Source organism: Mustelus asterias, chromosome 22 (assembly GCF_964213995.1).
Source record: "Mustelus asterias chromosome 22, sMusAst1.hap1.1, whole genome shotgun sequence".
NCBI classification, from domain to species: Eukaryota; Metazoa; Chordata; class Chondrichthyes; order Carcharhiniformes; family Triakidae; genus Mustelus; species Mustelus asterias.
In genome coordinates, this window is record NC_135822.1 from 67,181,210 (window position 1) to 67,325,388 (window position 144,179).

The 144,179-nt window shown below is 48.7% G+C and overlaps 1 protein-coding gene across 1 annotated transcript; it reads right to left on the reverse strand.

Moving 5' to 3' along the window:
• Window positions 1–21,909: 21,909 nt before the first annotated feature.
• On the reverse strand, window positions 21,910–118,626 carry sema4c (sema domain, immunoglobulin domain (Ig), transmembrane domain (TM) and short cytoplasmic domain, (semaphorin) 4C). The gene is made up of 16 exons (XM_078239545.1): window positions 118,246–118,626; window positions 95,403–95,606; window positions 66,365–66,513; window positions 58,618–58,680; window positions 56,940–57,038; window positions 55,069–55,165; window positions 51,262–51,378; window positions 46,747–46,898; window positions 41,972–42,147; window positions 36,660–36,804; window positions 35,096–35,318; window positions 30,354–30,469; window positions 29,601–29,749; window positions 28,512–28,573; window positions 26,116–27,285; window positions 21,910–23,793 (listed from the first exon to the last, which is right to left on the reverse strand). Exons 2-15 carry the CDS (start codon window positions 95,515–95,517, stop codon window positions 26,444–26,446), a joined length of 2,505 nt encoding a protein of 834 aa, XP_078095671.1. The 5' UTR covers window positions 95,518–95,606; window positions 118,246–118,626; the 3' UTR covers window positions 21,910–23,793; window positions 26,116–26,443.
• Between the last annotated feature and the right edge of the window lie 25,553 nt (window positions 118,627–144,179).

Sequence of the window (144,179 nt, forward strand, 5' to 3'; positions counted from 1 at the left end):
TCTCCATACTCCGGCGCCTGCTCAGGTACACTGAGGTTAACTTAGCATGGCCAATCAACCTAACCCGCACATCTTTGGACTGTGGGAGGAAACCAGAGCACCCAGAAGAGACCCACGCCGACATGGGGAGAACGTGCAAACTCCGCACAGACAGTGACCCAAGCCGGGAATCGAACCTGGGTCCCTGGGCGCTGTGAGGCAGCAGTGCTAACCACTGTGCCACCCCCCAGGACAGAGACTGGGAATTCTGTGGAGAGCAGCTCACTTCCCGAAGCCTGCCCATCATCCACAATGCACAAATCAGGAGTGCAATAGGACATTATCCACTTGCCTGGGTAAGTGTGGTGCTCAGCACTCAGGCAGCTCAATATGGACTGCTCAGCCTGCAAGCGGCATCTTTCCGTCGCTCGTCATTTCAATTCATCAACTTGCTCTCACGCTACACATTCCTGTCCTCGGTCTGCGACAATGTTCTATTAAAACTCAACACACAGTGAGAAACTGCAATCCACCTTCCAATTCAGCAATTTACCATCTTCCGGACTCAACATCGAGTTCAACAACTTACGAACACTGTCCTTTTTTATTTTATTTCCTTCTCGAGTCTGTATCTTGCTCTCAGACAGTGCTGACCCTTTTCCCGCGATTAACACATTCTGCTACTTTGCTTTCACACAGTGCTGTCCTTTATTCTGCTATTAACACCCACTTTGAATCAAAGCTTCAGTCTTGAACACTCATCATTATCATTCCCGTTTGTCTCGTGTTCCACGTCACTTAATCTCCTCTGCCCTCCAACTTATCCCTGTCCTTCTCTTCTGCTGCACCTGCCTCTCCACTGCTTTATTCAACAGTATAACCCATCACATTGGCTCCACGCGTTAACTCCCCTTTTCTCTCCACAGGTGCTGCCAGGCCTGCTGAGTTTTTCCAGCATTTTCTATTTTTATTTCCAATCTTCAGCATCCAATTTTATATATATTCTAATTATCATTGTTTCACCTTTGTTTTCATCTGATCTTGTGTGTGTGAGAGCCAAGTGAGTGAGACATCAGGGACACGAACTTACCGGATTTCCAGGCCGGTCGATCAGCATGCTGGGAAGGTAGCAAGGGAGGCCAAAAATCCATCCTTCAGACCCCTCTTTACCGTTGAGAATGGCTTCCAGCTCTTCTATTAACATAAAAATGATGACATTTTTTAAAAAGCGTTTCCCTGGTTCAGCACGGCGGCTTCCACTCTTCCGGATGCTTCCGCATGATGTCAGGCCAGGGAGTATCACCAGGGGCTGCTCTGCAGTAGCAGAGACCAGATGCCATGGCCACACCAGGGAGGGGGGAAAGAAATCAGAGTCCATTGAAGCCTCCTGGGTGGAAGGGAGCATAGATGGGCAGTGATCGTCGGGCAGTGTCAGCCTGGCAATACCCACCTGGCACCCTGAGACTGCCCAACTTGCTCCCTGGTAGTGCCCGGTTGGGCACCATAAGCGACAAGGGGGCCTGAGTGGAAGTAGGGTCCTGATAGGGGACTTATGCAGGGGGGAGCTCTGCAAAGGGGATGGTTGTGGGGGGGGGGGGGAGAGCATGTCGGGGGTCCACCAGGGGACTCATTACGAGGGTCCTGATGCCTCCAATGCTGGCGACCCATGTCAGTGTGGGGGTGGGGGTTCAATGTCAGTGGAGCGGGTGGAGGGAGCGGGGGAAGGTGGGTGGTAGGAGGTTTCCCGGCTCAGTAGGAGATGGCACCCAAGCACTCTGAAGCTGTCTTCCCAGCATGCTTAGACTCCACTCCCCCATTCTCTCTCCCCGCTCCCCCCCACGTAAATCTCCCAGATGTCAGAGAAACTGATAAGAGTGCCGGAAGATTACAGTGCTGAACTCACCCAAAAAGACCAACATGGAACACTCTGATTTTCACACTGTTATGACACTTAGAATTTCTGGGGGAAATTGCGCTGCACATTTTAAACCTCAGGGGCATGTCTGTGATAGCGTAGAAACATAGGAGATAGGAGCAGAAGGAGGCCGTTCAGCCCTTCAAGCCTGCTCCACCATTCATCACGACCATGGCTGATTATCCAACTCAATAGCCTAATCTTGCTTTCCCCCCATAGCCTTTGCACCCATTCACCCCAAGTGTTATATCCAGCTGCCTCTTGAATACATTCAATGTTTTGGCATCAACTACTTCCTGTGGTAATGAATTCCACAGGCTCACCACTCTTTGGGTGAAGAAATGTCTCCTCATCTCCGTCCTAAATGGTCGACCCTGAATCCTCAGACTGTGACCCCTGGTTCTGGACTCCCCCACCATCGGGAATATCCTCCCTGCATCTACCCTGTCTGGTCCTGTTAGAATTTTATAAGTCTCTATGAGATCCCCCCTCATTCGTCTGAACTCCAGCGAAAACAATCCTAACCTCGTCAATCTCTCCTCAGACATCAGTCCTGCCATCTCCGGAATCAGCCTGGTAAACCTTCGCCGCACTCCCTCGAGAGCAAGAACATCCTTCCTCAGAAAAGGAGACCAAAACTGCACACAATACTCTAGGTGTGGCCTCACCAAGGCCCCGTATAGTTGCAACAACACATCCCTGCTCCTGGACTCGAAACCTCTCGCAATGAAGGCCAACATGCCATTTGCCTTCTTTACCGCCTGCTGCACCTGCAGGCTTACCTTCAGCGACTGGTGCACAAGGACACCCAGGTCCCTCTGCACACTCCCCTCTCCCAACTTACACCCATTCAGGTCGTAATCTGCTTCTTGTTTTTGCAGATAAATGTTAATTACAGATCACCGTTTTTTAAAAGACTCACAAAAAGCTTGCTGCTGGGATGATTTAAACAGGGACAAACCCTCGAGGGCAAGAAAACACACAGACGTCACATACAAAAACGCACTGATCACGGCGCAGTCAGAGAATTCAAGTTCTGTTTGCGATGGGACACATGGTCATTCGACATCACCTGGTCACGATCGCACCGCTGTTCCTGACACCTTTGTGCTCATTTCCTGCACGACAACATTCACCACCTTGACTGACTTATCAACAAACACAAACACTATGGATGAAGCTACCCTTCAAAAATTTACCACCCCTCTTACCTGCCGCCAAAATGGCTAAATTTTCTCAACACATTTTTTTTAGTGACTCGCATCTGCCTTGGGCTAAACCACATAGAAACCCTACAGTGCAGAAAGAGGCCATTCGGCCCATCGAGTCTGCACCGACCACAATCCCACCCAGGCCCTATCCCCCCTAATCTACCCGCTAATCCCTCTAACCTACGCATCTCAGGACACTAAGGGGCAATTTTAGCACAGCCAATGAACCTAACCTGCATATCTTTGGACTGTGGGAGGAAACCGGAGCACCCGGAGGAAACCCACGCAGACACGAGGAGAATGTGCAAACTCCACACAGACGGTGACCCGAGCCGGGAATCGAACCCGGGACCCTGGAGCTGTGAAGCAGCAGTGCTGACCCACTGTGCTACCGTGCCGCCCCCAACATGAAAGATACCAACTTGCTGAAATTTCTCATCTGTGCCTGACATTACACCCACCACAGAGTCTCATCACTTGATAACGACCTGGATGTCATGCGATCAGCCACTTGGATTCCAGGAGCATTCTTACAGACCGACCTTGGCGGGTTCGATTGCAACAAAATTGGAGACGTGACCTTTGCCGGTTTTTAATAATTCAACAACTATTTCAGTTCAGAAAAACCACGCATCACTTATCATCACCGGAGTCCCGCAGAACTGTTAGGATGTGCAGAAAAATGCTCCTGTTACATAATTCACTACACATCAAAAGCTCGCAGTCCATTCCAAAGACCACCACAGGAAGCCATCCAGCCTGACCTTCGCTCAAATCCAAGGGAGGCGACCTGACAGTGAAACTGTTCTTGCGAGTTGGAGATTTCTGAGATTGTTTCGTTCAATCCACAAGTAACCCCACAGCCTCACTCTCCCCCCAACAGGTCTATATCCAACCCTACTTCCAATAATTACCCACTTCCTCACAAATGGTCTCCACTCCGATCAACAAAATCCCTGTGGCTTAATAGTTTTGTGCTGACAGTCAGAATACAATAGACTACAGATTGAGACTGAAACACACACACACAACAGTGAAGGCCACTCAGCCCATCGAGTCTGCACCAACCACAATCCCACCCACGCCCTATTCCCCCTGACACTCGGATCAATTTAGCACGGCCAATCAACCTAACCCACACATCTTTGGACTGTGGGAGAAAACCGGAGCACCCGGGAGGAAACCCACGCAGACACGGTGAGAAGGTGCAGACGCCACACAGACAGTGACCCGAGACCGGAATTGAACCCGGGTCCCTGGCGCTGTGAGGCAGCAGTGCTAACCCACTGTGCCACCCCCTGGAAACTTGCAGCGAGATAGATGGTCGAACAACAAATGGAAAAATGAGCAAATATCCGACCAGAGAGAAAGGCCAGTTTCTCAGACTCCAGTGGTTTTTGGATGATGGTGTAATGGCAAACAGCTGCTTGCAGTTGCTCCAGGTTATGAGTGGCAGCTTGTGGCTCAGACAACAGCAGACGCGAGTCTGAGTACATGCAGCCAATTCCCACGTCTCATGGACACCTTTGTCCCTCGATCTTCACCATAGCTCTGCATTCTGCTGTCATTAATAGTCTCAGTTATTTTCCATTCCCCCTGAGCCCAGATCCATGGGCAATGTGTATGGGAGGACAAGAGAAAGGCACACGATGCCATCAGTCTCCAGACTACCTGTCCAGGAGCCAGCACTGCGCTTGCAACAGATTCCCTGGTGGAAAAGGCCAGAAGAAGATGATAACCATGTAGCCACCAGGTACAGAGCTGTCTAACAACACTGGTGGGTTCTTTATTCTTTAATTCATTCATGGGACAGAGGCATCGCTGGCTGGCCAGCATTTATTGCCCATCCCGAGTTGCCCTTGAGAAGGTGGTGAATTGAATGGCTTGCTGGGCCATTTCAGAGGGCAGTTGAGAGTCAACCACATTGCTGTGGCTCTGGAGTCACATGTCGGCCAGATCGTGTAAGGACGGCAGATTCCCTTCCCTAAAAGGGACATTAGTGAACCAGATGGGTTTTTCCAACAATCGACAATGGTTTCATGGTCATCAGTAGATTCTTAATTCCACATTTCTTTTTTATTGAATTCAAATTGCACCATCTGCTGTGGCGGGATTCGAACCCGGGTCCCCAGAACATTAGCTGAGTTTCTGAATTGATCGTCTGGCAATGATACCACTGGGCCATTGCCTACAGCCATATCTTCAGGGGGCATCTCCTCAGGAGATTGAGCACTCTGGTGTTGTCACCTTGGAGGAGGCAGCCATCAATTCCATCTCCCTCATCCATTCTTTCCCACCTCGACACTTCTTTCATTCAGGACTCTGAGGAGAAAAGCTCAGATTTTTTACTTTTTAATTAATGTTCAGGGTGTCCAGTCATGATGTTTTCCTCAACCCGGCCTCGGATGACTGTGCGGAGTCTGCATGTTCTCCCCGTGTCTGCGTGGGTTTCCTCCGGGTGCTCCAGTTTCCTCCCACGGACCAAAGATGTGCAGGTTAGGTGCACTGGCCATGATAAATTGCCCCTTAGTGTCAGGGGATTGGTAAGTAGTGGGGTTATGGGAATAGGAGCTGGGTGGGATTGTGGTCGGTGCAGACTCGATGGGCTGAATGGCCTCCTTCTGAAACTGGTCCTGACCGACACACCACTCAGACAATTAACATTTTCTTTACAACTTTGATCAACTATTCAATTGGCCGTGGGCACCTTTCCTCATACTGCACCCTCTCACACTCAGAATCCGTGCAGAAGGCGGCCACTTGGCCCATCGAGTCTGCACCGACCACAATCCCACCCAGACCCCATTCCCGTATCCCCACATATTCACCCTGCTAATCCCCTGACACTAGGGTCAATTTTAGCATGGCCAATCAACCTAACCCGCACATCTTTAGACTCCCTCCCCTCAACCTGAAATGACCAACCAACTTCGACTTGGGGTTCAATTAATTAAGTTCCGCACAGTCTTGTGAGCTCCACTCAGCGTGTAGGGACTAAGATGTAAAGTTGAAAGTTTATTTATCAGCGTCACAAGTAGGCTTACATTCACACTGCAATGAAGTTACTGTGAAAATCCCCTAGTCGCCACACTCCGGCGCCTGTTCGGGTACACTGAGGGAGAATTTAGCATGGCTAATGAACATAACCAGCACACTTTTTTTTTGGGGTGTGGGAGGAAATGGGTGAAAACCCATGCAGACACGGGGAGAATGTGCAGACTCAGCACAGACAGTGACCCAAGCCAGGAATCAAAGCCGGGTCCCTGGCGCTGTGGGGCAGCAGCGCTAAGCACTGTGCCACCCTGTTGCCCACCTATGAAGTTCCTCTCTCATCACCACCACTCCCCACACTTCATGGGGGGCAAGTCCCAATTGCCAGCTTTAAGCATTCCAAAGAGATGCACAGTAACATCATTGGCCCTTTGAGAACCATGATGTGGAATTGCCGGCGTTGGACTGGGGTGGGCACAGTAAGTAGTCTCACAACACCAGGTTAACGTCCAACAGGTTTATCAGGTAGCACGAGCTTTCGGAGCGCCGCTCCTTCATCGGGTGAGTGGGGGATTTGTTTCACAAACAGGGCATATATAGACACAAACTCCATTACAAGATAATGGTTGGAATGCGAGTCTTTACAGGTAATCCAGTCTTTACAGGCACAGACAGTGCAAGTGGAGAGAGGGTGAAGCACAGGTTCAAGAGGTTGTGTCTATATATGCCCTGTTTGTGAAACAAATCCTGCACTCAACTGATGAAGGAGCGGCGCCCCGAAAGCTCGTGCTACCAAATAAACCTGTTGGACTTTAACCTGGTGTTGTGAGACTACTTACTTTGAGAACCATTCGACCACTCAGATAAGAAGGAGCTCAGAGCTTAAATGGCCCCAAATTCTGCAAGCATTCAATAACATTAATCTTCCACATTTAATAACACTAAAAACATTCAAAACAGATTGAGATGCAATTGCAGTGAGTTAGGAGATTGAAAGATGTAGTTAGAAGCCAAAAAGCTTGCACTAATTGATGATAAGGACGGATACTTGTGGGATCTATTAGCCTGCTCCTAATGCTCCGATGAATCAACAACATTGTCGATATCTTGCATCAATAACTTTCTCATCTCAAGCAATTCTGCCCTCTGACTCACAGGATAATTGCTGGTCTCCAGGGACCATCTGCTTCATTTCCTGTGTGCAGTTCCCACAGAGTGGCGGGGGCAGTGTGCAAAAAAAACCCTACGTCATCTCAGCTCCCAATCTACCACGAGAATGCCTCATGCAGGCTTTGAGCCCAGTAAATCAGGACCACAGAAACACTCAAAGGCAGCCTGTTACTCAGCGTAACAGGAGCCCTCTCCGGCCGTCTCTGCAACATCCTCAACAAAAGATTTCTTGACAAAGGGTTCGGGGGTGGGGAGTGGGAGCAGGAGCAGGGGCAGGGCTCACGACGGCAGTTATCAAAGAATCAAGGAGGCATGAATTGTAGAATCATAGAATCATAGAACCCTACAGTGCAGAATTGCTTCTAACTTTACTTCCATTTGTGTTGGCATGATGTGAAGTTTAGTTGTACCTCAAACCATTCCGATGACAATCCACCTATCGTGGATTCTATCAGCCCATTTACTGGGAAAATCACTGCAGTCCCGATATCTGCCATTATTCAATGTTTTTATTAACACTTTCCTCATTCTCCCACTCAGATATCTGCATCCAACTCCTCAGAGTGGCAATGAATTATTAACCCCTTCCTCCGGGAGATTAGTTTGTTCTGAGACTCTTCAAAGTAGCATTGGGGGCGAAATATTCTTCAAACTCCTGCAGTTACGAACAGAAAAAGACCCATCCATACTCGCACTGCCCATGACCCGACTTCAGCTCAAACAAATGGAGTTCCTTCTGCCTGGCTTCCGACCAGCCATAATAAAAATATGGCCAGTTACCTGGAAGTTTTCCCCCTCAGTTTCTCCTTGGGACTAACCCGAACCAACCACATCCAGGAGACTTCATTTCACCCCAGAGCAAACACCCAAAATTCAGATCTAACCTGACCCAAACTCCCATCATATCAAGGGAGTAGAAGAGCATCTTTCAGAACCTCAGGACATCCCCAAATCAGATCAGTCAAAACCTCATAGAATGGCACAGCAGACTCGATGGGCTGAATGGCCTACTTCTGTCCCCACGACTTCCAGTCTTAAAAAGGTTTGTCCTTTAGGGAAGGAAATCTGCTGTCCTTACCTGGTCTGGCCTACATGTGACTCCAGACCCACAGCAATAGGTGGTCGACTCTCAAATGCCCTCTCAAATGGAGGCCAACTAGAAATGGGCAATAAATGCTGGCCCAGCCAATGACGCCCACAGCCCATAAAATGAATAAATGAAAAGTTCTCAGACAGCCAAGGCCCATTTGTAGTCCGGTCATGTTCTGATGTTGTGAAAAGCGTGACGGGCCAATTCTCACAAAGCAAGGCTCTACAACCTGCAGTGACACAACAGCAAGATCATCTGTTTCACTAATACTGGGTGATGGATAAATCACACTGGCTGAACTACCCTGTGTTTCACATGTGGGATCTTTACCACCACCTCAGGCCAGCACAAAACAACTTCAATTCAATGCCTCATCAGAAACGCTACGCCTCTCTGGCTGCCACATGCCCTCAGTACGACACTCCAGCTTGTCTGCCTCCAGTTCTTGTCCAAAACTCTGGAATTGAACTCAAGTCCACAACCTTCTGACTAAAGATGCGAGAGGATCGACCATCTGAGCCATGGATGCCAAATGTACTTGATCACCTTGACGACAGAGGACTAAACAGGACCAGAAATAGCCATTTGTCTCCCGCAGGCAATGGGAAGTCAGAGATTGCCTGTCCATATTACCTCGGAGGTAACATGGGCAAGAATACAAGAGCAGGGATGTACTGCTGAGGCTGTGTAAGGCTCTGGTTAGACCCCATTTGGAGTATTGTGAGCAGTTTTGGGCCCCGTATCTAAAGGAGGATGTGCTGGCCTTGGAGGGGGTCCAGAGGAGGTTCACAAGAATTCCTCTGACATCGTGGTCAATCACGGATAGTATCCTCCCTCACTGCTTCATAAAACTCACCAACAGGAATTGACATGTCGACACACAACTAGGCTACCCTGGATATTTATCCTTTCGTATTACAGGTGCCCCAGTCAACACTATGTTCACAGAGCTCAGTCCATTTGGCTCAATCCACATCAGAAGGCGAGGGGCAGGGGCAAAAAATAAAGTGGACAGGCTCCAGAGATCCACATGCTGGGGGCAGAGCTGCGACTGGTCCTGCACCAAGGCAAACAAAATGGTCGACGATCAACATTTGTGCTTAGATAAGACCGTAAGATACAGGAGCAGAATTAGGCCATTCGGCCCATCGAGTCTGCTCCGCCATTCAATCATAGCTGGTATGATTCTCATTCCCATTCTCCTGCCTTCTCCCCGTAACTCCTGATCCCCTTATTGATCAAGAACCTATCTATCGCTATCTTAAAGACACTCAATATCCTGGCCTCCACAGCCTTCTGCAGCAAAGAGTTCCACAGATTCACCGCTCTCTGGCTGAAGAAATTCCTCCTCATCTCTGTTTTAAAGGAGCATCCCTTCACTCTGAGGTTGTGCCCTCAAGTTCTAGTCTCTCCCACTAGTGGAAACATCCTCTCCATGTCCACTCTATCCAGGCCTTTCAGATTAGATCTCCCCCCACTCATCCTTCTGAACTCCATCGAGTACAGACCCAGACTCCTCAGCCATTCCTCATATGACAAACCCTTAATTACTGGGATCATTCTTGTGAACCTCCTCTGGACCCTTTCCAAGGCCAGCACATCCTTCCTTAGATATGGGGCCCAAAACTGCTCATGATATTCCAAATGGGGTCTGACCAGAGCCCTATACAGCCTCATCGGGACATCTCTGCTCTTGTATTCTAGCCCTCTCGGCATGAATGCTAACATTGCATTTGCCTTCCTAACTGCCGACTGAACCTGCACATTAACCTTGAGAGCCCTGAACCAGGACTCCCAAGTCCCTTTGTGCTTCAGATTTCCAAAGCCTTTCCCCATTTAGAAAATAGTCTACACCTCTATTCTTCCTACCAAAATGCATAGCCTCACACTTTCCCACATTGCATTCCATCTGCCACTTGTTTGCCCGAGACTGGCTACTGGAATGTGTAGGCATCTGTCTGATCAGAATCCCAACCACCTTGCAGGATCTACTCTCTCAGGAGACCACCAGAAACAACACACAGCACAAGCTTGTTTTTGAGGGGAGGCTGCAGTTTTCTTGAAGGGGTTAATCTGCAGGAGAACAGAATAGTTTATGGGAAGAAGCTATGTTTACGGGATGGAGTCTACAGCACCAACACAGGCAGGACGAAAGCAAACATGCCAGTTCCAGGATTTACACAGAATGAATGATGAAGGCAGAAGGTCAGGCTCTCAGACACGCACTGCCTTTTCATCCTGGCCAGAGCTCCAAGTGAAAGCTGAACTGCCTTTTGTACGCTTCTGGTTACATCTGTGTGCTGAATCAGCACGGCAAGTGGAATCATAGAATCCCTACAGTGCAGAAGGAGGCCATTCGGCCCATCGAGTCTGCACCGACCACAATCCCACCCAGACCCTATTCCCATAACCCCACATATTTACCCTGCTAACACATTCCCCCCCCACCCCATTAGGGGCAACTTAGCATGGCCAATCAACCTAACCCGCACATCTTTGGACTGAGGAAGCTTTCGTCTGTGCCTGACTTAAGGTGTAGCTGTCAAGGGAGTGCTTGATGGGGACAGCGCAGAAAGAGCTTTGCTTATCTAACCCACGTAATGTGGTGGCACGGTCGCACAGTGGTTAGCACTGCTGCCTCACAGCGCCAGGGACCCAGGCTCAATTCCCGGCTTGGGTCACTGTCTGTGCGGAGTTTGCACGTTCTCCCCGTGTCTGCGTGGGTTTCCTCCGGGTGCGCCGGTTTCCTCCCACATTCTGAAAGACGTGCTGGTTAGGTGCATTGACCCGAACAGGCGCTGGAGTGTGGCGACTGGGGGAATTTCACAGTAACTTCATTGCAGTGTTAATGTAAGCCTTACTTGTGACTAATAAATAAATGAACTTTAACTATAACCGAACACCCTGCAAAGCAGCACACTGACCGAGACCTCTTTCTCAGTGCTCGGCAGATCTCGGAAGCACTATCCCTCTTCGTGTTTGTACGGCCCTATCCACTCTTCACCCCCATGTTAAAATATGCAAACATCAAAATTAAACAGCTGCCCTGAGCCACAAAACCAAATCAATCATCGGCAGTAAAAAGATTCTGCGCAGTCGATTTACAAGAAAAAGGGGGCCTCAGTTAGCGTGACACAGCTCGGAGGAAGCTAGAGAGCAATAATAACATCCCAAACACGGGTGTAAATCTGAGCCGGCTCAGTCACAGGGCAGTAACTGCTTGGCTGAAGCTCAGGTTACGAGAGGGAGGTGGGTGGAGGGGGAAAAGGGAAGCTCTGTGCCAAGCAGGAAGACAGAAGAGGAGGCAGCTTCCTGCCTGGGGCCTGCCTCTCTCCAAATCTCGAGCTTCAGGAAGGAACATCAACCAAAATGGAGAGCTTTGCATCATAACTCAACTACCCTTTGTTTTTCCCAAACTCTCTACTGCTTAAAGATCAGGGGCAAACATCACAAACTACAAACCCAATCCAGCTGTTTCAGAAGAGATGGGTGACAAAGTCAGTGTGGGAGAGAACCCACCACTCTCGGTTTAGACCTGAAGTTTGTGCTGTGCTGTGATTCTCGCCTTCACATCACAGACCAAGGAGAAACACCCGCTTGCGGGGAACTAGCAACAACACAAGGTACGAGAGATGCGGCCATTGCACGCCATTACAGAACTGTTCCCCAGCAACAGCCAATCATCATCATAGGATCAAAGAATCCCTACAGTGCAGAAGGACGCCACTCGGCCCATCGAGTCTGCACCGACCACAATCCCACCCAGACCCTATTCCCGTAACCCCACATACTTACCCTGATAACCCCACTGACATTAGGGTCAATTTTAGCACGGCCAATCAACCTAACTCGCACATGTTTGGAGTGTGGGAGGAAACCGGAGCACCCGGAGGAAACCCACGCAGACACGGGGAGAAGGTACAGACTCCACACAGATAGTGACCCAAGCCGGGAATTGAACCCGGGTCCCTGGCGCTGTGAGGCAGCAGTGCGAACCCACTGTGCCGCCCCAAGGTGATGTGGAGGCAAGTTGAAAATCAGATGAATAAAACATAGAACACTGTTAACCTTGCAATGGGCAGACCCGGTATGATTTCAGAATTCTCTTCCGCCAATGGTAGATTAATTGCTCATTTTGAATCCAAGAAAGATGACCTAAACGTCTTCAGAGATCAAGAAAGGGGATGATATTAAGTCAGGCCACAGATGAGCTGTGATCCCCTTCAAAGGTGGAACAGGCAAGAGAGGTGACAAGGTAGTTCAAGACTGCTCTGATCAAGTGGAAAATCATTGAACAGAAGAATGCACTCTATCCTTAGATTAGCGATTCTGAGCATCACCACACTGCTTAGTGACTGGATGGTAGCTCAAACCCCAGCCTGCTTTAGGGTTGTTAACTGTGATCAAGTACATTCCTGGAGGTTTCATTGCATGACTTGCCCCCGATGCTCCAGCTATTAGTCAGCCAACACTTACATCCTTATGACGTACTGCCTCCCTACGGCAATTGGTAAGCAAAAAGACTCATTCCCAAATTCAATGCTCCTTGCCTACTGGCCAAACAACGCTCCCACCCCCCACCCCCTCCAGTTTTTCATAGAATGTCTACAGTGCAGGAGGCCATTTGGCCCATCGAATCTGTATTGACACACTGACAGAGCATCTTACCAAGGCCCAACCCCTATCCCTATGCATTTACCCCGCTAATTCCCCGAACCTACACAACTTGGGACACTAAGGGGCAATTTAGCATGGCCAATCCGCCTAACCTGTGCACAAAATCATCGAATTCCTACAGTGTAGGAGGCCATTTGGCGGATCGAGCCTACTCCAACAACAATCCCACCCAGGCCCTTTCCCCATTATCCCATGTATTTACCCTGCTAATTCCGCGACACTAAGGGGCAACTTATCATGACCAATCAACCGAACCTGCACATCATTGGACTGGAGGAGGAAACCGGAGCACCCGGTGGAAACCCATGCAGGCAACGAGCAAACTCCGCACAGACAGTGGCCCAAGGCCAAATTCAAACCCGGATCCCTGGCGCTGTGAGGCAGCAGTGGTGCTAACCACTATGCCACCCACAGGATTGTTAAAGAGAAACGTTCAAATGACAAAAACATGTTTGTTTGTTTTTTTAAATGCCGAGATTTTTTCTCCAAGGTTGCACACAGCCGTATCTTGGAGATTGAATCGCCAATTCCTGGAGGGTTGACAACCTTGGCCTGTTTGCCCATTGACGATGTCACGTTTCCCGTGATCAGAGCCTCCTTGGCTGGGCCTAAAAATGCACGCCCCTCCCTCAGTTGCAGCACTGAGGTAGGCCGCCCAGGTAGAGCTATGGCTTTGATCCTCGGCATGTTTTGATTATCCAGTTGTTCTTCGTTTCCTTGTTAGAGAAACATAAGAACATAAGAAATAGGAGCAGGAGTAGGCCATCTAGCCCCTCGAGCCTGCCCCGCCATTCAATAAGATCATGGCTGATCTGAAGTGAATCAGTTCCACTTACCTGCTGCTCCCTATAACCCCTAATTCCCCTACCGATCAGGAATCCATCTATCCGTGACTTAAACATATTCAACGAGGTAGTCTCCACCACTTCAGTGGGCAGAGAATTCCAGAGATTCAACACCCTCTTGGGTGGTGAATCTCTGGAAAGTTGGAGAGATGCTGTGAATGACTGCAGCAGATACAAAAACCATGGTCTTTCCCTTGGGAGGCGAGAGTGACCAGGCCTGTATTGGTACAGAGCAGATAGAAGCAACCGTCAAGAGCCTATTAAACCCAACCCCAGTCTTATGCTTATCCAGCTTCACATCAGCGATAACTGGAGGCCAACACAGAGGTCTTAGCTACTTCTTCCCCATGCCTATTCCTAAAACCAATTGTAGTGTTCCAACAGTTCAGTCAATCCAAAATCTGTTCTGTAATCTCCCCTCTCATTCCCAGAGATTGTCTGCTCAAAAGGTCGGTGGTCCACTTGACCTCGTTTGTAAACCAGACCACATATTTACATACTGAATCACGCACTATGATCTCTTGTGCAATGGCGTCTTTACCAAATGTCATTCAACTGTGACCATGCATTGCACAAATACTCGTGATAGCTCAACAACAAGGTTTTCTGGCCCAGATACAGGGGAATCCCAGAGGAGACGTTTGAGATACAGCTTACCAACTGGATGACAGCGCTCCCAAACACTGTCTGAGCCATCTTGGATTTGGAAGGTTAACCATGCACACTGACTAGTGGTGCCCCAATTACCGAGGTGGGGAATTGGGGGAGGGGAGGCGGGGTAATAAATCAAGCCCGGGATGCTTCCTCTGCTCCCTTTCCACCACCATGTTAGCCGAGTGTGAGAGAGGATAGCATGAAGCTTCAGTCTGATGTCCCCAAATGTGAACACTCATCGCTTTGGTTCACCGGAATCAATGAGTCGCTTTGGTGAAATGCAAGATGGCGTTCCTAGCCACACTCAGCACCTTCAGGAAACATGTGACATTCTGCCGATTCTTCAGCTGTTTCCCCTGGCTCTGACATACAAACATACACAGGGCCCGTCCTGCCTCAACATAGCACAGCCAAGTGAATTACTAATTAAATCATCCCCGCCCTTCACCATGCAATCTCCTCGAGCCTATAAATAGAGAAACACCCTTAGGCTCATTTACGGAACATCTCTCTCCAATTCCTCTCTCAGCCAAAAGATGATCAAGCAAGTTCCAAGGGATCTCAATCATCCCACCCTCACCACCACTTGGGAATCCCAAAGTTCCTCAAATTCCAGCAGCTTATCCAGCACCATTCTGTGAGGCCGCATCATTATTCAGAACAGGTTGTAGAAGGAAATCTATTCTCATACCTAACCTAACCTCATTTGTCCCTGTTTCACTGATGGATTATCCCCCCCCCCCGCCATCAAGCTCCATTCTCATGGTGTTGCAACAACAAGAGATGTACAGGCCCACCACAGTTCACCAGCTATGAGACCCCCTTCAATACTCAAATAAGCTGCTTCGACAGCAGCTCTTCATAGGGATTCTATGATTCTTCCCAGAATTACCCCTCAATTTCCCCAAATTATTGTTTGGCTCACTTATCAGAATGTTTTCACACAAGACCTGCTTCTAAATGGCCACGAAGCAACTGGGTTATTTAAAACTGGTAACACTCTCTCCTTCCTCAATGATGGACATCATTTCAGTACTGACAGCAAACTAACAAGAACGTTGACTCCATTTGTTGGCATTTATGCTCCAGAAAAACTTTAAAGTTAAAGTTTATTAGTGTCACAAGTAAGGCTTACATTAACACTGCAATGAAGTTACTGTGAAATTCCCCTAGTCGCCACACTCCGGTGCCTGTTCGGGTCAATGCACCCTAACCAGAACGTCTTTCAGACTGTGGGAGGAAACCAGAGCACCCGGAGGAAACCCACGCAGACATGGGGAGAACATGCAGACTCCACACAGGCAGTGACCCAAGCCGGGAATCAAACCCGGGTCCCTGGCGCTGTGAGGCAGTAGTGCTAACCACTGTGCCTCCCCACCTGATTCATCTAAACTCTTGTCCCCTCTATTCCTTTCTCCCTCATGTTTTTATCTACTTTCCTCTTGAAGGTATCCATGCTATTTACCTCAATTACTCCCGGGGGGAATATGGATTTCCACAGACTCACCACCCTCTGAGCAAAGAGGTTTCTCCCTAATCCCCTCTTGGATTTATGACTGACTATTTCATACTTATGACCACTAACTTTGGGCCCCTGTCACTCTGCCCCTGTGGTCTGGCTGACCCATCCCAAGAATACAATTAACAGAGGAACATATGAGTTAGCAGCTGACTGCCACAACACAGCCCCAATGCCTTTCGGAGCTCTTTGCAACTCCCCTCAGGATTGACAGCCCAAGATGCCTCGCCAGCTCTAAACCCCAGCCAAGATGACCACTGTATGAACGGTTCAGGTTCTCCGAAGCAGCAACTCCACTAACTCAACATGACCAGCGAAGAAAGCCAATGCCAAGTCACTCATCCAACAGCTCAGTCAGAGATTGGACTTCTACCATTATCGGCCATGCAGCATCTCTCCAAGGCCGCACAGGTGTCAACTTGACATACCAAGACAATGGCCCTTCTCAGTGCCCAGAACCCTCCCCATGCACCTCAAAAGGCCAGTCTCACTGCTCGCAACTGCACCTTGCATCTTAAATCTCCGACTCCCCTGAGAGGCTTAACCATTGCCTTGGCCTTCAACACTGCCCTTGGCCTTCAATAATAACTGAGCCCATGCTCCCCAACCGAGATGTCTTTGGAGTTTACCCTTGATCAGTGGCTGCACTGCATTAGCCACATGAATGGTACAAGACTCCAGTAAAGACTGAACCTCCTGCAATAAAAGGGACCCACATGTTGATTCATCTTTGCAGCATCTATAAGCTGAGTGTGTGGGCAAATGCATGGCAGATGCAGCATAATGTGCATCAATGTGAGCTTATCCACTTTGGTAGCAAAAACAGGAAGACAGATTATTACCCGAATGGCTAGAAATGTAGAGGGGAGAATGTGCAATGAGACCTGGGTGTCTTCGTACACCAGTCGCTGAAGGTAAGCGCGCAGGTACAGCAGGCATTAAAAAAGGCAAATGTTATGTTGGCCTTCAGAGCGAGAGGAGTTGAGTATAGGGATAAAGATGTTTTACTGCACTCGAGTACAGGAGCATAGGTGTCTTGCTGCAATTGTACAGGGCCCTGGTGAGACCATACCTGGAATGTTGTGTGCACTTTTGTTCTCCTTATCCGAGGATGTTCCTGCTATGGAGAGAGAGTACACTGAAGGTTTACCAGGCTGATTCCTGGGATGGTGGGACTGACATATGAGGAGAGACTGGAGTTGGTCAGGAAGAATGAGGAGGAACCTCATTGAAACCTATAAAATTCCAACAAGACAAATGGGTAGATGCAAGAAGGATGTTCCTAATGGTGGGGGGAGTCCAGAACTAGGCGTCATAGTTTGAGGATAAGGGGTAAACCTTTTAGAACCAAGGAGAGGAGAAATTTCTTCACCCAGAGGGTGGTAAGCCTGTGGAATTCGGTGGCACAGAATGTAGTAGAGGCCAAAACATTTTATGTTTTCAAGAAGGAGTAAGATGCAGCTCTTGGGGACAAAGAGAATCATAGGATCCGGGCAGGGAGGAGTCGGGATCAGGCTATTAAGTTGGATGATCAGCCATGATCATGTGAATGATGGAGTAGGCTTGAAGGGCTGAATGGCCTCCCCCGCTCCTATTTTCTATGTTTCTAAGTTTGTAAGGAGTGTGATGGATTATTCTTGTCACTTACCCAAATGGCGATCGACACTCAAAGCTCAACACCAAGCAGAGTGGTTTGTCTGCTCACTGAGGAACAGCGCCCATCTCTCCTCGCAGCACTGTCATGGCAACACATCAAGTGGAAATCACCCACCATCCCAAATAGGACATAGTAATCCCTCCCCAAGCGAGCATCCTGGAACTCCCAAAATAACCCAGTGTGGGGACACCACCACCACCACCACAAACTGCCAAGCTCCAAAGCAGTCTCTAACTCCACCATCTTCTGAGGGTGTCCGGCTACTGGCAATGAAGGCAGTCTTGCCAGTGTCACCCCATGGACTCCAGCAAAAATACAAACACCCTTTTAAGAAGCAAATTGCTTCAAGAAGCAACCCATGAGGCACAGGCTGTGGTTTTTCAGTTCACAAACTGCCCTCCACTTCTGTCTCTCGGTGCTACGTTATTCTGGGGTACTGGAAACCCTCTGGTGCTTGGTCCACATACCCAAGCTGAGCTGTAACAGTGGTACGGTAGGTTTCAGCAAGGATAAAGGCCAAGGGACCTTTCCTTCCCATCTCAGGATAACAATGATACAGCACCATGCACTCAACAATCACCAGGATCCATCTAGTCCACATCACTCCAGCAGATTCAGCAAGCCACCAGAACAGCCTTGACTGCAGACGTGGTGTGTGTGTGTGTCTTTGCCTCGCATCCGATTAATGAACCTTTGACTCTAATCCCACAACTCAGCCTGCAATAATTATAGCAACTGGGCTAGGCTGCAGAAGCCTGAAATAAGCTGGGTACTCCAGATGGTGCCCACACAGTTGATATTGTGTGCCACATAATGTGAGGAAATGCAGATTACCAGCTGCTAATGTCTGACGTACAAAAGAACTGTCAACACGCACTAGAGTGCTCCTTCCAATAGCTTCCCTTTCCCACTCCTGCACGGAAGGTCACCTTTTCCCGGGATATGAGCTCTGGTAACCTGGCCAAAGTCCAGCAGGAGGCTCCCATTCAACTATGGCTCTCTGCATCTCAACTCCATTCACTCACCTTCAGCTCCATACCCTTAAATATCCAGACAAAACCCCCCAAAAAATGTAAGGCCTCAATCTTCAAAGCTCTGCACTCCATGATGGCCTAGTGGCATTATCACTAAACTATTAAACCAGAAACTCAGCTAACGTCCTGGGGACCCGGGTTCGAATCCCGCCACAGCAGATGGTGGGATTTGAATTCAACAAAAAGTATCTGGAATTAAGAATTTACTGATGGCCATGAAACCATTGTCGACTGTCGGAAAAACCCATCTGGTTCTCTAATGTCCTTCAGGGAAGGAAATCTGCCGTACTTACCCGGTCTGGCCTACATGTGACTCCAGAGCCATAGCAATGTGGTTGACGCTCAACTGCCCTCTGATCAAGGGCAACTAGGGATGGGCAATAAATGTTGGCCCAGCCAGCGACACCCATGTCCCACGAATTAATATAAAAAAAATTATACAGCACTCCCAAGAAGCGGTGCCAAAAACTAAACACGCTTACACCAGATATGGTCTAACCAAGGAGGTGTGCAACTGAAGATTCCCAAAATACAGAGTTGGCATCTCTGCCCTGGGAGTTGTGTTTTTTTCAAAGGTTCACTCTCTGTATGGAGCCTGTGCTGTACTTGCCCTGGGAGGGTTTGCTGGGGTGGTGCTGCCAGGAGAAGAGCGAGTTGCAAAGTGGAGTCACACTGATATACCTCAGCACCCAGACACTGCCACGGCAATGCAAGAGTCAAAAGCAGACTCAAGAGACAACCGCTTTCAGTAAAGGGAGCTCAGGACAGGGAGGGACTTGGTGAGAAGATGGGGAGGTGGAATGGAGTGGGGTGAGGTAGATGAGATGGGCTTGTCTCGTTAAGAATCCTTAATTCTTTCTCCTCAAGAAAGAACAGAGTGTTATTATTCCAAAGCATTTTCAACTTGTCAAAGTGATGGATGTTCTGACTCAATCTCTAAACAGAGCCTCTTCTGGCCCCAAACACAACTCCAACCATTTAAGGAAATGTTTGTGTTCTGGTTCTGTATCTCCTCCACACGAGCACCCCTCCTGACCTCTCCTGATATAAAGCAGCGAGAGACGCTGGATACCTTCCAGGCCTCGCATCTCTGCCAGGCAATTGCAGGCTCCTCTGCACGAGTGCGGTGCGCTGCACTGGAATGTTTCCGACTGGATCTTTGCACCATGTTATGGAAAGAAAAATAAATCAGGATTCAGGGGTTGAATAACCTTTCACTGGGACTCATCCAAGCAGCCAACGAATATCTTTCCTCTCCTATAGCTGGAGCACTTGGACCAAGCGCAAGGGAGAGAGCAATACTGCCCGAGGGGAGAGGGCGAAGGGGGGTGGGAGAGAGAGGGCGGGGGGGGGGGGGGGGGGGGGAGAAGAGGGCGAGGGGGGCGGGGGGGGAGAGGGAGAGAGAGGGAGAACGGGGGGGGGGGGGAGGAGGGAGGGAGAGAAAGAGGGAGAGCAAGGGGGGGGGAAAGAGAGAGAGGGAGAACGGGGGGGCGGGGAGAAGAGAGGGGGAGAGCAAGGGGGGGGGGGAAGAGAGAGAGGGAGAACGGGGGGGGGGCGGGGAGAAGAGAGAGGGAGAGCAAGGTGGGGGGGGAAGAGAGAGAGAGGGGGAGAACAGGGGGGGGGGGGGAAGGGAAGAGAGAGAGGGAGAACAGGGGGGTGAAGAGAGAGGGCGAGGGGGGGCGCGCCGGGGGGGCGGGGGCGAGAGGGCGCACGAGAGGTGAGCAGAAGGAGTACACAGGGTCGGAGGGAGGGAGATAGAGGTGGAAGAGGAGGAGGGAGAGAGAAAGAGGGCTACCTTTTGCTGACTGAACCACACAGGCCACCTGAAAGCAGCAGGAAACAAGAGAGAGAGACTGAAACCTTACCTTTTTCAACAGGAGCTTCTGCTCTCCAGTTTCATCTCCTCATGTTGCCTCACGTGTGTCCAATAGCTGACACGGTGACTTTACCACGTGTGGCAATCTGGGAACCTGCTGATAAAGGTACTGATGTACGATACCACAGTGAGACTCGATTGCAGTAACCCACCAAACTCTGATACTTCAGCCTTGAGCTCCACAGATATGGATTTGAAGATCTTATCAATATTAATTAATTAGTCACTTACCTCTTCATCCAGGGTCAGACTCATCAACATCATGTATCTGAGCCTATCTTAACAAGGCTGCAATACACACTGCAGCTCCTACATCTACAGGCGGCTCCTGAACTCAGTTGCCAAGAGCACAGCTAGCAGCTAAGGGGAATGATGCACTGTAAAGTCACACTGGGGTGATGAGGCATCTTTCCCCAATATGGGTGGCCCCGATAACTCCCAGTTCAGATGCAATCATGCCAAGACTAGAGCTCCCTCCACACTGCACTCTCAACAAGGACTCCCAGGTCAGGACAGTCAAGATCTGGCCACTGTGTCTCTGCTCCCTCGCTGACAGAGTGACAAAGCAGTGACATTTTACACTGCCCACATCCAGCAACCTCAGCTCCGCCTGGGTGGAACTCAAGCCTGGTGCTGAATTACTGTCCGTTTAGTCCTGTAGGCCCCGCTACCCACTAGGAAATCATGTACAACTGTTCTCAACTTGATGACCCTTACACACAGTGGTGAAACGTTTCACCCGAGTTGGAACCCAAATCCCAGAGATTGTCCAATGGCTTCAATATCTCAACTGCATCACGGTTAATCAAATACTTTTGAAAAAGTGACTGGTACATCATCCAAGATGAAGCTCCTGGTTTTACACTCAACTTTCCACCAACATCATCAATCAGCAAATAGTCAACCCTTTTGTTCCCTGGTTGAGCGTAAATATTGGTAAAGGGACCAACTCCCCTGCTCAGAGAGATACTGTGACGGGATCTTTTACAGGGGAGATTGTCCCCTCGGTTTTGACATGTCATCCAGAATGCCGCACCCCTGACAGTGCAGCACTCTTTCGATACTGCACTGCAGGCGGCGGGGGGTGGGGTGGCCTACGTTGTTGCGCCAGTGCCCTTGAAGTTGAACTTTCAAACTCTAGTTCAGAGTGCAACCAACAAGTCAAGGTAGAAGGGACGTCAACTTACAATCCAGTCAACTGAAGCACCGTCAAAACAAATGACCACATTCTGAAGTGGACCACATTGGAAGCCACTCAACCCTCTGAGACAAATAAAATCGGAGACTGTATGCATTTACTAAATTTTAATCCTTTTTAATTGATATAAAAATACTTTCATAAATATTCTTCGGCGAGACTGTACAATATTTAAATTACATGCTGAGTTCAATAAGTTACATTATAAAGTAAATACCACCTGCAAACTGATTCAAGTACATTAGACACAGCCACCTCCCGCACAGATCAACAGCAGATCATCTAACCCCTCTTCTTCTTACCCCTCCATTCTCTGCTGAAGGAGCAAGTGTGGGAGAGATGGAGAACACACACAGGAGTTGTTTCCCATCCTCTCCTCCATGCCACTGACTCCAGGACAGCTGAATCCAGTCAGCACCGTTGGCTATTTGCTTTCGCCCAACCCTCAGCTAAATGTATTCTGCCCACGATTCACTTGGGATTATGGATATTCCTGCCATGTAACAATACTGCTGCATGACGTCTTCTTCACGCACCCACCCGCCTACTCACTTCCCCGTGACGCACCTTCCGCCAATCCCTCCCTTTCCACATTCCCAATTCCGTCAGGTAGAATCGGCAATTCCTTCGGCCCTGACCCTTTCCCTGCTGGAGCTGCTCGTTCCAATGTGACGCCACGGGAGCTGGTCGCTGAGGGTGGCACGCCTAGTCTCGGCTCCTCACACCCACCACCTCTGCCAATCACACACATCCCGACAATACGTCATTGCCCCGAAATTTGAACTCTCTCAGGCTCTCTCTATATCTCCACGGATGCTGTCTGACCTCCAGTGTACTTGCAGGATTCTCTCTTCATACCACACAAGATTAACTCTTGGGTTTCTCTCACTCCTGTGTGGCCAGAGTGCCACACTTTGCCGAACATGCTCTCCATCTTTCCATTATGTACTCACACGTGTAGGATCTTCATCTGAAACTAAGGTCAATTCCAAAAATACAAGGAACGTGGTTGATTTGGGACCATGAGTGGTATCAACAGTGAAACAGTCTGACTTCACCATTGTCTGCCCCTCTGCCTATCTCAAGACATCCTAATCAGCTTTCCCCACACAATGTACAACAGCTCAACACATGATCCAATAAACAAAGCATCACTTTTATAACATTTGTCTTCCAATGTCTTCAGCTGGGTTCTCCACTAACAAACAGACTGCCCAGAAGACCAATAGATCAGGAGACAGAGAACCAAACTTCCTTCTGCTCATATTTTACACATCCTGTACAAACATAGTTATTCCCACTAATTGCCAATTAACAATCATTCAAAGCTTAGTCATTACTTGGCAACCATTAATCTTCCAGCGGCACGCAAGCACCTGATGGGACAACATCCATCAAATGTGGCCTTGGAAAAAAAAACACCTTTCAATTTGTTAGAAACTGTTTTCAAAACAACTCTCATGATATTCGATACGGGAGCCACCCAAACCCACACACTGAGTCCTTCCCTAAAAGCAGCACTCCAAGTAGCCAGCAGACTAGACAGAAACCATCCGAAGCCTTGGATTGAAGTCAAGCATGAATGTGTTGCCTGGAGCTCAGAGTTCTGAGTGCACCGATTCCTCAACGATTCAGCCATGTCCAACAGCAGAACTGGTTCTCGTGACCAATGACAATGGCTCGTGCCATCAGCGTCAAGCCATCTGCCAGTTCCAATCACATCTCTCAGCAAGCTGGGGAGGGGGGGGGGGGGGGGGGGGAGCGGAAGAAGGCAGGACAACCAGTGGTCAGAGAGTGCACCCCCTCAGTCTGCACGGTTCCGCTCCAGAGCAGCAGACGAGTATTTCGTCGCGACACTGCATCACGCAATTCGCCTCAGCACCTTGGGCACTCGCCTCAATGGAAGGCGCTCATTGTCATATCTGAAGAGCGTATCTGATGGGTTCACTGCGACCGTTGTTCCACTGATGGTAAACACTGTGGGAAAAACATTGGCAGAGTTATACAGAGGGTGGGAGTGAGGAGCCGGGGAAGGAGAGCAAGGGCAGACACTGCTCCTTCTGATGCTACACCAAGGTCAGAATCTTATTCTCTTGGACACATGGCCCTCCCTGGGTCAACACAGTAAGAAGCTTAACAACACCAGGTTAAAGTCCAACAGGTTTATTTGGTAGCAAAGCGGTTACCCAAATAAACCTGTTGGACTTTAACCTGGTGTTGTGAGACTTCTTACTGTGTTTACCCCAGTCCAATGCCGGCATCTCCACATCATGACCTCCCTGGGCCAGCAGGTCTCCCTGGTCATAGAATCTCTATAGCGCAGAAGATTCGGCGCATTGAGTCTGCACCAACCACAATCCCACGCAGGCCCTATTCCTGTAACCCCACATATTTCCCCTGCTAATCTCCCTGACACTAGGGACAATTCAGCCTGGCCAATCAACCTGATCTATGGACTGAGGGGGGGAAACCGGAGCACCCAGAGGAAACCCACACAGACACGGGGAGAATGTGCAAACTCCACACAGACAGTGACCCAAGGCTGGGAATCGAACCCAGGTCCCTGGCGTTGTGAAGCAGCAGTGCTAAACCACTGGTCAAGGAGTTAGTGTGGAAAAATAAAATATTCTAAAGGACTGAGGGGAGAAGACAGCTTACAATTGGAAGCGGGGAATAGTTCCGATGTTGCGCCAGATCAAGACTGTGCATCACCAAAGTATCCACCTCTAACATCAGCTGTTGGGGGGTGGGGGGGCTTGGGGTGTAAGCTGCCGACTGAAGCTACAAGCACAGCATTGCAGCCAATGGCCCACACTGCGACTATCTAAATCCTTGGATTGAACTCAAGCCTACATCAACAGGCCAAGGTGGAGGGGAATACCAGCTGTGCTGACTTCATCACTTAGCAACGTGTCCACCGGAGAACTGAGGCAGACACAGCCCGAGCCCATTCCCCAGGGACCTCTGAGGGACTGCAAGGCCAAGTGTAGTGTGTCAAAATTCACAGAGGACACTAAGATGGGTGGAAGAGCAAAGTGTGCAGAGGACGCTGAAAGTCTGCAAAGGGATATCGATAGTCTAAGTGAGTGGGTGAGAGTCTGGCAGATGGAGTACAATGTTGGTAAATGTGAGGTCATCCATTTTGTAGGAATAACAGCAAAATGGACTATTATTTACATGGTAAAAAATTGCAGCATGCTGCTGTGCAGAGGGACCTGGGTGTCCTTGTGCAGGAATCTCAAGGAGTTGGTTTGCAGGTGCAGCAGGTAATTAAGAAGGCAAATGGAATTTTGTCCTTCATTGCTAGAGGGATGGAGTTTAGAAACAGCGAGGTTATGTTGCAGCTGTGTAAGGTGCTGGTGAGGCCACACCTGGAGTACTGTGTTCAGTTTTGGTCTCCTTACTTGAGAAAGGATATACTGGCACTGGAGGGGGTGCAGAGGAGATTCACTAGGTTGATTCCGGAGTTGAGAGGGTTGGCTTATGAGGAGAGACTGAGTAGACTGGGGCTATACTCTTTGGAATTCAGAAGAATGAGGGGAGATTTTATAGAAACACATATGATTATGAAGGGAATAGATAAGATAGAAGCAGGGAAGTTGTTTCCACTGGCGGGTGAAACTAGAACTAGGGGGCATGGCCTCAAAATAAGGGAAAGCAGATTTAGGGCTGAGTTGAGGAGGAACTCCTTCACACAAAGGGTTGTGAATCTGTGGAATTCCCTGCCCAGTGAAGCAGTTGAGGCTACCTCATTGAATGCTTTTAAGGCAAGGAGATACATTTTTGAACAGTAAAGGAATTAAGGGTTATGGTGAGTGGGCGGGTAAGTGGAGCTGAGTCCACAAAAAGATCAGCCATGATCTTATTGAATGGCGGAGCAGGTTCGAGGGGCCAAATGGCCTACTCCTGCTCCTAGTTCTTATGCAAGACCCACTTGTGATCAGAGCTGGCCAGACCACTAATCTTCTCAAGTTCCATCTGCAATTCCTTGGCTTCCAAATGCCCCACGGCAGCTGGTGGGCAGGGTCACCTCAGCCTGGTTGCTTTTGCGGAGAGAGGGTGAGGGTCCTTGCAGCTTGGCCTGTTAGCAATGGGTTAACGGACCTTCCAATTAAGTCCCAATTTGATGTCAAGTATCCAATAGAAGCCACTGATATACAAAGGGGCTGCAGGTGGCACTGGGTTGTTGGTGGAGAATTGTGTGTGGAATCGAAACAAAGAAATAAAAGGTAGTTTATGAAGAAGCATGACCCATCGCAGGACAAAAACCCTCAACACCAGAGATAGACTGACACCTACCTGACAACCTGGCGTCCACCTTGAACCACAGCGAGGAGGGGAAAAGTATCCCAGTTCAGAGCTTCTCTTCCTGTTCACAGTATCACACAAGTTTGGCTGGAGAGATGGTGGGTACAGTGTATATAGACAGTCTGTGTGAAGTTAGATGTGTTACAATTTAGGGATTTTTGGTTGGGGACTTTAAATCTTTATGTTTTAAATGCAGGTGAAGCGTGGAATATATACATAATCTTGACAAAGTTTAGGCTTCAGTGTTTGTTTTCCTTCTGTCCTATTTACACAAAGGGTGAGGTAGCCGAGTGGTGAATGGAGGGCCGCCGACAGTCCCTCACACCGAGGACTCCTCCGGATTTGCATCTGGCAACATCTGCCGCTGCTTCAGCTTCTTCCTCAGCTCCTCGGAGAAAGGGTCCACCCCTTCCTCGCCCAGCTGCAGCCGGATGTAGCCGTTGGTGTTGCCGCCGCGGATGTTGGCCAGGTTGAGGCGGGTGGGCGACTGGACGGCAGTGGGCAGGGGCTGCCCGGGGATCCCGTTGGCGGTGCCGTTGTGCGACGGCGAGCTGCCATTCTGGCACAGGGCGTGCCCGGGCACGATCTTCAGGGAGCCGTCGGAGTAATAATAGGAGGGCGACTCCCACAGCTTCTCGTCCGAGCTCGATGTCTGGCTGGGGATGAACTGGGTGCCTTTGGGGAGCTCCTTGGGCAGGATGCGCTCGGTGGGGTACACGGTAACACGCTCAGCTTCCTTGCTTGGTGCCTTTTTCTCCAACCGCTCCTTCAGCTTGCGGTTCAGGTAGATGACCACTCCTAACAAGCAAAGACAGACCACCCCCAGGACAAAGACACACAGCCAGACCAGTTCCACATTACTCGCCGCCATCTGGCGCTCCAACGCCATGGCCGGTTTGGAAACCACCTTCAGCCAGTACTTGCCCACCGGGAAGCGCTCACGTTTCTCCTCCGAGTAACACTTGTAGCTGCCGCCGTGCTGTGGCTCCACCTCCGAGATCAACAAGGCTTTGGGCTGCACCTCGTAGTTGGCGTCAGGTACCTGGGCAAGGTCTCGCTGCTGGAAGGTCCACTTGGGCACAGCCAGGTTGGAGATTAGACGGCAAGGCAGGAGGATATTCGTGCCAGCTACAACAGTGAGGTTCTCCATCTTCAGCTCAACTGAAAAGAGCAATGGAGAAACAAAGACCAGTCAACCTTTACTCCACACAAACAGCACAGGGATTGGCAAGTGGGAGAGGAATACACTTGCATGTATAAATGTAAACGGCAGCTTAGACAATCTCAGCGTTTTACAGCTCATGAAATACTTTTGAAGTACAGTCACTATTGCAACCTGGGAACCGTGGCAGCCAATTGGCACACAGCAAGCTCCCACCAAAAGCAACATGATAAATGACCATATCATCTGATCATCATGGGGATGGGTGGTACAGCGGTTGGCACTGCTGCCTCACAGCGCCAGGGACCCGGGTTCGATTCCCGGCTCGGGTCACTGTCTGTGCGGAATCTGCACGTTCTCCCTCCGGGTGCTCTGGTTTTCCCCCCACATCCTGAAAGACGTGCTGGTTAGGTGCATTGACCTGAGCAGGCGTGTGGTGACTAGGGGGATTTCACAGTAACTTCTTTGCAGTGTTAATGTAGCCTTACTTGTGATTAATAAATAAAATAAAGGATAACTATTGGCCAGGGAGACTTCCAGAGGCTCTTCATCCTAATCGTGTTGTAGCGATCTTTCTCTGTCCAATAGAACAGAAAGGCCATTAATTTAATACCTGGATTGAAAGATGACACCTCCCAGCAGTGTAGCACTCACTCAGTACTGCACCAGAACATCAACCTGGATTTTATGCTCCATTCCTTGGAGTGGGGTCCAAACCCAGAGGGAGAAATGCAACCACTGTAACTCAGCTACAAGCCACCCGCAGATTTGGAGCAAAGTATTGGCCAAGCTCCCTGACTGGCCTCAACAGGGACAAGGACACACTCGAACAATAAGGGGGATGTCCCAGGTTTAACCCATGACCTGTGGTGAGTTAGAAAATCTCAGCAGAGACCTTTGGCTTAGGGAAGGACCCCTGGTCAAGCCGGTGAAGGAAAGCAGTTGGCTGGGTCCACTGATGGCCAGTTTTCCCCGATGAGGAAGGCACACACAGCACGGGCAGTGATGCCCACAATGACCTCGGGGGGGGGGGGGAAAGGAGCAAACAATCCAATTCACAGAGCACAACCGGGGTTTAAAGCTGTTATTTCCTCCCAGTGCTTGCAAACTCAGTAACAGCGGCTTGCTGGCAGGAGTCCCAAGTTGTAAGCTTGGCAACTTGCCAATGCCAAGAGACACAATTGCCTGACCGCCCACCCTGCCCAAGGCACGGAACTCCTGTTACCTGGAGTGGGATGGCACAGACTGGTATCTCCAAACTCTACATCCTGGCCCACATCCAGATCCCTGAGGAAAAGCACAAGAGTGGCATGGGATTAGTCCAGACAGAAACACACACCTGAACAACACAACAGCAGCCAAATTGAATCTCTGAATTTTCGGGGCATCTGCCCACACCTGGCTGTCCATGCGCAATGCGCCACGCATCGTCCTCAAGTGTCACTGGCCAATTCCAAAACCAACAAGTTTACCAAGTAGCTCAGGATACCCCTCCCCACTCCTGCGAAAGGAAATGTCTTGAGATCCAAAGACAACAAGGTGTGGGAGTGCCAGGAATCGAAGATCAGCAGTGACCCCTTTGTGCGACTCACGTCTCCAGCAATTGTTTCCTTCAAACACAAAGCCCTGGTCCCAGTGGGCTGACAATAAACAGAAGACGCCCCACAATTCAAAGCCTCAACACTCTCTTCCTGTAAGGAAGCGCCATACCGTTGGATATTGGTTGGAAGTGGACGAAATATAAAGCAACTAAAAGTCTCCAGGAGTGCCAGCGCAATGACATTTCTCAGAGAACCTTTCTTTCAGTTTCCACAGATTCACCAATCAAGTTTGCTTCAATTTTCTCCCCGCTGGAGCTTGTGAATGGTTTCAATCACTTTATTAACGAACCTCATGGTCCTCTCTTCTGAATTAATTAGCTACGGTCATAATTAGGGCGGCACGGTGGTTAGCGCTGCTGCCTCACAGCACCAGGGATCGATTCCCGGCTCGGGTCACTGTCTGTGCAGAGTCTGCACGTTCTCCCCGTGTCTGCGTGGGTTTCCTCCGGGTGCTCCGGTTTCCTCCCACAGTCCTGGTTAGGTGGATTGGCCATGCTAAATTCTCCCTCGTTGTACCCGAACAGGTGCCGGAGTGTGGTGACTAGGGGATTTTCACAGTAACTTCATTGCAGTGTTAATGTAAGCCTACTTGTGAGACGAATAAATAAATAAAAGATTGAGAGAAATAGCAGCAGCAGTAAGCCACTCCGCTCACACGGCCTACTCCAGACTCTCTCCCCTCCCCCCCCCCCCCCCGCACCCCGGTTCCTTACCTCAGCCCTTCGATCCTCATGCAGGCCCACTTGGTCCAGACGCAGTACGGGTCCCTCGCCAGGACGCAATCCTCACAGCTTCTGTACTTCTCACACTCTGCAAAGGGCACCTGGACGACGTGACTCCGAGACCCGGCAAACAGGAGCTTCTGTGGGAACGAGGGAAAACGTCAGGGATCAGCGGTACCACTTGTGCGACACTCTTCCCCATTTGGAATATCTCCTCCACAACAGTAACTTGGATAACACACAACATAGGGGCAGAATTGGGTCATTCAGCCCCTGGAGGCTGTTCCCCCATTCATTAAGATCACGGCTGATTTCTCTGTGTTGAATTCCACATTCCCATCTGCTCCTGATAACTTTGGATTTTCTTGCCAAAGAATCATCTATCTAACCCTAACCATCTAATAACATGGCAAGGTGCCTTACAACAAGATTCGACAGCGAGCCACAATCAAATCTGCGAGTTAGCTTTTGCCCACATCTCCCTCTGAAGACAGCATGCCTCTGGTTCATTCAATGGTCCTCCTGAACCCATTAACTCACACTGGGCTGGTTGAGGGATGGTCTGAGAGAGAGAGCTGGGAAGTGAATGCCCATTGATTATCTGATGACGGATGCACTACCATCCCGTCGGGGAGAACTCAGATAGAGGAAACGTGGGGCCACAACAGCTTGACTCTCAGAGACAGCTGCATCAAGTCTAACAAGGCTGCCATCCTGCTGAGCAAGTGGATAGAAGCCTCTTACCTTCTGCTTGGAGATGGCCAGACTCTCCACTGGCTGTGACGTTTCAAACAGCTGGAGCTCTTCAATGATGTGTATCCGGGAGCCAATCACCACAGCCTTGTGCAGCCAGCCTCCTCCTATTGGTTGAGAGTAAAACCCAGTTTAAAATAAAGGGCCCAGCAACTGAAATGCTTCCCTGCCAACTGGAAAACCGCGAGCCCAGCCAATCTGGGCCCAGGTCAACAGCCGAGAGCTGCTCTCTTAGCTGAGCGGACCGTTTCCAAAGGGACCCAAAGGTCCAAGCCTTTATCTGTGTGAACTTCATGGATGTAACGTGGAGCAGTCTTTGCTCCCTCTCAAGCATCCATTCTTCAACAGGCGCCATGCAACAACAACTTGCAATTCTATACCATCTCCAACATGGTAAACCACCCCGGTCTTACACAGGGGCATCAGCAAATAACATCTAGCTTTTAAGTCTTTTTTATTAGTGTCACAAGTAGGCTTACATTAACACTGCAATGAAGTTACTGTGAAAATCCCCTAGTCGCCACACTCCAGCACCTGTTCGGGTACACAGAGAGAATTTAGCATGGCCAATGCACCTAACCAGCATGGCTTTCGGACTGTGGAAGAAAACTGGACCACCCGGAGGAAGCCCACGCAGACACGGGGAGAACGTGCAGAGTCCGCACAGACAGTGACCCAAGCCAGGAATCGAACCCGGGTCCCTGGCGCTGTGAGGCAGCAGTGCTAACCCGCTGTGCCACCGTCTGACCCCAATCTGCCCAATGCTACATTAGGGGAAGTGACCAAAAGCTTAGTAGAAGGATGACATTCTAAAGCAACATCATGAAGGGATTAACGAAAGGCCTACTGAGGGACGTGGGTCCTAAAAGCACAACACCAATGGTTCAGCGATGGAAATCAGGGGGTGCACAACAGGCCAGAATGAGCACGATACCTTGTGAAGCTGTGGGGCTGGAGGAGGTGGCAGAAGGGAGGGAGGGAGGGATTTGAAAACAAGCAGAACCAGATTAAAATCGAGGCATTGCCAGGTCTGTGGCGCCAACATGGGCGAGTGATGTACCCCGAGTCATCACCACCAAATCTATCCCTGTCATTTGAACACACACTGTGGAGATGCCAGGATTGCCAGCCAAGTTCACCCTCCTTTCGTCACGGCTGCCTGGCCACTGATGTGAAGCTCGCTGCTAGAGCAGCTGAGATCCACTAATCTCAGTGTGGACAAGAACACAAGCAGACACCTTCTTGGTCTCAGTCTGATGTTCAACTGACCACAATGGAAGGGCGGACTGTGTAAGTAGTGGGTCAGTTTGCTCCACTCTCTTCCCCCCCACCCAGCTGGTGATCAGGTCTCCGGAGGCCAAGCCCATCCTCCCAGCCCCCCCACACAGGAGCAACAAGTCACAGCAGTGCTCCTGCCCCATCAACAACAGTCAACTTTCTCTCTCCTTCCAGGCTGGCCCCGTCTTCCAACAGTGCAGACCGTAGGGGGAAAAGAAGAGGGACAGGAGGAGCCTGACTCTCGTTCCTGGCTGGGACAGACTGATTGAGGAGGAGATCACGCCATGTTGCCACGGAGTGACTATGACCATGCTCTCACCTCTCGTTTCCCCCACCCACCCGCCTGAGTTAGGAGCCAAGCCTTCAGCTGCCTCAAAGTAAAGTTTATTCATTAGTCACAAGTAAGGCTTACATTAACACTGCAATGAAGTTACTGTGAAATTCCTCTAGTCGCCACACTCCGGCACCTGTTTGGGTCAATGCACTGAACCAGTACGTCTTTCAGACTGTGGGAGGAAACCGGAGCACCCTTCCCTATATTCTCCCATCCTGGCCTCGGCTTCTTCCAGTGCAGACCGCAGGAGGAAAAGCATTGCCAGGGACAGCATATATTCAGGGATAGCCCTATATTCTGGATTTCCATCCTGAAACCCCTCCCCCTTTCTCCTTATCTACGATACTGCTCGAGCTTAAGCTTTTCCGTACCTGCCCCCATTTCCCCCCCCACCGAGTGGCTTGGTGTCACATTGCTCTGGTGAGGTGCTTTGGGGCGTGTGACTCCACTGAAGATCAGCAATAATTGCATCATTGCTTCAAGAGCACTTGGGACAAACGGGAACCAAGGTGATGGGGAAAAAGGAGGATCAGGCTATTGAGTTTGGACGATCAGCCATGATGGTGATGAATGGTGGAGCAGGCTCGAAGGGCCGAATGGTCTCCTCCTGCTCCTATCATCTATGTTTCTATCATGCCTCCCAGCTATCTGAGATCGGAGTGTCTTTCCCAGATGAATGGAGGGGTCAAACATGTCGATAAAAGCCTTTCAAAACAAACCATCTGCGAGCATCATACATTTAATCGGTCATGATCCCCTGCAGTTTCACTGTTTGTTGTCAGTAACATGGAATTAAATCTGGCTGCACAGCTTCAAGAGGGTAGACTTTCCCACAGCGGGAATGTTAAGTAGAGAGGTCTTGGGGCCTACATTCCTCAAGCAGTCAGTCACTCCTACTCAATGGCTTTTCCTGGTCAGTGCTGCTTTCCTTCTCCTGTTGTACAGAGAAAGGCAGAACATGAATTCACTGTAACTCTCCCTCACCTACTTGGTTTTTTTTAAGGGGAGGCAGTGGTTTTGTCACTGGACTGGTAATCCAGAGACCCAGGGTAAAACCGTGGGGACAAGGGTTCGAATCCCGCCGGGTGAAATTTCAATTCAATTCAATAAAAAATATCTGGAATTAAGAATCTACTGATGACCATGAAACCATTGTCGGAAAAAACCTATCTGGTTCGCTAATGTCCTTTAGGGAAGGAAATCTGCTGTCCTTGCCTGGTCTGGCCTACATGTGATTCCAGACCCACAGCAATGTGGGTGACTCTTAAATACCCTCAGGGATGGGCAATAAACGCCAGCCCTGCCAGCGATGCCCACACTTGCTGCCTTCAGTCTCGGGCTGTTTCTCTGACCAATGCTTTACAGGCAATCGCTCCCTAACCTGGGCAGTCAGGCCATAATTAAATTAACACCCTGGCAAATCATTTATCTGCTTCCCCCAGCATGGAGTGCAAGTAGCACAGGTGCATACGGCCACCGGGGAACTTAAATAGATCTGGAACAGAAAGTGTTATCTGTGATACTGACCATGAAAGCTCCAGCTTGTCCAAAAGACCGAAGACCCTTTAGAGAAGGAAACCTGCTGTCCTTTCATTTGCCTGCTCAGTCAGTGACTCCAGACCACTGACTGGTTTTTAACTGCCCTCTCATACGGGTCGAACAAGCCACGCGGTTGTCTGCGTGCAGGTGGGTATTAGATGCTGGTCTCACCCTGATTCTCTAAAGAATGAAAATAAAACCCAGTTCCCAACACATTTCCCCCTTCTGACCGTCTGCGCGTTCTCCCCGTGTCTGTGCGGGTTTCCTCCGGGTGCTCCAGTTCCCTCCCACACTCCAAAGATGTGCAGGATAGGTGGATTGGCCATGGGAAGTGTGTGGGGTTACGGGGATAGGGTGGGGAAGAGGGCTTGGGTAAGGTACTCTGTCAGAGAGTGTGTGCGGACTTGGATGGGCCGAATGGTCTCTTCTGCACTGAAGGGATTCAATGACTAACATTAAGACACATCACCCATCGCTCATTCTAACTCCAGTCTTTCCCAGACCCTTCACACTGCGGAATTCCTCATGTTTTCCTTTCTTCTAATTTTCAACACCAAACTTGACATTGCTTAAATCGTAGCGACGTCATTCATCTCCCGTTTCTCCATTTCCAAAAGAAAAAGGTGCTTCTGGAGTCTGGGTCCCAAAATTGTTTAGTCTAAATAAAGCCCAGGATCTCAGAGAAGGAAATCTGCCTTTCTGACCCGGTCTGGCCTACCTCTGACTCTGAGAGCTCAGGGTGGTGGACTTTTAGATGCCCTCTGAAAATAGCCAAGCTAGAGCTCGGTCCAAGGAAAAGAATGAGCAACAAATCTCGCCAAGCAATGGCCAAATCCCACAAAAGAATCAGTTTAAACAAAGAGGAATTGAAGCACTCAGCGTGTGGTCTTCTCATTTTCTCCACAGCACAAGCGTCCAACCCTTTCAAACTAATGCCAAAGTTAACGTAAAGCGAGGTTTCATAAAGGCATAATTCTTGTCCCCATCTTTGAAGCAATTATTTTTCGGAACTCTTGCACTCTATCCAGATAAAGGGCTTTAGCAACAGACAGCTGAAGATGTCAAGTGGCAGCATCAAGCAATTCCAAAGTCCTGCCCAAACAGACGGGAGATCTGGTTGTTTTTTGCACCAGTGCACACCAGCCACTGGGTACACTGAGTTAGGAACTGACCCAACCTCAATTTGCAAGGAGCCGTCAACATGAACTGTATCTCACGGTGGCACAGTGGGTTAGCACTGCTGCCTCACAGCACCAGGGACCCAGGTTCAATTCCCGGCTTGGGTCACTGTCTGTGTGGAGTCTGCACGTTCTCCCCGTGTCTGCGTGGGTTTCCTCCCACACTTCCAAGATGTGCGGGTTAGGATGGATTGGCCATGCTAAATTGCCCCTTCGGGGACTAGCTAGGGTAAATCTATGGGGTTACGGGGATAGGGCCTGGGTGGGATTGTGGTCGGTGCAGACTCGATGGGCCGAATGGCCTCCTTCTGCACTGCAGGGATTCTATGATTCAACCCAGTGTCCGACGCAACGCACTGCCCTCTCCCACTTAGAACCATGCCCGGGTCTGAATCAGGACTGACCTGTCCCGATAAACAGGACGCTGTACCGATTCCCGTCTGCAGCCTGTACCCGGTCCACCACGATCTGCGTGTAGTTGACATTCTTCTGGATCAGTAGAGGCCTGCGGCCTACAGGCTGCACCAGATCGTCCATCAGTGGGTGCTTCTTGGCGAAGTTGAGGGTGTTGTCTGGCAGCTCCAGCGAAGTGTTAAAGCCATTCACTCTGTGGCTGTTTGTGATGCACTGGGAATGAGGGAAAAAATATATCACCACCGTTAGGAACTAGAAGAGTATTTCTGGAACCCACCAACCGCGTGCGTCAGCTTCTAACAACATTACCCCTGACGGCTAGACATCGAGCCCTGCGGCACAGGAAGGTCCCAGGCGCACGGTGAACAGACGGCGAATCAATCTCCAGCAAGATTGGGATTGTATATTAGAATCTGGCACCTCGTGCTGATTGGTGGCGGCCTGGCGGGGGATGGGACGGGATCACTGGGGTTCCCAGTCCCAACTCCTGCTGGACAGTGTCTCTGTGAAAACCCAAGTCTCATGGAAAGCGCAGCTGAATTCCTTGAAGCACTCCCCAAAACACTTCATAGGATCATTGCACCCGTGCAGTGCAAAAGACGGCCATTCGGCTCATCGAGTCTGCCCCGACAACAATCCCACCCAGATCCTACCCCCCCCACATTTACCCTGCTCTTCCCCCTAACACTAAGGGGCCATTTAGCAAGACCCATCCACCTAACCCATGCATCTTTGGACTGTGGGAGGAAACTGGAGCACCCGGAGGAAACCCAGGCAGACATGGGGAGAACGTGCAAACTCCACCCAGACAGTGACCCGAGCCGGGAATTGAACCCGGGTCCCTGGCGCTGTGAGGCAGCAGTGCTAACCACTGTGCCACCGTGCCGCCAAAGGGCTTCCTTGTCAATTTCTTCAACTTGAATGTTAAGGGGTGAACTGATGAGAGTTCCTTTTAGGATTTGGAAAGGAATTTGACAAAAACATCTCTTTTTTTTCAGTGAGGTAGTTACCAAGAGGTCCTACAGGGCATTGCGAGGATTCTTCTTCACCCGTAGAGTGGTGAGAATGTGGAACTCATGGTACAAGTGCACTGAAAGGGAAAGCACTCCCCCCACAAGTGAGAATTTAGGGTGAGGAGGGTGTTAACTTCTTGCCAAAGTTCACAGCTGGAAGCGGCACAGTGGTTAGCACTGCTGCCTCACAGCGCCAGGGATCTGGGTTCAATTCCAGCCTCGGGTCATTGTCTGTGCGGAGTTTGCACCTTCTCCCCGTGTCTGCGTGGGTTTCCTCCGGGTGCTCCGGTTTCCTCCCACACGCCAAAGATGTGTGGGTTAGGTTGAGTGGCCGTGCTAAATTGCCCCTCAGTATCGGGGGATTAGCATGGTAAATACATGGGGCTACGAGGATAGGACCTGGGTGTGATTGGTGTGGGTGCAGACTTGATGGGCCAAATGACCTCCTTCTGCACTAGTTGGGATCCTATGAAGATGTCGAAATGAGAACTTCTTGCCATTGAAAGGAACAGAATGAAGGTCTGTCCCCAGAAGGACTTACTGCTCCAGGCCGGGGGCTTGGCACTTTGTCAGAATATCGGCCCCATTTCTGCGCCTGGTCCCGGTACTCCTTGTAGGGTCCCTCGAAGGCCCGCTGGATGTCTTCAATCCTGTACTGGCAGATAGCAGACACGTCCACGTCAGCCCTGCGAGCAGACAGAAGGTGGAGGCAAACGGTTAGGCCGGTAACCCAACTTTCCCACTGATCCCCCAGTCAAGCTCCCACTTCCCATCGCAAATCTACTGACACATCACTGGCTTGCCCCAGCACTGTTCCACACGCGGCATTTGGCAACTGGCGCTTACAGATGGTTATCCCATTTATCAGAAATGCTTCAAGCTGTTTCACTACTCCTCTGCCAAAGTTTGAAGTGATATGTTGGAGCTCATCTTCCCGACATCATGCAAGAGAGGCAGCGAAAAGAAAAAGTACGCATACCTGCGAGATATCCATCTGTTAAAGCATGTCTAACCCTGGACTGTCCTGGGAGATTTTACTCCAGATAGCTCGACAAGGAAGGATTCAACTGGGGCCTCATCCTTCAACATTCTCGCTCTGATTGTGTGGAGATAGGCGACAAACCAGCTCCTTATCCAGCAACCTCAGTTTTCAGCCCGCTTCTCCGCACAGAGCAACCGATTACAACACTCGATTATTGAATCACAAAATCCCAACAGTACAGCAGGAGGCCATTTGACCCATCAAGCCAAATGGTGTACAATTCACCAAGTCACAGAGTGATAATTACAGCACAGCAAGAGGCCATTCGGCCCATTACATCCGTGCTGGTCATCCAACACCTGTCTATTCCCCTCCCATTTTCCAGCACCTGGTCCGTGGCCTTGTACACTATGGCTTTTCCAGTGCTCATCTAAATATTTCTTCAGTGACGATCCTCACCTCGACCAGCCTTTCAGGCAGCGAGTTCCAGATTCCCACCATCCTCTTATCGTAGAATCCCGACAGAGCGGGAGGAGGTCATTCGGCCCATCGAGTCTGCACCGACCACAATCCCATCCAGCCCCTATCCCCGTAACCCCACATATTTACCCTGCTAATCCTCTGACACTATGGTCAATTTAGCACGGCCAATCCACCTAACCCGCACATCTCATAGCTCAAATGCTCCATCCCAGACAACCGACTAGAGGAAGGATGTGGTAGCACTAGAGGGGGTACAGAGGAGATTCACTAGGATGTTGCCTGGGACGGACCACTTGAGCTATAAGGAGAGACTGAATGGGCTTGGATTGTTTTTTTTTAAAGAGCAGAGAAGGCTGAGGGGCGGGCCATGATTGAGGTGGATAAGATTATGACAGGTATGGACAGGGTGAGTAGGGAAGCAGCTGTTCCCCATAGTTGAGGGTCAATCATGAGGGAACATAATTTTGGGGTAAGGGGTAGGAGATTCAGAAGGGATTTCAGAAAAAACCTTTTCATTCAAGAGGATCGTGAGAATCTAGAATGCACTGCCTGTAAAGATAGCCATGGCTGGAAACCTCAACCTTGAAAATATTTTTGAATTAGATTTGATTTATTATTGTCACATATATTAACAGTGAAAAGTATTGTTTCTTGTGCGCTATACAGACAAAACACACCGATCATAGAGAAGGAAACAAGAGAGAGAGTGCAGAATGTAGTGTTACAGTCATAGCTAGGGTGTAGAGAAAGATCAACTTAATGCGAGGTAAGTCCACTCAAAAGTCTGACAGCAGCAGGGAAGAAGCTGTTAAGTTGGTTGATACGTGACCTCAGACTTTTGGATCTTTTTCCCCGAAGGAAGAAGGTGGAAGAGAGAATGTCCGGGGTGCGTGAAATATATTTGGATGAGCACTTGAAACATCATAACATCCAAGGATATGGGACAGGAAAATGGGCAACTTTAGTGGCAGATATTGTCGGTGCAGATTCGATGGGCCGAAGGGCCTTTTCTGCACTGTATGACTTGAGGGGAAAAGGATTTTCCTCAAATCCCCCTCTAAATCTCCTGCCCCTTAACCTTCGGTCCAAGTACATAGAGGGAGCTTTATTCCTTCACAAATCCACGCAGTCCCATGCCACGGGACACTGGCTAAGCTCAACCTTTCTGGCACTGAGCACTGCAACCCCGCACGTGTTCGCGAGATGGCGGATTCTCCAGCCACTGGCTACAGCCAAAGACATCTGGAAATGTCGAGAGAAAGACTCCGAAAAAAATCCTCAACTGACGTGGAAACTTGCACAAGTGTCAGTGTGATGCTGACAGCAGGCTGCATTGGGGGAAAAAACAAAACCTGGTCTGGATCACAGCCCAGACTTTCAGACATTCATCAGCATTCTTGTCCACAGCCCAGATATCTTTACCCCGCCTCCAAATCTGAACTTGTGGATTCTTGACCGGGTCCCGGGTTCACTTTGCTCTGTTCCAAATTCAACCCGATCAGAACACACCTGGAGCTGTCGGATACGGAGACGCGACTCATTTTTAAACTTTCGATTCACCTTTCGTCCCGCTCACCCCACACCTCCCCTGGGAAAAGCAGCCAGCATAATCAAGGACCCCCCCCGCGCAACGCCAGACATTCTCTCTTCCACCTTCTTCCGTCGGGAAAATAAGATACAAGAGTCTACGGTTATGTACCGACCGACTCAAGAACAGCTTCTTCCCTGCTGCCGTCAGACTTCTGAATGGACCTTGCAGCCGAGCTATGGCTGTGACACTACAATCTGCACCCTCTCCTTCTCCCCGATGTACTTTACGAAGGGTATGCATTGTCAGTACGGCGCGCAAGAAACAATACTTTTCACTGTCTCTCAATACGTGTGACAATAATAAATCAAATCGAAACCCTTCGCCTCTGTCACTCTGCCCGTTTCCCCCACCCCTGTCTTCAAGTGTCATCCCCACATTTGGAATGAAGTAGATTTTTTTTTGAAAAGGAGGAAATAAATTCTGCAACCCATTGCCAAATAACAAGAGGACACTGCCCCAATCAGCGTCGCCTGGGATTGGAAAATATTCCTGAGTCAACAACAGCCCCAAGTATCTGAACTCTCCCCCCACCCCCTGTCCCAAGGTAGTGTGAAAGTCAGTGACTTATCCTTTCAAAGTCAGCATTTCTTGGGTTAAAAAGTGGGAATGGAACACACATCGGCGGGGACATTAAATCAGACTGCTCTGTCTGCGGAGCTGATGTGTCACTCCTGCCAATTGGCAAAGAGCAAAAGCACACTACTTGCACCCACCAGATGGTCTCATCACTCACAACACCACCATCCCCCCCCCACTCGCTCTCTCCCCATCCCCCCCAAGCCACCGCTCAGGCACAACCTGCAGTCTCTCTCTCTCATCTTCTCAGCGAGGGAAGAATCTACATCTCAAAGCTGTGGCAATCCTCCGGGGGGACAATTAAATAAAGGGAAATCTCGCTGATGCAGCCTGTTCCCGCACGACTCTTAGTTTGCAACCTCGGTTACCCGCAGTTGGTGCCTTCACGTACTGGCAGCGAGAGCGCTCCCGCCTGGATTATACCCGCTTCCTTGCCAATAGAGCAGAAGGTGAAAGGTTTCTTCCCCCCCTCTCAGTCATCACTCTCTCACACCTCGCTCCCCCCCACCCCCCAAGTCCCCCTGCCGTAGCTTCGCTGAGGTGCGGTTCCGCAGGCAATGGCAGCTTCCCTCTGGCAACTCTGCTGCGATGCCTCTCCTTCAAATGTGCCAGGCTGCAACGAGTGCTGGCAGACTGTTTGACTGCAGGGGACATCGCAGCAGAGCGGAATTCCCCTGCCTGATGGTCACGGGCAGACTGGAGAGTGACCCCTGGGCTCCTCCTCTCTCTCTCTGCTCTAACTTAGCAGCAGGACAGCGACTATACATTACCTCCCAAACTGCCCACTTTCAGTGTATATTTCCCCAATTTTGGATGTTAAGAAGGACTGTTAATGTTGGATAAGTTTGCCATTGCTGTTTCATGTGCCTAGGTTGATGCTGGATGGTCTGTCTAGTTTCATTACTTTTTATTGGCTTGGTAGCGGGGGAGGAGAGTGGAGACGGGCAAGCAACACCAAGCACCCCACCCCCCCTCAAATGCAGGAACGACACAATGATCAGGAGGCAAACCTTCACCCTCTGTTGGATTTTATATTGCGGGGGAGGTCTGCCCTCTGCTACTTATGTTTTTCTAAGTTTGAAAGTCTTGATGCTGCTTTCCCTGAAAGGCAGGTTGCAACTTCCCGTCAGGAGGAGAGTGAGTTCTGATCGGTGTAAAGTGCTGGGTCGATAGTGAAACTGCTGACTGGCTTCAGCGCTTTCCCAGAACGTCCATCAGATTCCAGCCGGGAAGCCTCCAGCTGTGCATTCACTCTCCGCTTTCAGCTGATGGAATCCTTCCCCCTCCCCCACATCATCATCATTCAGGCGCCTCGGCACTCAGTACAAACAGAAAATGCTGGAAAATCTCAGCAAGTCCAAAGATGTGCGGGTTAGGTGGATTGGCCAGACTAAATTGCAACCCACCCCCCACCCCCCTCCGCCGCGTGTCAGGGGGACTAGCTAGGGTAAATGCATGGGGTGACAGGGATAGGGCCTGGGTGGGATTGTGGTCAGTGCAGACTCGATGGGCTGAATGGCCTCCTTCTGCACTGCAAGGGTTCTATGATTCTATGAGGTCTGTGGAGAGAGGGAGCGCATAGCCAATGTTCCGAGTCTGGGTGACCCTTCGTCAGAGCTCTGATGTAAATTGGTTTGATGATTGGTGTTCTGCCAAGAGGAGGACTTTGTGCCTCTGGGTGGGGTGAGCATGGGCAGCAATCAGGAATGGTGGACCTAATCGCCATTCAGACACAAATCCCGGAAGGTGGGCTACGGGAGCTCATGGCTAAATAGTGACAGTCTGATGGGCCACCACTTGAGATGAGGGTTCTTTATCCATTCGTGGGACATGGGCGTCGCTGGCTGGGCCAGCACTTACTGTCCATCCCTAATTGCCCTTGAAATGAGTGGCTTGCTCGGCCATTTCAGAGGGCAGTTGAGAGTCAACCACATTGCTGTGGATTTGGAGTCATGTGTAGGCCGGACCAGGTAAAGACGGCAGATTTCCTTCCCCTCAAAGGACGTCAGTGGACCAGATGGGTTCTACGACAATGGAATCAATGGATTCTTAAGTCCAGATTTTGTTTTATTGAATTCACCATCTGCCGTGGCAGGATTCAAATCCGGGTCCCCAGAACATTAGCAGGCGGAGCACAGACATTGGCAGAGATATTGTGCTGAGTGTCAGCTGGATTTGGTGACTGGAAGAGTAGGAAAGAAATCAGAACTGCTGGACTTACCACTGTGCCCGGAAGATCCCGAAGAACAAGGTCTTGGTCCAGTTGCTCTCGGTCAGTGTGTAAATGGTCTGAATCTTATTGAAGTGAAGCTGTTGCTCGGGGATCGAGCATAACAAACGGGCCTTCAAGAAGGTTGTCCATTTTTTCTGTAGGGTTCGAGCCCCGCCCATGTCACCCTGTCGTTGGAAAGAGCAAATTCACATTATTCAAGCACCTCCTGGAGCGCAGTTACCGTTGACGCATCTGCGAAACATGGCGGCCCATTCGGACATAATCACGTCTCTCCCTCACCCTGCCCAGTTCCCTCCCCCCACCCCGCCCAACAAGAAAGCATAAAAACAACCGAGGAGGCCTTTGCTCAAACAAATCTATTTCCTTTCGCATCGTAGCTGAGGGCGGCACGGTGGCACAATGATTGGCACTGCTGCCTCACAGCTCTGGGTTCAATTCCCGGCTTGGGTCACTATCTGTGTGGAGTCTGCACCTTCTCCCCGTGGTGGGTTTCCTCCGGGTGCTCCGGTTTCCTCCCACAGTCCAAGGATGTGTAGGTTAGATGGATTGACCATCCTAAATTGCCCCTTAGTGTTCAAGGATGTCAGGTGGATTCGTCAAGGTAAATGTGTGGGGTTACGGGAATAGTGCAAGGCGGTGCTTCTGGGTAAGATGGCCTTTTGGAGAGCCGGTGCAGGGTCAATAGGCTGAATGGCCTCCTTCTGCACAGTATGGATTCTACAGAAGCTGGTCAAATCACCGACAGATCTCCACCCGGACAGTCCTGTTAATACTGACATTTTTTTAATACATTTGTGGGACATGAGGCATTGCTGGCTGACCAGCATTTATCACCCATCCCTATTGCCCTGGGAGAGCAGTTGAGAGTCAACCACATTGCTGTGACTCTGGACTCGCGTGTAGGCCAGACCAGGTCAGGACAACAGATTTCCTTCCCCAAAGGGACATTACTGAACCAGATGGGTTTTTCCGACAATTGACAATGGTTTCATGGTCATCAGTAGATTCTTAAATCCAGATTTCTTTTGCTGAATTCAAATTCCACCATCTGCCATGGCGGGATTCGAACCCGGGTTCCCAGAACATTAGCTGAGTTTCTGGATTAATAGTCTAGCGGTAATACCACTAGGCCATCGCCTCCCCATATCATCCCACGCCATGCAACAAGAAGCTGCATTTGCAATTCCCAAGACACCACCTGGGAACTTTATCAAACAACATTCATTTTAGTAACGGGCCACATATAAAAGATACTTCGACGCATGACCAAGGGCAAAGTCACAGTGGCTTGAGGAAGCAAGTTTCAGAGCTTGGGGTTTGAACAGACGAAGGCGCAACCACCGACAGAGCAGCAACTACACTCAGTGACAATGAAGACAGGAGAATTGGAGGAGGAGTGAGACGTGGCCTCAGTTTAACTACTTGGGCAAAAAGGCAGCACCCCAGGCAATGTGGCACTCCCTCAGCTCGGCACTGAAGTGTCAGCATAGATTGCTGGTAATTAGATTAGTCCTGGCTGTGGGTTCAAATTTCTCGAACCAGTAATGAGAATGTTAGTGACTGAACAAAGCTGGTCGCTGCGTGTCAGAGATTTATTTTAAACCCCTGACCTCTCCCAATCTCGCTGTCAGTTAGCGCGGAAAACAATTCGACTGGGAGTCGGATAGAGGCAATCCAAAAATGTCTTGGTCGGTGCCCTCAGCAGCTGCGTGGAGACCTTTGTGTGATGCTAATTGAATTGGAAATGAAGACTCCGGGGTCACAAGGCAGTGTTGTAAACCATAATAACTTCCATCTCCATCCCCTCAGAGAGAGAGAGACAAAAACCCCTGCTAAAACTGGGTTTTGGATGACCGTTGCATGGAGGCGGAGGAGATTTTATTGGGAAAGATTAGACCAGGAAATGAAGTGATGGGGGGGGGGGGAAGGAACAGAAAGCTTGCAACAGAGACCAGATGTGACAGAGCAAGAGGAAGGGGGATGGGTGAGGGGGGATGACAGTTCCAGCACAGAAACGGAGATGAGACGCTGACAGACAGAATGTGAGAGGGTTGGGCCGCACTCAAATCGAGACAAAGGAAAAGCAACAGATCGTGCTGAAGAAAGGATTCCTCAATGTTCTGCACATCAGGAGCCTGAGACACAAAGCGGGAAGATTGTAAACCTCCGCAACTGAAGGGAACAGAAGAGCTGTGGCTCAAACAATGATGTGGGTTCGAGCAATGAATTCACCAAAACATCAATTACTCCAGAAGGGTGAAGGGTTGGGCAGGGGATGGGAGCGCGTCTGCTCACGTGAGCCAAGCCACAGTGGGAAGAACGGGACAAAAGGCTCCTTCAGAGAGCTGGTGCAGGCACGATGGGCCGAACGGCCTCCTCCTGCGTTCTAACCACCCTGGATGTGGTGTTAAGAAACCAGGGCAGTATGATGCCTCTTGGTGCACCAATGAGAAGCCAAGGGATTGAGGCTGAGGGAGGTTAGCAGAAATCTGTTGCCGTCTCGGGAAACCAGGGACAAGGATTCAACAAAAACGTTGTCTTCAGTCAGTGGCTTGAGGTCTGTCAGAGACAACCAGAACTGGATAGACACCTGAACAGGTGCAACGGTGGCAAAACCTCTTCAGGCACTGCTAGTTCATGGAAACGGTGAGAGAATGGGCAGTGTGGAGGAGAAGGGAAGAAAGGAAAAGGACTTTTATGTGGAATCTTTCACAATGTCATTATCCCCAACTTGCTTTACTCCATTCATTACTTTGGCAGCGTAGTGACTGTTTGTTCTAATGTCGTAAACACAGGAGCCCCTTTGCACACAGCAAGATCCCACAAACAGCTATGTGACAATGACCAGATCATCTGCTCTCAATCACACAAACAGAGTACGGCAGGCGCTGAAAATCTGAAATACAAACAGAAAGCGCCGGAAAAACCCAGCAGGTCTGGCCGCAGCTGTGGAGAGAGCGAGAGAGAGAGAGAAAAAGAGAATTAGCGTTAAGGTTCAGGGTCCAATGCTACTTTTCTCAGGTACTGATTTTGGTCATGTCGGTGGGAGGGTTTGTTCAAAATACCGACCCTGGGACCTTTCATGGCCATTTCGGAATGCTGACAGCTTACGGCTGGGTTCAAAACCAGATTTAGAATCATAGAATCTATGGAGGAATGGTGTTACTTGAGTGAAGCATCAGTGCAGTGCTGCACTTAGAATCCATACAGTGCAGAAACAGGCCATTCGGCCCATCAAGTCTGCACAACCACAATCCCACCCAGGCCCTATTCCCGTAACCCCACATATTTACCCTGCTAAACCCCTGACACTATGGGGCAATTTAGCATGGTCAATCAACCTAACCCACACATCTTTGGGACTGTGGGAGGAAACCAGAGCACCCGGAGGAAACCCACGCAGACATGGGGGAGAATGTGCAAACTCCGCACAGACAGTGACCCGAGGCTGGAATTGAACCCGGGTCCCTGGCGCTGTGAGGCAGCAGTAGAACATAGAACAGTACAGCACAGAACAGGCCCTTCGGCCCACGATGTTGTGCCAAGCTTTATCTGAAACCAAGATCAAGCTATCCCACTCCCTACCATCCTGGTGTGCTCCATGTGCCTATCCAATAACCGCTTAAATGTTCCTAAAGTGTCTGACTCCACTATCACTGCAGGCAGTCCATTCCACACCCCAACCACTCTCTGCGTAAAGAACCTACCTCTGATATCCTTCCTATATCTCCCACCATGAACCCTATAGTTATGCCTATAGTTAACCCTATAGTGTTAACCATTGTGCCACCGTGCCGCCCCTTTTGAGAGGTGGTGGAGTAAAATCGATAAACAGGGGTACAGGGGTGGTCAGGGGTAAAGTGAAGGGATAAACAGGCTAACCAACATTAGGCGAGGAGAAAGGGAGTGAAAGTGGAACACCCTGGGGAAGATGCCAGCAAAGTAACCATATGTGTGTACCAGGGTACATTGACACCAACAGAGGAAACCCATTTTGATACGGAAAGCAAGATTTAAGACAAGGAAAACAGTACGTAAAGCAAGAGGACATCCACACATACAAGTCCAGAGCCAGAACATTGGTATAATATGCTCCAACATTAATGTAAAAAGTCTGAAAACTACCGGGGTTTTTTCCAAGATGGCGCTGGAGTGTGGCGACTTCTTGCAAGCTGTGCCCAGCATACCTTCTAATTCTATCTTATACTCTCGATCTATGCTTCTAAAACTTCATTCTAACTCTTATCTTTCTCTACACCCTAGCTATGACTGTAACACTACATTCTGCACTCTCTTGTTTCCTTCTCTATGAACGGTATGCTTTGTCTGTATAGCACGCAAGAAACAATACTTTTCACTGTATGTTAATATATGTGACAATAAATCAAATCAAAGGACTCACTCAAAAGAAACGCAAGCATGGAAGCAATAAGAAAACCAACTAACCATTTCCCCATCTCAAGCCAGAGCGGCTGGATGGAAAAGATGGGGGAAGAGAAAGATAGATTGGGGAAAGAGAACTGATTTCAGCAGTCCTCCAACGAGGGAGAGTGATTAAAAGACAGCCAGGGTACCCACTCCCCAGTCACAAACTTAGCATCAACTCAGAATGAGTCCTCAAGACTTGTTATGTCTCATGCTACTAATTCCATGCATCAAGGCCGTCGGAAAAGCCACCCCTCAGTGTGCGCACGTTGAGTTAAAGACCACCCTGGCTGGACTGGCCAGTTGGGCAAGCCGACAGATGTCCAAGTTTTGCTCACCTTACACACGCGAGCAACCCTCGCCACCACCTGCTCTTTGTAGCAGTCATACTCAACAGCTCTCTCGCTGAAGAAGAAGTAGATCTTATCATCGTCCCCCGTCTTGCTGTTGGCACTTTCCTGGATGTACGCCGAGCCAACAAAGTTTGGTTCTGGAATAAACAGACAAGAGTGAAGTGTTTGGTGGCCTCCTGTTTCCCCTCATGTGATTACACGCACCGAACAATTGTGATACCCCATTATCTGTCACAGCCCCAGAACAACCTCAGGATGAATGGGCTTCAAACTTGCTCTTCAGACACGTGTGAGTTTGGATGTTTTCATCAAGGATGTGTCCCAAGTGGATATTTCGGCCATGTAACAGATCTCGCTCAGGGACATAGAATCCCTCCTGTGCAGAAGGAGGCCATTTGGTCCATCGAGACTGCACCAACCACAATCTCACCCAGGCCCCATCTCCATAACCCCATGCATTAACCCTAGCTAGTCCCCCCCCCCCCCGACACTAAGGGGCAATTTAGCACGGCCAATCCAACTAACCCGTACATCTTTGGAGCGTGGGAGGAAACCGGAGCACCCGGAGGTAACCCACGCAGACACGGGGAGAACGTGCAAACTCCACACAGACAGTGACCCAAGCTGGGAATCGAACCCGGGTCCCTGGCGCTGTGAGGCAGCAGCGTTAACCACTGGAACACCGTGACGTGAACAACTTGGGTGGAATTCTGCCAATCATCTCATTTGAACTGAGGTCTCACTTGAAGTTGCCTCCACTTAGATATAAAAAGAAGCAAATCCACATGTTTGATGGAGGGGCCAGGTTTCATGGGGGCAACAAAGTGACAAAATGGACTGAATAAGTAATTGCCACAGCCCAGTTCAGGCCAGGCAGCAGTGGGACTATTCCCAGCAGATGTCAGCACTCCAGGCAGACAGCTCTGCTGGTCGGTCCACCCCCACTCTGAGGATGCTGAGGACCAGGCCTTGCTTGGCTGTGATGCTGAAAGAGATTAATTCTCCCTTTAAAGGTCTTTTAACTTTGGGAAACATGGTTGGAACGTGGTTTCAATTATAAGGAGAGGCTGGAACTTTTTTCCCCCCCCCCCGTAGCGGAGGAGGATGAGGGGTGACCTCATCGAGGTTTATAAAATCACGAGGGGCAGAGATAAGATGAATAGCCACGGTCTTTTCCCCCCAAGGTTAGGTGTGTCCGAAATGAGAGGGCACAGGTTTAAGGTGAAAGGGGAAAGGGACCCGAGGGGCAATATTTTCACAGAGAGGGTGGTGCGTGTATGGAATGAGCGGCCAGAGGAGGTGGTAGAGGCGGGCACAATTACAACATTTAAAAAGACATTTGGACAGGTACATGGATGGGAAAGGTTTAGAGGGATAGGGGCCAAACGCAGGAAAATGGGACGAGTTCAGTTCAGGAAACCTGGTCAGCATGGACGAGTTGGGCCGAAGGGCCTGTTTCCCTGCTGTCTCTCTCTCGGTGACTAACTCTGTACAGACCAGGAAAGGTCTCAATTCATGGCCTGCCTCCAGTTGGCTCGCTCAGGTGTATCTACGTCATAGAGTCACAGAGGTTTACAGCATGGAAACAGGCCCTTCAGCCCAACTTGGCCATGCTGCCCTTTTTTTAAAAAAAAAAATCCTGAAGCTAGTCCAGGTTTGTCTGTGAGGCATACAGGGTTGAATAGCCTCCTGGCACACACTCCCAATGCTTACATACAATGAATGGTATTCCAAAGCACAAAGAGTAGCATTTGCCTCTCGTGACTGCCCTTTCAGTGGCCTAATTATTCCTACTTGCGAGATCTTTTCCCATGACCCCGCAATGTTTGACCTTTTTCCAAATCCCACTCCGGTTGCCCTTGCCAGACCCTCACCGCTTGCTGCGTACAATCTCTTCACCCCCTCCTTTGCCGTTTATTTTCATTTAATCCCCTCTGGTGAGCAACCCTCCAACCAGTGAAACTCTGTCTCTCTCTCTCTATTTTCTCCCTTCCAAAGCCCTTTTTAATTGCTCCACAACCTTCCCCGCTCGAAGGATAACAATCCCAGCCTCTCCAGTCTTTCCATGTAACATGATCCCTGGAACCACTCGAGTAAATCTCTCCTGCACCTTTGCGGAGGCCTTGACGTCCACTTCTGAAGTGTTGTGCCCAGAGTCAGGCTCCAGAGCTCCAGCTGGGGCCGAGCCAGCCATTTATAAATCACTCAGTACAATTTCTGTGTTTTTGTACTCACTCTCTATCTGGATATAAATCCCAGGATCCTGCTCGCCTTCTGTTTAAAAATAAAACAGCCACGTCAACCTGTCCTTCCACCTTGCCAAGATTTCTGCCTGTGAACGCCCCAGTCCGCGCACCCTTGGGTGGGTTCTCAATGCTAGCACCCTGCGGGTGTCCTCCAAGAGGGTATATCGCTCTCAGAAGCGGATGGAGAGAACAACAAAAAAAAATTGGCAGGGAAGCGGGAAGGCAACTCCTCCAAAGGCGAGAGCTTTGACTGTTTTTAATTTATCCATTTGGCCCATCGGGTGGGTTACTGGCTCCAGACGCCAAACTGGCTGCCTCACCACGAACCAACCCAGCTGTCACTGGCAACCGTCACCCCCTCACCATCGAGGGCCAAGATGGTGAAGACGCCTGCCTATCCAATCCCCGCCTCGTGTTGTTGCAAAGGAGGTTGCCTCGCTCTGCCTCTGCCCTCCCCCCCCCTGCTGCCACCCCCCTCCCCCCGCTGCCTCCCGAGCACAGTCTCTCACTTCTTCCCACGTTGGCACGGGGTCTGCTCCTGAGAGATTGCACCACCTGCCAGACCGAGGAGACGATGGGAGCAAACTCGCTTTAAAAAGGCTGGTACCGTTCTGGGACGCTGCAGAGGGTCCCGATGGTTGTCAAACCATCTGTGCACCCCCTCCCCACCCCCAACTCTCTCCAAACCACCAATTGCTGCTGAGGGTTTGGCTTCCACCCGAACTGCCGTCATCTCCAAATAATCAGGCCTCACATCCAAGCAGTGCAACAGAGGCCCTTGGCATCAATTACACTTTCCAATGAGTGCCAGTGGACAGCAATCACAGCAGCAGAATGGATTTGGCCTCCCCACTCTGACTCCCACCACAACTGCAGCTTTCCTTCTGTTTCTGCACTGCTCGGGGGGGGAAAAGGGACGCTGATCTGACAGGGGCTTGCACTTGGGTCTGTGGCCAAGACTTTGTTTCCCTCGGTCCCTGTATCCCTGGGTTGATAAGTGAACAGCCCAGGGGAGGGGTCTGAATCAAGTGGGAGTGGGGAAATGAGAGAGTCCCTCAGCTCGAAGCAGCCGCTGCACTAACAGCAGCGATTTGCTGCTTCAATCCACACAGGCAGATTGCAAAGGCTTCTGCAGCACCCAATGAAACAGAAGAGGAATGAGTTAAAACCAAGTGTTCCCTGGTGACGTGAAAGAATGGGACCGGTGCAGCAGATGTGATCGAAGAGGAGGCGACAAGCTTTCTCAGAACAATGCAGGGGGGGAATGTTACAAACTTTCCAGTCATCTATGACTTGACAATTCTGTTGTCTCAAGAAGTTCTCTGAAATGTTCGCAATGAACATCAGCTCTTATCAGCATCAGTCAAGGGAGTTTCACTCTCATCTCAAACCACATGCTGTACCTGCCCTGGGAGTGTTTGATGGGGCAGTGTGGAGGGAGCTTTACTCTGTATCTAACCCCGTGCTGTACCTGTCCTGGGAGTGTTTGATGGGGATAGTGTAGTGGGAGCTTTACTCTGTATCTAACCCCGTGCTGTACCTGTCCTGGGAGTGTTTGATGGAGATAGTGTAGTGGGAGCTTTACTCTGTATCTAACCCCGTGCTGTACCTGTCCTGGGAGTGTTTGATGGGGATAGTGTAGTGGGAGCTTTACTCTGTATCTAACCCCGTGCTGTACCTGTCCTGGGAGTGTTTGATGGAGATAGTGTAGTGGGAGCTTTACTCTGTATCTAACCCCGTGCTGTACCTGTCCTGGGAGTGTTTGATGGGGATAGTGTAGTGGGAGCTTTACTCTGTATCTAACCCCGTGCTGTACCTGTCCTGGGAGTGTTTGATGGGGACAGTGTAGAGGGAGCTTCACTCTGTATCTAACCCCGTGCTGTACCTGTCCTGGGAGTGTTTGATGGGGACAGTGTAGAGGGAGCTTTACTCTGTATCTAACCCTGTGCTGTAGCTGTCCTGGGAGTGTTTGATGGGGACAGTGTAGAGGAAGCTTTGCTCTGTATCTAACCCGTGCTGTACCTGTCCTGGGATGTTTGATGAGGGACAGTGTAAAGGGAGCTTTACTCTGTAACTAACATTGGTTCTCCCTGCTCCCTAAGTGTTTGATGGAGACAGCGTGGAGAAAATTTCACTCCATCTGATCTGTGCTGTATCTGATGCGAATATTCAATGCCTGCTGTACCAAATATTCCATTCCCCAGCACTCCTCAAGTTGATAATGTTGGGGATACAAGTAGTTAAAGGACCTTACCATTGAGCCAGGAAGCGAGATATTCTGTCTTCATCGAGTAGTGATGCCCCAGATTCCGCAGGATAACTGGTTCTGTGCCCAGGAAGTTGTTCAGTGTTGCAGAATATAATTCCCCATCTGAAAAGAGAGAGAGAGAGAGAGCAGAGGATCATGATCCATCCGAGTTCTGCTTCAGCTGGCCAATAAAACATGTCTGTTACAAAGGGACCAGGCCACATGCCACACACACGGCCAACCTTCTCAAGACTCAGCCTACAACAAGAAACATCTCCCGGCAATTTATCTCAGTAATGAGAAAGAGAAGATCAAATAGGAAAAGCAGTGCTTCAAGAGGTGGTGGGACGGGGTGAGGAGGGGCAGGAGGGTGGGGGAAGGGGAGACACTCTCAATTCACTTTCCTGTACAACACCCACAATCCACTGTCCAGTCGGTAATTCGTCCTCAAACCGGACTTGGGATTGGTTTACGGTGGACGGTTCAATTCAGTTTAGACCCAAAAGCAATGCCCCGGCCCGATTCCCCTTCGTGTTAATGTTTACACAGCGACCGTGGAAAACGTTACTCTGCGGAAGGGGCCCTCCCTCTCTGAAGCTGCTTTCTTTCAAGTTCATCTCTCCCCGCCTTCAGGATTTTGACGTGGACCGTGAGCCCATGGGTGCACAGAATTCTCAGGAGCAATCACCCGCGCAGCCTCCGTGTAACCCGTGCTTCACCCGTCCCGACATCCCATTCATTTCCCATTCTCTCCGTATCAAACACACTATTGTTTGCGCAGCATGTTTCTGCTGTTGGTTCCCCCCCCCCCCCTCCCCCACCGCCCCCACCTCGATCCTTTACAGAGCTTCCTCCTGCCAACGCGAGTTCCTTCGCTGCCCATCTGTCATTATTTTCTGAGCCAACGTCAACATGTCGGGTCTCGACGGCGTTCCGTTTTATTTGCCACCTCCCGCAGGAACAGCCTCTTGTTCCGGCTGCCTCCCCATTTCAGAACCAGCTACAAATCCCACACGCGTAGAATTGGATCCGGAATTCCAGGTCACTTACCGAGATGAATAAAAGATTAAGCATTGGCCCCATTGTGCCTCCCCCATTAGTCTGATCTCTCTCTCTCTTTCCCTCTCTCATGAAAACTCCAGTTTCTATTCTTCAAGAACGGCATACATATTCCCATGACATTCAATTTTATTAATTCCTTTTTTTTTAAAAACAAGACTCATTTCATTCACACGCACTTCCTAACAAGAGCAGTCAGGACTGGGAATCCCAACGGATTTACTTTCTCTCTTTTCCCACACTCTTCCTATCCTGAGGAGCCACCACTGTCAAGCGGGGTCAGCTGACTCCCACTGGAGACTGTGTACACAGCGAATGGGTGAAGGACGCAGCAGCAGGATTGGATCAAAGATGCGCACTATCGACAGCTGGGCAGCCTGCCAACATTTCTGGCCCAGCCGACCCGCAGTGAATTGGGAGGCAGATTGCGACAGGAGGTCACTCTTGCCATCCAGCCCGTGCCGGCTATCGAGCAGGATCGCCCCTCCCGCCCTCACCCCCCCCCCCCCGCCCTCACCCCCCCCCCCCCCCCCCCCCGCGATGCCAATCCACTGATCTACCCGGAGTAATCTTCCTGTCCAGCGGCTAAAAGAGGGAGAGAGAGAGTGTGTACTGGGGAGTAAAAGGGAGAACCGCCAGGAGTCAGCACCTTCAGATGAGAAGCAGAAAATGATCAGAGGGGGAAAAAAGAGCTTTCAAAACATAACAGAGTTTGACGTCATTGCAAGGTCAATCATGCAAGGTTTACACAGCAATCGAGCACTTCTACTCCATCTACAATTATCGTATCGTATTGCGACTTCCTGTTACGCATTTCCATGCAAACATTATTCAGTGGAAAACTAACTAGCTCCCACGTTAATCAGACCAGCCTTGCGCATTGTGGGAAATACAGAGACACACACAACTAACTCCCTGGCAGGAATGGAGTTTGTGGGATAAGTGGGCTTTGGATGGAGAGAGATAGCTACTTCTGAGGGAGAGGAATGCTCGCTCCGAGGCAGATGAGAACTCTGCTGACAGTGGTATTTGAGTTGGCAGGCGGTGTGTGTTTGGATGGTTTATGGGGAGTGAGAGGTCAGGGGACGAGGGGGCAGCACAGTGTTTGGAAAGCACGCTCCATGTTTACACAGATCAGTTTATTTTAGTAATCAAGTGGAAATGGAACCGGCAGACAGGATAACTGGTACATAAACACGTCTGCCCAGCTTGTACAAACCATTCCCTCCCCTGCTTTCTGGGCCCTCGTTTGGTGAAGGAACTCGGCAGTGAACCCGATGCAGGCCATTCTCTCACAGATACCCGTCCTGGCCCACTTCACTCCATGTCCTCAAGCCAAAGCTGAAGGCACTGGCGCACCCTGGGCGACGAGCTTCGTGGGAACCTCCTCGCCACCCGAGGAGGGAGAGAGATGGAAAGCTGGTGGTCTGCAGGAGGCGGCGCAGCGAAGCCCAGTCCTGCCACCGTCCCACGGTGGCTAGCGGGAGCCGATGGGTGAAGTTCATAACCGGAGGGAACTGGGGAACGTGGGGGCCAACCGCATCGACCCAGCCTTCCAGCCTTGGCCACCGCCTCCCATCCCACAGATCAACAAACTCAGTGCGGACAAGGGGAGGAAGCAAGTGACTCTGGTCTGCGAGGCTCAGTACCTCATTGGGTGCTGCCAATATCCAGGGGGGAAACTAAAGTACTGAGGTTCAAGTTTATTTATTAATGTCACAAGTTGGCTTACATTAACACTGCAATGAAGTTACTATGAAAATCCCCTAGTCACCACACTCCGGCGCTTGTTCGGGTACAACGAGGGAGAATTTAGCATGGCCAATGCACCCTAACCAGCACAGCTTCCGCATTGTGGGAAGAAACCCATGATGTGGAGATGCCGGCGTTGGACTGGGGTAAACACAGTAAGAAGTCTCACAACACCAGGTTAAAGTCCAACAGGTTTATTTGGTAACACAAGCATTCGGAGTCTGGCTCCTTCATCAGGTGAGCGAGCACTTGTGTCTATACAGGTAATCAAGTCTTAAAGGCTTGCAAAATCTCACAATACACATCTCTTTAACCTGTGCTTAACCCTCTCTCCACTCACACTGTCTGTGCCTTTAAGACTTGCATTCCAACCATTATCTTGTAAATTGAGTTTGTGTCTGTATATGTCCTGTTTGTGAACAGAACTCCTCACTCACCTGATGAAGGAGTGACACTCCGAAAGCTCGTGCTGCCAAATAAACCTGTCGGAGGAAACCCACGCAGACATGGGGAGAATGCGCAAACTCAACACGGACAATGACCCAAGCTGGGAGTCGAACCCAGGTCCCTGGTGCTGAGAGGCAGCAGTGCTAACCACTGTGCCGCCCCAGTTGAAAATAAACAGGAGGCAGCGGAAACATTCTGCTTGTGTGTGTGAACTCAATCCATTGTCCAGCTCGAATCACAGGCGGACGGTTTACCAAAGGGGCTCACTCGCTGGCACAGTCACACTGCAGTTCCACTGTCACTTCAAACCTCACCGAAGCCGCAGAGTAGCACCACACCCAGGCTTCAACATTCAAATATGTTGCCTTCAGGTGCACAGAGCTGGCTTGGTCTTTTTATTTAAATATCAGAAAGCAGGGAGCAACAAAAACAAAATAGCTGTCCCAGTTAGAGGCCCCCTTCCACACCCCAGCACGTCCAATGACACAGCAACAGAACCTCACAGCTCCAGAAAACACAAGCACACCCTGCAACTAAGGGCCCCAGGGTACTCACCCACAATTAGACCAGTGTGACTTTTGGCAGGGTCGTAGGGGCATTTGCCTTTCCCATCCTCCATGGCTGCTTTGTTTAAAGTAAAATTTCGCACCTCCTGTAAAATGAGGAACAAAATGGTGTTGTTATCCCCAGTTGTCACGATTACACCTCAATCCTTTCCCTTCACTGAAGGCATTGCATTTTCTTTATTCATTTGTGAGCATCACTGGCTGGGCCAGCATTTATTGTCCATCCCTAGGTGCCCTTGGAGGGAAGTTGAGAGTCAACCACATTGCTGTGGCTCTGGAGTCACATGTAGGCCAGACCGGGTAAGGACGGCAGATTTCCTTCCCTAAAAGGACATTAGTGAACCAGATGGGTTTTTCCGACAATCGACAATGGTTTCATGGTCATCAGTAGATTCTTAATTCCAGATTTTATTGAATTCAAATTCCACCATCTGCCGTGGCGGGATTCGAACCCAGGTCCCCAGAACATTAGCTGAGTTTCTGGATCAATAGTCTAGCGATAATATCACTAGGCCATCGCCTCCCTCTAAAGGTGCAGGTAAAATACACAAGAGCACTGATTGGGAGGAAGCACCACTAATTCAAGCAGACTCTGGACCCGAGATGAAAACCTCACCCGCCGAGCACCTTTTGAATGGAATCATAGAATCCTTATAGTGCAGGAGGAGGCCATTTGGCCCATCAAGCCTGCACCGATAACAATCCTACCCAGGTCCTATCTCCACCACCCCACGCATTCAGCCTGCTAATCTCATGACACTAAGGGGCAATTTAGCACAGCCAATCAACCTAACCCACACATCTTTGGAGTGTAGGAGGAAACCTGAGAACCCGGAGGAAACCCACGCAGATACAGGAAGAACATGCCAACTCCGCAGAGAAAAGATGATTTAAAAACCCCCCCCCCCCCCCTGCCCACCCCAGGTTCAGACATCATCCACCTCCATTGTCTGGTGACATTCTTCCAAACTTCATTAGAATCATCTGGGAGCTAGCACTTCCCATGGAGACATGGAATTCGCCAACCAATCATACCCCAGAATGCACCAACTTTGATCCCCGCACCCACCCTCTGGCTGGTTAATTAACCTCTCCATTCCTCGCTGCAGGTGGGACGTACTTATGCATGCACACACGCCTTTCCTCCCGTCCAAAATCCACCCATAGCAGGCACATTGAGCCAAGCAAAGGGTACAGGACATCAGGAAGGGAGAGAAGGCCAACTCTCCAGAGTGTCTCCACATTACTGTTCAAACTCTGTGCGTACTAGGGAGGGTAGAGTGATTTTTAGCAAATGACAGGGGCACTGGGATTCCACGCCTCACCCACAATAATCCCATGTTTCGAAATGAAAAACCAGTCCTCATTCACATGGCTCCTTCTACGACTGAATCACAGAATCCCTGCAGTGCCGAAGAAGGCCATCCGGTCCAACTAATTTGCACCAACTCTTACCCAGGCCCTTTCCTAATAACCCCAACCCCGTAACCGCATGTATTTTACCCCTCTAATCCCCCTAACCTCTATATATCTTGGAATACTCAGGGGCAATTTACCAAGACCTGCACATCTTTGGAATGTGGGAGGAAACCCACGCAGACACGGGGAGAATGTGCAAACTCCACACAGACAGTCACCAGAGGCCAGAATTGAACCCAGATCCCTGGCGCTGAGAGACAGCAGTGCTAACCACTGTGCCACCGTGCTGCCCTGCACCCCATTACAGACAAGAAAGGGGGGGGGGGGTGTCCTCTGTTTAACATCCCAAAGATAGTGCAGCATTCCCACAGCACCCCGTGGTGGAAGAAGCCAAGATGGAGGACATTGGGAGGCAACACCCTCACTGATGCAGGAACTTACAATATACGTGCACCTGGGCTGGAAGGCATATGTCCCACAGATGTACAGGTGAGTACTGTTGAAGTTCTGCAGGAAACGAATGTAATTGAAGCAGTCAGTCTGCGGGGAGAGATCAAACAAACAACTTTATGTCAATCATTCACAAAGCCACTGGCACGATTCAGGCACAGGCTGACCAATAGCACAAAGCTGTCAAAGGGCCGAGTCCATATTGCCGACTGCACAAAGAGTGCACGGGGCCACACGGACGGGCCCGGACTAACTCATCTCCACTGAGTACAGGAATTTCTCACCAGGGAAGGCAGAATTAACTGTCTAATTCATCACTCCCGAGTTACTATCCAGTCACTCAACAACAACTTGCATTTATGTGGTGCCTTTAACAGACTGAAATGATCCATGGCTGCGCCGTCTCATTTGCATCAGAAGATAACAGGAGAAGGTGACCAGTATAGGGATTGGGATGTTTTGCTGCATTTGTACAGGACGTTGGCGAGGCCACACCTGGAGTATTGTGGGCAGTTTTGGTGTCCTTATCCGAGGAAGGATGTACTTGCTACAGAGGGAGCGCAGCGAAGGTTTACCAGACTGATTCCTGGGTTTGTCATATGAGGAGAGACTAAGTTGGTTAGGATTATATTCACTGGAGTTTAGAAGAGTGAGAGGGGATCTCATAGAAACTTATAAAATTCTAACAGGGTTAGACAGGGTCGATTCAGAAAGAATGTTCCCGATGGTGGGGGGAGTCCAGAACTAGGGGTCATAGTTTGAGGATAAGGGGTAAACCTGAGGTGAGGAGAAATTTCTTCACCCGGAGGGTGGTGAATGTGTGGAATTCACTCTCACAGAAAGTAGTTGAGGCCAAAACATTGTCTGATTTCAAAAATAAATTAGATTTAGCTCTTGGGGCTAAAGGGATCAAGGGATATGAGGGGGAAGGTGGGATCAGGATATTGAATTTGATGATCAACCATGATGAAAATGAATGCGGAGCAGGCTTGCAGGGCCGAATGGCCTACTCCTACTCTCTAAAAGCTCAGGCAAAGAGGTCGGTTTTAGGAAGTACTGTGGAGGAGAGGCAGGGACGTCTCACGACAAGCCAGCAGGGAAGGCATTTACTGGGGTAAATAAGAAAAGGAAGGGGGAAAGAGAGAGGGGGAGGGGATAGAAAGACAAGAAGGGCGAGTCGGAGGATGAGGATTTGTTTGTGGACCAGCCAGGCCCAGGTGGTCTAATCTTGGTTGCGTGCAGCAACAATGGGCCTCAGTTTAAGAGGGGGATTAGAGAACAATGTCCATCATGTCACCGTGCGCGGCACTGTGGCTTTCCTCCAGGCTGCTCCAGCCTGCAGCCGGTCTCCGGGCGCACTGTGCTTATTTAAATACGTAGCACTGGTTATGCTGTCAAAACCCTGCCGTGTCCCATGGGAAAATGACATTCGTGTTTCTCAGACTGGCAACCGCCCTGCACAAGCCAGAGGATGAAAGGGAAAAAAAACCATCTAAGCTTATCCCGAGAATAGTCCAGGCTGCCACGCTCTGCCTCTGGTGTGCGTGCCTGCAGTGTGACCCGAGGCTGCCCTCTCGCATGCCTGTCTCTAATCCCTTCACCGTTCGCTCTGTGCTTACGGAGGCAAACAGCCCTTTCCACCATCTCCCAGCCGGCCGCTTCAACCTACCTGGTTATTTTTCCCCTTCTGAACACACTCCATCTTCTTCTCAACCGGGGCGTCCCAAACAATCTGTTTCAACAACAAAAGAAAGAAAGACAGACAGACAGCTAATTACAATGAAACTCACTCAGCCGCACAAACGGCTTTTACATTTCAGGCCCTGTCAGTGTCCCACACCCTCCGTTTTCCTGCCCTATCTGGGGTCCAATTCTATTGGCAATGGGTCCCTCGCACATGCGCCCCCCCCTCCACTTCCAACCCCAGTCGCACCCCCCCCCACCCTAAGCACCGTACAGTACTGACATGCGGATTGAATTATGTGCAAGATTACATACATTAGGCTTGGATTCTCTGGAAGATGAAAGGTTAATAGCTGATATCCCGGAGTACTGTTGGCTTTTGTAAGGAATTGATAAGCTTGTGCGTGGGTGGAGGGGGATGCAAAATCTGGGAGAAAATTAGAGCCAGGCCACTTGGGCAGGATGTCAGGCAACATTCTTCACACTAACAGTGGTCCAAGTGTACAACTCCGCTCCAATCCTGGCAGGGATACCTCAGCGGTCGACGTATTCTTTCGAGCTTGTGCATTCAGGCATGTGCAGCCAAAGCCCACACAGCTGGAACCAGCAACATCCCACTCAATGGCGGAACAGGCTTGAAGGGCTGAATGGCCTCTGCCTGTTCCTATTTGGGTCGGTCACCAGCCAGTCTTGGTATCCGACCTGCACTTCACAGCAGGGATTGCTGGGACAGGAACCCTCCCTCCACTCTGCGGAGTGTCGGTGGCCAAATCAAGGACTCATGCCGGACGGGGTTCCGCTAACTGGTGGTCTTGCTGATTTGGATCAGTATTATTGCCTACAGCAACTGAATCCCACCCAATGACCTCCCTGCCAAGCCCCAACACTGATGTTTGCTCATCAATGTACATGGTCAAAGCGAAGGTGCCACCTCCAAAATCACTCGACAAAATGCTTGCCCCTGCTAACAGCAGCAACATCATCAGGTAGGACAACACCCCAGTTCAGCAGCTGGGAACATAACTCCCGCCGAAATGACCCCCAGCCGTAGTCCAAGGTGGTGCTCCTCAAGAGGTCTCTGAGAAGGGAGAATAGGAAGAGCAGGAGGCCGAGTTCCAGATTTCCTGGTAGTGCTGGTAGGACTGAGTTATCCATCAACAATGGGGGCAGGTGGTGGAAGGGATACAGAGCCCCGTCACGCTCCTGAGTATCAAGGCTGGGAGTGTGAACCATCCCTTTAGAGGCGAGATGGACCGTACACCAGGGAAAGAGAGTTTCCAATAACACCGTTTGGGTGGGAACAGGGAGCAAGTGGCAACTGAAGAAAGGAAACAGACAAATGGAAAAGTTGTTGGACAAGGGCGGCACGGTAGCACAGTGGTTAGGGACACAGCTCCAGGGACCTGAGTTCAAATCCCGACTCGGGTCACTGTCTGTGTGATTTGCACATTCTCCTCGTGTCTGCGTGAGTTTCCTCCGGGTGCTCCAGTTTCCTCCCACACTCCAAAGATGTGCGTGCTAGATTGATTGGCCATTCTGAATTGTCCCTTAGTGTCCCGGGATGCATAGGTTAGAGGGATTAGTGGGCAAATATGTAGGGATATGGGGATAGGGCCTGGGTGGGATTGTGGTTGGTGCAGACTCGATGGGTCGAATGGCCCCTTTCTGCACTGTAGGGTTCTATGATTCTATGAAGTTGTTCATCCTCTTTCTACTGCTGTTCAGGCGTTGCCAAAGAGTTCGAAGAAGGGGAAAACAGCATCCACCCATTTCCAATCACTGAAACTCCCACTTCCTTCCATCGTTCACAGCTGCCATCCACTCTTTGAGGGGGAGGTCAAGGACGGGAAGACTGTTGTTTGAGATGTGCAGACATAACTTGGCCTGACTCACAGCCTCAGGACATCACAGAATCCCTGCAGTGCAGAAGGAGGCCATTCGGCCCATCGAGTCTGCACCGATCACAATCCCACCCAGGTCCCATCTCTGTAACCCCACATAGTGTCAGGACAGTTAGCAGGGTAACTAAGGGGCAATTTAGCAGGGCCAATCCACTTAACCCGCACATCTTTTGGACTGTGGGAGGAAACCGGAGCACCCGGAGGAAACCCACGCAGACACGGGGAGAATGTGCAAACTCCACACAGTCAGTGACCTGAGGCCGGAATCGAACCCGGGTCCCTGACACTGTGAGGCAGCAGTGCTAACCACTGTGCCACCCATCATCCCAAAGTGATCCAGAGTTAACGAACGAAAGCAGCCAAGTTTGGCAATCTCACATACTTGCCAGTGCTTTAACTCGACCAGGCAGTGGCAGAGAGGACGGATTCTAACGAGCAGGAATAAAACTGAAATCAGACTCAGATAACACAGCACATCCTGCTTCTGCCACCTGGAGGTGGTTTACCGTGGGGGAAAATACAGGGATGGCAAACCTCTTCATTAAGGTTGAACGCACGGTGGCACTGCTGCTTCACAGCGCCAGGGACCCGGGTTCGATTCCCAGCTCGGGTCACTGTCTGTGTGGAGTTTGCACGTTCTCCCCGTGTCTGCGTGGGTTTCCTCCGGGTGCTCCAGTTTCTTCCCACAGTCTGAAAGATGTGCGGGTTAGGTGGGTTGGCTGTGCTAAATTGCCCCTAAGTGTCGGCCAAATGTATGGGGTTATAGGAATAGGGCCTGGGTGGGATTGTGGTCAGTGCAGACTCGATGGGCTGAATGGCCTCCATCCACACTGTGGGATTCTATGTTACTCTACGATAAGGGTACAGCAAATAAACGATTTGGAGGAGATTCAATTGTTATCAGACTTTATCCTGTTCTCTTTTTTTCCCCCGTCTTTCTGTAGAAAGTGTTTGGGAAGAAGAATTAGTTTCACAGTGGATGTCTTCAAGCAGTGTGCGTCCACACAAGGATTGAATGGAGGTGCAAATTTTAAAATAACTTTGGGAGAGAGTGATATTTGAGCACAGAGCAGGGTGACATGGAGCCTGCAGGAGCTGAGCTCAGTTATTTTGTCCAGGTCACGCTGCTGCTGCTGCTGCTGGCAGATGTGGCTTGTGCAACATTTTGCATTGTTCACCAGAACAATGTGAGCTGTGAGAATCAGGGCTCCAGCTGTTCCAGCCATTGAGAGAGAAAGCAGCTGAGGCATTCTCATCTGGCCTGTCTCAGCACGCTTGCTAAATCGCGAGACTGAAGCAGCACATGTGAAGCGTTCTAATCGAGGCACTGACACGCGTGTGTGAAACCAACTGATAGCTCGGGTCACAGAAATCGGGAAAGAACACACTCACACACACAGGCGCCTCACACTCACACACACACACACACAGGCGCCTCACACTCACACACACACAGGCGCCTCACACTCACACACACAGGCGCCTCACACTCACACACACAGGCGCCTCACACTCACACACACAGGCGCCTCACACTCACACACACACAGGCGCCTCACACTCACACACACACACAGGCGCCTCACACTCACACACTCACACACACAGGCGCCTCACACTCACACACACACAGGCGCCTCACACTCACACACACACACAGGCGCCTCACACTCACACACACACAGGCGCCTCACACTCACACACACACACACACACGCGCCTTCACACTGACTCACACACACAGGCGCCTACACACACACACGCGCCTTCACACTGACTCGCACGCACGCACGCACGCACCTTCCTCAGGCTTCAGAGGGCCAAACAGAATGGCAAATTGAGCTACAACCCAGTTTGCTAATGAGGCGAGCAATTCCATTCATCCAATAGCGCCCTTGAATTCAAGCCAGTGTCACTAAAATTAAACATGGTAATTAAGGAGATATTTATAAGACAGCAAACGAGCAGCGGGAATGGAGAAGCTGACTTCAGCTGTAATTTAAAACCCAATCTCCTTTCTTCCCCTGACGGCACTGTTGTGTCTCTCTGTGTTCTGGCAGGTAAACATGCAAGGTTACATAACCTTGCTGCCTGCTATAGGTTGCAGCGAGGTTATTGGAATAAAAATTCTCGTCACCTTTCAGGGACACTGACGCACGAACTGGTGGGGTGGGTAAGTCATTAAAAGCCACCGTCTCACTCTAAGTCTTCTCGGGGAAAGCAGCAACACAGCTCAGTGTAGCATGCGGTCCGGCTCCGGACACGCGGACACACGCGCGGGCGCGGGCGCACGCACACGCGCACACACACACACACCAATTGCTCTGCTGGAACACTGCCAAGTGGAAACCAGACACTTCACTGCAGGAGAATCATACAGCAGAGAATGAGGCCATTCAGCCCCTCACGCCCATGCCTGCACTATCCAATTCATCACATTCGCCGCCTCCTGCCCCAAAGGCAGCACAGAGCTTTGCCTTTATTATGCAAAGGCACAAATCCCAAAAATGGGGCGGCACGGTGGCTAGCACTGCCGCTTCACAGCGCCAGGGACCTGGGTTCGATTCCCGGCTCGGGCCGCTGTCTGTGTGGAGTTTGCACATTCTCCCTGTGCCTGCGTGGGTTTCCTCCGGGTGCTCTGGTTTCCTCCCACAATCCGAAAGACGTGCTGGTTAGAGTGCATTGACCCGAACAGGCACCTGACTGTGGCAACTAGGGGAATTTCACAGTAACTTCACTGCAGTGTTAATGTAAGCCCTACTTGTGACTAATAAATAAACATTTAACTTTAAATCCCTTCTGAAAAGTATCTGCTTTTCCACTGCCCTTTCGGCATATGGCAAATCCTCACAGATGTTTGTCATCTTCATTCCCGGTGGTGGAAACAGTTTACAGCAGGGGGGGGGCGCTGCTTAGCCCCTTTGCCCCTTTGCATGTTTGGGTTTCTTTCTGTGGGTGGACATGACTGAATTGTCTGTTCTCAGAGACTCAACTGTTGCGAAAGCCACAGCTGATCGAAAGCTGGGTCTTTCCTCACTTGTTTTAATAAAAAGTCAGGTCCTCATATTCCTCAGGGCAAACCCCCAGCAGTTTTAACTCCACCTGCCCCCATCATCCACCCCCTCCGCAACTGCCCCCACCAAGTTTTGACTCTGGGGAGGGGTCACACAAAGTCAGAGGCATTAAGATGGGGCCATCTTGGGGGAGGAAAACCAGTTTGGAAAGCACCGGTTTACAGAATGACTAACCTTTCCTTCAGCATCAATCGTGCTGGCTGACTAGATTCGCTGCAAATTATTCACTGCGTCTGTTCCTTCATTGGCTTGGGCAGCACGGTGCCACAGTGGTCAGCGCTGCTGCCTCACAGCGCCAGGGACACAGGTTCGATTCCGGACTTGGGTGACTGTCTGTGTGGAGTTTGCACGTTCTCCCCAGTGTCTGCGTCCTCCGGTTTCCTCCCACAGTCCAAAGACGTGCGGACTAGGTGGACATGCTATGCTAAATTGCCCCTTAGGTGTCCCAAGATGTACAGGTTAGGGGGATTAGTGGGGTAAATGTGTGGGGTTCCGGGGATAGGGACCTGGGTTAGATACTCTATCAGAGAGTTGGTGCAGACTCGATGGGTCAAATGGCCTCCTTCAGCACTGTAGGGATTCTATGAGTATGAACAGTAGAGAGAAGTATGCAACGTCTCACACACTGGGCAGGCGGTACTGGTTGGCCGGATGCTGCCAGCAAAAGAGCATAAGGAACCACTCTTTACTCCATGGACTGCCAGGCAGGGGGAATGACAAGCTCCAAGGATAACACTCCCAATGTTCTCCTGCATACCAACTGAAAAGCTGTTATATTTCAGTGTTAAAAACTGTTCTTACATTCCAATGGCCAGCTGGACAGAGCAGCAAGGTCCAAATGCCTGTTCGCTCAAAGGAATGGTTACTAATAGATGTCACGAGTATATTCACCAAGTGAAACTTCTAAACCACGCAGCAACTTGCAAACTTGGGCTTTGGTCCAAACTTGCCAGTTCACAAAGTCCAGGCTTTGGAGCTCTTTGTTAAACTTTATTTATTAGTCACAATTAGGCTGACATTAACACTGCAATGAGATTACTGTGAAAATCCCCTAGTCGCCACACTCCGGCGCCTGTTCGGGTACACTGAGGGAGAATTTAGCATGGCCAACGTACCTAACCAGCACGTCTTACGGACTGTGGGAGGAAACCGGAGCACCCGGAGGAAACCCACACAGACACGGGGAGAACATGCAAACTCCACACAGACAGTGACCCAAGGCCAGGAATCGAACCCAGGTCCCTGGCGCTGTGAGGCAGCAGCGCTAACCACTGTGCCGCCTTTATGGCTCAGATGCTAAATGCACCTTCCCAGGTCATACCCTGGAATAATAACCGGGAAGATCCCATGTTTGATATCCAGTCCGTCCCGACGCAAGCATTGCCTGGGATGAGTGAAGCTCCAGCAAGACTCAAGAAACTTGATACCATCCAGGACAAAGCAGCCCCGCTTGACTGGCACCCCATCTACCACCTTCAACATCCACTGCCTCCACCACTGACGCAGAATGACAGCCGTGTGTACCAACGACAAGATGCACTGCAGCAACCTCCCACGGCTCCTTGTACAGCACCTTCCAAATCCGTGGCCTCTGCCGACTAGAAGGACAAGGGCAGCAGACATGAGAACACCACCATCGTCAAGTTCCCCTCCAAGCCACTCCCCATCCTGGCTTGGAAATATATCAGTGGGGCCAGGTCAAAATCCTTCGACACTCTCCCTAACAGCATGGTGGGTGCACCTACATCACATGGACTGCAGCCTTCTCATGGCGCCTCACCACCACCTTCTCAAAGGCAATTTGGGATAGGCAATGAAAATGCTGGGCAAGCCAGTGGCACCCATGTCCCATGGAAGAGTGAAGGGTTATCAGGAGCACCTGATGCTGATGTAACTACTGAGCTGTGATGTAATGTCACATGCTTAAATAACAGACCTGGTGGAACCTCATATATACAAATATATCTGTACGGATACAGGAGTGGATCTTATAAATAGCAGTCTGCAGTAGTATTCTCAGGTGGATGCACAAACTCTCAAGTATCCCATCCAAGGCCCAAATTCAACCTCACCGTAGGAAGCATGTGGTAGCACTAGAGGGGGTACAGAGGAGATTCACCAGGATGTTGCCTGGGATGGACCATCTGAGCTATAAAAGGAGAAACTCGGTAGGCTTGGATTGTTTTCTCTGGAGCAGGGAAGGCTGAGGAGGGGGACACGATTGAGGTGGACAAGATTATGAGGAGTATGGACAGGGTGAGTAGGGAAGCAGCTGTTCCTCTTGGTTGAGGGATCAATCACGAGGGGGCATAGTTTTAGGGTGAGGGGCAGGAGATTCAGAGGGGGCTTGAGAAAAAGCTTTTTCCACTCAGAGGGTGGTGGGAATCTGGAATGCACTGCCTGGGAAGGAAGTGGAGGCGGGAAACCTGACAACCTTTAAAAAGTACTTGAAACATCATAACATTCAAGGATATGGGAGAAGTGCTGGAAAATGGGATCCGTATGATTTTAACGGTGGTTACTGTTGGTGCAGACTTAATGGGCCGAAGGGTTCTTTCTACGCTGTATGACAACATAGCTATGCTACATTGTGCCTTGCACCTTTAAACTAGAGGATGATGATGCTTCCCAGTTGTTTTATTTTCCAGCACCATCAAGGCTGATGCACATACTCTGGTCGTGTGGGTGAGGAGCTCGAAGTTACCCTAACTGACCGTCATATCTGACGCAGGCTGTTTCCAATAGAAACGTTCCTTACCGCTTCTTTCACCTCTGTAACATTGTGCGTGAAGAGGGCAAACACAGCCTCTCGAGCGCCCACGTACAGAACCTGCTCATCTTCATCGAGTTGCAGGGTGGTGTAGTTGAAGACATTGGGTTTAGAGAAGCGTTTCATCTCCTTCAGAGCTGCAAGAGAGAGAGGGAGAGAGGAGGGAGATTAGCTTCCGGGTGACAGTCAGCTGTTGTGTCAACATGTAGCCAAAGCCCGCACACGCACATCGAGACCGAAAGACCAGAGCATTCCTGCCAGCACGCGTAAACACCCTCGCCGGCACATGGGCAAACCTCAAGACTCGCATCATCCCTGCAAAATGAAAAGCTCCCCCCTCCTCCCCCGGACAACTCACCTGCTGACATGATGAGAGAACCACACTGCCCACACACACGCACATGCACGCGTGCAGCTCCACACACACACGCACAGACACAGGTCATAACATCCCAGCAGAGTAGAAACACACAGGTCTGTACGCCTGTAGTCTACAGTGACACAACCCCACACTTAAACATGATGCACTCCATTTCTAAATGCGATTCTTGCTGGGGTAAAGAAAGGAACCTCCAGCTGAGCATTCTTCCAAGGCTCAATGAACATCTGGATAGCAATATATCACAAGGTATTTGTTATACAACAAACAGCAGAAGTACACTTTGTCTTATCATCTCAATTCATTACCTTGAATCCCTCCTGCTGCTGCCGTAACGATGACAGATCGATACTCACTAATACAGAAGCGCAGTGGTGGAGGAAAACGTTCGAAAAACTTTGTCGGAGGGATGTATAATTGGCAAATCAGTTGGAGCATAAATAAATGTGAGGAATCACTTGGTGCCAATAAAGTGATGGAGGTAACATACCTAACTGAATCCAACTGTGTTGGGAGAGCAAAGGAATCTATGAGTACAAATACACAAATCACAAAGTTGTGACGCAGGTTAATAATGTCATAACAACGGCAAGCCGAGGTCTGGTGTATACTGCCAGAGGCATGGAATTGAGAAGTAGATAAGTGTTTCAGATCTGTATCAAAGTGTTTGACCACACTACAGGGGACTGCACACAGTTGTGGTCACTATATTATGAAAGAGGCATTGGAGTGGATGCGGGGAACATTGACAAGGATGATAGTGGAAATACGTGGTTAATACAAACAGGAAAGGAACGACAGGCTGGATCTCCTTGATGTGGAAAGGAGAAAGGCGGAGAGCTGATCTCATTGGGGTCTTGAAGATCGTGAATGCTTTTGATTGTGCAGACAGAAATCTTTTCACTTGTGGGGAAAGAGGCTACCAAGAGGAGATCTTCATTGAGAAGTCACATCAGGAATTCCGAAGAAACCCCGTTATTCGGAGAGAGGGACCACTGTGGAACTTGCGTACACAGGGAGCGGTTGAAGCGAACAGCGTAAATGCATTGAAGTGGTAATAAGACAACCATAAGAAGAAAATATAGAGGGTTAGGCTTATTGAAGTAGATGAAGAAGAGTGGGAGGAAGCTCAAGTCAAGCTCCGTCAGCATGGGCCTGTTTCAATGCTGCACATCCTACACAATTGCACTGAACACCTTTACTGTCAGGGTGAATGAGTGATCATGTCTTATGATTGTATTGAAGCCTTGCGTCACTCAGCTCAAGAATCTGGAATGGCGCAAGAACAGAATTATATCCAAGTGCCTTCTCCAAATTCAACCTGACAAGAGAGATTGGCCAGATTGCTGCCTGGTTTGGAGGATATGGACTATGAAGAAAGGTTGAACAAACTTGGATTATTTTCATTGGAGCGTCGGAGGGGGGACCTAATAAACTACAACTGAAAGTAGCCCAGTCCATCACGCAAACCAGCCTCCCATCCATTGACTCTGTCTACACTTCCCGCTGCCTCGACAAAGCAGCCGGCATAATTAAGGACCCCACGCACCCCGGACACTCTCTCTTCCACCTTCTTGCATCAGGAAAAAGATACAAAAGTCTGAGGTCACGTACCAACCGACTCAAGAACAGCTTCTTCCCTGCTGCCGTCAGACTTTTGAATGGACCCACCTCACACCAAGTTGATCTTTCTCTACACCCTAGCTATGACTGTAACACTACATTCTGCACCATCTCCTTTCCTTCTCTATGAACGGTATGCTTTGTCTGTATAGCGCGCAAGAAACAATACTTTTCACTGTATGTTAATACAAGTGACAATAATACATCAAATCAAAAAGGTTTACAAGATTATGACAGGCTTGGAGAGAGTGGATAATCAGAGTCTTTTTCCCAGGGTCGAAGGGTCAATTACTTGGGGGCATAGGTTGAAAGTGAGGGGGGAAAGTTTGAGAGAGATGCAAGGGGCAAGTTTTCCACACAGAGGGTGGTGAATTCCTGGAACGCGCTGCCGCAGGTGGTGATGGAAGCAGATTCTAGAACAACGCTCAAGAGGCATCTGGATAGATACATGAATAGGCAGAGAATAAAGAGATATGGACCATGTAGAGGCAAAAAAAATTATATTACAGAGGCGTCTGTGTCAGCACAGACTTGGTGGGCCGAAGGGCCTGTTCCTGTGCTGGACTGTTCTTTGTAATGGAGAAGCATTTCAAACGCCCACCTCAGTGAAATCCTAACCATACCTGCACAGGTGTGTGCTACCTTTCCTGAAGGAAGATGCCACAAATGGTGTTGCTGCTGGAAAATTCTGAAGGAAAGAAAAGGCTGACAAAGCAGGACCCCCAAGCCCGTCCTCAGCCAATGCCCACAACAAGCAGCTTTGCAACAGTGCCCACCAGCAAAGGGAAAATGGCGGATTTCCCATCCCTGACCCAGGGACGAGGGCATCAATCCTCACCGAAACCTGCCCAGAATCCAGCACTGACCACCAAACAAGCCCGATGTGAGGGACGGTGCCTTGCTAGGAAGCCCCTAAAACTGAGGTTTGGGATGCAGGGAGGCTGTGGATCCAGTTTTAGACCACAAAGCATATTCAACAATCCAACCTGGATCGCTTCCAATTATTTCACAAAGCACGCTTTCATTGCTACCCAAATGTTTGTTCGCGGAGGCTCCTGGGGAATCATTGTGGGCATTGTGCCTATTCTCTCCGGTAATCTCACCACTCGTAACTCATCCTGCCTATTGAGACACACTGGGAGTTATAAATAGGTAACAGCCAACGCCAGGAAGCCACATGCGCTTGCATCAGCCACCACTTACCCTCAGATTTGTAGGGTTCGATGACTCTCTAAATCCCACATTGTCCTGGTTTCCGAGGGAGTGGGAGAGGGGCTGTGACTGCAATCTGACACTGCCCTGCTGAATGATACCCCATTCTTTCAAACTCATCCGCTTATTCCCTGCCCACTCAGGATACCAGTACAATTTACACGACCCCAGTCCGTGTCTCTGCTGCACAGTGAGTGGGGTGACTGTGCGTTTTGGTCCTACGATGAGTCAGGAGAAGGGATTTGCATATTTTGAAACCCAACACACACTCTTACGTCACATAATATTTTCTTGTGCGGCGTTTGATCATTCCTTCAAAGCTTGCTTCCACAACCAATGACTGATCAGGAACCATCATCACTTCACCTGGTGTTAAAACATCTCAATACTGTGTCAACAATATGGAAGCGGCAGATCCATTATTGTCCTGTTCCGCAGTTTAAGGCAGTGTAGGCTGCATATTTGACCTAGTCCTTTGAGAGAGAAAGGCCCTAAAAAGAGGCTCTTTTGTGAGGGGCAGTGGGAGGGGCGGCACAGTGGTTAGCACTGCCAGGGACAGGGACCCGGGTTCGATTCCGACCTCGGGTCACTGTCTGTGTGGAGTTTGCACACTCTCCCCATGTCTGCGTGGGTTTTCCTCTGTGTGCTCCGGTTTCCTCCCACACTCCAAAGATGAGCGAGTCAGGTTGATTGGCTATGCTAAAATTGACCTGAATGTCAGGAGGGATTAGCAGGGTAAATATGTGGGGTTACAGCAATAGGGTGGGATTGTGGTCAGTGCAGACTCGATGGGCCGAATGGCCTCCTTCTGCACTGCAGGGATTCTATGACAACCACACTGATAATGGGAAACGTAGGCTCAGTGCAGTCAAGATATTCCACCGAGCTCGGCAAAGTATCCAACGTCCCCTGTCCCCCATCATTCCCCTAGTCGACACAGCTGAGATCAAGGAGATAGCAGAGAGGGGGCCGAGAGGCCCATGTCACTACTAGAAAGCAGACCGCAGGGAGCGAATGGGATCAAGCTCAACTTTAATATTCTGTCACATTGAATATTGGACTTTTAGGAACAGAGTAAATTGCTGCGTGACTTTGATGTTGCAACTGAACGCGAGGAAGTCATGCAGTCGGATGTTCTCCCTGTTTGTTGCCACTCACACGGAAGTATCCAAGCACCCTGAAGGAAGCCCAGAACAGCAACCAGGAGCAAAGGGGTCAGGAGAGTTGGTTTTGAATAAAAACGGTCTCAATATTTTACAATTCTGAAAGTCTTCCTCTAGGAAAAGGATGTCCCTAAGGTGTCATGTCAGCACATTTGATTTGATTTATTATTGTCACATGTATTAACATAGTGAAAAGTATTGTTTCTTGCATGCTATACAGACAAAGCATACCGTTCATAGAGAAGGAAAGGAGAGAGTGCAGGATGTATGTTACAGTCATAGCTAGGGTGTAGAGAAAGATCAACTTAATGCAAGGTAGGCCCATTCAAAAATCCAATGGCAGCAGGGAAGAAGCTGTTCTTGAGTCGGTCGGTATGTGACCTCAGACTTTTGTATCTTTTTCCCCCGAAGGAAGGAGGTGGAAGAGAGAATGCCCGGGGTGCGTGAGGTCCATAATTATGCTGGCTGCTTTGCCAAGGCAGCTGGAAGAGTAGACACAGAGTCTACACTTCCCTGTGCCTCCAACACGCGAGGGTACAAGACTGATAGCTTTTTTTTAAGCTGGTGTTTTTTTTTTAAGCTGGTGTTCCAGTGTGGCAACTTAATTATCGAACGTTGCTGCGTGGACGGAGTTAGCTTCAGAACTGCTTGCTTTTAATCCACTGACGCGAAACAGCATAAAGACACAGAGACCATGGATGCAGGCCCCAGGTCAAATCTTATACCAAAACAATGATAATGCAAGAACATTTAACCCATGGCTCAAGGGGTCTTGTAACCGACCCCTTTTACACTGGCCTCCTCGGCATTCCTGCAAATCTTCTCAACAAGGACTGACAGCTGAAACCCGTCCACCCCCGCCACTGACCAATCTGCTGCGACTTCATGTCCTTCTTTCAAACACCTGAAGCTCTCTCTCTTCCTTTTCCATTCGGTTCACAAGTCCCAAGATGAATCACCGAGCAAGATGTAAGGAGTGCTCAATTATGTCAACTAGATCCTGGCCAGGCAGGCAGGCAGAGTGTGTTGCGTCCTTCGATGGGAGCAGGTGGCACACTCGCTGGTGTTCACCACTCGCCTCGATCCACATCGCCGGGGTTATCTGAATTCCCTCATCTCACTGGACTCTAATTGTGCTCCATCAGGCTGGCAGCAGGAGGGTGGCGCGTGCACAGGGCACACTTGCTTATTGGTGCGTCGTTCTACCAACACCTCAGCTGGTGAGCGCAGCCAAGGAGCTGAGAGCTACAAATTAGAAGGGAGACTAACAGCCCGTGTCCCTGTTCCTCAGCACCAGGCTGTGACTGCTGGTTGGGAAGAGTACCAGGCACACGTAATATAAAGCCCTGCTCCACACAGCACACCCTCACCCCCCACCCCACCCACCACCACCCCCTCACCCCCCAACCCACCCACCACCACCCCCTCACCCCCCCAACCCACCCCCTCACCCCCCCAACCCACCCCACCCACCACCACCCCCCCAACCCGGGTCCCTGGTGCTGTGAGGCAGCAGTGCTAACCACTGTGCCGCCCACCATATCTGCTTGGTACTTCCCACGTTAGCCAAGAGATGAAGGATCCCATGGGGGAACGAAATAGTGGAAGGAAGCTGTAACTCTACTGGAGGCAACGCCTTCAGGAGAATGCAAGAGGTCACCACTGTGCGTGCGCTCGTCTCTTTAAGATCCATCAGTGGGCGGCAGCTATTCCAGAGATTTCATAGGAAGTTGGGCTTCACGGCTGGAGTACAAGGAGTCCTATGGCTATTCAGTACTTTTCCACGGGGCAGCTTGAATGAACGCAGTGTCTCAAGAGCTCAACACACAAGGCGAGATGAACAGGGTTTCTGAGGCTGGGGGGGGGGGGCTGGGTGCTAGGGTTCATTCCCTGCGGGGCACCAGGCTCCTGCCAGTATAGGTCACTGCCTCAGCAGCGTGGCAGACAGAGAACCCTGACCACCCTGTTTGGGGGGGGCGGGGGGGGGGGGGGGGGGGTTACCCTCAGCAGGGAACAGGCTGCCACGAACTGCCTCCGTAAATAACCTGTCCTTCTAAGTTAAGCTTTTCCATTAATGTTTATACATTTGGGAGCCAATGGAATAAAGAATCCCTTGTTTTATAACATAGGCATATTCAAAGTGCCTGAGTTTCACGTCACACAGCCCATGGAAGCGGTTCAAGGGATTAACCGGAGAAAAGCAGGGACACAATAGGAGTTGGCGTTCAGTGTTCCTGCTCCCCCAGGAGTCGTAAGAAACAGTACCACAAGCTCAACTCTCGGAAGGAATTACGCCAGTTTCCAAGATGCAAAACACAAGCCAGGCTGCGGGTGCCTCCACCCATGGCATCATCTTTTAACAATTTCCCTGCCAGATACCACAGATAGATGAGTGTCAGCTGGCCTAGAATACCGAAGATATGGAGCCGAATCTGCCCACCATCTGAAGCTATCGGCCATTAACCCCCTCCTGCCACACTCCAGCCCATGCGTTCCTCACCCAAAGCAATGGTGCTGAGGGGCACACTAAAAATTATGGGCAGAGAAAGGCCAGTGGCTAAGGCCCTCCAGGGTAGATCCAGGGGCTACGACAAGAGGAAAAGATCCCTCGGGCTGCACATTCGGCACGGTGGCACAGTGGTTAGCACTGGTGCCTCACAGCGACAGGGGTCTGGGTTCGATTCCCGGCTTGGGTCACTGTCTGAGGGGTCTGCACATTCTCCCCGTGTCCGCATGGATTTCCTCCCACAGTCTGAAAGATGTGGTTAGGTGGATTGGCTATGCTAAATTCTCCCTCAGGTGTACCCGAACAGGCGCCGGTGTGGGGTGACTGGGGGATTTTGACAGTAACTTCATTGCAGTGTTAATGCAAGTCTACTTGTGACTAATAAATAAACTTTAACAAATTACATTTACCGGGGCAGCATGATAGCACAGTGGTTAGTACTGCTGCCTCAGCGCCAGGCACCCAGGTTCAATTCCGGCCTCGAGTCACTGTCTGTGTGGCGTTTGCACATTCTCCCCGTGTCTGCGTGGGTTTCCTCCGGGTGCTCCAGTTTCCTCCCACAGTCCAAAGATGTGCGGGTTGGGTGGATTGGCTATACTAAATGGGCCCTAGGTGTCAGGGGGATTAGCAGGGTAAATATGTGGGGTTATGGGGATAGGGCCTGGGTGGGATTGTGGTCGGTGCAGACTCGATGGGCCAAATGGCCTCCTTCTGGAGGGATTCTATGATTTTATCAAAAACAGTGAGGATAGTCTGTTGCCCTGAAATACGAGTTCTGTTTTTCTTAGACCACGGACGTTGCCTGACCTTATGTGTACTGATCTACTGTGAACTTCTTCAGCAGGTCCGGCAACACCTGTGGAGAGGGACGGTTATCATTTCATGTCTGTATGACTGTGGGACAGAACTGGTCTGTAGAAGGGTCATACGGACTCGAAACGTGTTTCTCTCTCTCTCTTGACAGATGCTGCCAGACCTGCTGAGGTTATCCAGCATTCATCCCGAGTGTGTTTTGCTTTTATTATTGCATATTTCCAGCTGCTTTTGGTTTATTTTGGAAAAGCGTGCCCTCTATCAGTTGAGTACGAGGGTGTGATTGTTCATTCTCCTCCAGGGATGAAGAAAATTAGGTGAATTTCACAAATAGTGCAGCAGTGCTGAAACTAGAACTTCATCGTGTGAGGAGGATTCTGGATTAAGTGCCAGCTCACAGTGAGACACAGATAACCTGCACACCCCTCTCCAATCCATTACCCGAGGTGAATTCTGCTGCTATTTATTTCTCTCTTCCCATTTCTGCTAACGACTGCCACAGGCATCGGGCATCCCTACATTCTTCACTAACAAGATGTTCTTGGTTGTGTGCGAATGGGGCAGCACTGGCCCAACTCTGGCAGCAGGAAATACCAAATCTGAGACCACTCCAACACCAAGCTTGATTCGCTGCACCAATACAAAGTCATCTCAACTGCTTTGATAGAGTGCACAGGGAGAAACTGTTTTTTTTAGTGGCAGATAATTCAATCACCGGAGAACAGAGATGACTGCAGACAAATCAGACCCAAAACCTTAGTAAGGAAAATGCAGAGTTTGAGAGATCTGGAATGTACTGCTTGAAATGACTGTTTGGAAGAATCAATAGCAACTTGCACAAGGGAATGAGATAATTACAGGAAGGTCAAAAATATCTGGAAAGCTAAAAAGGGGAAAAACTGGGCCGGTGGGACTCAATCAACAGTTCTTCAACAGAACGAGCACTGACATGGGTCAAATGGTCTCCTCCTGTGCTATTACAGTCCAATCCTGCCTCAACCAAAATCCACTCTCAGAATTCAACTGTAGCTGCCCCGACAGCGGGAGCATTGTTCTCCAATGGTGGGATCCCTCTTCTACATTACAATGGTGACTGCATTTTTAATTGGGTGTTGGAAAACCTCAGCAGGTCTGTTAAGGAGAGAAAAGTAAGAAGTCTCACAACACCAAGTTAAAGTCCAACAGGTTTATTTGGTAGCACGAGCTTTCGGAGTGCCGCTCCTTCTTCAGGTGACGAAGGAGCAGCGCTCCGAAAGCTTGTGCGACCAAACCAAATAAACCTGTTGGACTTTAACCTGGTGTTGTGAGACTTCTTACTATGCCTACCCCAGTCCAACGCCGGCATCTCCACTTCAGGAGAAGCGAGCTTTGACAGGTCATCTGGACTTGAAACGTCAGCTCTTTTCTCTCCTTACAGATGCTGCCAGACCTGCTGAGATTTTCCAGCGTTTTCTCCTTTGGTTTCAGATTCCAGCATCTGCAGTAATTTGATTTTATTTATTGTTAATTGGGCGTTTGCACTCTGGGGGCATTATGAAGTCATGGGAAGAATGGGATGAACGTAATTTAGTCTTTCTGCCCTGTACATGGACTGACCCAATTTTGTTCTCAACACACTGAGGCCTGGCTAGAGTGGATGTGAGGAAGATGTTTCCATCAGTCAGAGAGACTCGGATCCGAGGGCACAGCCTCAGAATAAAAGGGACGACGCTTTAGAACCAAGATGGAGGAGAAATTTCTTCAGCCAGAGGGCGGTTAATCTGTGGAATTCATTGCCCGAGGGCTGTGGAGGCCAGGTGATATTAGGCCTTAAAAAATTCCTCCTCATACAATAGTAAGACAAACTCTACCCAACTGAACAATGGGTGGAAGTACTGCTGCCTCTCAGCGCCAGGGACCCAGGTTTGATTCCCAGCTTGGGTCACTGTCTGTGTGGAGTTTCCACGTTCTCAGTGTCTGCGTGGGTTGCCTCCGGGTGCTCCGGTTTCCTCCCACATTCTGAAAGACGTGCTGGTTAGGTGGATTGACCTGATCAGGTGCCGGACTGTAGCGGCTAGGGGAATTTCACAGTTTCACTTCATTGCAGTGTTAATGTAAGCCTCACTTGTGATTAATAGACAAACTTTTTAAACTTTGTATTTCAGATAGAAATAGACAGGTTCGTGATTGGTATGGGGACCGACGGTTCTGGGGGAAAAAAGGCGGGAGAATGGGGTTGAGAAACATATGGAATGGCAGAGCAGATGTGATGGGCTGAATGGCCTAATTCTGCTCCAACGTCATATGGGCTGATGTTCCAGAATTTTGATCTGATCTCCAGGACCTGTTAGACTATGCACAGCTTGTGGACCCCACGGCAGATGGAGATTGTAACCCTTTTAAAAAAATTAATGCACAAACACTTCCTCCTCAGCTTCTCATTCTCCCAGTGTAATGTTGCACTGCTTGGGTATTTCCAGGTGCTGCTTTTGATAAGATATCCCACTCGCAAAAAACCCCTCCCTTCAACGGGGCAAAATGCAGATAAACCTGTTTACTCCCAAAAAAAACCAAAAGTATCTGCTTGCGAATCCAAAACATTGAACATGTGGAGACTTGGAGACAAGGCTCATGTGATATTGATTCCTGGTTTGGTATCGAGCGACCACAACACAGCTGAGGCAGCAACTGGGCAGCTTTCCCCCACCCCCCCCTCAAATTGACACTCAACCTGCAATCACTCCAAAATTAGCTTCCAGTCCACAACTCATTCCAGATAATCTATTATTCTATTTATAAACTTATCTTAACCGCTTGATTAGATGCCACCGTATAACTCATTCCCGGGTATCCAGTATTCTATAAGCAAGCCATCCGATCAGAATTAGATCCCCGTCAGGTATCCATTATAGTGTACAGGAGCCTTGCACATCCCTCACTGAAAGTTTTGAGCCTATTTTACTGGCAGCATCAAGATCTAAACCCTGGTGCCAGTTCACTTGGTCAGGCCAGCAACAACGCTGCCAGGTTATGATGCTACTCAGCTGTCATGTGGAAAATGCACAGATTACAAACCGTATTAAGAGCTGACTCTCTCAATTTTGGCTGCAACTCTTGCCACTCGAAGTCCAAAAGTAATCTGTAGGCTGTCCTCGGAATAAATCTAAGTATCGTCTGCATCAGATTTTCCACACAGCCCGTTTTCGTCAGCAAGAAAAGGCGACTCAGGAGAATAAAACTCGAGCGCTTAAAGGCAACTCTTCTACTCGGATAAGGTGCCCTTCAGGGCATGACCCCCTTAAACAATACTGGGGGAGGCATGATGGTTAGCACTGCTGCCTCAGGTGCCAGGGACCCGGGTTTGATTCCTGGCTTTGGGTGACTGTCTGTGTGGAGTCTGCATGTTCTCCCCAAGTCTGCGTGGGTTTCCTCCGGGTGCTCCGGTTTCCTCCCACAGTCTGAAAGACGTGCTGGTTAGGTGCGCTGGCCATGCTAAATTCTCCCTCAATGTACCCGAACAGGCGCCGGAATGTGGTGACTAGGGGACGTTCACAGTCACTTCATTGCAGTGTTAATGTGAGCCTACTTGTGACACTAATGAATAAACTTTACTCCTCAAGGTGCCCGTTTCATTCACAATGCAGCTCCAGCAGCACATGGGTGTATGTTAGTGCCCAATATGTGTGTATGTTTGGTTCTTTGCAAACTTCCCTCCATCTTGCCCTTATCTGATTTTGCACTGTTAGTCTCTGTGGAGACCCAGAACGCAAAGAATACAAGTTCCAAAATGACCCCAATACAAGAAACCAACAAGATTTAACTTTCTGAATCTTTTACTCACTATGATCATACCAAAACTGACATTAATTAATTACAGGCAAATTGTATTCCACAGATTTCACCACACACTGCTTCCCACTCCCTGCCCTGTTCCGACCAACAGCTGAAATCCAATCTCCCAGCCTGGCTTATTTTTCACCTCAATTAGCTTGCTTTTCCCTCACAAGCTACCTGAGCACCGATTTTGACGTAGCAACCAGGAAATCCAATTAACCGACTCCTTCCTGGAAAAATGAGCTGGTTTCTATTTCAGCGAGGGACGTCCCAAAAAAAAACCCCACAGACTTTGAAACTGGAGTCAACACAGGTCAAAGTCTGCAAACATCGGGCATCATCCAGACTCTGCGCACTTGCGGAACACGCAAGAACAGACAGACATCAAAATCCTGCCCCATAAACACGATGGCCAGCCCATCGTCAGCAGAGATTAAAATCCTAGAACTCATTACTCTTCAAAGTTCCTCTCTGATCATCTCAGACCCGAGAACAATCAGAGAGAGAAGACATGGACCACTTAACCGGACGATGACCAGAAGCTGGAAGCTTGGCTGCTTTCTCCCTCCCTTCCACAACCCCGAGGATCCGGCTGCCAAACAGAACCCACAGCTTGCCGCCCTGATGGAGAGTCAGTGGCTCCGCAGAGCGGCCTTTGCTGTGCGTGATTCACTGACCACACAGGGCAATTCATTCACCAGCCGAGTCCCCGTGGGAGCAACGTGGAACAGTCCTGACCACATTTGTTTTATAAAATGTGGTATTTCACACAGCGCACAATGAGATCATTCACAACTTGGGTTTGGCAACGGAGGGCAAGACAAAATGTGCTGCTGCCCATCAGTTTATACGTGTGAGAAAGTTGCATTATCGCCCAGCTCAGCTACTGTCCCATGATAGAGGATTCATCAGCCAGACCAATGCTGGGTCATCTGGGTTTCCAACGTGATGACTGGCAGACATCTCTTCAACCTTCTACACGGGCTCTCATGAAAAAGGAATCATGCAGTCTTGGTTATGCCATCTGTTGGTAGCTCTCACTTCAGCAAAAGAGGCTTTTTATTTTAAAAATATTCTTTCATGGAATGTGGGAAATCGCTGGCAAGTCCAGCGGTTTTTGGTCCATCCTCAATTGCCCTCCAGAGATGGAGGTGAGCTACTTACGTAAACTGCTGGTTCATGTATAGAGCGCTATTCATAGTATTGTAGAACTCCTACTGTGCAGGAAAGTTTAAAGCCACAAGTAAAGCTTACATCAACACTGCAGTGAAGTTACTGCGAAATTCCCCTAATCGCCACACTCCAACGGGTCAATGCACCTAACCAGCATGTTTTTCAGACTGTGGGAGGAAACCGGAGCACCTGGAGGAAACCCACGCAGACATGGGGAGAATGTGCAAACTCCGCACAGACAGTGACCCGAGCCGGGAATCGAACCCAGGTCCCTGGCACTGTGAGGCAGCAGTGCTAACCACTGTGCCGTCCCAAGGACTGCTATTCAGCCAATCAAGTCTGCACCGACTCTCCGACAGTGTATCTTATCCATGCCCACCCTATCTCCGCAACCCTGCGCTTTTACCTTGCTAATCCCCTTAAAGCTTTTAGATTTGATTTATTGTCACATGTATTGGGATACTGTGAAAAGTATTGTTTCTGGCGCGCTATATAGACAAAGCATACCGTTCATAGAGTACGTAGGGGGAGAAGGAAAGGAGAGGGTGCAGAATATAGTGTTGCAGTTACAGTTGAGGTTCAATTTTAAGAGCGTAGAACAGGGGTAACAGTTGGAATTAGAGGGTGTGCTGGGGTCAGCTCACAAGAAGTCACCTTGCTCCAGCGCCATCTTTTTTCTTTTAAACCCACACATCTTTGGTAGGGGCAATTTAGCATGGCCAATCCACCTCACTTGCACATCTTTGGAGTGTGGGAGGAAACCGGAGCACCAAGGAGGACACCCAGGCAGACACGGCAATCCCTGGCACTGTGGGGTAGCAGTGCTAATCACTGTGCCACTGTACTGCCCACAGGAGGGAGTTAAGATTTTGTCCCAGCGAGAATGAAACAAAAAAGGTTATATATTTCTAAGTCAGGATGACGTGGAGGGGAATGTCAGTTGATGGCGTTCACACACCCTTGTTCTTCTTGGCAGCAGAGGTCATGAATTTGGAAGGTGGTCGCAAAGGGGGCTTGGCAAATTGTTGCAGTGCATCTTTTGGATGCTGTCCCCTGCTGCAGCAGTAGTACAGGGAGTGAACCTTTTAGGATGTTGGTTGGAGCGCTACGTGGTCCTGGATGGTGTCAATCTCTGATTGTTGAGGTAAGTGGAGAGTATTCAATTGCACTCCCAACAGGCTTTGGGGAGTCAGGAGGCAAGTTTCTCGCCACAGGTTTCCCAACCTCTGACTTGATCCTGTGGCCACAGTTGTGGGATTGTTCCCACTCTGGGTTGAGTACAAACTTTAAAAGGCAGGCATTCCAGCACAGCATTGAGGAGTAAAATCAACAGTACTTTAAACAGGTGATCTGATCATTATCACAATCCTGTTTGCCGAAACGTGCTCTGCACAAACTGGCTGCCACATTTCCTGCATCACAACCGTGTCAACACTTGAAAAGTGCTTAGTTTGCTCAAGCCAACCTTGGGATGGCTAGATGTTGTGAAGGCACTGTACAAATGCAATTCTTCTTAATGTATTTCATGGCTAATCCTTCATGCAATTGGGGAAATAGCTCAGTGTGCCCCCTCCAGCGATTCCTGTTGGCGGTGGCCCAGCAATAACTCTTCCAACCACCCACATACTGGCTCATCACTGATCCCATGTCTAGATTTGACAAAGGATCATCTGGACTCGAAACGTCAGCTCTTTTCTCTCCTTACAGATGCTGCCAGACCTGCTGAGATTTTCCAGCCTTCTCTCTTTTGGTTTCAGATTCCAGCATCTGCAGTAATTTGCTTTTATCCAATGTCGAGGTTTGACCTCTGCTGGGTCAAAGCATTTGGACGGGGCCAACAAGTGAGGGGGCGACAACTGGCCTCCGCACTGGAAGGGTGAAAACGTCGAGTTCATTAGCAGCCCAAATCTGGCTGTGCTGTGATTTCCGACACCACTGAGAATATGCCAGCACTCAGTGCCAGGTCGCACAGCTGAAGAGTGGCTAATTGGATTGGCTGGGAAGATCACGCATCACGCGCGGCACAGAATGATACCAACTTGCTCACTCAGTCTCTATTTACATCCCACATGAACCTCTCAGCCCCCAACTTCACCCAATTCCATTGTTTTCTCATCTCTAACTGTAACCCACAGAGTCAGCACCTTCAGGGCAAGCGGGGAAAATGTGAAACTGGAAACACTCCTCAAATTGTCTCCAGCAATATTTCTGCTCCCACACTGTTCAGAGACTGTACACCTGGGGGATCTCAGTCACCGAACTGGCGAGAGAGAGAGAGAGAGACAGACACGAATGATATCATTGAGGCTTCGGACTCTCTGGAGATTGCAGAAATGCTGGAGAATTCTCTAACATGATGCTACAATTGAGGGCAAAGAAACAGGTGTTGTCAACATGGACACTGCACGTTCACATGGATGTGTGTTGTGCAGTGGGAGGGGAATCGTGGTGCAGCTGGCTTGACTGAGACATGTCCTCAGAGATGCAGGCACTCCAGGTTCCCAGTGATGATGTATTTGAACGTGGCACCAATCTGGAGCTGTTCCAAGTTACAAATCAAGGAAAACATGCCAGTCTCAACAGTAAGTGGGATTAAGCTAGAATGAAGGTGCATCCAATGGAAGCCAACTAGCACTCTCAATCCTAGTATCCAGCTAGAATCCCAGCACACTCTCAATCCTAGTATCCAGCTAGAATCCCAGCACACTCTCAATCCTAGTATCCAGCTAGAATCCCAGCACACTCTCAATCCTAGTATCCAGCTAGAATCCCAGCACACTCTCAATCCTAGTATCCAGCTAGAATCCCAGCACACTCTCAATCCTAGTATCCAGCTAGAATCCCAGCACACTCTCAATCCTAGTATCCAGCTAGAATCCCAGCACACTCTCAATCCTAGTATCCAGCTAGAATCCCAGCACTCTCAATCCTAGTATCCAGCTAGAATCCCAGCACACTCAATCCTAGTATCCAGCTAGAATCCCAGCACACTCTCAATCCTAGTATCCAGCTAGAATCCCAGCACACTCTCAATCCTAGTATCCAGCTAGAATCCCAGCACACTCAATCCTAGTATCCAGCTAGAATCCCAGCACACTCTCAATCCTAGTATCCAGCTAGAATCCCAGCACACTCTCAATCCTAGTATCCAGCTAGAATCCCAGCACACTCTCAATCCTAGTATCCAGCTAGAATCCCAGCACACTCTCAATCCTAGTATCCAGCTAGAATCCCAGCACACTCTCAATCCTAGTATCCAGCTAGAATCCCAGCACACTCTCAATCCTAGTATCCAGCTAGAATCCCAGCACACTCTCAATCCTAGTATCCAGCTAGAATCCCAGCACACTCTCAATCCTAGTATCCAGCTAGAATCCCAGCACACTCTCAATCCTAGTATCCAGCTAGAATCCCAGCACACTCTCAATCCTAGTATCCAGCTAGAATCCCAGCACACTCTCAATCCTAGTATCCAGCTAGAATCCCAGCACACTCTCAATCCTAGTATCCAGCTAGAATCCCAGCACACTCTCAATCCTAGTATCCAGCTAGAATCCCAGCACACTCTCAATCCTAGTATCCAGCTAGAATCCCAGCACACTCTCAATCCTAGTATCCAGCTAGAATCCCAGCACACTCTCAATCCTAGTATCCAGCTAGAATCCCAGCACACTCTCAATCCTAGTATCCAGCTAGAATCCCAGCACACTCTCAATCCTAGTATCCAGCTAGAACCCCAGCACACTCTCAATCCTAGTATCCAGCTAGAATCCCAGCACACTCTCAATCCTAGTATCCAGCTAGAATCCCAGCACACTCTCAATCCTAGAATCCAGTTATAAAGGAGAGCTATTGTTAGAAGCCATTCTTCATATTCATGTGTGTGTGTCAGTCAGTGTTGGTAAGCTATTCAATTGCAGGGGCAATCACCCCCTGCCTCCTGCCCTCGATATGAGGGCAGTCACCAGCCATGCTCACGTGATTGTGCTCTGGAATGGAAGCAATTGTAGCTTTCTCCACTGCTGCCTGGGTCTCAGTATCTACTGGAGGCTGCGGAGGGAGGTCAAAAGTTTGGATCTTCCTGTGCACCGCATACATTAGAAAACAAATCAGGGAGTCTTACTCGCTCAATTCTGTGCCTTCTTCACGTGTGCGGACTGTGGTGCAGCTGGCTTGACAGAGGGAACGAGCTGCCAACTCACTTGTAGATTGCCACCTCATCAGGAGATGGAAGGTGCTGCCAACACGCATGGAGAGAAGATGCCAAGCTGCCTCTGGTCAGTCAGCTGCCCTCTGAGGCACAGCCAAACAAGGAGCCAATTTAATAACAGGAGAGCCCCACAAACATCCGAGTGGCCTTATACAGTTCTGTACGTGGATAGGGGGATCTCAAAGTCTTTGTGAATATGGACTTCATAAAGCTTTCCAAGCTTAACAACTGTGTGGGATGCAGGAAATGGATTTATTTCAACAAGCTAACCTCCTGTTTCGAGGGAGCTGGTTGGGCCTCGACAACTGGCGAGGGGTCATCAGTCAGGGTTCTTGTCCCTGGTTGATGGAAAATGGGTGGATCTTGTGCCATGGCACCACCTGCTTCGACTGAGAACCTTCAACTGAAAAGGGCAGAGTTTGATTGCTTGCCCCGATGACTGAAGGTGCAGTACACCTCAGCAAGCCAAATAACGTTCAGCCAAGAGGTGCTCCATTCAGTGGAGCTCAGAGTCCATCGCACCCATCAAGGACAAACAGGAACAATCAACATGGTGCAATAAATGCTGGCCAAGCCAGCGACACCCACATCTCAAAACTGAACATGAATCATAGAATCCCTGCAGTGCAGAAGGAGGCCGTTCGGCCCATCAAGTCTGCACTGACCACAATCCCACCCCAGGCCCTATTCCCATAACCCCATATATTTCCCCTGCTAATCCTCCTGACAGTAGGGTCAATTTAGCATGGCCAATCAACCTAACCCACACATCAATAAAACACTAGCAGCATTAGAAGGATACGGTCCCCGGAAGTGCAGGGGGTTTTAGTTCAGTCGGGCAGCGTGGTCGGTGCAGGCTTGGAGGGCCGAAGGGCCTGTTCTGTGCTGTAACTTTGTTCTTATTACGACCCAGTAGTGGAAACACACACAGACTGCCTTTGGCCAACTTGACTATTCCCCGTCATAAAAATGGCACTATGGTGTATTCAAACAGACGACAGCTGTTACTCCATCATTGTGCATGAAATGTTGGGGAAAGCCTCTGGAATAAGAAGCAGAATGAGCTTTTGGGGGGGGGGGCGGGGGGGCAGGTGAAACGCAGATTGGCTGCCTGATCAAATTTGACTTGTGAAAGCCGAGGGCAGGGTATGGGAGTGAATTAAATGATGTCCCCTGTTCCTCCATTGCAGGTCAACTGAAGCCTTCTGCGGAACATGCCTGGAACCTGATCAATCCAGTCTTCACAAAGCAGGAGCCAACTGGACTCAGTCTGAACGATTTAAGCTTCAGTCAAACAGCACGGGAAAATAAATCTTACGATTCCTCTTCTTCATGCACAAGGTGCCCTCAAAAACACACCAATCAAACCAAGGCAACAAGACCTCCTGGCATTCTGTGAAGAAAGTTTCAATCCATCTGTCCTGGGAGTGTTTGATGGGGACAGGTGTAGAGGGAGCTTTACTCTGTATCTAACCCCGTGCTGTACCTGTCCTGGGAGTGTTTGATGGGGACAGTGTAGAGGGAGCTTTACTCTGTATCTAACCCCGTGCTGTACCTGTCCTGGGAGTGTTTGATGGGGACAGTGTAGAGGGAGCTTTACTCTGTATCTAACCCCGTGCTGTACCTGTCCTGGGAGTGTTTGATGGGGACAGTGTAGAGGGAGTTTTACTCTGTATCTAACCCCGTGCTGTACCTGTCCTGGGAGTGTTTGATGGGGGACAGTGTAGAGGGACCTTTACTCTGTATCTAACCCCGTGCTGTACCTGTCCTGGGAGTGTTTGATGGGGACAGTGTAAAGGGAGCTTTACTCTGTATCTGACCCCGTGCTGTCCCTGTCCTGGGAGTGTTTGATGGGGACGGTGTAGAGGGAGCTTTACTCTGTATCTAACCCCGTGCTGTACCTGCCCTGGGAGTGATTGATGGTTGGACTCCTTACCGTGATTGATGGGGACAGGGTAGAGGAAGCTTCACTCTAACCCTGTGCTACAGCTGATCAAAATATTTTACAATAGCAAGAACAAATTCCATAAACAGCAAAATGCAAGAGAAAATTTGAATGCATACAACTGTTTTTCTTCTAAAGTCCTCGGCTTCCGCACCCATTTCTATTATTAATCTCCACCCTCCCATAATGGAAACAGGAAATATTATTTCCCTCGAGGAACTCTGCATGCTGTGTATGATGTTACAGTTTAGAAACCTGACTGGCAGTCTCTGCTTGTGTTACAAACCTGCTCTCACTGGTTTGGACTATTATTCAGTTGTTTTTATGTCACTCATACAGCAGGAAGATGCCAAACCAACATGTACACGTTGGCAATGGCTGGACCATCCTCACTGCCCTGCCACAAAGGCACACTACTGGCCAAGACAGACAGAGCAGTCAAGCCAAGTCCTTTGCAGGGAATAGAAATGTGCAGCCTGCAATCTTCCTGCTGCTCCCTTTGCAGTTCCTGGCCAAACAGGCCTTGCAGAGCTGCTCGGAGCTCCTTGCCGATCTGATGACAAGTCGTCATATCTCCTTCAAGAGAAGCCCGACCTTTCAGGTCACGTCTCTTGCTCTCGTTCTCATCTGGACCATCCTGGGAGGAGAGTGAACGAACAGCATGTTTCCTTTCCCCTCTCGAATCCTCTGTCTCCAAGGCACCACGAAATCCTCTCTGATCTCTCCCTTGAAGTATGTGGCTTGAACTTGCTCTTCTCTTTCCTCTCACAGTCAACCTCTTTCAAAAATGTTCCGATCACAGATGTTCCGGTCACCCTGGAGAAAGCAAACCACAGCTACCCCCTTCAAACCACCCACGCTTGGCTGTACATCAGGATTTTGTGATGGTGGTCCAATGCCTGACGAGTTGCGACCAAAAAAAAACAATGGGCAATGATGAAGCACCGAACCAGCAGAAAGCCCAAAGTTGCTACACTGGAGCAACCAGGTCCCGTTGAGAGACATTGGCATGGTCACACAAGTCGGTTGCGAGGAGCATTTGAAGAGGAGGAGAGGAGTTTGACATGATCATCTTCCTGATAATCTTGCTTCGTTGCCGCACGTCTCTCGAACCGTTTGATGAGTCATCTCCCATTGTTTTGCAATGTTCACAAACCTTTCATCTGGCTTCAGTCGTTTCCAAACACCACCAGCATATTGCCTTCATCATCTTTCCCCTCCTATTGCTCCATCTGTGCGCTGTCATTGACAGTGCATCTGATGTTCCCATTCCCAAGGGGCTCTCCCACACTCTGTTCCTTCCTCGTATCAATAACCTCCTCCTCCACTCATCATCTAAAGCCATTCATCCTTTGGTTGATGATTTCAATCTGTCATTAGACCACACACTACACACTCACAGTGCCATGGCTGAATCACTACACCATCCTCTCCCAAACATCCCTCATTTCACAGTCAAGAGTTTCCCCCTTCCCTTTTTCAAAAATAGTCAGTACCATATATCTGAAACAGTTTCTCATCCAACACAAAAACTCTAACTTTAGACACATTAAAGGCAAGAAGGATCAGAGTTGATTCAAAAGCTCCCCCTCTGGTTCTCCTCAATTCACAGACATTTTTGGCCACAGCATCTCCTCGAATCACAATTTCAGCCCTCAAACTCTCTCTCAAGCAGTTTTAAGTTGCTTGCGTGCCAAACTTTGGTTCCTTCCCCAGCAGTTTATAAACAAAAGTTGGATATTACTCTAAAAAAATGTGGGTGAAAAATAGGGCCAGAATCTAAATGATACAGTTGGCGGTTAGTACTGCTGCCTCAGAGAGTCAGGGACCCGGGTTCGATTTCTGGCTTGGGTCGCTGTGTGTGGAGTTTGCACATTCTCCCCTCTGTCTGCGTGGGTTTCCTCTGGGTGCTCCGGTTTCCTCCCACAGTCCAAAGACGTGCTGGTTAGGTGGATTGGCCGTACTAAATTAACCCTAGTGTCAGGGAGATTAACAGGGTAAATATGTGGGGTTATGGGGATAGGGCCTGGGTGGGATTGTGGTCGGTGCAGGCTCGATGGGCCGAATGGCCTCCTTCTGCACTGGGAGGGATTCTATGATTCAGAGCAAGTATCACTGACAGTGCTGCCACAATACTGGCACTGGTTTGCTTTGAGAGAAAAGGAGAGTCCCATTTGTGACCCTGAACTGCAGTGGGACATGCCCGATAGTCTTAGCAGCCCACACCTGGCTCTCTGGATAGAGAATCAAAGGCAACAAGGAGAAATATTTTGATTTTGAGACAGCGAGCAAGATCCAAACTACAACCTGCAATGGGTGACAGAAGCAAATTCACTAACTGCCGAAAAGGAATTGGGCAAATATTTCAGAAAGAAGCGCTTTGAGGAAAGATCAGGGAAGTGGGATGAATTGGATTAGGACTGAGTAACCACTCCTCTTGCTGACACCAGATGAGAATAATTTGCTCACCTTGGTTTAAATCACGGGTAGATAGTTTTCTGATCGATAAGGGAATTAGGGGATATGGGGAGCAGGCGGGTAAGTGGAACTGATTCGCTTCAGATCAGCCATGATCTTGTTGAATGGCAGGGCAGGCTCGAAGGGCCAGATGGCCTACTCCTGCTCCTATTTCTTATGTTCTTATGGTACCAGTGGAGCCACATCCCCAGGGCAGCACAGAAATCTCGCTCGTCAGCTATTGGGGGCCACAAAAGACACACACAGTTGTTTTCTTTTGTTACAATAGTCGACTTGTGATAGTGCTGGTCTGCTTTGACAGGAAGCAGATGTTTGCTAACTCGGGGGAACGTACAACCCTGGGCCAGTGTGTGGCCGTGTTATAGGAAGGACATGGCTGTGCTTGCCAACCACCTGTGAGTGCGGGGTTTCGAGCTTATCCTCAATGACAGGAAATTAACACCAGTCCCGGCTCCTGCTTACAGGAGGGATGAATGTCACTGCGACCAGTGGGTGGTAATATTTGCGCTGACATTGCCAGGAGGTCAGATGGCTGTTCTCACGGCTCACGTCCACTTTCAATCCAGTCTAACAGGTAAGGACTTGGAGTGTGTGTGGGGTGGGGGAAAGAGAGTGAGCGAGCGAGCAAGAACGACGCACACACGCAGAGGGATCAGCATCCTTCTCGTGTACACTCTGCATCCACTGTTCTGGCCTGGTAGAGGTGGCAAGCCACTGTATTCAATGTCACTGCATGTCATTATCTACGTTCAGGGCTGTTGAGAATGTGTGTGAGCGGCACAGTGGTTAGCACTGCTGCCTCACAGCAACAGGGACCCGGGTTCAATTCCCGGTTTGGGTCACTGTCTGTGTGGAGTCTGCACGTTCTCCCCGTGTCTGCGTGGGTTTCCTCCGGGTGCTCCGGTTTCCTCCCACGGTCTGAAAGACGTGCTGGTTAGGGTGCACTGACCCGAACAGGCGCTGGAGTGTGGCGACTAGGGGAATTTCACAGTAACTTCGTTGCAGTGTTAATGTAAGCCTTACTTGTGATGAATAAATAAACTTTATCAGCTTTCTGAAACTGTTAGTCAGTTTTTGTGAATTCTTCCTGGCGAGGTGCAGTCTTTCTTTAGAGTTCTGCTAAGAAGACGACCCTGTCACCTGAAGCCCAGTACTGACTAGAGTGCAGAGGGAGAGGAAGCAAAACCTTTCCCTCCGAGACCCCTCAATCAAGGCCGATCCCAGCTCCAGTGAATTCCCTGTGGGCAAGACACCTCCGGGAAATCAGGAAACCCAGCCAAAATACTGACCAGTATTCCGGGAGGGAATCACACCTGGAACCCTGGTTAAACCTTTCAGCTCCCACAGTGCAACCAAGGCACAGGAAAAAAAACTCAACAAATGGTTTAGCTTTCCCTGCTGACCCCACTCCACAGCACTGACCCTGTTTACAGACTCCCACTCACGTAAATGTCCGAGTCTCAGACCTCTCCAGCACCCCACCCAAGAGCCATTATGGTGATCCCAAAAAAGTGACTTCCTAACAGTGTGGAGGGCCAAAGCAAAATCACGTCCTCACGTGCAATTTCTACTGGAGAGTCAGGGAAACAAGAGGGTGTTCAGCCCCTCAAGTCCCTGCTCTGTGAGTCAGAGATCAGAGCATGATTTACCTGCCCTGGCTTGCCGAGCTCGACCAATCCCAGATTTACAAGGTAGCACCTACTGCTCTTGGTTGGTGAATTCCACCATTCTCACGCACTTTCTGTGAAAAACTATTAAATTCTCTCCAGAATGGTCGAGAAGTAATGTCCCTTTAACCCACACTTCCTGGAACAGGTTTTTCTCTCTCTCTCTATATACCCTGACAAGCTCAACTAACTTACCCATTAACCTTTTACATTCCAATGATTACAAACCTAGTCCACATAATTCTCATACCTTGACCCTTCTTCCCATCTGCACCAGCAGATCACCAAACCAAGCAGACCAACTCCAACTCGAGCTGGACAAACAATCGAGAACAGCTTCTTCCCTGCTGCCATCAGACTTTTGAATGGACCTACCTCCATCAAGTTGATCTTTCTATACATTCTAGCTATGACTTTAACAGTACATTCTGCACCCTCTCCTTTCCTTCACTGAGTGGCATACAGTCTGTATAGCACGCAAGAAACAATACTTTTCATTGTATACTAATACACGTGACAATAATAAATCAAATCAAATCCCTAGCTTCCTTTGAGTGTCAGTGTTGAGCAGTGCCATTCACAATGATAACATGCATAGAGTTCTTTTTATTAATAGCACATGCAACTTCATTAACAGCACAACACACAATGTGTGTCCAATTCTTCCAAGCAAAGGTCCCAGGGTCAGGCAGGTGGTGACGCAATCAGGACTTCCCCTTCAATGAAATAAAAATCACTGGCCCTGAAAGCTCCCTTGCCTCCGACTGACTTTGTATTGGTGTGTGAGAAGTGGTGCTTCTGAGGCTGCACGTGTGGGGCAAACTGGAAATGATGCCAAGGTTTCAAACACCGTGTGGTACAAGAGAAGAAGGGAGGAGTAAAGCTCTCTCAAAAGGGCTGGCACAGATATGATGGATCAAATGGACTCCTATGCAAAGGTGTGTGTGTGTGCGTGCGGCGTGCGTGCGTGCGCATTCAGAGTTTCAGGAATTTTTCTGAAAGAAAAGTGAAGAATTTGTCCCAGAAACCTAACCAGAAGCTCACTCACCAAACCAAGCCCAGCAGACCAACTCCAACTCGGGCTGGACAAACAACCAAACACAAGGCCAAAATACACCCCACTGCTCTCCAATCCACAAACGCTGGATAGCAGATATCCAGTTACCATTTGAGTGTACAGGAAATTATATTCTCTGCTCTAATTATAGCAGATAATTATTGGCAGAGACTCTCTATAATTTCCAACGGTCCGAAGATTAGATATGAAAAAGGATCTGCGTTCAACTGAAACAGTGCGCACAGAGCACGGACTGGTTGCCGAGCACAGGGGTGCAGAGTTCAGAGGGGGAAAAGCCTTGCAACCTCCGTCAAGTGCCAACCTCCATTTTGAGTTGCAAAGAGGACACACCGGACTCAAAACATAATTTCTTGTTTTTCTCTCTCTCTCTACAGATGCTACCAAACCTGCTCAAGGTCTACAAAATTATGAGAGGCACGGACAGGGTGGATAGTCAGAGGTTTTTTTCCCAGGGTGGAAGTGTCAATTACAAGGGGGCACAGGTTCAAGGCAAGAGGGGGAAAGTTTAAGGGAGATGCGCGGGGGAAGTTTTTCCACGCAGAGGGTGGTGGGTGCCTGGAATATGCTACCAGGGGAGGTGCTGGAAGCAGGCACATTAGCAACATTTAAGAGGTATCTGGATGGGTCCATGAATAGGGAGGGAATAGAGGGATACGGACTGAGTACAGACAGAAGGGGTTTAAGTTTAGTTAGGGCATCATGATCGGCACAGGTTTGGAGGGCCAGAGGGCCTGTTCCTGTGCTATACTTTTTTTTGTTCTCGAGTTCCAACCATTTGCTGTATGGCTGGACCCATTTCAAGGTCACTGAAGGGCAGCAGCAGGAATCCAATTGGAGGAATGCAAATGGGAGGCTTTGTGGGGAAAAGACATAGCACAGATCTGGAGTTCACAGAAGGTTCAACGAATGGGAGGTTGCGATGGGATGATAGTTGAGAAGGAGTGCTGGGTGGGAGGTGGCGGGAGGGGTCAAGGGCATCTTGTAATATTTATTAAAGAGCAGTGGGGGAATGACAGCAGAGCTGAAGGGAAGGGGACAGTACCAGAGGGGAGAAGGTCGTCAATCTCAGCAAAGCGAGATTCATCCAGGAAATCCGCATGTTCAGCCAGTTAAGGAGCCTGCAGATGAAGCTCAAAGAGAAGAGTTAGGGTTGGCACAACATGGCGACTGCCGTCTCGGACATTGCGGGCTGAGGGACAACCAAAGTATTTGCAAAACAAACAGGCCATATCTTGGGTTACAGAGCCAATCAGATGAATTGATAACTCAAGTGGGGTTGGGGGTGAGGGCAATTGGGAGATGCTCAAAACCAGCCCAACGGAATGAGGAACCATGTCCAGCTGGGCTCCATCATATTTTTTTATTCCTTCATGGGACATGGGCATCATTGGCTGGGCCAGCATTTATCGCCCATCCCGGTTTGCCTGAGGGCAGTTGAGAGTCAACACATTGCTGTGACTCTGGACTCGCATGTAGGCCAGACCGGGCAAGGACATTAGTGAACCAGATGGGTTTTTCTGACAAATCGACAATGCTTTCATGGTCACCAGTAGATTCTTAATTCCAGATTTAAAAAAAAAAAATTAAATTCAAATTCCACCATCTACCGTGGCGGGATTTGAACCCTGGTCCCCATAACATGAGCTGAGTTTTTGGGCTAATCTAGCCTGGCAATAATACCACTAGGCCTTTGCTTCCTCGGTATAATGGCGAGCTGGCACCATGGCTGCCATCTTAAATGGTAAGACCATCACACCGGCTGGCACAGCGACAATTTCTCCAATGGGCCAACAATCAGTTGTCAACAACATGGTCATTTGCTAAGCGACCCTCAGAAGCCAGCTTGTACGTACAGGGGCATTTTCACATGACAGGGAGCTTAACATGAAGTGGAAAGAGAAGCTAAAGGAATAGAATACAAAAGGTGAGGAAGTATTGTTGTAACTATACAAGGCATTGGTGAGGCTGCACCTGGAGTATTGTGCACAGTTTCGGTCCCCTTATTGGAGGAAAGAAGTGGTGGCATTGGAGGAAGTTCAGAGGAGGTTCACTAGATTGATTCCAGAGATGAGGGGTTTGTCGTATGAAGAGATTGAACAGTTTAGGCCGACACTCTCTGGAATTTAGAAGAATGAGGGGAGATCAAATAGAGATTTACAAGATGATAAAAGGTTTGGATAAAGTAGATGTGGAGCGGATGCTTCCTCTTGTGGGACATTCTAGGATGAGAGGTCACAGTCTTAGGATAAGGGGCAGCAAATTTAAAACAGAGTTGAGGGGAAACTACTTCTCCCAAAGGGTTGTGAATCTGTGGAATTCGCTCCCCCAAAGTGCGGTGGATGCTGGGACAGTGAGTAAATTTAGTGAGTTAAGCAGATTTTTAATTGGTAATGGGTTGAAGGGTCATGGGGAGAAGGCAGGAAAATGGGGGTGAGGAAAATATCAGCCATGGTCGAATGGCAGAATGGACGCGATGGGCCAAATTGCCTAATTCTGCTCTGATGTCTTATGAGAAGGGAACAAGCCACACAAAGACAAGTCATGGCCATTTCTCCATACTGTTGGGATGCAAAGGGTGAACCAAAATATTTCACCAACACAGAGCGTAAAAAGGTTCCAGAACCGGGTTGCTGTAAGGTACAAGGCAAGGGAATACCACTTGGCAGGAGATTCAGTGTGCTGAGCTTGGCAGCCATACCCCATCTTGAGAGGACTTCACATCAGTGTTGCAATATTTACTGCACTGTTTGGTAAAAATCACTCACTCATTCTTTAAAAATCAGCGAGCGCTAATTGCAGCTGCTGAGTTAGACGTGTCGGGGGAGCCGAATTCCTGCCCGCAGATACTCTCCGTTACCCAGTAGGATCCTGGTGTGATTGCGTTCAAATTATGCCTGGTTAATTGAGTTCTCCCACACTGTCTGACAGCATAACTCCACCCCTTTCCCACCCCACACACCCACCCCACACACTCTGACTGAGGATGACATCAGTGACTGAAGGCAGCAACACAAGTCCCATAGGAGACAGCACAAGGGAGCGAATGCCGTTCATGACTGACACTTCATCAAAGGTAGCAACCATTTCACTGGAGGAGGGGGATACAGTTAAGCTCCTTTTAACTTTTACTTTACCCCTTCATGCCTCCAATGTGTAACAACATATTCAGATGGTCGGTCCCACTCATCTTCCCTTTCTTTCTCCAATCTGAGTGCTTTCAAGGGCTCCCATTTTGACCACTGTGCCCAAGACCACATTTTCTTTCTCAATGACTCAGGAAAAAGCCCAAGTAAAAGCAAGACCGGAAACTTACTCTCATATCCAAGGATATTCTTGCAGGATATCACTGTCACATTTTCGCCGAAACCTCTTTTATTTCCAGACACCCGGCTACAAGGCTACACATCCCAAGATTGGTTTCATTTTCTTCCCTCTAACCCACATTCTTGCCTCTCATTTATTGATGCACTGGCCAGTGCTTTTCTGAACCCCCACAATGTTCCACATTATAGGCATCCTTACCCATGTTGGAATCAGAGCTTCCTACACTCTATCTCAGCAGCAGCACAGTGGTTAGTATTGCTGCCTCACAGCTCCAGGGACCCGGGTTCTATTCTGGTCTTGGGTGGAGTCTGCATGTTGTCCCCGTGTCTGCGTGGGTTGCCTCCAGGTGCACTGGTTGCCTCCCACAGTCTGAAGATGTGCAAGTTAGGTGGATTAGCTATGGTAAATGCGCGGGGTTACAGGGATAGGGTGGAGGGCCTGGGTGGGATGGTCTTATGGAGAGTCAGTGATGACTCGATGGGCCGGATGGCCTTATTCTGAAACGTAGAGATTGTATGGTTCTCCAACTCATGGGATTCCAGAACACTGCCTCAGTCACACTTGCGGAGATGCCGGCGTTGGACTGGGGTAAACACACTAAGAAGTTTAACAACACCAAGTTAAAGTCCAACAGGTTTATTTGGTAGCAAAAGCCACACAAGTTTTCGGAGCTCCAAGCCCCTTCTTCAGGTGAGTGGGAATTCTGTTCACAAACAGGGCATATAAAGACACAAACTCAATTTACATGAATAATGGTTGGAATGCGAATACTTACAGCTAATCAAGTCTTTAAGATACAAAGAACGTGAGTGGAGAGAGCATCAAGACAGGCTAAAAAGATGTGTATTGTCTCCAGACAAGACACATCTTTGTATCTTAAAGATTTGATTAGCTGTAAGTATTCGCATTCCAACCATTATTCATGTAAATTGAGTCTGTGTCTTTATATGCTCTGTTTGTGAACAGAATTCCCACTCACCTGAAGAAGGGGCTTGGAGCTCCGAAAGCTTATGTGGCTTTTGCTACCAAATAAACCTGTTGGACTTTAACCTGGTGTTGTTAAACTTCTTACTCAGTCACACTTAACTGCACCCGACAACAACAGGTTTTTAAAATCCAGGTCTGGAGCACAACCTCAAATAATTTAGGGTGGCAGGGCAGCACGGTGGCACAGTGGTTAACACTACTACCTCACAGCAGCAGAGCCCCGGGTCCAATTCCGGCTTCAGTTGACTGTGTGGAGTTTGTACATTCTCCCTGTGTCTGCGTGGGTTTCCTCCCACACTCCAAAGATGTGTGGGTTAGGTGGACTGGCCATGCTAAATTGCCCCTTAGTGTCAGGGGGACGAGCTAAAATACATGGGTCATGGGGATAGGATCTGGGTGGGATTGTTGTTGGTGCAGACTCGATGGGCCAAATGGCCTCCTGCACTGTAGGATTCTGAGGTCATCCTCACTCTTGTTTATAACCTTTGCTGAAGTATTGCATCGAGTGCCTCAGCTTCTTGGATTTGTTCAAGTTGAGTTTCTAACCCAGATGCCCAAACCACCAGTTTATTCACCTAGAACGAGATCACCTCCCAAGGTTTACAAAAAAAATGGATGCAGAGAGAGAGAGAGAGAGAGAGAGATGACTACTTACCACTGTGGCTCACTGTCTTGCGAGGCACTGTATTCCAGTCGCTGGCCTGTGCGAGCTGCACTAGTGTCACGATCACAAAGTTGAAGACTGAAAAGCAAGAGCTGCCACCGGCCATCTCTCCTGTCCCTTCGCAGAACACAGTCACGTCTTCGTCTTAGTCCGAGGCCTCCGACCGCCACAAAATCTTCAACTTTCTCGCCGCCACTGCAAGGGTTATTGAGCAATGTCAGTTTTGGGTGATGAGCAGATACTCGAAAACAGCACAAGACCCGCGCAAGAGCAAATGGTTAAGAAAAGGCCAACTCCTGGTCAATCAGGCACATGACATTTTAGATATAGTGTGGCCTCGTGCCCAACCAACCAAAGCCTGCTCCCCACATCCCACCAAGATACAATACCTTCTGAGCTGCAAAGAGGAAATAGCACCACAATCGAGTAGAATGTTTGCCGTTTGGCCTATTGTCTTGAGTTTACAAGGAAATGGAAGAGCTGGGGACTCATTGAAAAGCTTTGTACAGGAACCAGCAGGCTAGGCTTACACATATCCAATCGCCTTTTGAAAACTACTGCTGGTCCTCTTTCCACCACCCTTTCAGCAACGCATTCCAAATAATAATTGAAAATTCTCACAATCCCTCAACATTTCTTCAGCCAATTATCTTAAAGTTGTGCCCTCTGATTGCTAACCTCTTGCCAGTGTGAACACATAGTCCCCCACCCCAGCCACTGGGTCAAAACTCTCAATTGTGTTAAACATCGATCAAATCTCGCTCTGAGTAATTGCGGCCTGTCTCTTACTCAAGACGGTACCAGGGATTTGTAATTTCAGTCAAGTGGAGAGAAATTATTCTCCTTTCAAATGGAAGAACAATTTTGAAAAAAGTGTAGGGCGAGCTTCTGTTCCCAACACCAAAAATCTACCTTCGAATTGAAAACCAACAAAGTTACATGAACCTGGAGAACTGAACAATTCTAATCTCCGTACTGTCAGGAGAGGCACTGGAGGAAGTGCAGAACATCGCACGGGTCACAGAACTGGGAGTATAGGCTGGGACTCAAGAGAAAAGCATGTTCCTGTCAACTGGGAACCCCTACCTTCAATAGAGAGAAAGTGCCCCTTCAGTGATAAACTTATCCAGTTCCTTTTCAAAGCCGACTAGACTAGTTCAGGTGTGCTACAAGTGCGAAAGTTGCAGCTTGAACAAAGCAGACGGGCCAACTGCATAACTCTACCTAGAATCTCATCTCCCACTGGAAGAAGTTTGTGAGGTTGCATTGTGTTGTAGTGTTACATATACGAACCAGGACTCTCACAGATCTCGCTCCCTCTGCTTCTAGAAACTCATGCCGCAAAATAAAATTCACAGGCCACCGGCTAATTGTTGCATCACAAATATAGCACCAAAACAGGCCATTCAGCCCAACTGGTCTGTGCCAGCATTCATGCTCCACACAAGCCTCCTGCCACCCAACTTCATCTGATGCTGTCTGCTATTCCTTTCTCATTCTTCCCCCACCCTGCTTAAATGCATCAAGGATGCTTCTCCCAATTGCTTCCACCCTCCCCACATCTGAAATAGAAACAGAAATGCTGAAAAACTGCAGGTCTGGCAGCAATCTGTGGCAGAAAGTTAGTTAACGTTGCAATTCGAAATGGGAGCCTTGTTCAGAACCCAATGTTTGGTGGTTTACGATTTCCAAGAATCTTCCAGTGGGAACCACAAAATGATTCAACCATTAGGTATATGACTGACAACTCCAGACTCTCATCCAATGTTGCCAGACATGTATGCCACTTTGCACAAGTGCTCAACAGAGGCCATCGATTAATTCACTTACCCAATTGGATCTGCGTGGATCTGAGCCACCCCAGGTGATAACGCTGGTCACCAAAGCCTACAACATTGACCAGTGGTGTAGTACTCTGCAGGACAGTTAACAGAGAGGTGCATGCTCTGCAGACAACCAGGCATGGTCTGTGTCACTGTTAACCTCCAACTGCAAGTTCAGCAATCACAAATCCCAGCTGAACACTCACATCCACAGCAAGTGAATCCTCAGCAGTGAGATCATTGCACTGTGTGTCATTGACATTACGATGAGTAGCTCCCAGCGGAGTCTCACCCTATCACCACCCTGGCGTAATGCAGGGAGATTCAATCATGGCCTGTTCCCTCGTTGCCATGGCGTAATGCAGGGAGATTCAATCATGGCCTGTTCCCTCGTTGCCATGGCGTAATGCAGGGAGATTCGATCATGGCCTGTTCCCTCGTCGCCATGGCGTAATGCAGGGAGATTCAATCATGGCCTGTTCCCTCGTCGCCATGGCGTAATGCAGGGAGATTCGATCATGGCCTGTTCCCTCGTTGCCATGGCGTAATGCAGGGAGATTCGATCATGGCCTGTTCCCTCATCGCCATGGCGTAATCCAGGCCGATTAGATCATGGCCTGCTCCCTTGTTGCCATGGCGTAATGCAGGCCAATTAGATCCCAATTACATCACGGCAACATTTGTGACAGGGAGCCAGCAATTTCTCCAGCACTCGGAGAGTTACAGCTCAGGCCACATCAGCTGCTGGGTAACGAGCACGGGGAATTCTAAACTCTTGCCACAAAATAAAATTCACAGGCCACCGGCTAATTGTTACATCACATGTATAGCACCAAAACAGGCCATTCAGCCCAACTGGTCTGTGCCAGCATTCATGCTCCACACAAGCCTCCCGCCACCCAACTTCATCTGATGCTGTCTGCTATTCCTTTGATTCCTTTCTCACTTCCTCCCCCTCCTTAAATGCATCCAGGATATTTCTTCCCTCAGTTGAAACACAAAGGGACTTGGGAGTCCTTGTTCAAGATTCTCTTGAGGTTAACGTGCAGGTTCAGTCAGCAGTTAGGAAGGCAAATGCAATGTTAGCATTCATGTCGAGAGGGCTAGAATACAAGAGCAGGGATGTACTTCTGAGGCTGTATCAGGCTCTGGGTCAGACTCTATTATTTGGAGCATTGTGAGCAGTTTTGGGCCCCATATCTATGGAAGGATGTGCTGGGCTTGGAAAGGGTCCAGAGGAGGTTCACAAGAATGATCCCTGGAATGAAGAGCTTGTCATATGAGGAACGGTTGAGTTCTCTGGGTCTGTACTCGTTGGGAGTTTAGAAGGATTGGGGGGGGGGGGGGGGGGGGGGTGGAGGAAATCTTATTGAAACTTACAGCTTACTGCGAGGCCTGGATAGAGTGGACATGGAGAGGATGTTTCCACGAGTAGGAAAAACTAGAACCAAAAGGGCACAGCCTCAGGCTAAAGGGATGATCCTTTAAAACAGAGATGAGGAGGAATTTCTTCAGCCAGAGAGTGGTGAATCTGTGGAATTCTTTGCCGCAGAAGGCTGTGGAGGCCAGGTCATGGAGTGTCTTTAAGACAGAGATTGATAGGTTCTTGATTAATAAGGGGATCAGGGGTTATGGGGAAAAGGCAGGAGAATGGGGGAAAATGAGAAAAATATCAGCCACTATTGAATGGCAGAGCAGACTCGATGGGCCGAGTGGCCTAATTCCGCTCCTATGTCTTATGGTTTCACATTCTCACCCTCTCTGGGTCAAAAACACTCCTCCCGAATTCCCAAGTGGATTTTTGATGGATTAGCTGATGTTGATGTCCAATTGTGGTCCTCCTACTTGTTTTTCCTCACCTTCTCAAGCAGGGCAGTAAAATACCAATGTGAAAGCAGTCCCTTTCAAACCGATCATCAAATGGGTCAGTGTCAAAGCCATACAGTGCAGGAGAAAGTGACCTGGCCACGCACGCTTAATCTTACGAAGATCGACCCAAACGGTCCCACAAATTTCTCAAGTCCTACTTCCCTTCCAAAAGTCACCTTTCAATCTGCTTCCATTAGCTTTCAGGCAGGGCATTGTACATTCTAATTTATCACAGAGATCTTCTGTGGCTCAATGCATCAGTAATCTTCCACCTGCATCCATTCATAACCAACTCTTCTGCTGATGGCAAACTGTTCCCTATTTAGTCTATCAAAATCTCGCAGAATAATTCTGAACGTCAACATTGTGGTTTCAGAGAGAGAACAATCCCAGTGTAGTAATTGGTCCTCAGGGACATGTATTAGAAGGGTCACGTTACCCAATTGTGCAATGGAAGACAGGTGCAGGGATCTCTGGGCAAAGCGCATGCTTTTACAACCAGATTGACACAGAGCCGAGAATGAGATCATTGATTGTAGCACCCTGTATAGATTCATAAATCAGTGGTTGTTTGTTAGCTAACCGGTGGTCACCAGTTATTGCATTTCCTACACCCAGCTTGCCACATCGCTCCACGTTCAGGACTGGTACCATTCCTGCAAATATCTCTTCTGCACCCCTGTCCACGGCCTCAACCTACTTCCTGAAGTGCAGCGTCCAAGAGTGAACACAATACCCCAGCTGGCGGCACTGGCTTTTGACAGGAAATGCAGCACACAGCACAAACCCTTTCGTTTTTGCAGGTTCATGGACAGGAGAGATTGTCAACCTGCAGTCCATTCCTGCCTCAAATCAACAAGCAAGTTCTTGACGGACAGCTGGCCACTCTCAGGACTTCCATCCAAGTGGCCATCACTCACCCACAGAGTATGACTTGTGAATATCTGACCACGCTGACTTTTGGGGGGGACAAGCACTTGGAGCCCCAAGGTTGGACTAGATGGGGAGAAAAAAAGAGTGCCCAGGATCTGAGAATGTTACTTAAAGCAAGACTTAGAATGTCTCTTGCACCACCCACACCCGCCACTGCCCAACTGCTAGCAAACAGATGCAAAAGCAGAAGAGGGAATGCTGGAAAATCTCAGCAGGTCTGGCAGCATCTTTAAGGAGAGTCCAAATGACCCTTTATCAAAGCTGACCTTTTTCTCTCCTTACAGATGCTGCCAGACCCGCTGAGATTTTCCAGCACTCTCTCTTTCGGTTTCAGATTCCAGCATCCGCAGTAATTTGCTTTTTGATCCAAAAAGCAGTCGCCACTGCCCCCATCCTCAAAGCTAACTTCACGATCACTCTCTAAATCATAAGAGCAGTGAGTGCGTCCAAACAGACTCAGCAACGTGGCCTCTCTCTCTCGCCAAGTGAAGGACACCAGGGAAATTACTTGGTGGCTTCATGTTAAATACTCTGTGGCCAAGAAAACCATTCAGATTGGCAACGTCCCAGGTCAACCGTTTAATTTTTTTAAAAAGAGAGTTATTTCACAAGATGTGGGCATCACTGGCTAGGCCAACATTTCTTGCCAACCCTTAACTGCCCTAGAGGTGGTGGTGGTGAGCTGCCATCTTAAACCACTGCAGGACCTGCATCGTTACACCCAGAGTGCTATAAGGGAGGGAGTTCCAGGATTTTAAACCTAGCCACAATAAAGCAACAGCGATATATATCCAAGTCAGGATGGGTGAGTGGCTTCCAGGGCAACTTCTAGGTGGTGGTGTTCCCAGGTATCTGCTGCTCTTGCCCTCCTAGATGGTAGCAGTCCCGAGTTTGAAAGGTGCTGCAAGGATCCTTGGGGAGTTGCTACAGTGCACCTTGTACATGGTACACACTGCCGCCACATTGTGCCAACGGTAGGAGGGCGTGAATGTTTGTGGATGGGGTGCCAATCCTGCAGGCTGCGTTGTCCTGTGTGATCCCGTGCCTCTAGCATGCTGTTGCCAGTGTAACATGCATGCTGGCATGGCCTCGTTGGGCCGAATGGCCTGCTTCTCTGCGCCGTGTAAGCAGCCTTCAGCCCATGCAAGTACCATCAGCAGTTGGCTGTGGCACATCCCTCCTCAAGACCAGATGTCCCCCGAGGCCGGACTAGTGTCACAGCCACATCCAGGACTGCGGGAACTGCGTCCAGGCTCCTTATCTAAATCACGACAAGTCGAGATTTAATCACTGGGAACAAACAAGAGACCGCATTTGATGACTTTAGAAAATCTCATTTCAGCTGTCCCACAGGATGTGCCTGCGTTGTTCCTTATTTTATGAGAGCAATCATTCAAGTTTGAAAAAAAAACAAAACTAAAACCAGCATCAGTACTTTTATTTATAAAATGTTTCCTGGCCTCAGCATCTCCTCAAGCAACTGATTCATCCTGTTGTTTCGTTCCAGATATTGCAAGCCCTTCAAAATCATATCTGTGCATGATAGCAGGGAGTTCAGCAACTGATATGGGGCAGCACGGTGGCGCAGTGGTTAGCACAGTGCCAGGGACCCGGGTTCGATTCCCGGCCTCGGGGTCACTGCCTGTGTGGAGCTTGCACATTTTCCCCCGGGTGTTCCAGCTTCCTCCCACACTCCAAAGATATGCGGGTTAGGTTGATTGGACATGCTAAAACTGACCCTCGTGTCAGGGGGATTAGCAGGGTAACTGAGGGTTACAGGAATAGGGCCTGGGTGGGATTGTGGTCGGTACAGACTCGTTGGGCTGAATGGCCTCCTTCTGTACTGTCGGGATTCTAAGATATTTAGAGTTGTGGTTTTTATGACTCCAACTCGAGCCTTTTACTCATCCCCACTTTTCCTTGCTGCAGTGTTGGCAGTCTCGGAGAGGCCCGAACATCTGGATTTCCTCACTGAACCTCCCCACCTCTCATCTTATTTGCTCTCTCTCCTCTCTTCAGTCATTTCTGATGATGTCCTTCACAAACCTTCTGGTCACCTGACCTACCATCCCCTTTAGTCAGTCTCCAATCTTGTTGGAGAATTCTCCTCTCCTGTGAAGCACCCTGGGAAGTTGTACTTGGCTGACGATGCAATATAAATGCAAATTATTGCTGGAGATTAAACCTACTCTCAGCCGCTCTCAAGGTAAGCTGATGGTGCTTCAAGTTAGGATAGAGAAGTAAAAAGTAAAGTTTATTTATTGTCACAAGTCGGCTTACATTAACACTGCAATGAAATTACTGTGAAAATGCCCTAGTTGCCACACTCCGGCGCCTGTTGGGGGGTACACTGATGGAGAATTTTAGCACGGTCAATGCACCTAACCAGCACGTCTTTCAGACTGTGGGAGGAAACCGGAGCACCCGGGGGAAACCCACGCAGACACGGGGAGAACGTGCAGACAGAGACCCAAGCCGGGAATCGAACCCAGGTCCCTGGCACAGTGAGGCAGCAGTGCTAACCACTGTGCTGCCCCGACGGTTTATCAATGGCACCGCCTCCTAGGATCTCACACTTGACAGTTTTAGGACTGGCCACCCTTAATTTAGGCTTAGAGCCTCATTTTCCAGCCCCCTTCTTTCTGCTTCCAATTTCCTCTCCTCCCCAGTGCCCTGGTTCCATTGACAAAGACACTGCTGTAGTGGGATAACCAGTCACCACTTTTACCCCCGAGCTTCGTGCGTGATGAATGGCCACCTTGTGCGAGGTACCAGATGATCGTCAGCACCCGCCCCCCCCCCACCCCGAATCCAAATCCAGCAGCAATCAACGACGACGGAAGGGAAGAAAACAGGAAGAATATAAAACTAAATTACAGCTTTCAGCAATCAAGAACCCAGTCAGTTGTAATTAAAGTACAAGTGACTCCATTCAGTCTGCTGTCCCACCCTTCAGATCCACACTTCATGTCCTCCGTTACACCTGGTTTGACTTCTGTGCCTGACACAATTCATAACCCCATTGAGAAAATTGATACAAAAGATCAATAAAAATAGAAATCAAAATTTAGCCCATAATTAAAGGCGGCTGATTATTGACAGGTCTTCAATGAAGGAGTTCAATAAAGTGAGCTCAAGCATTCTCATACACATTCTTCACAGGCACAGCACCAAATTATCCCTAGTGCGGCATCTCAAGTCTCAGATCACATGGCATGAATGATGTAGAAAACCAGTGGACAAGGGAGCAAAAATTAGAACCAAGTTATGCTATTGCGGCTATATTCAAGGGGGCTGTGCTGTACCCACCTTGGGAGTGTTTGATTAGAATAAATCGAGCGAGATGACTCTGTATCTAACCCCGCGCCGTCCCTGCCCTGGGAGTGTTTGTTTGATGGGGACAGTGTAGAGGGAGATTTATAGTAAAGTTCATTCATTAGTCACAAGCAAGGCTCACATTAACACTGCAAGGAAGTTATTGTGAAATTCCCCCAGTCGCCACACTACAGCGCTTGTTTGGGTCAATGCACCTAACCCGCACGTCTTTCACACTATGGGAGGAAACCGGAGCACCCGGAGGAAACTCACGGGGAGAACGAGCAAACTCCACACAGACAGTGACCCAAACTGGGAATCGAACCCTGGTCCCTGGTGCTGTGAGGCAGCAGTGCTAACTATTATGCCACCCCACTTTATACTCTATCAATTTATTCTGTATCTAACCCCCTTACTGTACTTGCCCTGGGAGGGAGTGATGGGACGGTTAGAGGCAGCTTTACTCTGTATCTAACCCCGTGCTGTAGCTGTCCTGGGAGTGTCTGATGGGTCAGTATAAAGGGTGAAGTCAGCCGAGGTGGATTGCGTGCACCAAACTTTTCAACGTGCAATTGTTGATTATCCTCGTTAAGTTGAAAGGTGATAAGGAAGGAATTACTCGTAATTAACTAGGCAGGTTCCAGTGGTACAAATTGGTCACATGCAGGGCTCTCCAACAGCTACTTGTGTGATGAGTGTACACATTATCACCAGTCCCTGTTTTATGCTCGAGGGATCACCATGCAGCAAGTGCTCAGTAACTGAAGTCAGCAATTCCCAGTTCGGGGTCAGTGAACTATTCTAATACACTTTGACGCTGCCCAGAAAGAGATTAACTAGTTGATCTGATTGGGGAATGGAGGGAGAGATGCAAGTAGAAAGCTCTACACAACATGACCACCCCTCCGGCATGCCTCAGCACCACAAATCTACCTCCATAAACTAATGATCAGCCCTGCGCATCTTGGACAAGGAGGCCAAAGCCAATAACAATGGGGTAGTTTGTACCCTTGCTTTGTGCTGAGGTGCCCAATTGAAGAGTTGAGGAACAAAAGGCGAGATCCCCAATACTGGAAGCTTTGATCTTGACACAAAACATGTCAATATTTGGGGTGAGTAGTTGAATGCTCAACCAACACTCATTGTCTGGCGTTGCACGCAAGGATACTCACCATGTGGAAAACACAACAGGGAAGATCAGGAACAATACAGCAGCCACTCGCGATGTCTACACTTGCTTTCCATATTTGGCAACGAACTCATTGACCCAGCCAATAGGCATCTTTGGAGAGCTTAGGGCATTGAGGTCAAAGCCACACTTACCACAACATAACCAGGTCATGTGTGTGCGTGTGCACCCACACATCAAGCTTTGATGTGATTTACAACAAATCAAATGACAGGACACCAAGCTTGGCCTCCTGCAGCACCTGTTGCTTCAGACAAACCTGTATTTCTTGTATCACAGGACGCGCTAGTCTGTAAACAGAATGCATTGTACTCTGGGTTGTAAGCCAGATGCTGCCTGACCAGCTGAACATTTCTTGCTTTTAATGATAGATTTCTCACATCTGCTGGATTCTGCTACAGAAGGAAGGTTGTGACGTCAGAGCGCGAGAGCAAGCCATTTATCGCTCTCATACAAAGTGCTTCTCAAATCATACTCCATCACGGAATTTGGGGTGGCGCAGTGGGTTAGCACTGCTGCCTCACAGCACCAGGGGCCCGGGTTCGATTCCCAGCTTGGGTCACTGCCTGCGTGAAGGCTGCACGTTCTCCCCGTGGGTTTCCTCCGGGTGCTCCGGTGTCCTCCCACACTCCAAAGATGTGCGGGTTAGGTTGATTGGCCCTGCTAAATTAACCCTAGTGTCAGGGGGATTGACAAGGTAAATGCGTGGGGTTATGGGGATCGGGCCTGGGTGGGATTGTGGTCGGTGCAGACTCGATGGGCCAAATGGCCTCCTTCTGCACTGTAGGGATTCTAGGAAGTGACAATTGGGGCTCCTGCGCCACTCTCCAACACTCCAGGAGTGGCAGGGTCCACCTCCCCATCCCCCCTCCCAACCCCCATCTTGCCCCATCCAAACAGCATCGCTGGTGGATCGGTCTTCTCCTTGGTTCTTTGAGCTATCTACCTTCCAAACACTCAGCCAGACTTTTATAAAAATATCAACTCTCCATTCACTCCTACCAATCCAGTGTTCAGCACACATGCCCTGAACCCCAGACAGATTCCCAACTCGCTCCCATTACTCCCGAGATAAACCGTCCCACAGTCAAGCCTGGAACTCAATCCTGCTTTTAAGCAACTCCATTATTAAACATTTTGGTTGAATTATGATCCGGCTGCACAATCATTTGGTGAAAGACATTCCCCCTTCTCAGGGGCAGGACGGCCCGTTTTGTGAACGCTCCGATAACATTTACTGCAGGGAATTGTTGATCCTTTCCTTCCATTTAATTTCTCTCATGTCCGATTATGCATTTCAACCCACTCACCCAGAAAGCCAAGCCAGCTGCTGTAAAAGGAGAATGGAGGACATAGCGCAGGCACTGAGCTGGCATGACTCAGAGAGTCAGTAACACAGGAGGGGGGCAATTGACTTGACATTCAGCCACTCAACATACGCTAATGCAGCTGTTGCGCACATCTGTCTGAACACGAGGCAAGAAATGAACGCTCAACATCCTGATCAAAAACACACAAGAGTAAATAAAAAGATTGAGAGAAAGATTGAGAGAAAGAGAGAGAGAGAGAAGGAAGGGTCTCAAAACGGGCCCACACATAAATCCCAGCGCAATGAAAGCAAACCAGTTGCCGACTGATTACTTACAGACATCTCCCAACAAGGTGGCTTTTGTTTCATTTCCATCTGCACGTTAAACATTACCGTATGCAATGGCTGTTCCATTAATGAAGAATAAAGCAAGTCATAGATTTAAGAAGGGGTTTTCTGTCAGTAATCTTCATAAGGAATTCAAGCAGTCGGTGGGGTTGGGGGGTGGGGGGGCAGTCAGCATCCAAAGAGCTCCTGCACAGGTGGGCCTGAAGTTTAGAAGTTTGTTCTGGTCGTCTTTGGCAAGCAAAACAAAAAAAGACGATAGCATCAGCTGAGCGAGGACACATTCCCTCCCCCATCGTCAAACAATAGCAGCTCACCCCATGATTCGTCGGAGAGTTACCCACCTTTCACCTGAACACTGCGAAGGTCCAAAAGGTGGACTCCTGGTCTATGCCTAACCAGGGTTCTCCAATTAATCTCAGCGTCCCTGTGCTAAGCAATGAGTTGTAAACAGGGTCTCAAGCCAGAGTATGCATTCCTAATCATCGTTTGGTGCTCTCTGCTGGAAAATGCATGCATCCAAGGTTCTTTTTTAATCTATTATTTCAGGGGGCGTGGACATCCCTGGCCCCAATTGCCCTTGAAGTGAATATTTCAGAGGACACTCAAGAGTCAACCACATCAGTGTGGATCCGGACTCAACGTGGAGCCAGATGAGGCAAGCTTGACAAATTTCATTCCCCAAAGACCCACGAGTGAACTAAATGGCTCTTTAATGACATTCAATGATAGTTTCATATCACATGCTTTGTATTCCAGGTTTTATTAATTGAATTTCAACCCCACCAGCTGCCACGGTGAGAACTGAACCCATGCCCCCAAAGGGTTAAGCCTGAGTCTCTGGACTACGAGTCCAGTGACATTACCATGATGCCACCATCTCTGGGGCGGCACAGTGGTTACCACTGCTGCCTCACAGCTCCAGAGACCTGGGTTCAATTCCTGGCTTGGGCCACTGTGAGGAGTTTGCATGTTCTCCCCATGTCTGCATGGGTTTCCTCCCACAGTCCAAAGATGTGCGGGTTAGGCGGATGGGCCATGCTAAATTGCCCCGAGTGTCCCAGGATGCGTAGGCGAGAGGGATTAGCAGGGTAAATATGTGGAGTTACGGGGATAGGTATGGATGGGATTGTGGTAGGTGCAGACTCGATAGGCTGAATGGCCTCCTTCTGCATGGTAGGGTTTCTATGATTTTGATAATCTCCCAGTGGGTTGAGATTGGCTTTGCTGTGGTCAGCACAGCAGTGGGCCAGTTTCTGTCACTCATTTTGTTCAAACACATAGCTGACCCATAACTTGAAATGCACTGATCTGCTTTGCTCCATATCACTTGCTATCATTACCCAACAAGGATTTACTGCATGGTCGCCAGAGCTTCAATCGACATAGAATGCACAGCATGAGGGGCTGGGGGAGTGAATGCCTGATTTTAACTGCGTCTTGGTCTGAAAAAGGGTTTTCTGATTTCACTCCTCAGTGGCCTCACTCCAATTTAAAGATTGTGCCGCCTTGTTCTCAACCAGTGTTCCTATGGATGGAGCCCAGAGAATCCCTTCAGCATTTGAAACAGGATTAGATCATCCCTCAGCCTTCCAAACTCAAGGGAATATTAAGTCAGGTTTATGCAACCTGTTACGGGAGGACTTTGAATAGTGTGGAGGAGCAGAGGGATCTAGGTGTATGTGTGCATAGATCCCTGAAAGTTGGGAATCAAGTAGATAAGGTTGTTAAGAAGGCATATGGTGTCTTGGCGTTTATTGGTAGGGGGATTGAATTTAGGAGTCGTAGCGTTATGTTGCAACTGTACACAACTCTGGTGCGGCCGCACTTGGAGTACTGTGTGCAGTTCTGGTCCCCACATTACAGGAAGGATGTGGAGGCTTTGGAGAGGGTGCAGAGGAGGTTTACCAGGATGTTGCCTGGTATGGAGGGGAGATCCTATGAGGAGAGGCTGAGGGATTTGGGATTGTTTTCGCTGGAAAGGCGGCGGCTAAGAGGGGATCTTATTGAAACATATAAGATGATTAGAGGTTTAGATAGGGTGGATAGTGATAGCCTTTTTCCTCTGATGGAGAAATCCAGCACGAGGGGGCATGGCTTTAAATTGAGGGGGGGTAGTTATAGAACCGATGTCAGGGGTAGGTTCTTTACCCAGAGGGTGGTGAGGGATTGGAATGCCCTGCCAGCATCAGTAGTAAATGCGCCTAGTTTGGGGGCGTTTAAGAGATCCGTAGATAGGTTCATGGACGAAAAGAAATTGGTTTAGGTTGGAGGGTCACAGTTTTTTTTTTTAACTGGTCGGTGCAACATCGTGGGCCGAAGGGCCTGTTCTGCGCTGTAATGTTCTATGTTCTATGTTCTATGTTCTATGTTCTATGTTACATAAAGGTTAACCTTTTAATTCCCAGACTCATTCCACACTGTAAACTCTGGATTGGATTCCATCCAAGGCCAAAATATCTATCCTCTTTCCAAGTGATACACATTGAACATACTCGGGTATGTAGAACTGTACAAAATGGGAGGGGGGGGGGGGGGGTGCACAGATTCATTAGGCAGAATACATGTCTCCAAAAGGCACAACTTTATCAGACGCAAGTCACTCCTGCTCTCATCTGCAGAAAACATGCCGATAGCAGTCCCAGGGAGTTCATTCCTTATTACGGACAGTCTGAGCTACCAACAATGGAGGACAGCAGCAAGGTGAAGTGATTCAGTGACGATACCCAAGACTTGGATGGGAAACAAAGGGGGATATGGGCCAAATGTGGGCAATTTGGGACTAGCTGGGGCGGGCACCACAGCCAGCATGGATTGGTTGGGCCAAAGGGCCTGTTTCCGTGCTGTATTGCCCTATGACTCTCATCTTGTGCTCACCAAATTTGACGAATACAGGTCCTGGAGATGTTTGAGGAAATTTACTGGAACAGTCCAAGGGATGAGGGGTGAGTTTAGGTTTGGAAACCCAGGTTGTTCTCTGAAGAAAGAAAGAAATCGTTTGGAGAGCTGTATAAGATTGACAAGTTTAGATAAAGTGTACAATTAGGTACAAGGATGAGAGGGGACACAAAAGAAAGATTTGGGGCATCAGAAGCTCGAGAGGAATGGGATGAAGAAACTTTAAAAAGTATAGGCAATGGCAGTGATCCAAAACAAGCCTCCAAGGGGAAAATATCCATGGTTTCAAAAGGAAATTGGATGGGAACAAGGGAAAGAAACTCGCAGGGCTACAGGGACAGAGCAGGACAATGGGACTAACTGAAGTGATTGACAAAGAGACGGCATAGACTGATAAGCTGAATGGTGTCCTACTGTGATGGATTGGCTATCTGACTATATACCCAGCCAACACAAGTCCGGAGCAAGACAGCACTGTGCTGCCAGAGGTCCAGGTCAGATTTCCCTGCAAAAATTCAAGTGTTTCAACATTGGGCAGGTCAAGCAAGAGAACGAAACTTGCATTGACACAATCCCTGCTCATGTGAAATCTGCTTTGGGAGTAAATTATTAGGACTTTAGGTAGCACTTATTAACCAGGATTTGCATTTCAGGAGAGATTGAGTTTAGGATTGCACTGAAGGTGCGGTGGGAGCAGAGGAGAGTACAAGAAGAGCACATAAATCAAACAGTGATTAGTGACTAAAAAAGCAGAAGGGAGTGAAAATAAAGGGTAAGGAGATTCACTTCTAAGATGCTGGGACAGTGAAAACCAACAGAACAGGAGGTGATACACTGTCACAGAATCTTAACAGCACAGAAGGAGACAATTTGGTCCATGTTGCCAGTGACGAAGAGCTAAGGAAATGAGCCAACACTGTCCCAAAATAGGACTGGAGATGAGTTAAGTACCATTAGATGAGAAGTTTGTCTCGGAACAGCACTGACAGTAATTTCCAACGAAAGGAAGCAATCACAGGGTTGAACCAATGACGCGGAGATATTTTGAGTGTTTAGGAAAATGTTCCCTGCTGAAGATCCTGTGAAGCTGAGTCTGTGCCGATAATATAAACACAGTGGTTCTATGTCATGCTACTAGATGGGCTTCTTTTACCACAGTCGGGGACTGACGTATGCCTGCATTTAGAGCACAATTTTCTTCCGTGCAATTAGAAAATCAACAGGGTACTTCCAGGAACAATCTAGAGAAAGCTCCCACATGCTCCAGTCGCCGCGCCATACATTACCTTCTTCACTCACTCTGCCTATTGTACACCAGTTTCTTTCTCTCCCTTGCTCTCACACCATTCTTCTCCCCACAAACCCAACATGCTCTTGCATACCTGTCCCTTCCCCCAGCTATTGGATTGGAGGGGCACAGGGATTTAGGAAGCACATACAAACCAGTGATCCAGTAATTTAAAAACCACATTCACAGTTGGATCAACAGAACCCAGTGACTCATTCTTAAACTCTGTCTAACAATGGCACAAAAGTCTTATAAAATGCAACAGTATTATCTGGGATCTTTTACAGTGAAATGCTCACACAAGCTATTAGAGCCACAACCAGGCATTTGAAAAAAAAAAGAAAGATTTGCGTGCCTTTTTACAACCTCAGGACATCCCACAACACTTTACAGGCAATCAAACACTTTACACATGTAATCACCGCTGTAATGTGGGGAAGTTGGGCCTTCCTGAGGATTCCAGGGTGATGTAGGTTAGCTCAGTTGGCTAGCAAGTGGTGCAGAAGGAGACTAACAACATGGTGCCAATCCCTCTACCGACAGTGTTAGTTTGTGTAGGGTTGTCTCCTTGCCCCATGTTTGATTTGGAGTGGTATCCTTCAAGATATGTTACCACTTGCCACTCTCTCTACAACAAGATGCCTCTGGCCCTTGTTCACAGAATACTACAGTGCAGAAGAGGCCCTTCGGCCCATCGAGTCTGCAGCAATGCATGAAATGCTCTGATCTGCCCACCTAATCCCACAGCCTTGACTGTTATGGCATGCCAAGTACTCATCCAGGTACTTTTTAAAAGGACGTGAGGCAGCCCGCCTCCACCACCCTCCCAGGCAGTGCACTCCACACCATCATCACCCTCAAATCCTCCCATTCCTCACTTTCAACTTGTGTCCCCTTGTAACTGACCCTTCAACTAAGCTGCTCCCTATCCACCCTGCCCCTCAAATCAGTCTTCTCTGTTCCAATGAAAACAACCCCTCATTGTTGATGATGAACACACCAACTATTGAGCCACACAGATAATAATGCCCAGCCCTTGAACAACTTGTACTTAAACAGAACTGTCGATGTAACAAAACGTCCCCAAGGTGTTCCTTGGAAGCACAGTGAAGGAAAAGAAAGAAGGATTCACTTGCAAGTCCCAGATGAAGGGGTGGTGTCCATTTCTGCTGGTTGCCCCATTATCAACTAGTAATTCCAATATGGAATTCCAGAGCGGCTCCTTCACTCAACAAGTTGTGGAAAATTCACCACCACGTGGAGTAGTTGACACGAATGGCCAAGAGCGACATACATGCATGAGGGAGAAAGCAATAATTCATGTGGAGCATGAATGCTGGCAGGGAACTGTCGGGCCAATAATGTGTTTCTGTGCGGAGATGTCCCTCAGCAGTACAAGTTGTGAATTAGTACGTCCATTCTGACCTTCAATCTAATGCAGGGAGGGCATCTGCCAATCTGTAGCTGGTGAACAAGGCTGATGCTTCTGGAGACTGCACTCCCCATCAACAGGTAACCAGTGCAGGTGGAAACACTTCCGGTCAAACATTGCCGTGCCCGGCTTTTATCGCCAAACCTCAGGTCAATGAATTGTCAAATCTTCCAGAGTATGATGATGTTAAATCCAGATTGCAATAATCAGTCTGGAACATGCTTCATCAGATTATAAATTTCACTTGGACGTGCTGGTCCTGGTCTCCCCCATGTTAAGAAAGCCCACCAACGCCTCTACTTCCTCAGAAGACTAAGGAAATTTGGCATATCAGCTACGACTCTCACCAACTTTTACAGATGCACCATAGAAAGCATTCTTTCTGGTTGTATCACAGTTTGGTATGGCTCCTGCTCTGCCCAAGACCGCAAGGAACTACAAAAGGTCATGAATGTAGCCCAATCCATCACGCAAATCAGCATCCCATCCATTCACTCTGTCTACACTTCCCGCTGCCTCGGCAAAGCAGCCAGCATAATCAAGGACCCTACGCACCCCACACATTCTCTCTTCCACCTTCTTCCATCGGGGAAAAGATACCGAAGTCTGAGGTCACATACCAACCGACTCAAGAACAGCTTCTTCCCTGCTGCTGTCAGACTTTTGAATGGACCTACCTTGCATTAAGTTGATCTTTCTCTACACCCTAGCTGTGACTGTAACACTACATTCTCCACTCTCTCATTTCCTTCTCTATGAACGCTATGTTTTGTCTTTGTATGCTTTGTCTGTATAGCGCGCAAGAAACAATACTTTTCACTGTATGTTAATACACGTGACAATAAATCAAATGACACTGACAAATGTAGCAAATCCTGCCCCTGACTTTGATATCAGAATGAGGAAATTTATTAAGTCAAGCAGGTAGAGCCACGAGTTGGCATCAAACGTAGGAAACATTTCCAGTAAACTGGCACACATAACACACACATCTACTGGATATTGGCTAACACAGTAAGAAGTTTAACAACACCAGGTTAAAGTCCAACAGGTTTATTTGGTAGCAAAAGCCACACAAGCTCGAAAGCTTGTGTGGCTTTTGCTACCAAATAAACCTGTTGGACTTTAACCTGGTGTTGTTAAACTTCTTACTGTGTTTACCCCAGTCCAACGCCGGCATCTCCACATATTGGCTAACACCAGCTATCTCAGTTTGGACCACATCACAGAGCGGTAACACACCTATCCAAGAACAATAGGAACACTTGTTTCAACTCCAAACCATGCGTCTCCGACACTCAAACAGCGGATTGGGTGCTTAAGTGCCCAAGGCTCTGCTTCGCCAATAGTCAGAAGCAAGTGCTATTTGTTTATTTATTAGCTTTTAAATTTTATTTTTCCAGTGTCACAGGTAGGCTTACATTAACACTGCAATGAAGTTACTGTGAAAATTCTCGAGTTGTCACACTCCGATACCTGTTCGGCTACACACAGGGAGAATTCAGCATGGCCAATCCACCTAACCAGCACGTCTTTCGGACTGTGGGAGGAAGCCAGAGCACCCGGATGAAACCCACGCAGATATGGGGAGAATGTGCAAACTCAAACCTGTTGGACTTTAACCTGGTATTGTTCGACTCCTTACTGTGTAAACTCCACACAGACAGTGACCCAACACGGGAATCAAACCCAGGTCCCTGAAGCTGTGAGGCAGCAGTGTTAACCACTGTGCCCACCCCAAATTGGTTTAAACCAGCATGGATGAGCTGGGGTAAAGGTCTCCACTGCTTGAACAAGTCTATCTTATATTAAACTGATCTTTCTCTATACCCTAGCTATGACTGCAACCCTATATTCTGCACCCTCTCCTTTCCTTCTCCACTACGTACTCTATGAACGTTATGCTATGTCTATATAGTGCGCCAGAAACAATACTTCTCACCATATCCCAATACATGTGACAATAATAAATCAAATCAGAAAGGTCTGACACAGGAGGAACTCAACACAGCTTCTAAATGGGTCAGGCTCAAAGCACCAAACTGCCCCAGCCCAGTAACCTCATCAAGAGATCCATAGAGTTGGAAGCGTAAAAATATTCCACTGCAGGTAGCAATGGGTCTCTGAGATTGGAGTACAATTGCACTGTTGGGATCCTGTACCTGACCTGTGCTGTCCCTGCCCTGGGAGGAGTCTGGAGATAGATTTGCTCTGTGTATGACCCATGCACTTGGAACTGCTAAATGGGACCATCTCCGAATTTCCAGACTGCAGTGTATATAATACAAAATATAATATTAAATACTCTGCGGGTCGGTCAGCATCTGGGGAGTGACAAATGCAAGTTGCTTCCACTTTTCAAAAAAAGTGTTCTTTCACCAGATGCCAGTGCTGCTCACTCACCCAGCATTCACTGCCCATCCTCAATTGCCCATTGGGCAGGTGATGGTGAGCCATCTCCTTGAGACTCTGCCATCCCTGCATAGGTACACCCACACTGCTGTTAGAGAGGAAGGATTGGAGTGGCGAGGACATTGTGGGGAAGGTCCGGACTGTTTTCCTTGGGTGGAGGACAGGTTGGGAGCAGACTCGGTGGAGGGGTTTGAGATCCTGAGGGGTATGGACAGGGTGGGTGACGAGAAGCTGCCCCCCACCCCCCTGCTCAGGAGAGCATTGGACAAGTACAGAGGGCACAGATCCAGAATAATTGGCAAATTAAGGAACAGCGATGTGGATAAGATGATTTCTGGAACGTGGGATGGGCTTCTGAGGGGGGTGATTGGGTGGGGTTGATTGGAGTATTCAGGGGAGGGAGAAATTTGATCGCTTTTTTTGGGGGGGGATATGCAGGGCTATGGGGATGGGGATGGGGCAGGGTAGCGTGGCTGGACAGGGGGGGTGCAGACTCAATGGGCCAAATGCCCGCTTCTGCACTGTAAAAGGTTCTGTTAAATAGTTAACGGACTCAAATGTCACACTGGAGAAACTCATAAGTCTTCTGAAGAAGAATCAGATTGGAGTCCAAACATTAACTTGGTTCCTCTCTCCACACATGCTGCCGGGTCTGCTGCGCTTTTTATTTCAGATCTCGAGCATCTGCAGTATTTGGCTTTTGTCTCAGTGCCTGGCTACCTGTCCACTATCAAGGAATCTCCTGCATCTAAGTGTCAGGGAGACCAAAGTCATGGTCTTCAGACCCCGACACAAACTCCACTGTTGTGCCTCTGCCTCCATCCCTCTAAGAACATAAGAAATAGGAGCAGGAGTAGGCCATCTAGCCCCTCGAGCCTGCCCCATCATTCAATAAGATCATGGCTGATCTGAAGTGGATCAGTTCCACTTACCCGCCTGATCCCTATAACCCCTAATTCCCTTACCGATCAGGAATCCATCTATCCGTGATTTGAACTTATTCAACGAGGTAGCCTCCACCACTTCAGTGGGCAGAGAATTCCAGAGATCCACCACCCTCAGAGAAGAAGTTCCTCCTCAACTCTGTCCTAAACTGACCCCCCTTTATTTTGAGGCTGTGTCCTCTAGTTCTAGCTTCCTTTCTAAGTGGAAAGAATCTCTCCATCTCTACCCTATCCAGCCCCTCCATTACCTTATAGGTCTCTATAAGATTCCCCCCTCAGCCTTCTAAATTCCAACGAGTACAAACCCAATCTGCTCAGTCTCTCCTCATAATCAACACCCCTCATCTCTGGTATCAACCTGGTGAACCTTCTCTGCACTCCCTCCAAGGCCAATATATCCTTCCTCTACCCTGGTGGACCAAGGCTGTTTATAACCTTGATGAGGGACCCCCACAATCAGCTTCCTACCTCATATCTGAACCAAAGTCACCTCTGTCTGTGACATTGACCGACTCTGCGCTCCTCAGTTCCTCTGCTGCAGAAACCCTCACTCATTACCTTCCAAAAACTTGACTATTCAAAAATGCACTACCTGGCCAGTCTCTCATTTTCACCTTTCTACTCTAGGTCTCCAAACCTCTGCTGCCCACACTGGAACTCTGACCAAGTCCCTTTCACCCATTACTCCTGTGGTCACTGACGTACACTGGCTCCTGGTTCAGTTCTGCCAGTTATTGGCGCTTGCGTTTCAATCTCAAATCTCTGTACGCTCCCCGAGATCTACAACTGGCTTTGGTCTCCACTTTGCTCCAATTCTGGCCTCTCACACATCCCCATTTTTAAACTGCCCCACCACTGCTGGTCTGATCTTCAGCTGCTTCACACCTCAGCATCCCACACGCTTCTTAAAACCTCTCTCATAATTCATAGAATCCCTACAGGGGAGAAGGAGACCATTCAGCCCATTGAGCCTATGCCAACAACAGTACTGATAGCCAAGTTCCACACACACGAGGACGGCCTCAACCGGGATATTGGGTTCATGTCACACTATTTGTAACCCCCACAGTTGCCTGGACCTGCAGAGTTTCACTGGCTGTCTTGTCTGCAGACAATACACATCTTTTTAGCCTGTCTTGATGCTCTCTCCACTCACGTTGTTTTGTTTCTTAAAGACTTGATTAGCTGTAAGTATTCGCATTCCAACCATTATTCATGTAAATTGAGTTTGTGTCTTTATATGCCCTGTTTGTGAACAGAATTCCCACTCACCTGAAGAAGGGGCGTGGAGCTCCGAAAGCTTGTGTGGCTTTTGCTACCAAATAAACCTGTTGGACCTTAACCTGGTGTTGTTAAACTTCTTACTGTAACAACAGTACCAACCAGGCCCTATCCCCGTAACCCTACTTACCCTGCAAATCCCCCTGATACTGAGGGACAATTTAGCAGGGTCAATCCACCCAACCCGCACATCTTTGGAGTGTGGGCGGAAACCAGAGCACCCGGAGGAAACCCACACAGACACGGGGAGAACACGCAAACTCCACACAGAGTGACCCAAGCCGGGAATCGAACCCGGGTCCCTGGCACTGTGAGGCAGCAGTGCTAAACCACTGTACCATTTACAGACTCTCTTGGACCAAGTTATTGACCAGGTGCCAGAGTGACACCATCTGTGACATTGCAGCACATTTTGCTCACACTCCGGATTAGAATCCCTACAGTGCGGGAGGCCATTTGGCCCATCGAGTCTGCAACTGACTCTCTGACAGACCATCTTATCCAAGCCCACCTGCCCCCCCATATCTAATCTCCCACACATTTACCCCACTAATCCCTCTGATCTGCACATCTTGGGACACTAAGGGGCAATTTAGCATGGCACCTTGTGCTTTCTCTCCCCCCTCAGTATTGTGTGGTTTCTTGCGAAGAATCTTCCAACACTGTGGCTTTAAATGAAATTGCGTCACACACAGTTTGAAACAAAATAGCCCGATTGAAGTTACAAGGATCCTCCCCTCCTACACAGCCCAACACTCCTTCCACACAAAACAACCTTTAATAACAACCTTCTAAGCTCTTTATTATATATGTATGTGTGTGTATTTTAAAAAGCCGTTTGTATGTGTGTATGGACAAAAAAAAAGAGTTGAGTGCGTGTTGAGGAAATTGCTCCCGTGTTGTTACATCTGACTGCTCGCTGGATTCACAAATATTATGTAGATCAGGACAATAGGTGTTACACACACACACACACACACAGGATTCAGGTGCACGCACAGTCTGCCACACTCAAAGGGAGGTCTAACTCTCTCGTGTTAATCCTTCTGAGCCAACAAAAAAAATAATATTTTTCCCCCCTTGCACAAGCTCCCCTTTTATCTAATCAATCTGTAATTAAGTCTGGGATTTGTTATTTCGCTCGCCCCATTTTATCGGTTGGATTTACCCACTCGCTCTCTCTCTCCCAAATTCATTCTGGCATTTAGAGGGATCGGCATTCCCCCACTCACACAAAAATAATCACCCCTACAAAAGAACAAAAGAGGCAAACAGGAGACACAGCACAATTGGCTGGGGGGGGGGTCTCCAGAAACTGGACCCTCCCTCCCCAAACAAAGCCCCCAAAAACAGGGCAAACACATGTATTTTAAAAGAAAAAAAACACGCTGCAAATATAATAGGGGGGGAAAAAAAGAGGGGCTGCTGTGAAAGCAATCTCTTTATAAAATCTAACAAATTGCAATATTGGAGGGACGTGGTCATCTTTATTAAGATGGGTGGGGTGGTTGTCCAGTTATTGAATGTAGGTCTCGCCCATGGCGTTACATTGTCCTGGTACAATTAAAGCAAGATTGGAGGGGGGAGGAGAGGGGGGCAATCATAGGGGGCGGGGGATAAAAGCAGACTACTTACTTGTAACAAAATATATCCCATTCTTACCGCAACTGCAAGATTTGATACACATCGTTTTCTTTTAAAACGAGCTACAATTTATGAAACAAGCAGCGACCCGGCGTTTGTATCCGTCTTGTGTACAATCGCAGATTTCAATGCCACTTTCAGACGCTCCTTACCCGAGTTCACTGGATTGCGGCCACAATGTCTCTCGTTCTGATGTCTTTTTTTTTTGGGGGGGGGGGGGGGGGGGTGATCCTCGGGAAACTTATCTCCGAAACGGCAGCATCGACAGGGTTGGGTGCAGGTCCCGGCTGGGAGACAGGGAGTAGTGAAGGGGGAAGCTGGAGCAATGATGTAGGGAAGTCAGTCCCAGGCTAAAAAAAATATCACCAGATGTTCCAAACTCTATTGTTTAGTGGCTAAACGAAAACCTTGCAAGAAGCAGAGTTGTTCTCTCTCTCTCTCTGCATCTCCCTCTCTCTCAGCACATCTTCCTCTCCGACAAGGAAATGGGATAATCCTTGCACTGCTCAGGGCTCCTTCCCAACGCAGCTCGAACCCCCTCCTCCAACCTCCTTTTCTTGCCAACTTGTTCTCATTACCCCCGCGCAGCCTCTAATCCAGCCCCGAGCCAGACGCGCCCATTTAAAGAGACAGTGTAACTTGATGAGAGAGAGAGAGAGACAGTAACACACATACGGTATGAACACAGAAAGGCAGCGTCTCACACACACACAGACACCATCCCAATAAACACAGGGTCACACACACAGGATTCTTGCACAGCCAGTGCGGCCCTTCAGCCCATCGAAACTGTGCCAGCTCTTCTCAAAACCAAGTCAGTTTGACTTTGATTTGATTTATTATTGTCACAAGTAACATACGGTGAAAAGTATTGTTTCTTCCGTGCTATACAGACAAAGCATACCATTCATAGAGAAGGAAAGGAGAGAGGACAGAATGTAGTGTTACAGTCACGGCTAGGGTGTAGTGAAAGATCAGCTTAATGCAAGGTAGGTCCATTCAAAAGTCTGACGGCAGTAGGGAAGAAGCTGTTCTTGATTCGGTTGGTACGTGACCTCAGACTTTTGTAACTTTTTCCCGAAGGAAGAAAGTGGAAGAGAGAATGTCCAGGTTGCGTGGGGTCCTTAATTATGCTGGCTGCTTTTCCGAGGCAGCGGGAAGTGCAGACAGAGTCAATGGATGGGAGGCTGGTTTGCGTGATGGATTGGGCTAATATTCACAACCTTTTTGTAGTTCCTTGTGGACTTGGGCAGAGCAGGAGCCATACCCAGCTGTGATACAACCAGAAAGAATGCTTTCTATGGTGCATCTGTAAAAGTTGTAAAAGTTCAGAAGTGTAAAAGTTCTTCCTTCCTGCCCAAACCAAAACAGCAAATGCTGGAAAATCTCAGCAGGTCTGACAGCATCTGTGGAGGGGGAACAGAACCAACGTTTCTAGTCTGGATGACCCAAACAGGCTCTGACGAAGGGTCATCCAGACTAGAAACATTGGCTCTTTTCCCCCTCCAAAGATGCTGCCAGACCTGCTGAGATTTCACTAGCAATTTTCTGTTTTTGCTTCAGATTCCAGCATCCGCAGTGTTCTGCTTTTATTTCAGTTCTTCCTGCCCCTCCCCTGGCCCCTTCCCTCTATTCCTTCCCCTTTCCAACAATTGTGAAATTCACTCTCCAAAGGACACATTTGAATCTGTGTTTGTCGGACGATTTTTCCAAATCATCCATCCCCTGACCTCTCCGACGTCCCTCTCCCCCACTGCGTTTCTGAATCTTCTCACAGCGTACTTCATCCCTTCATCTGACTTGGAAGCAAGTAACCGGGAGAGGATACCCTTCCAGGTTCCGAAAGATTGAACTTCAGCAATCAGAAAGAATAAAGAGGAAAATCATAGAATCTCTACAGTACAGAAGGAGGCCATTCTGGACCAACCACAATCTCACCCAGGCCCTATTCCCATAACCCCACACATTTACCCTGCTAATCCCCCCTGACATTGGCTCAATTTAGAATGGCCAATCCACCTAATCCACACATCTTTGGAGTGTGGGAGGAAACCGGTGGACCCGGAGGAAACCCACGCAGACACGGGGAGAATGTGCAGGCTCCGCACAGACAGTGACCCGAGGCCGGAATCGAACCTGGGGCCGTGGCGCTTTGAGGCAGCAATGCTAACCACTGTGCCACCGTGCCGCCCCAATCCATAGAATCCTACAGTGCAGAAGGAGGCCATTCAGCCCATCGAGTCTGCACCGACCACAATCCCATCCAGGCCCAATCCCCATAACCCCATGCATTTACCCTAGCTTGTCCCTCTGACACTAAGGTGTAATTTTGCATGGCCAATCCACCTAACCTGCACATCTTTGGACTGTGGGAGGAAACTGGAGCACCCGGAGGAAACCCACGCAGACACGGGGAGAATGTGCAGACTCTGTACAGACAGTGGCCCAAGCCGGGAATCGAACCTGGGTCCCTGGCGCTGTGAGGCAGCAGTGTTAACCACTGTGCCACCGTGCGGGAGCCAATTGAAATTTCACCATCTACTAAGATGGGATTTGAACCCAGGTCCCCAGAACATTGCCATGGGTTTCTGAACCGCTAGTCTGAAAACAATACCAATACGCCACTGCCTCCCTATAAATAACACACAGGGGCAGAGGGAGAGAGAGAGAGATAGACACACAAGTTTGGAGAGGAGGGGGACAAAGTGGGAGCTGTGGAAGATTACTCCCTGCCAATTATTTGTTTCCAAAAGTACTGACTTGGTGATGTGAAAATAAAAGAGGTTAAACATTAGTTGCTTGAAGCCGAAGTTAACTGTTGTGCGCACATACACACACAGACACACACACAAACACAGAGACACACACACACAGACAGACACACCCACAGAACAAAGCACAAAGTCAGACACACAAACTCACTCATGTACAATGATTAGAATGGGATATACACCCCACTGGTTTGTCCAGTGATACACACACAATGTTGTACACATAAGTGTACATTGCAGTGATACACATCATGGAATATAATGTCCTTGTCTGTCAAGTTAAGGAAACACTTGCCAGAAACTGTTTACAGGTGCTATGTTGACAGTTTTCTGAACATAATATTTCTTCAATTTTGTCCATAGCAGAAACTATGTCTCAAGTATTGACACTTGACGGCACGGTGGCACAGTGGTTAGCACCGCTGCCTCCCAGTGCTAGGGACCCTGGTTCGATTCCCGGCTTGGTTCACTGTCTGTGTGGAATTTGCACGTTCTCCCTGTGTCTGCGTGGGTTTCCTCCGGTGCTCCGGTTTCCTCCCACTGTCCAAAGATGTGCAGGTTAGGCAGATTGGCTATGCTAAATTCTCCCTCAGTGTACCCGAACAGGTGCTGGAGTGTGGCGAGTGGGGGATTTTCACAGTGACTTCATTGCAGTGTTAATGTAAGCCTACTTGTGACATGAATACATTTTTTAAAAAGTACCCACAGACTAAAATACAGGCCTGACAGAAATAGACATTGCTCCATGGAACGGGCAGAACTCCTGGGGAGTACACACGACAGCGCAGAGTCGCTGAGCAGAGACTGATAGCCAGGTTCCGCACACACGAGGACGGCCTCAACCGGGATATTGGGTTCATGTCACACTATCTGTAACCTCCACAACTTGCCCGGATGTGCAAAATCTCACTAGCTGTCCTGTCTGGAGACAATACACATCTCTTTAACCTGTGCTTAATGCTCCCTCCACTCACATTGTCTGTACCTTTCAGACTTGATTAGCTGTAAAGGCTCACATTCCAATCATTATTCATGTAAATTGAGTTTGTGTCTTTGTGCCCTGTTTGTGATCAGAACTCCCACCCACCTGACAAAGGAGCAGCCTGTTCCGAAAGCTAGTGGCTTTTGCTATGAAATAAACCTGTTGGACTTTAACCTGGTGTTGTTGGACTTCTTACTGTGTTTACCCCAGTCCAACGCCAGCATCTCCACATCATGAGTACAGGCTGGCCAAGCCAAATGTAAACATTTGAAATCACACAGCCATGCACAGTCCCCAGTGCAGGGGGGCTCACTGCTCAGTTCAGGATCTAATCTCTCATGAGGATTGAATGGTGAGCTTTTCTCAAGGTGGCCACGCTGGAATAGCACAAAATGGCACCCACGGGTGCACAACAGAGAAGAAGTTATAAGGAGTCAGTTTAAAACATGACCACCTTATAAAACCTCGTACTCATAACAAACCACATCCGCGGAAAATGCCACTGGTAAACTGAACTGGAATCATCTCAGTGGCACCGTATTGAAGGGATTGGCACCGTATTAGAACATAGAACATAGAACAGTACAGCACAGAACAGGCCCTTCGGCCCACGATGTTGTGCCGAGCTTTATCTGAAACCAAGATCAAGCTATCCCACTCCCTATCATCCTGGTGTGCTCCATGTGCCTATCCAATAACCGCTTAAATGTCCCTAAAGTGTCTGACTCCACTATCACTGCAGGCAGTCCATTCCACACCCCAACCACTCTGCGTAAAGAACCTACCTCTGATATCCTTCCTATATCTCCCACCACGAACCCTATAGTTATGCCGCCTTGTAATAGCTCCATCCACCCGAGGAAATAGTCTTTGAACGTTCACTCTATCTATCCCCTTCATCATTTTATAAACCTCTATTAAGTCTCCCCTCAGCCTCCTCTGCTCCAGAGAGAACAGCCCTAGCTCCCTCAACCTTTCCTCATAAGACCTACCCTCCAAACCAGGCAGCATCCTTGTAAATCTCCTCTGCACTCTTTCCAGCGCTTCCACATCCTTCTTATAGTGAGGTGACCAGAACTGCACACAATATTCCAAATATTCCAAGGTCCTGTACAGTTGCAGCATAACCCCACGGCTCGTAAACTCCAACCCCCTGTTAATAAAAGCTAACACACTATAGGCCTTCTTCACAGCTCTATCCACTTGAGTGGCAACCTTTAGAGATCTGTGGATATGGACTCCAAGATCTCTCTGTTCCTCCACAGTCTTCAGAACCCTACCTTTGACCCTGTAATCCACATTTAAACTAGTCCCACCAAAATGAATCACCTCACATTTATCAGGGTTAAACTCCATTTGCCATTTTTCAGCCCAGCTTTGCATCCTATCTATGTCTCTTTGCAGGCTACAACAGCCCTCCACCTCATCCACTACTCCACCAATCTTGGTGTCATCAGCAAATTTACTGATCCACCCTTCAGCCCCCTCCTCTAAGTCATTAATAAAAATCACAAAGAGCAGAGGACCAGGCACTGATCCCTGTGGCACTCCGCTAGCAATCTGCCTCCAGTCCGAAAATTTTCCATCCACCACCACCCTCTGTCTTCGATCAGACAGCCAGTTACCTATCCAATCGGCCAACTTTCCCTCTATCCCACACCTCCTTACTTTCATCATAAGCCGACCATGGGGGACCTTATCAAACGCCTTACTAAAATCCATGTATATGACATCAACTGCCCTACCTTCATCAACACACTTAGTTACCTCCTCAAAAAATTCAATCAAATTTGTGAGGCATGACTTGCCCTTCACGAATTCGTGCTGACTATTGTATTTAAGGGATTGGCTGCGTAAATGTTCGGAGAGGTGAGCACAAAGTTGAGAGGTGACAATGAATATGGAGGGGAAGTGGGATGTTATACATGGATGATAATTGGAGAGAAAAAACCATATAGAAAAGGGGAGTAATATAGTGTTGGTGTAAAGAAAGCCACCTACAGTACATTGACCATTTTCTACTTTGAATGAGTCCACTGAAGACATGCCGCACTAAAAATTCTTACGCTGACCATCAATCATATATTGAGTGTACTCAATGTTACACCAGAGACTAAATGTGTTGTCACCAACATATCGTATATTGATGCACCTTATATGAACTGTACTCTGTCTGAAAATGCTGTGCCTGGAATGATTATTAAATATCCTCCACACTGAAAGTGCTTCACCTTACTCCTGGTGGAGTTACTGACTCAGAGGCCCTGAACAGAGAGAGAGGGGGAGAGTGTCCCAGAGAGAAAGACAGAAAAACAGTGGTTGCTGTGGAACAGCAGATGAAAAGATTGCTTTCTGTTGGCTACCAGGCAGGATGCTGGACATTATACTGAATATTCTCAGGATTTAATCTGTGTGCTGGGTGTATTCTGCATGGATTCATGTACCCTGATGTATTCTCAATGAACACATTGCAAAGTAAATGTATTTTGGACCAAATGTACAGTACACTGAAGAGACAGCACATTAAATGAACACTGTGTTGAATGTTCCATGGTCTAGATATGCTCATTATAGTCTTCTCCAGGTTATACCTTGTTCTACAGGAATCAGGCTCCCTCTGGTCCCCAATGACCAACGTGCAGGTGAGCTGGCACTCTGCACTCGATATTCTGCTTGACCTAAACACCCCCCAAGATAACCAAAGTCAACCCAATTCCCATTCTAATGTCCACACCCGGTTTCCAGCAAGGATCAATGGAGCAGGGATCACTGTTAATAATTTTCCAATCCCTAGAAATGCCGGGGATAAATGCAGCCCTCATCACAGCCTCAGCCTTGAACAGCTAACTGGGCACAGTACATGTGCAGACGGACTGGTGCCCTTCCTGGTCTGCATGCTCAGCACAGCAGGTTAGTGTCCTTCACCACTGGGCTGCTGGCAAAGTTTGTTGGTTGCTTGTTGCTTTCCCTCTCACCTCCTATCTTTTGAAACCAGAGGTAAGGATTAGCTGCTGCAACTGCGGAAGAGCAATCAACAGACAGATACAAGATAATGTAACAAGGGGCATGGTGGCACAGTGGTTAGCATTGTTGCCTCACAGCGCCAGGGACCCGGATTCAATGCCCAGCTTGGGTCTGTGTGGAGTCTGCACCTTCTCTTTCTGTCTGCGTGGGTTTCCTCCGGGTGCTCCGGTTTCCTCCCACACTCTGAGAGACGTGTTGGTTAGGTGTATTGGCCATGCTAAATTCTCCCTCAGTGTACCCGAACTGGAGTGTATCGACTAGGGGATTTTCACAGTAACTTCACTGCAGTGTTAATGTAAGCCTACTTGAGAATAATAAATAAACTTTTTTTTAAAAGATGTTCACTTATACAGCCCCTTTCACAACCACAGCACTTCACTGCCAAGGAAGTACATTTCTGAAGTGCAGTCACTGTTGTAACAGAGAAAATAGAGACAATTTGTGCACAGCAAGTTCCCACAAGTAACAGTGTGATAGTGACCAGACCACATGTTTGAGTGATAATGATTGATTTTTGGTGCAAAGCAGATGAATGTTACCCAGGCACTGTCACAGTAATGCATTGTCGATATTGACATGCTTATGGCTCTTTCTCATCTGTCTTGGAAGGCAAATGTCTCTCTGATCATAAAGGGCCTGTTTGTTGAAAAGTGTGTTTCTCTCCCATTATAGCTGCATATATTAAAGATGAGAGAGGCAGCAGCAGAGTGCAGGGGCCCTTTGAAGGAAGTCTCCAAGGCAACACTGCATTTTTACATTTTTGACAGCTTGTTTGGATTCGAAGGAGACATTGCCTGTGAAAGGTTGCCATCATGAAACTACTCATTAGACTCATCAGAAATCATTGGTTCTACTTATTTTCAGTGTTCACCTTTGATGTTCCTTTATCCTCACTATCAGGGTTACTAATGCTGAGGATCAAACATGTTCCATTCTCAGGGTCAAGCACTGCCAGGTAATATACAGCTCAAGTTAGATACAGAGTAAAGTTCCCTTGACACTGCTTCATCAAACACTGTCCAGGGTACATAAAGCATGGGTTTGATACAGAGTAAAGTTCCCTTGACACTACTCCATCAAACATCTCCAGGGTACGTAAAGCACAGGTTAGATACAGAGCAAAGTTCCTTTGACACTACTTCCTCAAACATCTCCAGGTTACGTAAAGCATGGGTTTGATACAGAGTAAAGTTCCCTTGACACTACTCCATCAAACATCTCCAGGGTATGTAAATCACAGGTTAGATACAGAGTAAAGTTCCCTTGACACTACTCCATCAAACATCTCCAGGGTATGTAAATCACAGGTTAGATACAGAGTAAAGTTCCCTTGACACTGCTCCATCAGGGTAAGTTGAGCACAGGTTAGAAACAGAGTAAAGTTCTATCGACACTGTCCCATCAAACACTCTCAGGGTAGGTAGAGCACGATTAGATACAGAGTAAGCTCCCTCTGCACTGACCCATCAAATACTCTCAGGGTAGGTAGAGCACAATTAGAAACAGAGTAAAGTTCCCTCTACACTGTCCCATCAAACATCCCCAGGGTAGGTAGAGCACGATTAGCTACAGAGTAAAGCTCCCTCGACACGGTCCCATCAAACATCCCCAGGGTAGGTAGAGCATGATTAGATACAGAGTAAAGTTCCCTCGACACTGTCCCATCAAACATCATGTGGAGATGCCGGCGTTGGACTGGGGTAAGCACAGTAAGAAGTCTCACAACACCAGGTTAAAGTCCAACAGGTTTATTTGGTAGCAAATACCATAAGCTTTCGGAGCACTGCTCCTTCGTCAGATGGAGTGGATATCTGCTCTCAAACAGTGCACGGACACAGAAATCAAGTTACAGAATACTAATTAGAATGCGAATCTCTAAAGCCAGCCAGGTCTTAAATGTACAGACAATGTGGGTGGAGGGAGCATTCAACACAGGTTAAAGAGATGTGTATTGTAAGAGATGGGACAATACACATCTCTTTAACCTGTGTTGAATGCTCCCTCCACCCACATTGTCTGTACCTTTAAGACCTGGCTGGCTTTAGAGATTCGCATTCTAATTAGTATTCTGTAACTTGATTTCTGTGTCTGTGCACTGTTTGAGAGCAGATATCCACTCCATCTGACGAAGGAGCAGTGCTCCGAAAGCTTATGGTATTTGCTACCAAATAAACCTGTTGGACTTTAACCTGGTGTTGTGAGACTTCTTACCATCAAACATCCCCAGGGTAGGTAGAGCACAATTAGAAACAGAGTAAAGTTCCCTTGACCCTGTCCCATCAAACATCGTAAGAAGTCTCACAACACCAGGTTAAAGTCCAACAGGTTTATTTGGTAGCAAATACCATAAGCATTCGGAGCACTGCTCCTTCGTCAGATGGAGTGGAAATGTGCTCTCAAATACTCTCAGATCCGGCATCTCCTCCGGAGCCTTCAACATGTCATTGATGAAGACGAACATCTCGCCAAGGCCATCCCCACACCCCCACTTTTTGACTTCAAACAACCACGCAACCTCAAACAGACCATTGTCCGCAGCAAACTACCGAGCCTTCAGGAGAACAGTGACCACGACACCACACAACCCTGCCACAGCAACCTCTGCAAGACGTGCCGGATCATCGACACGGATGCCATCATCTCACGTGAGAACACCATCTACCAGGTACACAGTACCTACTCTTGCAACTCGGCCAACATTGTCTACCTGATACGCTGCAGGAAAGGATGTCCCGAGGCATGGTACATTGGGGAAACCATGCAGACACTACGACAACGGATGAATGAACACCGCTCGACAATCACCAGGCAAGACTGTTCTCTTCCTGTGGGGGAGCACTTCAGCAGTCACGGGCATTCAGCCTTGGATCTTCAGGTAAGCGTTCTCCAAGGCGGCCTTCACGACACACGACAGCGCAGAGTCGCTGAGCAGAAACTGATAGCCAAGTTCCGCACACATGAGGACGGCCTAAACCGGGATGTTGGATTTATGTCACATTATCAGTAACCCCCACAGCTTGCCTCCTGGGCTTGTAGAATCTCACTAGCTGTTCTGTCTGGAGACAATGTTCCCTCCACCCACATTGTCTGTACCTTTAAGACCTGGCTGGCTGTAGGATTCGCATTCTAATCAGTATTCTGCAACTTGATTTTGTCTGTTTGCACTGTTTGAGAGCACATTTCCACTCCATCTGACGAAGGAGCAGTGCTCCGAAAGCTTATGGTATTTGCTACCAAATAAACCTGTTGGACTTTAACCTGGTGTTGTGAGACTTCTTACCGTGTTCACCCCAGTCCAACGCCGGCATCTCCACATCATGACCATCAAACATCCCCAGGGTTGGTAGAGCACGATTAGCGACAGAGTAAAGCTCCCTCGACACTGTCCCATCAAATCCAGGACAGGAATGGTATGGGTTAAATATAGGGTAAAGCTCCTTTTGCAGTGTCCCATGAAACACTCCTTAAGGCAGGTACAACATGGGACTTCTCCCCAGTGTCTTCACCAATATTTATCCCCCAACCAACATCACCAAAACAGGTTAACTTGTCATTATTGGAGTGTGGGAGTTTGCTGTGTGTGAATTGGCTGTTTGCTTCAGTGCAATATCTAAAGTCCGAAAGTACACCATAGGTTTCAAAGCTCTCTGCCATGTCGCAAGGTTACGAAAGGAGCTCGTCTGTCTTTCCTCTGACATTCACCGTGCAAACTGGGACAGGAAGAATAGCTGATTGGAGGAGGTATCGACAATCAGTAATGCTGTGGAACTGTGCCTCAGAATAGGTCAGTGCCCTTATCAGAGGAAGGGAAGAGACCTGAGGATAAAATCTCTCTTCAGCAGACAGACAATCCATTTTCCACGCAACATCCGTCAGTGCCAAGTTTCACTCCACCAGGGCTGAATGACTTTGTCAAACAGTCTTTAACAAGGTGAGTCTTATTGATTACACGCCTGCTGTTTTCTCTGACTTTTACCAAGGGCAGAGGCTGCAGATCCACCCAGGTAAGCACTGATTCACATCTAACTGGTACTGGAGTGAGAGTCATTGCCCTGGGTTGAATTGGCCACTCAATTGTCTGATAGAGTTCCAAACTTGCAAAGAATCACCTGGCCTCCACTTGCTCCTCTCCCATTGTCAACCATTACTTCATACTGAGTTGGACCTCAACCGGGACGGCTGACATAGAACATAGAACATTACAGCGCAGTACAGGCCCTTCGGCCCTCGATGTTGCGCTGACCAGTGAAACCAATCTAAAGCCCATCTAACCTACACTATTCCAATATCATCCATATGTTTATCCAATGACCATTTAAATGCCCTTAATGTTGGCGAGTCCACTACTGCTGCAGGCAGGGCATTCCACGCCCTTACTACTCTCTGAGTGAAGAACCTACCTCTGACATCTGTCCTATATCTATCACCCCTCAATTTAAAGCTATGTCCCCTCGTTCCAGCCATCATCATCCGAGGAAAAAGGTTCTCACTATCCACCCTATCTAATCCTCTGATCATCTTGTATGCCTCTATTAAGTCACCTCTTAACCTTCTTCTCTCTAACGGAAACAACCTCAAGTCCCTCAGCCTTTCCTCATAAGACCTTCCCACCATACCAGGCAACATCCTAGTAAATCTCCTCTGCACCCTTTACAATGCTTCCACATCCTTCCTATAATGCGGCGACCAGAACTGTACGCAATACTCCAAGTGCGGCCACACCAGAGTTTTGTACAGCTGCAACATGACCTCCTGGCTCCGAAACTCAATCCCTCTACCAATAAAAGCTAACACTCCGTACGCCTTCTTAACAACCCTATCAACCTGAGTGCCAACTTTCAGGGATCTATGCACATGGACACCGAGATCTCTCTGCTCATCCACACTACCAAGTATCTTACCATTAGCCCAGTACTCTGTAATCCTGTTACTCCTTCCAAAGTGAATCACCTCACACTTTTCCGCATTAAACTCCATTTGCCACCTCTCAGCCCAGCTCTATAGCTTATCTATGTCCCTCTGTAACCTGCAACAACATTCCGCACTGTCCACAACTCCACTGACTTTAGTGTCATCCGCAAATTTACTAACCCATCCTTCTACGCCCTCACCCAGGTCATTTATAAAAATGACAAACAGCAGTGGCCCCAAAACAGATCCTTGCGGTACACCACTCGTAACTGAACTCCAGGATGAACATTTCCCATCAACCACCACCCTCTGTCTTCTTACAGCTAGCCAATTCCTGATCCAAACCACTAAATCACCCTCAATCCCATGCGTCCGTATTTTCTGCAATAGCTTACCATGGGGAACCTTATCAAATGCTTTACTGAAATTCATATACACCACATCAACTGCTTTACCCTCATCCACCTCTTTGGTCACCTTCTCAAAGAACTCAATAAGGTTTGTGAGGCACGACCTACCCTTCACAAAACCGTGTTGACTATCCCTAATCAAATTATTCCTTTCAAGATGCTTATAAATCCTATCTCTTATAATCCTTTCCAAAACTTTGCCCATAACAGAAGTAAGACTCACTGGTCTATAATTACCAGGGTTGTTTCTACTCCCTTTCTTGAACAAGGGGACAACATTTGCTATCCTCCAGTCTTCTGGCACTATTCCTGTAGACAATGACGACATAAAGATCAAAGCCAAAGGCTCTGCAATCTCAAAGAACAAAGAACAAAGAACAGCACAGCATGGGAAACAGGCCCTTCGGCCCTCCAAGCCTGTGCCGCTCCTTGGTCCAACTAGACCAATCGTTTGTATCCCTCCATTCCCAGGCTGCTCATGTGACTATCCAGGTAAGTCTTAAACGATGTCAGTGTGCCTGCCCCCACCACCCTACTTGGCAGCGCATTCCAGGCCCCCACCACCCTCTGTGTAAAAAACATCCCTCTAATATCTGAGTTATACTTCGCCCCTCTCACCTTGAGCCCGTGACCCCTCGTGAACGTCACTTCTGATCTGGGAAAACGCTTCCCACCGTTCACCCTATCTATCCCCTTCATAATCTTGTACACCTCTATTAGATCTCCCCTCATTCTCCGTCTTTCCAGGGAGAACAACCCCAGTTTACCCAATCTCTCCTCATAGCTAAGACTCTCCATACCAGGCAACATCCTGGTAAACCTTCTCTGCACTCTCTCTAACGCCTCCACGTCCTTCTGGTAGTGCGGCGACCAGAACTGGACGCAGTACTCCAAATGTGGCCTAACCAGCGTTCTATACAGCAGCATCATCAGACTCCAGCTTTTATACTCTATACCCCGTCCTATAAAGGCAAGCATACCATATGCCTTCTTCACCACCTTCTCCACCTGTGTTGCCACCTTCAAGGATTTGTGGACTTGCACACCTAGGTCCCTCTGTGTTTCTATACTCCTGATGACTCTGCCATTTATTGTATAACTCCTCCCTACATTATTTCTTCCAAAATGCATCACTTCGCATTTATCTGGATTAAACTCCATCTGCCACCTCTCTGCCCAATTTTCCAGCCTATCTATATCCTGCTGTATTGCCCGACAATGCTCTTCGCTATCCGCAAGTCCAGCCATCTTCGTGTCATCCGCAAACTTGCTGATTACACCAGTTACACCTTCTTCCAAATCATTTATATATATCACAAATAGCAGAGGTTCCAGTACAGAGCCCTGCGGAACACCACTGGTCACAGACCTCCAGCCGGAAAAAGACCCTTCGACCACTACCCTCTGTCTCCTATGGCCAAGCCAGTTCTCCACCCATCTAGCCACTTCTCCTTGTATCCCATGAGCCTTAACCTTCTTAACCAACCTGCTATGTGGGACTTTGTCAAATGCCTTACTGAAATCCATATGGACGACATCCACGGCCCTTCCTTCATCAACTGTTTTTGTCACTGCCTTGCTTGTCTCCTCCCTAGCTTCCCAGAGAATCCTAGGATAAATCCCATCTGGCCCAGGGGACTGATCTATTTTCACACTTTCCAGAATTGCTAACACCTCCTCCTTATTAACCTCAATCCCATCTAGTCCAATAGCCTGTATCTCAGTATTCTCCTCGACAAACTTGTCTTTTTCCTGCGTGAATACTGGCGAAAAATATTCATTTAGCACCTCTCCTATCTCTTCAGACTCCACGCACAACTTCCCACTACTGTCCTTGACTGGCTCTAATCTTACCCGAGTCATTCTTTTATTCCTGACATACCTGTCGAAAGCTTTAGGGTTTTCCTTGATCCTACCTGCCAAAGACTTCTCATGTCCCCTCCTGGCTCTACTTAACTCTCTCTTTACGTCCTTCCTGGCTAACTTGTAACTCTCAAGCGCCCTAACTGAGCCTTCACGTCTCATCTTTACATAAGTCTCCTTCTTCCTCTTCACAAGAGATCCAACTTCTGTAACGTTTGTAATGTTGGGTGCGAGTGAGAGAAATCTCGCTGTGCTGCTGTCTGGGGAACTGTGATTCTTCCATGCGCAAAGATTGCACTGTCTCCGCTGATTCACAATGCTCCCTTGGGTGAGGCACTGGGATGGAGTGGTTCTTGGTAATTGTGGACAAGGAAGGCAAATCCAAGTTCATCTACACAAAAGGGCACTTAAGTTCTCTTCTCAACATCAAACTGTTTCAAAAAGAAATCCAAGATGTTTGCTTCCACTTACTCAATGTCCACTCATTAATCAATCTGTAAAGACAAATTTCTTGATACTAGTCCTGAATTTCACTATTTTGCTATTGCCTACTTGCTGATTTGCAAGAGTCAATATTCTGCATTCCATCCCCAAAGCAATCTTGTCCGACTTGCTTAAGATCATCTCTCAGATGTCTACACTTCGAGCTGGAATTTTCAAGTGTCTCAGTCTTTCCTCATAATTCATATCCCTTCACATGGGATCGGTCTCATGGGTCTTCTCTGCACTGCAATGCTCCAATGTCTACAATAACTTGTATTCATACAAGGCCCTCCATTTCATAAAGCTTCACGAGATGCTTCATCGGAGCACTGATGACCAAAAAATTTCCGCCCAGAGCCACATAAGAAAATATTCGGACAGGTGATCAGCAGTTTTGTGAAAGAGAGAGGTTTGGGGGGAGTGGGGGTGGTGGGGAATGGGGGGGGCGGAGGTGGAGATACAGAGAGGTTTAAGGAGGGAACTTCAGAACTTTCTAAACTCAGCAGCAAGATCTGGGCGCTGCACTGATGAGCTGGACACTCTGTTCCGAAGAACAACCCTGTTGGACTCGAAACGTTACCCTTGTTTTTCTCTCTGCACAGATGCTGCCAGAGGTGTTGAGTTTCTCCAGCAGAACAACAGAGTTTGACTTTGTCCCTCGGCGAGCTTACTGGCTGACCTCTTTTCGTTCAGATCTGCGAGTTCTCAGTAAATACTAACTCCAGAGGTGCTGCCCCATCTACCATCATCTAACGGAGAATGGGCACTGGTACTGAGCTTGCATGGAGGCCTCCTTCCTGACTCAGTACAACAACAGGCCTGGTCCATTACACTTCCTTTTCAATTTTCGATTTGATTTATTGTCACATGTATTAACATACAGTGAAAAGTATTGTTTCTTGCGCGCTATACAGACAAAGCATACCGTACTATAGAGAAGGAAAGGAGAGGGTGCAGAATGTAGTGTTACAGTCACAGCTAGGGTGTAGGGGAAGATCAACTTAATGCGAGGTGGGTCCATTCAAAAGTCTGATGGCAGCAGGGAAGAAGCTGTTCTTGAGTCGGTTGGTACGTGACCTCAGGCTTTTGTATCTTTTTCCCGACGGAAGGAGGTGGAAGAGAGAATGTCCGGGGTGCGTGGGGTCCTTGATTTCCCGAGGCAGCGGGAAGTGTAGATGGAGCCAATGGATGGGAGGCTGGTTTGAGTGATGGACTGGGCTTCGTTCACGATCCTTTGTAGTTTCTTGCGAGATGTTTCTTCCAAACCAGAAGCTAAGACTTCCATTTGGTTGCCAGCCCTGTTGCAATAGTGCACTTGGGCCACAAGTGGAGTACCACATCGAATTTGGGTCACCACACCTTTCGAAGGCTACGTGAGGTCCTTGTCAGAGAATCATAGAAACTCTACAGTGCAGAAAGAGGCCATTTGGCCCATCGAGTCTACACCGACCACAATCCCACCCAGGCCCTACCCCCATATCCCTACATATTGACCCGCTAATCCTTCTAACCTACACATCTCAGGACCCTATGGGCCAATTTTTAGCATAGCCAATCAACCTAACCCACATATCTTTGGACAGTGGGAGGAAACTGGCGCACCCGGAGGAAACCCACGCAGACACGAGGAGAACGTGCAAACTCCACACAGACAGTGGCCCAAGCCGGGAATCGAACCCAAGTCCCTGGAGCTGTGAGGCAGCAGTGCTAACTACTGTGCTGCCGTACCGTGAGGTGCACGGGAGATTTCCCGGAAGGGTAATGGAATTGTAACTCTGAGGCTCAGTTCTTGTTGGAGCAAAGGAGATTGAGGGGATATTTGATCGAGGCAGACAGGATTGTGACCCATTTGGATTAGTTAAACAAAGAAAAGCTGTTCCCATTCGCTGTAGGTCGTGAACACAGATTTAAACATCTGGACAAAGAACAGCTTCTTCCCTGCTGCCCTCAGACTTTTGAATGGACCTACCATGTATTGAGTTGATCTTTCTCTGCACCCTAGCTATGGCTGCAACACTACATTCTGCACCCTCTCCTTTCCTTCTCTATGAACGGTATGTTTTGTCTGTATAGCGCGCAAGAAACAATACTTTTCACTGTATGTTAATACATGTGACAACAATGAATCAAATCAAAAATCAATTCTGTGCCTGCATGGAACTATCACTCGATGACTTCAGCTCAATGTTGGGACCAGGCCAGTCAGCTCAAGGTGCCAACGCAACCGAGCGCTTTCTTCCTCCACCCATCAGTTGCCTGAAGCAATTAACAAAGTGCTGACTTGTCTCATCTCGGTTTAGTGACAATGGAGAGTGACGAGACGTGAAACATTCTCTGCCTGAATCCTCCCCCCCCTCCTCTCCCGCCACCTCCTTGGGGTTGGTTCGTATGGGAATGTCAATGGGGCTGAGTGACATTCAGGAGGCTGCTTTTCCTGAAATCACAATTGCAAAGCAAAAGACACTTAACTTGTTCGCCTGCCACCCATTCAGCTCTGTGACCCTGGAGTCGAGATAAGAGTAAAGTCCTTTGTTTTCACTCGCAGTACACTCCTGCTGAGATTCACTGACTTTTGTCCTGTGGGCTGCTCCATTCATGTCCAATTACTTGCATCACAAAGGCTTCACTTGGCGTTAACGGCCGGCTCATTATAAAGGGGAAAATAAGCAAACAGCAGGCAAGCTTAAAGCAACAGAATTTCCCAAGATAGCTGCCAGCTGGTTGAAGAGTGAGATTTCGATTAGTTACTGGGGATGTGAGAGTCGCTGAAAAAAAGGCTGACATTTATTGTCCCTCCTGAGTAGCCCTGAGAAGATGGTGGTGGTCTGCCTTCCTGACCCACAGGATGCAGCTGTGATACAATTGAATGACCTGCTTCAGTTGTGGGAGATCTCTTTGTAAGTATTTCTTTTTCGCCTTGATTTCCATGCCGCCTTTCTGCGCTTCAGGTTTTTAGGAGCCCAGATCACCAACAACCTGTCCTGGTCCCCCCATGCCGACACTATAGTTAAGAAAGCCCACCAATGCCTCTACTTTCTCAGCAGACTAAGGAAATTTGGCATGTCAGCTACAACTCTCACCAACGTTTGCAGATGCACCATAGAAAAGCATTCTTTCTGGTCGTATCACAGCTTCTGGTATGGTTCCTGCTCTACTCAAGGCCGCAAGAAACTACAAAGGGTCGTGAATGAAGCGCAGTCCATCACGCAAACCAGCCTCCCATCCATTGACTCTGTCTACACTTCCCGCTGCCTCGGAAAAGCGGCCAGCATAATCAAGGACCCCACGCATCCCGGACATTCTCTCTTCCACCTTCTTCCTTCGGGAAAAAGGTGCAAAAGTCTGAGGTCACGTACCAACCGACTCAAGAACAGCTTCTTCCCTGCTGCCGTCAGACTTTTGAATGGATCTACCTCACACTAAGTTGATCTTTCTCTACACCCTAGCTATAACTGTAACACTACATTCTTCACTCTCTCGTTTCCTTCTCTATGAATGGTATGCTTTGTCTGTATAGCACGCAAGAAACAATATTTTTCACTGTATACTAATACATGTGACAATAATAAATCAAGTCAAAGACCTTCACTGGGGCATCGTGCCACCTGAACTTGCCACCTTCCAAGGCCATTATTCATTTATAATAACCTTTGATAGTCTGCATTGCCAGGCTACTAAACCGTAACTGATAGCCACTCAAAGGATCACTGCGTAGTGACCAGGAGCAGGGACCATGGATGACATTCCCTAGCCTTGGCATTTGCAGCCACCTTCAGCCAGAATCGCCGAGCGAGTGATCCATCTCGGCCTCTGATTGAGGTCCCGAGCATCACGGATACCAGTCTTCAGCCAATTCAGTTCATTCCACGTGATGTCAAGAAAAAGCTGAAGGCACTGGGCACTGCAAAGGCTACGGGCCCTGCCAACATTCCAACAATAGTACTGAAGACTTTAGCTCAGCTGTTCCAGTGCAGCTACAACTGGCATCTACCTGGCAGTGCAGGACATTGCCCAATTACATCCTGTCCACAAAAGGCTGGACAAATTCAACCCGGTCAGTTACTGTGCCATTAGTCTACTCTCAATCATCAGCAAAGTGATGGGAAGTGTCATCAACAGCATTTACTCAACAATAACCTGCTCACTGATGCTTCGTTTGGGTTTCCACAGGTCATTCAACTCCTGACCTCATTACAACCTTGCTCGTGTACAACATGGGACAAAAGAGCTGAACTCAAGAAGTGAGGGGAGATTGACTGCCCTTGAGGCAGCAATCTAAATGGGTGTAGCATCAAGGAGCCTGAACAAAACTGGAATCAATTGGAATCAGGGGAAAAAAATCTCCTGTGGCTGCAGTCATATTGAGCACTGAGGCAGATGGTTGTGTTGGAGGTCAAATATCTTATTCCCAGAACATCACTGCAAGAGTTCCTTAGGGAAGTGTCCAAGGTCCAAGCATCTTCAGCTACTTCATCAATGACCTTCCCCCAATCAATGTCAGAAGTGGAGATCTTCACTGATGATTGAACAATGTTGAGCACTTTTCATGAGTTCTCAGATGCTGAAGCAATCCGTGTCCATATGCAGGAAAACTTGAATAACATTCAGGCTTGCTTTGATAAGTGGCAAGTTATCATTGGCGCCACACAAATGCCAGGCAGTGACCATCTCCAATCAAGAGGTGGTCCAATAAGTGCCAATGTTGGTCATCTCCCCTTTGCATTCAATGGCATTACCATTGCTGAATGATGTTACATGGAAGAGATAATTGGGCAGGGAATTAAAAATACTGCCAAAGAGGGAAGTTTTAAGGAGCATCTTAAAATAGAGAGATGTAGGGCAGAACTTTCCTGTCCCGCCTGCCACAGGAATCATAGCAGGCGGGAGCAGACGGTGCAAAAGTCCATTGACCTTGGGTAGGATTTTCCAGTCTTGGGGCGAGTGGAGTTGGAAAATCCCACCCGAGGTCAACGGGCCTTTCCATGGTCTGCCGCTCAGATTCCTGTGGCGGGCGGGACGGTAAAATTCCGGCCAAGGTGTGGCAGAGAGGGAATGCCAAGCTTTAGGCTCTGCAAATGTGGCATCCGATGGTGTTTGCAATTAAAATTGGAGATGTACAAGAGGCCACAGTTTGGAAAGCACAAAGATCTTGGAGGGGTTACAGGGCTGCAGGAGATGACAGAGATATGGAGGGGCGAGAATGTGGAGAGATTTGAAAACGAGGACGGGAATTTTAAAAACAAGGCATTGCTGGGCCAATAACGGCCAATGTTGATGATTCCGGGGATGAAAGGGTTGACGTATGAGGAGAGATTAAACAGTTTGGGTTTGTACTCGCTGGAGTTTAGAAGGATGAGAGGAGATTTGATCGAGGTATATAAAATTTTAAAAGGGATTGATAAAGGAAATGTAGACCAAATGTTTCCGCTTGTCGGCTAATCTCGAACAAGAGGTCACAGGTATAGGTTGAGAGGTGGTAGATTTAACACTGAGATAAGGAGGAACTACTTCTCGCAGAGGGTGGTGAATTTGTGGAACTCGCTGCCCTATAGCACGGTGGGGTCTGAATCCTGGAATGGTTTTAAGAGGGAGACAGATATATTTCTCATAAAGAAAGGGAAATAGGGATATGGGGAACAGATGGGGAGGTGGATTTGAGACCAGGGAAAGATCAGCCATGATCTAATTGAATGGTGGAGCAGGCTCAAAGGGCTGAATTTGCCTACCTCTGCTCCTAATTTCTATGTTCCTATGTTCCTGTGGTCATCAGGTCTGTGGCTGATGGTTGAATGGGACTTGATGTGAGTTAAGAGGTGGGCAGCAGAGTTTTAGATGAGCTCAGATTTATGGAGCGTGATCGGCCAGCCAGGAGAACTTGGAATATCTCAGTTTGGCAGCAACAGAAGGAACAGAATGACTGAGATAAGCGAATTCAGCCCAAAGCCTGCACTTGAATAATACTGAGCTGCTGTTGGCGTAAGTCTGAAGAGCCAAGGGACATTATAGGTTGAAACAGCCTGCACATTAAGACTGAGTTTCAGGAAGCCAGACATCTTCACCTTCAATCAGTCTAAGATTGGCCAGTTTAGCATAAAAGGACGTCAGCGGACATCACGGCAATGTCTGATGATGCAGATACCCAAATGAGCCATCAATTCATCTCCCTTTTTCAGTGAAAAAGAAAAGACTGTAAATAAATCCTGGTGACTAATGTTTGATCTGGTTCAACTTTGAAAATCCAAAGGATAAAAGTCAAATAAAATGAGTTTCTGAAAATTATGTTTTTAAATTACAATGTTTTTTTCTTGAAAGATTTATGTGCACACTGTGAAATTGGAGAGAGCTCTCTGAATGTGAAATACAGTCAGGAATCTGTTTGGATGCACAGAGTGTGCCACGCAGTTTGCAGGTTCCACATGCCCCCCCTTCATTAAGACTGCATTCATTCTTCTTTTAACTCATCAAGTCTGAAGACAGCCATTAAAAACCCCAGGCAATCCCCACTCCATATAAATGAATGCAAACAGCCCATTATCACTCAGTATGTGACCCTGGCACATCAAAATCTATTGGATCCTTAAATCAAGGTCGCTCATAGGCTGTGGGCATCGTTGACAAAGCCAACATTTAATGCCCTGGATGAGGTAATGGTGAGATGCCTTCTTGAACCTCAGAGGGCAGTTGAGAGTCAACCACATTGCTGTGGGTCTGGAGTTTTACTTTGTGCCTTTTGATACTTTATTCCCACTCAAAAAACCAACTTGGCCCAATCAGAGTCATGATGTGGAGTTGCCGGCGTTGGACTGGGGTGGGCACAGTAAGAAGTCTCACAACACCAGGTTAAAGTCCAACAGGTTTATTTGGTAGCACAAGCCACTAGCTTTTGGAGCACTGCCCCTTCATCAGGTGAGGGCCAGTGCTCTGAAAGCTTGTGGCTTGTGCTACCAATCAGAGTTCCCAGAGGAGAGACAAAAACAGATCCAAGCTGACAAGACAGACCATTCCTCCTGTCTTGGGGTCGATCAAACAAAATCCAAGCTGACAGGATGAGGCACTCCACCCCCTACCAGGCTTGATCTGAGTTCCGTCTTAGCTAAAAGGCTGCGATGGCTTGAAAAAAAATAGCTTGAGGTGAAGCCTCAATGTAACCTCATTGGCCCAGACCAGGTGCAGGATGAAAAACCATTCTTGATCTTCGCCAAAAGTCTGGAGTTCCATGAAGGCCGGACTGGGGAAGGATGATATCCTTCCTTCCTGAAGGACACTGGCCAGGTGGGTTTTCATAAACAATCTGGTCATTTCACGGTCACCATTACTGATACTAACCTTTTGCTCCAGATTTATTGAATTACCTGAATCGAATGTGCTGCCTCAATGGGATTTGAAGTCACGGCTCCAGATCATTTCTCTCAGGCCTCTGGATCACTCGTCCAGTAATGTAACCAGCAGGCTGCCCGCATCTCATTATTGATCATGTGCTTTCTCACCATGCAAGCCTGAAACCCTTGGCAATGTGGACGTGGAGGCTCTGGAGAGAGTACGGAAAAGGTTTACCAGGATGTTGCCTGGTACGGAGGGTATTAGCTATGAGGAGAGATTGAATAAACTGGGATTGTTCTCCCTGGAAAGGCAGAGGCTGAGGGGCAACCTGATCAAAGTTTATAAAATTATGAGGGGTATGGATAGGGTGAACAGTTGGAAGCTTTTTCCCAGGGCAGAAATACAATTACAAGGGGGCACAAATTCAAGAGAAGGTGGGGAAAGGTTCAGTGGAGATGTGCGGGGGAAGTTTTTTACACAGAGGGTGGTGGGGTCCTGGAATGCACTGCCAAGTGAGGCGGTTGAGGCAGATACATTAGTGACGTTTAAGACTTATCTTGATGGGCACATGAACAGACGGGGAATAGAGGGATACAGGCGGTTGGTCTAGATAGGACAATGTGATCAGCGCAGGCTTGGTGAGCCGAAGGGCCTGTTCCTATGCTGTACTGTTCTTTGTTCTTTGCAATGTTCCCGGTCAGCTGTCTGGGTGCCGTTCCATCCCCTCTCCTGATACTGAGCCTGTCACCGACTGACATGACATCCTCCCAGCTGAGTTATTATGTTTCACATGTGAGCGTAGACAGGCTTACCCTGTTCCCCAGGCAACAGGAACACGCATCTTCTCAGAAGTCACTGGAGAGCAATCAGGATCGAGAAATTTAGACTGACCGGTCCAAGGGCCATGTACTCCTGATACACCTCTGACTGTGCGGCCAAATCCCCCTCCAACTCAATTTTCAAGTTTGCTGACGACACCACCGTAGTGGGTCGGACCTCAAACAATGACGAGACAGAGTACAGGAAAGAGATAGAGAATCTGGTGAACTGGTGCGGCAACAATAATCTCTCCCTCAGTGTCAGTAAAACGAAGGAGATGGTCATTGACTTCAAGAAACATAGTGGAGGACATGCCCCTGTCTATATTAATGGGGATGAAGTGGAAATGGTGGAGAGCTTCAGGTTTCTGGGTGTCCAGATCACCAAAAACCTGCCCCCCCATACCGACATTATGGTTAAGAAAGCCCACCAATGCCTCTACTTTCTCAGAATACTAAGGAAATTTGGCTTGACAGCTACAACTCTCACCAACTTTTACAGATGCACCATAGAAAGCATTCTTTCTGGTTGTATCACAGCTTGGTATGGCTCCTGCTCTGACCAAGACCACAAGAAACTACAAAGGGTCGTGAATGTAGCCCAATCCATCACGCAAACCAGCCTCCCATCCATTGACTCCGTCTACACTTCCCGCTGCCTCGGCAAAGCAGCCAGCATAACCTTTTTCCGTCGTGAAAAAGGTACAAAGGTCTGAGGTCATGTACCAACCGACTCAAGAACAGCTTCTTCCCTGCTGCTGTCAGACTTTTGAATGGACCTACCTCACGTTAATTAAGTTGATCTTTCTCTACACCCCAGCCATGACTGTAGCACTACATTCTGCACTCTCTCGTTTCCTACTTTATGAATGGAATGCTTTGTCTGTATAGCGCGCCAGAAACAATACTTTTCACTGTATACCAATACTAATTCATCTGACAATAATAAATCAAATCAAGGAGCAATGAGGTACAACTGCAACACTTGTGCATTGACCCCTCATGACTTTAGATATCACTCGGACAGCATTGCAGTAAGCTTTACGGTTATTCGCTGAGCAATATCTGACAGCCTGTTGTTTGGGATGATGGAAAGGGTGAATATTTGTCTCGACAAAATAAAATGGTAAGACATTTGACTATTTAGACGCCCATCTGTAAAACCACATTTGACCCCATGATTATTTCCTTGTATCTTGGTTTTAGTTCTGAAGGTAGTCTGGAACATGATGGCAGACTCAATCACTGTTCCCTCATTATGAGCTGCTAACAGGCCCGGCAAAAGTGGCAGCTGAATGCAATTATCTTCCAGACTCTGTTCCGGTTTAATAATTACTGCCACTTAGCCCAGGTCCTGCTATTAAATCCTTCACCTGCAATATGAGACAAAGGACAGGACATTTCAGGAGATGCTGAAGTGTTCAAACCAATACATATTCCAGTCGATACCATTCCAAATGTTGCAATAAGGAAAAATGTTTCTCACCCCCATGGAAAACTGGGACAAGTGTATCCTCCATATGAGAAGGTCTCCTGGAACAGCCCCACTCAATATCATGTTCTATCATGTTCAATATCAGTTCTATCATGGATGAGAGGGGTGTGGAGGGATATGGTCCAAGTGCAGGTCAGTGGGACTAGGCAAAAAATGGTTCGGCACAGACAAGAAGGGCCAAAAGGCCTGTTTCTGAGCTGTAATTTTCTATGGTTCTATGGTTCTAATACCATGGGAGACACTGATTTGATTTGATTTATTATTGTCACATGTATTAACATACAGTGAAAAGTATTGTTTCTTGCGCGCTATACAGACAAGGCATACCGTTCATAGAGAAGGAAAGGAGAGGCTGCAGAATGTAGTGTTACAGTTATAGCTCGGGTGTAGAGAAAGATCAACTTAATGCGAGGTAGGTCCATTCAAAAGTCTGACAGCAGCAGGGAAGAAGCTGTTCTTGAGTCGGTTGGTGCGTGACCTCAGACTTTTGGATCTTTCTCCCGACGGAAGAAGGTGGAAGCGAGAATGTCCGGGGTGCGTGGGGTCCTTAATTATGCTGGCTGCTTTTCCCCGAGGCAGCAGGAAGTGTAGACAGAGTCAATGGCTGGTTTGCGTGATGGATTGGGCTACATTCACGACCTTTTGTAGTTTCTTGCGGTCTCGGGCAGAGCAGGAGCCACACCAAGCTGTGATACAACCAGAAAGGATGCTTTCTATGGTGCATCTGTAAAACTGCTGCGGATTGTGACCTGTGTGTCTGATAGTAGGAACTGATTAAACCTACAGACAGCCAGAAAGCATCCTTATAGGTGGTACCAGTCAACTCATCGCTAATCGCTCTAACCTACGCATCCGTGGACACTAAAGGGAAATTTAGCGTGGCAAATTCACCTAACCGACACATCTCTGGACAGTTAAGCCCACACAATCAATTCCTGTGTGAAAGGAGGGAGGGGGGGGGGGGGGGAGAGACCCAATGCAATCAATATCTGTGGGAGAGGGGAGATAGCCGAACCATCAATATCGGTGGGAGGATGGGGAAACCCATCAGGGAGAGGGGAGATAACCAACGTACTGGGTGAAGCCATACACCGGACACTCAAGTGGGTATTTCCATTTGTGTGTCGGGGGCGGGGGCAGGGGGTGGGGGGGGCGGGGGGGGGGGGGGAGATACTATATTTGGTATTTTAAAGAAGGGATACTTGTTTAAACCACTTCAATAGAAATTGGTGCAGAAACCTGAACAAATATATATCCCCCAAAACGTTCTAATCCTTTTAACAGCGTGTAGCCAGCTTGCTTCCGCAGAGTAATTTTGCTGTGATTTTGTACTTGTCCATAGCCCCTGACACAGCGAGCGGTTCCACCCAGGCCTCTCTACAAAGGAGCGGCACGGTAGCACAGTGGTTAGCACTGCTGCTTCACAGCTCCAGGGACCTGGGTTTGATTCCCGGCTTGGGTCGCTGCCTGTGCGGAGTTTGCACATTCTCCTCGTGTCTGCGTGGGTTTCCTCCGGGTGCTCCGGTTTCCTCCCACAGTCCAAAGATGTGCGGGTTAGGTTGATTGGCCATGCTAAAATTGCCCCTTAGTGTCCTGAGATGCGTAGGTTAGAGGGATTAGTGGGTAAAATATGTAGGGATATGGGGGTAGGGCCTGGGTGGGATTGTGGTCGGTGCAGACTCGATGGGCCGAATGGCCTCTTTCTGTCCTGTAGGGTTTCTATGATTTCTATGAGCCTGTGCCATTAATTTCATAGTCAAGGCTAAATGTCAGCAGAGATTTGGTGAGTAAAAATAAATTACATTTTGATGCCACTGAAGGGCATCGTGACATCTCCCTGCTACCTGGGAGGCACATTTTCCTTTCCAACTATTGTATTCACCTGTGTCAGGAGGTTGTGTCACAGATAGTTTACGGAAGAGAGAATCGTTTACAGCCAATGTGGACACATTCCTTTCCGTAACCAAACTCAGTGAGGTACACACTCCTTGCACCCTGTAACTTTCTCC

Bases quoted from the DNA above. Each gene is read 5' to 3' on its own strand.
- sema4c (XM_078239545.1), bottom strand. From the start codon at position 95,517: ATGGCCGGTGGCAGCTCTTGCTTTTCAGTCTTCAACTTTGTGATCGTG. The intron at 55,166-56,939 runs GTAAGTTCCTGC...CTCATTTTACAG, and splicing joins AGCCCAGGTGCACGTATATT to GAGGTGCGAAATTTTACTTT. The intron at 28,574-29,600 runs GTAAGGAACCGG...GCTTTTCCTCAG, and splicing joins ATGAGGATCGAAGGGCTGAG to GGATCTGGATGTGGGCCAGG.